This window comes from Odontomachus brunneus, unplaced genomic scaffold, assembly GCF_010583005.1.
Source record: "Odontomachus brunneus isolate Ranch 3 - 2012 unplaced genomic scaffold, Obru_v1 Obru_scaffold_058, whole genome shotgun sequence".
Classification (NCBI taxonomy): domain Eukaryota; kingdom Metazoa; phylum Arthropoda; class Insecta; order Hymenoptera; family Formicidae; genus Odontomachus; species Odontomachus brunneus.
In genome coordinates, this window is record NW_022639508.1 from 752,839 (window position 1) to 888,353 (window position 135,515).

The 135,515-nt window shown below is 36.3% G+C and overlaps 25 protein-coding genes and 1 long non-coding RNA gene across 51 annotated transcripts; 13 read left to right on the top strand and 13 right to left on the bottom strand.

Moving 5' to 3' along the window:
* Positions 1-1,446: 1,446 nt before the first annotated feature.
* LOC116845829 lies at positions 1,447-2,306 on the top strand. The gene has a single exon (XM_032818969.1). The coding sequence runs from the start codon at positions 1,466-1,468 to the stop codon at positions 2,132-2,134; it is 669 nt and encodes a 222-aa protein (XP_032674860.1). The 5' UTR covers positions 1,447-1,465; the 3' UTR covers positions 2,135-2,306.
* LOC116845828 (DNA/RNA-binding protein KIN17) lies at positions 2,239-4,630 on the bottom strand. The gene is made up of 2 exons (XM_032818968.1): positions 4,115-4,630; positions 2,239-4,012 (listed from the first exon to the last, which is right to left on the bottom strand). The coding sequence occupies exons 1-2, from the start codon at positions 4,518-4,520 to the stop codon at positions 3,252-3,254; spliced, it is 1,167 nt and encodes a 388-aa protein (XP_032674859.1). The 5' UTR covers positions 4,521-4,630; the 3' UTR covers positions 2,239-3,251.
* Positions 4,631-8,399: 3,769 nt separating this feature from the next.
* LOC116845825 (eIF-2-alpha kinase GCN2) lies at positions 8,400-15,344 on the top strand. 4 transcript variants are annotated; one of them, XM_032818958.1, is made up of 14 exons: positions 8,400-8,532; positions 8,707-8,807; positions 8,926-9,095; positions 9,186-9,447; positions 9,714-10,259; positions 10,365-10,739; positions 10,808-11,347; positions 11,511-11,668; positions 11,773-12,218; positions 12,308-12,578; positions 12,675-13,194; positions 13,316-13,798; positions 14,015-14,922; positions 15,015-15,344. In XM_032818958.1, exons 2-14 carry the CDS (start codon positions 8,751-8,753, stop codon positions 15,139-15,141), a joined length of 4,863 nt encoding a protein of 1,620 aa, XP_032674849.1. In that variant the 5' UTR covers positions 8,400-8,532; positions 8,707-8,750; the 3' UTR covers positions 15,142-15,344. The 4 variants fall into 4 exon arrangements, with proteins under 4 accessions (XP_032674849.1, XP_032674848.1, XP_032674850.1 ...); XM_032818957.1 differs by having other exon boundaries at positions 8,437-8,807; XM_032818959.1 differs by having other exon boundaries at positions 8,437-8,807; positions 12,311-12,578.
* Positions 15,345-17,360: 2,016 nt separating this feature from the next.
* Positions 17,361-21,099, top strand: LOC116845804 (1,5-anhydro-D-fructose reductase-like). 4 transcript variants are annotated; one of them, XR_004378334.1, is made up of 8 exons: positions 17,361-17,646; positions 17,779-17,875; positions 18,055-18,219; positions 18,980-19,183; positions 19,265-19,381; positions 19,479-19,873; positions 20,058-20,292; positions 20,553-21,099. XR_004378334.1 is itself a non-coding variant. In XM_032818918.1 (6 exons), exons 1-6 carry the CDS (start codon positions 17,777-17,779, stop codon positions 20,110-20,112), a joined length of 1,035 nt encoding a protein of 344 aa, XP_032674809.1. In that variant the 5' UTR covers positions 17,655-17,776; the 3' UTR covers positions 20,113-21,099. The 4 variants fall into 4 exon arrangements, 1 of the variants encoding a protein (XP_032674809.1); XR_004378333.1 differs by having other exon boundaries at positions 17,362-17,646; positions 17,789-17,875; XR_004378332.1 differs by lacking the exon at positions 17,361-17,646 and having other exon boundaries at positions 17,655-17,875.
* Positions 19,387-24,015, bottom strand: LOC116845802 (DNA replication licensing factor Mcm5). Its single transcript, XM_032818915.1, has 8 exons — positions 23,695-24,015; positions 23,348-23,603; positions 22,982-23,154; positions 22,555-22,889; positions 22,114-22,460; positions 20,908-21,341; positions 20,558-20,829; positions 19,387-20,458 (listed from the first exon to the last, which is right to left on the bottom strand). The coding sequence occupies exons 1-8, from the start codon at positions 23,844-23,846 to the stop codon at positions 20,229-20,231; spliced, it is 2,199 nt and encodes a 732-aa protein (XP_032674806.1). The 5' UTR covers positions 23,847-24,015; the 3' UTR covers positions 19,387-20,228.
* A 2,035-nt stretch (positions 24,016-26,050) lies between these two features.
* On the top strand, positions 26,051-29,151 carry LOC116845803 (WD repeat-containing protein 37). 2 transcript variants are annotated; one of them, XM_032818917.1, is made up of 6 exons: positions 26,051-26,468; positions 26,584-26,946; positions 27,014-27,139; positions 27,269-28,031; positions 28,265-28,511; positions 28,749-29,151. In XM_032818917.1, the coding sequence occupies exons 2-6, from the start codon at positions 26,667-26,669 to the stop codon at positions 28,869-28,871; spliced, it is 1,539 nt and encodes a 512-aa protein (XP_032674808.1). In that variant the 5' UTR covers positions 26,051-26,468; positions 26,584-26,666; the 3' UTR covers positions 28,872-29,151. The 2 variants fall into 2 exon arrangements, with proteins under 2 accessions (XP_032674808.1, XP_032674807.1); XM_032818916.1 differs by having other exon boundaries at positions 26,052-26,946.
* Positions 28,875-35,960, bottom strand: LOC116845806 (protein ARV1). Of its 2 annotated transcripts, none has more exons than XM_032818920.1 (4): positions 35,798-35,960; positions 29,781-29,884; positions 29,181-29,700; positions 28,875-29,034 (listed from the first exon to the last, which is right to left on the bottom strand). In XM_032818920.1, the coding sequence occupies exons 2-4, from the start codon at positions 29,862-29,864 to the stop codon at positions 28,910-28,912; spliced, it is 729 nt and encodes a 242-aa protein (XP_032674811.1). In that variant the 5' UTR covers positions 29,865-29,884; positions 35,798-35,960; the 3' UTR covers positions 28,875-28,909. The 2 variants fall into 2 exon arrangements, with proteins under 2 accessions (XP_032674811.1, XP_032674813.1); XM_032818922.1 differs by lacking the exon at positions 35,798-35,960 and adding an exon at positions 35,705-35,727.
* On the top strand, positions 32,547-34,179 carry LOC116845805 (1,5-anhydro-D-fructose reductase). Its single transcript, XM_032818919.1, has 4 exons — positions 32,547-32,837; positions 32,957-33,124; positions 33,202-33,555; positions 33,671-34,179. Exons 1-4 carry the CDS (start codon positions 32,766-32,768, stop codon positions 34,043-34,045), a joined length of 969 nt encoding a protein of 322 aa, XP_032674810.1. The 5' UTR covers positions 32,547-32,765; the 3' UTR covers positions 34,046-34,179.
* Positions 35,961-38,360: 2,400 nt separating the features above from the next.
* LOC116845830 (adenylosuccinate synthetase) lies at positions 38,361-42,523 on the bottom strand. Its single transcript, XM_032818970.1, has 6 exons — positions 42,129-42,523; positions 40,977-41,079; positions 40,286-40,649; positions 39,813-40,205; positions 39,467-39,723; positions 38,361-38,944 (listed from the first exon to the last, which is right to left on the bottom strand). The coding sequence occupies exons 1-6, from the start codon at positions 42,333-42,335 to the stop codon at positions 38,895-38,897; spliced, it is 1,374 nt and encodes a 457-aa protein (XP_032674861.1). The 5' UTR covers positions 42,336-42,523; the 3' UTR covers positions 38,361-38,894.
* A 1,656-nt stretch (positions 42,524-44,179) lies between these two features.
* LOC116845824 (homeobox protein engrailed-2b) lies at positions 44,180-45,458 on the bottom strand (the record flags this gene model as incomplete). The annotated part of the gene is made up of 3 exons (XM_032818956.1): positions 44,180-44,428; positions 44,600-45,117; positions 45,257-45,458. Coding segments are annotated over 3 exons (792 nt in total), but the record flags the coding sequence as incomplete, so codon positions are not given.
* A 1,146-nt stretch (positions 45,459-46,604) lies between these two features.
* Positions 46,605-49,390, top strand: LOC116845795 (COP9 signalosome complex subunit 1). The gene is made up of 5 exons (XM_032818905.1): positions 46,605-46,779; positions 46,962-47,054; positions 47,207-48,328; positions 48,463-48,597; positions 48,716-49,390. The coding sequence occupies exons 1-5, from the start codon at positions 46,753-46,755 to the stop codon at positions 48,791-48,793; spliced, it is 1,455 nt and encodes a 484-aa protein (XP_032674796.1). The 5' UTR covers positions 46,605-46,752; the 3' UTR covers positions 48,794-49,390.
* Positions 49,391-50,618: 1,228 nt separating this feature from the next.
* LOC116845794 (signal recognition particle 54 kDa protein) lies at positions 50,619-53,542 on the top strand. Its single transcript, XM_032818904.1, has 9 exons — positions 50,619-50,696; positions 51,079-51,255; positions 51,332-51,561; positions 51,689-51,839; positions 51,976-52,124; positions 52,250-52,511; positions 52,593-52,701; positions 52,795-53,061; positions 53,149-53,542. Exons 1-9 carry the CDS (start codon positions 50,619-50,621, stop codon positions 53,244-53,246), a joined length of 1,521 nt encoding a protein of 506 aa, XP_032674795.1. The 3' UTR covers positions 53,247-53,542.
* Positions 53,543-53,880: 338 nt separating this feature from the next.
* LOC116845796 (chitinase-3-like protein 2) lies at positions 53,881-57,868 on the bottom strand. Of its 2 annotated transcripts, none has more exons than XM_032818906.1 (6): positions 57,336-57,863; positions 56,675-56,938; positions 55,580-55,861; positions 55,254-55,490; positions 54,757-55,180; positions 53,881-54,653 (listed from the first exon to the last, which is right to left on the bottom strand). In XM_032818906.1, the coding sequence occupies exons 1-6, from the start codon at positions 57,392-57,394 to the stop codon at positions 54,489-54,491; spliced, it is 1,431 nt and encodes a 476-aa protein (XP_032674797.1). In that variant the 5' UTR covers positions 57,395-57,863; the 3' UTR covers positions 53,881-54,488. The 2 variants fall into 2 exon arrangements, with proteins under 2 accessions (XP_032674797.1, XP_032674798.1); XM_032818907.1 differs by having other exon boundaries at positions 54,479-54,653; positions 54,771-55,180; positions 57,336-57,868.
* A 922-nt stretch (positions 57,869-58,790) lies between these two features.
* Positions 58,791-61,634, bottom strand: LOC116845797 (cytochrome b561-like). 3 transcript variants are annotated; one of them, XM_032818909.1, is made up of 5 exons: positions 61,476-61,634; positions 60,011-60,238; positions 59,721-59,929; positions 59,501-59,658; positions 58,791-59,424 (listed from the first exon to the last, which is right to left on the bottom strand). In XM_032818909.1, exons 2-5 carry the CDS (start codon positions 60,234-60,236, stop codon positions 59,265-59,267), a joined length of 753 nt encoding a protein of 250 aa, XP_032674800.1. In that variant the 5' UTR covers positions 60,237-60,238; positions 61,476-61,634; the 3' UTR covers positions 58,791-59,264. The 3 variants fall into 3 exon arrangements, with proteins under 3 accessions (XP_032674800.1, XP_032674799.1, XP_032674801.1); XM_032818908.1 differs by lacking the exon at positions 61,476-61,634 and adding an exon at positions 60,861-61,434; XM_032818910.1 differs by lacking the exon at positions 61,476-61,634 and adding an exon at positions 60,348-60,668.
* Positions 61,635-61,970: 336 nt separating this feature from the next.
* Positions 61,971-63,250, bottom strand: LOC116845800 (60S ribosome subunit biogenesis protein NIP7 homolog). The gene is made up of 4 exons (XM_032818912.1): positions 63,036-63,250; positions 62,662-62,887; positions 62,286-62,426; positions 61,971-62,171 (listed from the first exon to the last, which is right to left on the bottom strand). Exons 1-4 carry the CDS (start codon positions 63,089-63,091, stop codon positions 62,052-62,054), a joined length of 543 nt encoding a protein of 180 aa, XP_032674803.1. The 5' UTR covers positions 63,092-63,250; the 3' UTR covers positions 61,971-62,051.
* A 920-nt stretch (positions 63,251-64,170) lies between these two features.
* LOC116845801 (translocon-associated protein subunit delta) lies at positions 64,171-65,221 on the top strand. Its single transcript, XM_032818913.1, has 2 exons — positions 64,171-64,608; positions 64,707-65,221. Exons 1-2 carry the CDS (start codon positions 64,360-64,362, stop codon positions 64,965-64,967), a joined length of 510 nt encoding a protein of 169 aa, XP_032674804.1. The 5' UTR covers positions 64,171-64,359; the 3' UTR covers positions 64,968-65,221.
* On the bottom strand, positions 64,660-66,281 carry LOC116845799 (proteasome assembly chaperone 2). Its single transcript, XM_032818911.1, has 3 exons — positions 65,847-66,281; positions 65,323-65,767; positions 64,660-64,941 (listed from the first exon to the last, which is right to left on the bottom strand). Exons 1-2 carry the CDS (start codon positions 66,177-66,179, stop codon positions 65,330-65,332), a joined length of 771 nt encoding a protein of 256 aa, XP_032674802.1. The 5' UTR covers positions 66,180-66,281; the 3' UTR covers positions 64,660-64,941; positions 65,323-65,329.
* Positions 66,282-66,970: 689 nt separating this feature from the next.
* LOC116845792 (biotin--protein ligase) lies at positions 66,971-73,197 on the bottom strand. Of its 4 annotated transcripts, none has more exons than XM_032818895.1 (17): positions 73,080-73,197; positions 72,301-72,508; positions 71,903-72,048; positions 71,630-71,797; positions 71,341-71,497; positions 71,181-71,246; positions 70,831-71,049; positions 70,464-70,740; positions 70,254-70,376; positions 69,798-70,124; positions 69,288-69,642; positions 68,987-69,175; positions 68,709-68,841; positions 68,454-68,614; positions 68,180-68,294; positions 67,895-68,111; positions 67,647-67,818 (listed from the first exon to the last, which is right to left on the bottom strand). In XM_032818895.1, the coding sequence occupies exons 2-17, from the start codon at positions 72,455-72,457 to the stop codon at positions 67,647-67,649; spliced, it is 2,982 nt and encodes a 993-aa protein (XP_032674786.1). In that variant the 5' UTR covers positions 72,458-72,508; positions 73,080-73,197. The 4 variants fall into 4 exon arrangements, with proteins under 4 accessions (XP_032674788.1, XP_032674786.1, XP_032674787.1 ...); XM_032818896.1 differs by lacking the exon at positions 73,080-73,197 and adding an exon at positions 72,926-73,071; XM_032818897.1 differs by lacking the exon at positions 73,080-73,197 and having other exon boundaries at positions 66,971-67,818; positions 72,301-72,457.
* Positions 73,198-73,341: 144 nt separating this feature from the next.
* Positions 73,342-79,392, top strand: LOC116845793 (H(+)/Cl(-) exchange transporter 3). 4 transcript variants are annotated; one of them, XM_032818900.1, is made up of 11 exons: positions 73,342-73,574; positions 74,295-74,407; positions 74,567-74,747; positions 75,836-76,185; positions 76,330-76,491; positions 76,579-76,866; positions 77,019-77,201; positions 77,284-77,498; positions 77,692-78,252; positions 78,381-78,758; positions 78,825-79,392. In XM_032818900.1, exons 2-11 carry the CDS (start codon positions 74,309-74,311, stop codon positions 78,913-78,915), a joined length of 2,508 nt encoding a protein of 835 aa, XP_032674791.1. In that variant the 5' UTR covers positions 73,342-73,574; positions 74,295-74,308; the 3' UTR covers positions 78,916-79,392. The 4 variants fall into 4 exon arrangements, with proteins under 4 accessions (XP_032674791.1, XP_032674793.1, XP_032674790.1 ...); XM_032818902.1 differs by lacking the exon at positions 73,342-73,574 and adding an exon at positions 73,600-73,618; XM_032818899.1 differs by lacking the exon at positions 73,342-73,574 and adding an exon at positions 73,628-73,785.
* A 272-nt stretch (positions 79,393-79,664) lies between these two features.
* Positions 79,665-82,065, top strand: LOC116845813 (2-methoxy-6-polyprenyl-1,4-benzoquinol methylase, mitochondrial). Its single transcript, XM_032818930.1, has 5 exons — positions 79,665-80,004; positions 80,839-81,251; positions 81,311-81,399; positions 81,477-81,600; positions 81,876-82,065. The coding sequence occupies exons 1-5, from the start codon at positions 79,821-79,823 to the stop codon at positions 81,963-81,965; spliced, it is 900 nt and encodes a 299-aa protein (XP_032674821.1). The 5' UTR covers positions 79,665-79,820; the 3' UTR covers positions 81,966-82,065.
* A 139-nt stretch (positions 82,066-82,204) lies between these two features.
* LOC116845814 lies at positions 82,205-99,892 on the bottom strand. Of its 7 annotated transcripts, none has more exons than XR_004378338.1 (8): positions 99,856-99,892; positions 99,693-99,779; positions 99,340-99,484; positions 97,093-99,261; positions 94,727-94,934; positions 92,070-94,599; positions 88,999-89,197; positions 82,205-83,762 (listed from the first exon to the last, which is right to left on the bottom strand). It is a non-coding gene; the product is annotated as an uncharacterized LOC116845814 (long non-coding RNA). The 7 variants fall into 7 exon arrangements; XR_004378340.1 differs by lacking the exon at positions 82,205-83,762 and having other exon boundaries at positions 87,170-89,197; positions 97,093-97,347; positions 98,963-99,261; XR_004378341.1 differs by lacking the exon at positions 82,205-83,762 and having other exon boundaries at positions 87,170-89,197; positions 97,093-97,353; positions 98,963-99,261.
* A 1,084-nt stretch (positions 99,893-100,976) lies between these two features.
* Positions 100,977-108,739, top strand: LOC116845876 (mitogen-activated protein kinase kinase kinase 7-like). The gene is made up of 10 exons (XM_032819066.1): positions 100,977-101,131; positions 101,308-101,576; positions 101,908-102,133; positions 102,201-102,318; positions 102,400-102,729; positions 102,940-103,052; positions 103,160-103,590; positions 103,737-103,839; positions 106,427-106,680; positions 106,850-108,739. Exons 2-10 carry the CDS (start codon positions 101,499-101,501, stop codon positions 107,018-107,020), a joined length of 1,824 nt encoding a protein of 607 aa, XP_032674957.1. The 5' UTR covers positions 100,977-101,131; positions 101,308-101,498; the 3' UTR covers positions 107,021-108,739.
* Positions 108,740-108,886: 147 nt separating this feature from the next.
* LOC116845877 (putative sodium-coupled neutral amino acid transporter 11) lies at positions 108,887-117,634 on the top strand. Of its 2 annotated transcripts, XM_032819068.1 has the most exons (8): positions 108,887-109,838; positions 110,027-110,308; positions 111,086-111,139; positions 111,946-112,039; positions 112,228-112,437; positions 112,521-112,773; positions 112,974-113,322; positions 113,436-113,873. In XM_032819068.1, exons 3-8 carry the CDS (start codon positions 111,122-111,124, stop codon positions 113,871-113,873), a joined length of 1,362 nt encoding a protein of 453 aa, XP_032674959.1. In that variant the 5' UTR covers positions 108,887-109,838; positions 110,027-110,308; positions 111,086-111,121. The 2 variants fall into 2 exon arrangements, with proteins under 2 accessions (XP_032674959.1, XP_032674958.1); XM_032819067.1 differs by lacking the exon at positions 110,027-110,308 and having other exon boundaries at positions 113,436-117,634.
* Positions 117,635-119,059: 1,425 nt separating this feature from the next.
* Positions 119,060-126,209, top strand: LOC116845878 (lysophospholipid acyltransferase 5). The gene is made up of 8 exons (XM_032819069.1): positions 119,060-119,846; positions 122,366-122,473; positions 122,573-122,695; positions 123,056-123,171; positions 123,244-123,402; positions 123,521-123,757; positions 123,856-124,164; positions 124,277-126,209. Exons 1-8 carry the CDS (start codon positions 119,744-119,746, stop codon positions 124,556-124,558), a joined length of 1,437 nt encoding a protein of 478 aa, XP_032674960.1. The 5' UTR covers positions 119,060-119,743; the 3' UTR covers positions 124,559-126,209.
* Positions 126,210-126,816: 607 nt separating this feature from the next.
* On the bottom strand, positions 126,817-132,564 carry LOC116845879 (pollen-specific leucine-rich repeat extensin-like protein 4). The gene is made up of 3 exons (XM_032819070.1): positions 132,415-132,564; positions 128,548-129,033; positions 126,817-127,335 (listed from the first exon to the last, which is right to left on the bottom strand). Exons 1-3 carry the CDS (start codon positions 132,427-132,429, stop codon positions 127,237-127,239), a joined length of 600 nt encoding a protein of 199 aa, XP_032674961.1. The 5' UTR covers positions 132,430-132,564; the 3' UTR covers positions 126,817-127,236.
* A 130-nt stretch (positions 132,565-132,694) lies between these two features.
* On the bottom strand, positions 132,695-134,744 carry LOC116845880. 2 transcript variants are annotated; one of them, XM_032819071.1, is made up of 2 exons: positions 134,515-134,744; positions 132,695-133,852 (listed from the first exon to the last, which is right to left on the bottom strand). In XM_032819071.1, exons 1-2 carry the CDS (start codon positions 134,698-134,700, stop codon positions 133,631-133,633), a joined length of 408 nt encoding a protein of 135 aa, XP_032674962.1. In that variant the 5' UTR covers positions 134,701-134,744; the 3' UTR covers positions 132,695-133,630. The 2 variants fall into 2 exon arrangements, with proteins under 2 accessions (XP_032674962.1, XP_032674963.1); XM_032819072.1 differs by having other exon boundaries at positions 134,511-134,744.
* Between the last annotated feature and the right edge of the window lie 771 nt (positions 134,745-135,515).

Genomic DNA, 135,515 nt, shown 5'->3' on the forward strand with positions numbered 1-135,515 from the left:
GAACGCAGCCATATTCTTACGTCCATGCCTGAAACCAATGTGAGTGAGAGAGAGAGAGAGAGAGAGAGAGAGAGAGAGAGCAACGTAAAGAACGTAAATAAACCTACAAGTCAGTGATGGATTTTGGCAACAATGTCTCGCGCATGCGTACAGAGCAAACGCTCGGAGTTCTCATTGATGTATATACTTTCGTCGAATCTGAGGTATCGTTAGGGCCCTGCGAGAAAAGAAATGTGAAGGAATTAGCAGGAGGAAGGAAAATTGTTTTGATAGGAATAGAGTGCAAGTAATATAAATAATAATAAGGAAATTGACATATTTGTTATTTATTGTAATACTGGAATACTCTCCTTTTTGGTTTTTTGCTCTTTTTCTCGCTGCCACTTGATGTCGGCTGCTGCGGATCATCCATCTTCTTTGTTCTAACAAATTTATTATTTTTTCAGCTATTCACTCAGTACACGTTGACACTTATTTATAAACACACATGAGAACAATACAAGGGCCCCTTATAGCACCTACTACTGCACTTTAGATACATTTCTGAACGCAGCTGATTTCTAGTTGTGACGTCAGCTTAAAGGGACGTCTACATTGGAAGTAAATAGCAAGAAGTAGGAGTAAGATTAAGAAATTGACCAACCACAGTCGAATGTGAGAAAAATAATTAACTATGATTGGTCAATTTCTTATTCTTACTTCCTACTTCTTACTGTTCACTTCCAATGTAGACGTCCCTTTACGCATGCGCACGAAACTTCCTGGGACGGCGAATATCTTGCCAAAATCCATCACTGCTATAAGTTCGAACACAAGTTCGAACAAGTTCGAACACATCTTTACATAGCGGTGATTAAACTGGAACTTAAATTACGAACATATGTTCAGGTTACACACGCACAAAATATAATCTAACCTGATTTTGATGTTTCGATAAATCATATAACACATTGAATAACTTAAAAAAATTTTACAAGAACTTACAGGTATGCAAATTAAAGAATAAAGTTTGCACATATTTTTATACAAAATATATAAATAGACGTACAAAATATTTCTTTTGTGAATTCTGTGTTCTATTCATGATTGCAAGTAAATTTTTTATAACATCAAATTTTCTAACCTCTCTGCATTGTTAGGAGATATTGTTGAAATATGAATTGTGTGAGTTGTTCTTCAATAACTTGCACATTATTTAATATATTCTATATCTATATCTATATCTAATAATTATAAAATAATATAGTGTTATAATATTTTTCTGGTGAAATTTATCAGATAACTTTCTAAAAGAATTTACAAATAATACTTTGCAAGATTCTTGAAAGTAGTTGTACACACACACACACATATTGCAAGATTAGTAAATTAGTAATAATTTTCAATTGATATTAATTATTTTTACTGTATATGTATCACTTTTTTAATTTTATTTCAATGTTACAGAGTTATATACACAAGTAAAATGGCTTATATCCTAAGCAAAACTCCTATTTTATATCGAGCTGCTTACTACAAGAATATCATCACTGGTCCTTTTGCAAAAGTCACATGTGCGAAGAATTATGGATATTTCTCTCCTGTTAAATCTGATACCTTAATAGAAAAAAGATTTAGACTAAAAGATAATATAGCTGATGATTACAAGCTGATATACAGAGAACATAATGCTGTACGTGTACTAATCACTTGTTCATATTATACTGGATGGATTAGTCTTTTGGCTGGAGTAATTATTGTTGGATACTTGCTTATTGAAAATCCACCATTAGACTCGAAAGAAGTAGAAGATTTATTTGGCATAATAAAATTTGAGAATGAACTTAGTAGACTGCTTGTAGCAAGTAGCGGTATAATTCTACCTATCATATTCATAAGATGTATCAGAATAATACCATTTAGAATTTATTATAGCTCTTTACAAAAGTTATACAAAGTTATATTTGTACCCAATATACTATATAGAAAAAAAAATATCGAAACATTTGGTGAAGGCTGTGCTGTATCTATATTTAATCGTTTTAATTTTCTAGCAGATACATTTTTTAAAATCAATGGTCGTATTGTTATGCTAGATAGAGACTATTTTACAGTACAAGCTATACGTGAAAAGATGATATATAGAACCAAGTAAAACTTTATGTATTTTCACATTTATTTGTTTCATCTATAAATTCTACCTATTACATATAATTCATCGTCAGTTTCATCTATAAACAAATAAAAATAATAAAACCAAGAAAACATCTCTGCGCTACAGAAATATATGCATGTATCCATACAAAATATATCTATGTACATAATTACAGCTGTATTTGTTATTTTTTTTTAATTCTTTTTTTAGTAATAGTAAATTTTTCATTTGGTTACAAATTCCTTCCCTAAATAATAATAAGCATCCATATATATACATGATACAATAAACAAAGTTTCTGATATTATACATTTTCCTGTGTTAGTAAATAGACATATGATATAGGGTGTGGTCCAACAATCACTACAAATGCTGTGCAGTATTTCTTCCTCTTGTTCTATTCCTTGGATTCGAATAAAGAGAAAGAAGTAAAAACGCTATTTGCAGCGTCCGCTAGACCATACCCTTAATATCCTTACAAGAGAAAAGTCTTGTAATTAAATACATATATATAAACAATATTTAGTGTTCTTATTATTAAATATGTAATTAGACAAAAATATAAATAGATCATACAACCCAAAGTTTCTAAAATATTGTGTATACTGTTATAAAAAAAACAGTAAGATAGTATAAAATTTATATGTGTATTCATTTCTTATATTTTATATTTCTTATTTTTCAATGCAATAGTCTGATTTCGATAACAATTATTCAAATACGATATTAAACGGCAGTTAATAAATTAAAGTATTTCTCATTATATGTACGATAAATATGTAATATTTTTTTTATTATTTTAATCTTAGATACACGTACTTATATAGTATATAACACGGATGTATAAACTAATATATATTTAGTAAAAATCCAAATTTCAACTTATTTCATATTTAATAAGAAAATTGGACGTTAATGGGACATTTCTTAGGAAATCGTTTTCCAAATTGCCTGTAAAATATTTTACACACAAAATATTAATATCTAATACCATACTGTTAAATTTGTACACAGGTGCTCGTTGGAGAATAACATAATGAGTATATTAAGATTATAATATAAAAAAATATATTGACTCTTTCCTAATTTTTTTCGCGAAATTAGTCAATCTAAATATTTATATTTTGCATACTTGTTCATATGAAAGCATTTCCACAATCGTCCCATCTTGCTTAAGCTCAACATCTATACTATAATGCTCTATGTGCAATTTTTTTACTATCGCTTTCCTGTCTTTATATTTCCCCCAAAGAATTAGAACCTCTTTGCCTATTGCAGGAATTACCGTTTCCAGATACTCCTGATCCAATCGTATGATGTGTCCACTAACTTCTTCTGGTGTCTTTAATTTAACTTTACCGACGAAACCATCCTTGCCAACCGTTTGAACTATACCTTTAGCTTTGTAATATTTGTCACCTAGGCTCTTTGTAGTTACTTTAACAATTAAGCCTTCTTTAAGCCAGCCCTCAATTGCAGGGGGATTATTACTTTTGAACTTTTTTATTGATCTGGTCTCTTGGTCATCATATTTTTGTTTTTCATCTTTCTTATCGGTTGATTGGCTTGGAAGTATATCCTTACTAATATCTTCAGTTTTTATTTTCGTCTGCTTCATATCAAGTATAGGGAGTAATTTTGGCTTTGGTTTCAACTTTATATCAAGAATTAATGGTGCATCATTCTCAGGACGCATTAGTGGTATCTTGAATGTTTCATTCTCCTCTTCCTTTATGTCTTGCTTTGCTTTCTCTACTTGTTTCCCAATAAAGTCCATCAAACGCTCTTCGTCATCTTTATCCATTTTTTCCTTTTTTGCTTTTCTTTCCTGTGTAGCAAGTGTTTCAGGATCCCTATCAATATATGTTATATACCAGCCTGAAAAATCATAACATTCTATAGAATTTATAATACTTTATATTAGCAAATATCTATAATCTTATCAATAATTGTAAAAGTAAATTTAAATAATTTGCAAACCTTTTTCAGTTTCATCGACAACACATTGCCCAGTACGTCCTAGCCATTTCACAAATGCTGTTAATGTAAGCCACTGGGTTGCATTCATGTGTATATGTCCTCTATCAGAAATATACTCTTGATATACTCGATTCGCCGGTACTCGTCTAGTACCAAATTGTCTCTTCAATAAGTTCAAGTAGCCTTTCGAAAAATCTCGCGAAAATTGATCCATATATCGATGCGCGTTCTCAGCAAAGAGCAACAATTGACGATGGTGTGATTCCGACATTGTATGACATTTGAACCCATTTTCGTCTCTACACTGCTTTTGACACATTTGACAATACCATCTCAATTTCTGCAATCCTTTCGCTTTGATCTTATTAGCGATGTATTTTGGTGTACCCACTTCGTGTTTTCCCATTGTTTATGCACTTTCCTTAACGTTTATAACCTACAGTTAAGTCAAAGGTTAAGAGTTGATAGAAAATTCTCTGTTTCTCTTTTAGTTGCAGGCTGCGTCATTTGGAAGATTCACACCGCATCCGATGTCCGACGTACGACGTCCGATATCCAATAGGAGAACAGCTTTCCAATGAAGAATTAAATTCTCTATTAGAAAGCTGTTCTCTTATTGGATATCGGATGTCGTACGTCGGAAATCGGACGCAGTGTGAATCCTGCAATTAGCCTTTTTATGGCTCTCGCAGCCAGCGCGATTTGCGACGCGACACGCGATATGCGATGCGCGATATCCAATGAGCGTACAGCTTTTCCGAAATATCAATACGCTCATTGGATATCGCTCGTCGCATATTGTATGTCGCGTCGCGCATCGCACTGGCTGCGAGAGTCATTATGGATCCTGCACACAGGACGCGATAATGCTTGCCGCGAGGCTGAAGTCCGCGCGACAGCCAATCAATATGTTGTTTTTCTGCAGGAGCTAAAAGGTTATTACGGAAAGCAGCATATTGATTGGCTGTCGCGCGAACTTCCGCCGTGCGGCAAGCATTACCGCGTCCTGTGTGCAGGAGCCATTAGGCTGATATTTCACGTGTCGTACGACAAGCTTTTTGGATACGTTGGTTGACGAACAGAGAACCTAGAAATACTCTATTCGCCAACCAATAAATCTGAAAAGCTTGTCGTACGACACGTGAATAGCACCCTTATGGCTCTCGCAGACCAGTGCGATACGCGACGCGACACACGATATGCGACGAGCGATATCCAATGAGCGTATTGGTATTCCGGAAAAGCTGTACGCTCATTGGATATCGCGCATCGCATATCGCGTGTCGCGTCGCAAATCGCGCTGGTCTGCGAAAGCTATAAGACTGCGTTCGGAAACGTCACTCGAGTACTCTCCCTTTCTTTTTATCTCACTCTTGTATCTCGCTCACTCCAACGGCTATCATCTAGTAGTGTGCACACAATGTGTGTTCCCGACACAGTATAACTTGGTTGCGTTCCGAAATGCACCGCCAGTACTGAAAATCTATAGTTTATGTTACATATATTATAGAATTTCAGTAGTGAATTTCAAAACGCAGCCCTTGACAGAAAATTGAGCAAATTCTAAAAGTCGTTCTATATTAGTTGCAAGTCGATTACAACTCTTGTTGCGACAGCCAATCAGAAGCGTCAATAGCACCATTGAAGAATTTCGTCTGCTTGAAATCGGCTTACAACTAATAGCGTGTTCGATTGGCCCTGGGTTAATCGCTCCGAGAGCGATTAATAACGTCATAAATCTCTACTAGCCAATCATAAAGCTTATAAGTACTTGTTCGACTAATAAACGTAGGCTAAATAACCCAAAGTGGGTTAACCTAGAGCCAGTCGAATATGCTATAATGCTGCGTTCGGAAATACACATTGGGTGCTTTCCAATTGCTTAAAGCTCGTATTAGACTACGGATTAAGATTGAGATTGAATTGAAAATTGGCCAATCAGAGCAAAATTCACTAAGCTCAAGTTTGGTGAACTTTGTTTTGATTGGCCAATTTTCAATTCAATCTCAATCTTAATCCGTATCTGATACGGGCTTAACACATCTTGACACATATGTACATACACAGAAATGCACAAAATGTAACGTTGTGCACGATTCAATTGGAACAAAGTGTGTACTAACATGTACGTATGTCGGGTAGAATTAGGATTATTTTGCAACTATGCTTATATTTTGGTACTTTTTAATAATAAATAATAAAATCTAAATATTAAAAAAGATATCCACTTCACGTCGCAAATGCCAGTTTCTTTTCAAGCCGCTACGCTTATTAACATTAATTGTCACTAGAAAACTAGTCACTAGTTTACACAGTCGATTAGTAGCCCTCGAGCTAAGTACGGATGTGTAGTGTTGTATCGACGATTACGACATTTGGAATGCAACCTGTATCGCCTGTGCATGAAAGTATCTAGGGATATTGCAATTGGAAAGCATTCACTGTGTGCACACGATGGCTGCGTTCTTTTATTCGTAACAGATGCGGCTGATGTCATGTTATCCTTCGATTTTACCGAATGTTAAACAAGGATAGAATGACATCGGCTGCATCTGTTGCGAATAAAAGAACACAGCCTATTAGACGATAGCCGTTGGAGTAAGTGAAATACAAGAGTGAGATAAAAAGAGAGGGAGAGTACTCGAGTGACGTTTCCGAACTCAGCCTACATATAGAACAACTTTAATGAAGGCAATGGGTGCGTTTAACAAACTCAACAGTTGCACAACAGTTGAATAATTCATCAATGTAATTGGTTTAGATTTAGGGATCTAACAACCATCTAATGGATCTAAGAACCAATAATCTCTAATTGCTCACTGAGCGTTTTTTTTTGCTGAACGCACTCAATGGCTGTGTTCAGAAAACATAAGGTACTTTCCAGTTGCATACTGTGTTATACAAAAGTTTATTAGTTGCATATTATCTTACAAGATATTTTAGATAATATGTGACTAATAAACTGATTTTGTGTACATGTGTATCAAGTGGTTAAACAATTGGAAAGCACCCATAGCTAATCAGTGAGCGGTCAGTAATTATTGGTCTTTACTGTTAGATCCCTAATTTTAGACCAATTACGTTGACTAATTACGCAACCGTTGTGTAACCGTTGTGTCTCCTGAACGTAACCAATGGTTGCGTTCAGCAGAAAAAGTTTCTTTGCAACTGTTGTAAAATTAGTGAATCTGATTGGAATATGTTCTTAATTTTGGTTAAATCCAAGAGCATGTACCAATCAGATTCACGAATTTTACAATAGTTGCAAAGCAGCTTTCTCTGCTGAACGCAATCAATATTGCCACATCTAGGGATTTATCCTAAGATGTTGCAACACTGGATAGAGGATTTATACTGCGTCCGATGTCTGATATCCAATAGGAGAATAGTTTTCTAATAGAGAATTCAATTCTCTAATGAAAAGTTATTCTTTTATTGGATATCGGACGTCGTACATCGGACATCGGACGCAATATGAATCCTATATAAACATATCCGTATCCGTAACCATAAACAAAATCGAATCGTGATTGGTCGTGATATATATCACGATACAGATACGGATATGTTTACGGACCATTGGACCCGCACCTTAAATCTAGACCAATTATATTGGCTTAGTTTACATCGTGCACTTGATACGCGTACTAAATAGTAATTTTCTATTAGATAATCTTAATATCGACAATGCATATCAACGGCGACGCGTTTAATTAATACAATACGTTTTCTTGATGAGTATTATACCAACTTAATATACCGTTATTTATATATAGTCGATATTAAGATTATCTAATAGAAAGTTACTGTTTAGTACGCGTTTAAGTGTACGATGTAAACCAGGCCAGTGGGTGCTTTCCAGTTACGTTTTGTGTGTTACACAAAACCAGTTTATTGGTTTATATTATCTTACAAGATATTTTAGATAATATGTGACCAATAAACTGATTTTGTGTACGATTTTGTGTCAAGATATGTTAAGCAATTGGAAAGTATCCAGTAACTTTCTATTAGATAATCTTAATATCGACGATATATATAAACAACGGTTTATTAAGCTAGTATAATATTCATCAACAAGACGTATTGTATTGATTGAATACGTCGCTGTTGATATGCATTGTCGATATTAAGATTATCTAATAGAAAGTTACTATTTAGTACGCCTATCAAGTGCACGATGTAAACCAAGCCAGTGTTCATGATTGGAATATTCTTTTAAACCTTTGACAGATTCGGACAGACGTACTAATCAGAAACGTTCGCTACGAAGCAGTTTTCTTCGCTAACGTGGCCATTCTAAAAAACTTACGCGTGCGCGTTGTTTATTAATTCATTCATATGTGGCTATCCGATTGATCGTAGCGTACATGTACTTAAGTGTATTTGATGTTTCGCGAAAATCAACGGTGATTAAAGTGAGTTAGAGCTAATTAAACTCAACATTTTAAATTAAACATTAAACATTTTGAATTATATCATAATGTAGTTATACGTATATATCGAACTGAATATGGTACAAACTAAATTTATCTTTTTTTTAACATTGCTGTTTAGTGTAAGATTTTATTGAATTTTTCTATGAAATTTAGAATTTGTTAATTTGTGTGGAATGGGTGCATAGCAATATATAAAAATGTCTTACATTGAAACCTGTAAGGATCGACAACGAAATGAATTAGAAGTTTTAAAGGTATTTTACAACATACATTATATATATACCTATATATGTAACTACATACTACAAATCTGTAGCCTCTAAACTGTAGTATTTTTCCTAATGTTTTTTTATATGATTATCCATGATATAGTCAATTTTTGGTGACGAATTGCGTGAATTACGGAAGAATAAAAATAAGAAGAAATGGCAATCCTTAGATATAGTTGTTACTTTGACACCACAGAAGGGTATGTCAGGACCAGCACAAATTTATGCACAGACAGATTTACATATTATATGTGGTGAAAAATATCCTGATGAGTAAGTTTTATATGATTATATTTCCTAGATACTGTTGTCATTTTATGAAACTAATATTTTATAACACATATATCAATCATAATATTTTAGAATACCATCTATTGAACTGCAAAATAGCAAAGGATTATCGAATCACCAAATTGCAATTTTATCTTCAGAGCTAGAAAATTTAGCCAAAAAGTTAAAAGGCGAAGTTATGATCTTTGAACTTAGTCAACATGTTCAAAAATATTTACACGAACATAATAAACCAGGTTATGACAGTTTCTATGATGAAATGATGTCAAGACGTAAGGAGAAGATACAATGTGAGATGCAGGAGAAACAGATAAAGGAAGATAAGGAAAGACAGGTTTGAATTGATACTTCTATGCTATCTTATACCATATATATTATATATATGTATGTATATGTATGTATGTATGCTGTCTGTATATATGTATGTATGTATATATGTACATATGTATGTATGTACGTATTTATGTATGTATGTATGTATGTTTGTATGTATGTATGTATGTATGTATGTATGTATGTATGTATGTATGTATACTCTGCTTACTATAAGACAAAGATAATTATTAAGAATAACAATTACAATTATTGATGTTCTATTAGGTACTACAAGATGCTATACAGAAACGTCAGGAGGCTCTAAAAGCTGAAATGCGTAATCGGAAAGATACAGTTCGATCCACAGACTCTGATATTGTCTTTAGATCAACACCGTCATCTCCACACGATCGAGGAAAGAATCACTTCAGACGTAGATGCGTTAGCACGTCAGAAAGTTCTGAAGGATCGTTATGTGAGCACAGAGGTACCAAGCTTCTTCATTTTGACAGCAATAAAGGCGAGAGACAAGTGCATCGAGGAAAATGCTTGGGTCACAGTGCAAAAGGTTCTGTAGTATATGCTGGTGTGGATATGACTACTGGGGAATTACTAGCTGTTACAGAATGGATGTTAAAATGCACAATGGCAAATGATTGCTCTACTCAAGAAGCCATTGATATACATCATGCCATGAAACAAATTGCCAGCTTGGAGCAAGAACTTAATCATTTGTACAAATTACATCACCCAAATCTTGTGCATTATTTAAATATGAAATACTCACAGAACAATAATAATTTAGTTATTTATATACTTCAAGAATTTGTGGTATGTAAATATGTATATATGGAATAGAGCTATGTGCTCTTATGCAGCTCTTATGCAGCTAAGAATGATATTTATGTTTATTAATATTGATTATTGTAAAAGTAGGTTGGAACCTCGTGCTCGTTCTTTCTGATGGAAAACATTCCAGTTGACACTGACATGTTGAGGCATTTAGCAACCGGTGTTCTCGAAGCTTTGCAATATCTTCATGAGAACAATGTAGTGCATAAAGACTTGCGCGATACTAGTGTTTATATAGACCGCACGGGCGTTGTACGATTATCTGATTACTCTTTAGACAAAAGACTGTCAGACATGTATCATTTGAATTCTTTAGCAAAGACTGAACATGATTTCCCAACGATTCAAGGTCGAAGAGGTAAAAAGGCAGATATATATAGGTATGGAATATTGCTACTGTCGTTGTTAAAAGGAACTATCATATCTGGTGATGAAATCGATTTAACAGTAATCCCGCAAGTAAGATTTTTATTGATAACATGCAACGATTGATGCATATGTTCCAAATTAAATAAATTTTTTTCCAGCTTTACTTAAGAGACTTTATATCAAAGTGTCTTATTGACGACGAAAGAATGCGTTGGTCCGCGGAACAATTGCAACAGCATAGTTTCATAAGAATACCCTTAGAACGAGGCTTATCACCCGCAACACCAGACCATGATGAGAAGGAAAACAATTTAGAACCCGAAGAACCGGACAACGATATTCAATTCCATTTACCGTCGATAGGCGGACAGTCGCGAATACAAAAGGAATTTGAAGTTTTAAAATGGTTGGGAAAAGGAGCCTTTGGTGATGTTTTAAAAGTAAAAAATAAATTAGATGGTGGGATTTATGCTATTAAACGAATAGAATTAAATCCGAAAAAGAAGCAATTGAACAAGAAGATTACACGCGAAGTAAAATTGCTGTCTAGAATGAATCATGAGAATGTAGTGCGTTATTACAATTCATGGATCGAAAGTGCCACCTTGGACGATTCCACCAGGCACAGTCAGTTCACACCAATCACTACATCTTCAGATAGAACTGCTACTACGCAGGATAAAGCAGATATAGTTGACGTAAGTGTGTTATTACGAGTGATGTTGCTTGAGGAAAAGAAGAAAACTGTAACAATGTTTTATTTTATATAGTTTAACTTAAATATATTAAAAATTTAATTAGAACTAATAATTATAGCCAGATGTAAGTTACTATAAAAATATATAACATTCATATTTTTAGCAACTGGGAAGTGAGGAAATAGAGAAATTCGCTCCACCTTTGCATGAGGTTGAATGGAATATATCGTACGGATCTTTGGCAAATGCTGATAGTGAAGACGATAACAGTGACTCTTCCGAATCAACTGATTCCGACAGCGAAGAGCACTGCACTTTCTTGTAAGACAACTTTTTTAATACAAATAACTTTGCAGTTATGTATGTGTGTAATGGTATTTTAATTGGACTTAATCTTTAAAGAAATGTTATTCAAAATTTTTCAGAAAGCGAACTTTATTGCGAATCGAATCTTCTGATAGTATAGAATTTGAAAGAGACGATATCTCACAAAAGTCTGCAAAGTCTGATATTTCTAATGACAATGTTAACGAAGATGCTGACATCACTAGTGAGGACACGACGGTAAAAGAAATACAATTCATGTACATACAAATGGAATTTTGCGAGAAGAGCACGTTGAGAACCGCCATAGACAATGGCTTGTACGAAGATGATGAACGTGTCTGGAGATTATTTCGAGAAATTGTAGAAGGGTTGGCGCACATTCATCAACAGGGTATGATACATAGAGATTTAAAGCCTGTAAATATTTTTCTTGACAGTAATGATCATGTCAAGATCGGAGATTTTGGACTAGCCACGACTAATATATTATCGACGTTGGTTCATGCTATTGACGCTGATAAAGAATCACAGTTCGTTGAAAAAGGTATGAGTAGTCTAGCCTAGCATAAATCACGTATTAATGTAACAAGTTGATAAATCATCACATATATTGTACAATTTACCTCTTCTTAGCAGTAAGTTATGATGTAGAAGGATCTCTTACTGGACAAGTTGGGACAGCGTTATATGTAGCACCTGAACTTTCCGCAAAGACTGCCAAAGCAATTTATAATCAAAAAGTAGATATCTATAGTTTAGGAATTATTTTTTTCGAAATGACATACAAACCACTGACTACTGGGATGGAGCGTGTAAAGATTCTATTGAATTTACGCTCTAAAGAGATTGTTTTCCCTACTGATATAATAGAAACAGATATACCACATCAAATTCATATTATACGGTAAGAAAATTTAGTTCGACGACATTAAATATGCACATGTAGCGTTTTTTTTTTTTCAAATTTTACGAAATAAATTAAACTTGTTATATCTTTCAGTTGGCTGCTAAATCACGATCCAAGTCAGCGACCTACTGCTCAAGAATTACTTTCTTCCGAATATTTACCACCACCTCAGTTAGAAGAAACGGAACTACAAGAGATGGTGCGCCATACGTTATCCAACAGTCAAAGTAAAGCATACAAATATTTAGTGGCATCGTGTTTCACGCAAGAAGTTACACCGGCGGAAGATATTACTTATGACATGAATTTACCTGCTAGGGAAACACCAAGTGTCCTTTCCTCGAAAAAACTCTTTCTACAGGAAAATATAAAGAGAAAGATCGTAGAGATATTCAAAAAGCACGGCGGGTTATGTCTTACCACTCCATTATTAATGCCTAAATCCGGTCAGCATAGTAGCTTTACTGAATCTAGCGTTAAGCTAATGACGCGCACTGGTAGTATTGTTTCTATACCTCATGATCTTCGCACACCTTTCGCTAGATACATCATATGGAATAATATTTCGCACATTCGGAGATACGCCATTGAACGCGTGTTCAGAGATAAAAAAGTATGTTTGTATTTTCAACATTTAAATTTGAACACATTACTTGAACTAATCTAAAATAACGATTTATTTGTGTATATATATATTGTGTGTGTATATATATATTGGATCTGGATCATTACAGGCTCGAGGATTTCATCCTAGGGAATTGTACGAGTGTGCTTTCGATATCATTAGTCCTGTAGCTAACAACTTAATGACGGAGACTGAATTGATCTTTATTATATGGGAAATTTTTAACGACTTACCACAGGTTCAAGAACGTAATTTTACTGTGCGTTTAAATCACACGTCATTGTTACAAGCTGTATTGATGTATTGTGGCGTAGAGAAGGATAAGTATCAGGATATATATTCGATACTGCAGAACGCCCGTGATGGCAAGTTCTCGAAATTTCAAGTTCAAACGCATTTGATTAGTTTATGTCTCACTGATCAAGCCATGGAGACATTTTTCAATTTACTTGAAACGGAAAGTTCCGTTGCAAAGATCGCCAGTGTCTTAAGAACAATAACCAGAAGGAAGGGAGATGCCGCGGGCTTAGCTAAAGAAGGGTTAAAAGATATAGAAACCGTAATATCTAATATAGAAAATTTAGGCGTAAAGGTAATAATAAAATATGTATATATTAATAATTTGAAAGGAAAAAGGTCTGAGGGCAGAAAAATGTCCATTTTTCGATTTTCAATTAACATAGCTTGAAACCAAATTTTGGAATTTTTATAACTGAAGAAATAAATATTGGCCTTTTTTCAAGATATAAGTATATTTATACAATTTATAAAGTTGTTTTTCTACGACGGTTTTTTCATTATTTTATAGTGGCCTATTACTGTTGTACCTTTATTAACGCATAATGTGCAACAATATAGCGGTGTGATATATCAAATAACTTGTGAACTAAAGCACAGACGAAGACGAGGTGGTCAAGACGTTATAGCCGCGGGTGGTCGTTACGACAAAATGCTGATGTCGTTTAGAAAAGTTTTGGAACGTACTGGAATGGCCAGTAAAGAAATAAAACAATATGGTGCTGGTATTAGTATATCATTAGACAAATTGGTATCTGCTGTCACAGAAGCATGCGAGAATCTAGGTGGTGAGAATAAATGTGGTATTGACGTAGCTGTGTGTTGCGAGGGAAATCAAGGAAGCGAAGGACGAAGAGAGAAAGAAATGATCAATTTGTTACGAGAGATCTGGTCGTTAGGATTAAAAGTTACGATATTAGATCTCTGCACTATACAAGAAATATTGGAATATTGTCGAGAAAACTCTATAAATCAGATAATATTATTAAGAAATGGAGAGAAGGGTACTTTAAAATTACAAACATGGGAGAGAGATAGATTTCAAGAAAGAAAGATCAACATACACGATGTCGCTGACTATTTGCAAAAACAATCCGAAATTACGTTGCCGGTGTTAAACAGATCTGAAAGTAAAACGAGCGGAAATGATATGTTGATAACGCCAAGTAATCCGGTAAACGTTAATATCAATTTTATTCTTTCGGATAAAGACAAAATATCTGGAAGTGGCAGGAGAAGTTTCAAGAATACTATGTTGGCACAAATGTCGTCTTATTTGCAAAGAATATCACATAAAATTTCTATAGAGATCTTTGCAGTCTTTTTAGAAATGTCCGTTATAAAAACAATGATCAGTTTCTTGGAAATCGATGAGGAAGAACAGATCTTTCAAAAGAGTATTCAAATTGTCATAGACAAGTGAGTAGTAAATTGTCGATTTGTTAGAAGGAATAATTAGTACAATAAGACAAATTAATATTCATAATAATTTGAAATATACCTATTTTTAGGCACCCACGACATAAAAAATATATCAAACAGATATGTGAAAGGATGAGGGAATTACGAAATGAAAAATCAAGGCCTGTAGAAATATTATACAGTCTAACAGATAGTGGATACATGACTTTGATATAAAATAATGTTGCCGAAGCGTATATGTTGAATAATCTATTTTCGTAATAATCGGTTCAGTGATATGAACTAGAGCGATATCAGTGATATAAAAAAACTAGAATATATATTAATATATTATTAAAAATAAGACGTAAGCATTTTTTGTACTACAGTATATATTTACAAGTATTAATAATATTTAATAAAGAAATGACTATACGATATGACGATTTGAAATGAACTTACAAAGTACAATATAATATTTATATGAATCAAGCGCGTGTTTATCACAATAACTTTATTTTTTAATGATATCTTTTATATTGCAAAACTACAATTTATTTAGATATCTTGTTTCGTATATATAAGATCTATTATATAATAAATGTAAGGCGCAACAAGGAAAAAAGCTTCCTAGTCTGTTATTTCTCGATTCGGCGGTTTATTTCCTCCTTACCCGGTTCTATTGTTCAACTGAGCTTCCTCGATGTGCCTGTTCGGCGAGGGATTTGACCTTTGGTTCGTCGACGTGTCAGGACGTGGAGTGATTATAAAAAATAGTATCTAGCACTTAGTTCGAATAAAGATATATATATTTCAAAAAAAGGGTACAGTGTTCGAATTACTCTTCTGTAGATCGCACGAGAGCGCGCTCGCTCTTAAAACCAAAGTTCCGCTTTCCCTACTCTGCCTTCCATTTGCGACATCTGGCGCGGCTACTCGCTATTGGTACTAAGCCTTGCCACCAGTGCCGTCTATAGTATTTCTCGCCTACATAAACATGATGGTACATTTAAAAAGAGAAAAGTGCACTGATTTTTCCAAAATTTATTCCTTTTAATACATGAAAATTGAAAAATATATTCTAAATGTATTGGATACGCGATATTGATACACATAAACATAAATATTTAATAAAGAAATGACTATACGATATGACGATTTAAAATGAACTTACAAAGTACAATATAATATTTATATGAATCAAGCGCGTGTTTATCACGATAGTAACTTTATTTTTTAGTGATATCTTTTATAGTGCAAAACTATAATTTATTTAGATATCTTGTTTCGTATATATAAGATCCTATCAGAAAAAGTGCGTGTTAATTAAATCTCGAATATATATATATATATATATATATATATATATATATTCTCAATGCAGTGAACAAAATGAATGTGCTAGAATGTTCTTAGAATATATGAATGTCCTTAGAACGTGTTTAGAATGTCTTTTAAAGATTTATGCTGTGTGGGAATGCTTCTGAAAAAACATAAAAATTTCATTTTGTTATCTTCTTTAAATATAGGTTATTATCAAAAAAACGATATCAGAATTCATTCAGAAAATATCTGTCGAAAAAAAAAGTTACTTGGAAAACCTTGAAAATATATGATATATTCCGTGAACAAATCCTATCAGAAAAAGTGCGTGTTAACTAAATCTCGAGTGTATCGAAGTGGGAGAAGCCTCTTTTCCGCGACGCTAATTGGCCGTCTCGACCGTCTCGATTGTCTCGATCCCGTCGCAGTTGAATTCGTGCCGCTTGCAGCTGTCAGCCGCGGTGACAGATCAGGTTGTGTTGTTCGCATCATATAAATTTGATATTTATTGTAATCCCAACAAACATAATGTTACATGTAACATACATGTTAATTGTAATTTCTTACTCAACAAACAATATAACTGTTATATAATATACGTGTTATATAACAGTTACATTGTTGAATAGGAAATTACAACTAACATGTATGTTATATGTAACATTGTGTTTGCTGGGAATATAATTTGTAAAAATGAGTATTGTAATATAAATTGTAAATAGCAACGAAAAGGCTAAAGTGGCGCGCGCGAAGCGCGCGCTATGTGGTGTTCTAGTCTATTATAAGCGAGTTTTTTAATTCATCGATGGATCCATTGCATGATGCGTAAATACAGCGAAATATTGCATTTGCGCATCATGCGATGGATCCATCAATAAATTAAAAAATTCGACCTATATAATAAACATGATGGTACATTTAAAAAGAGAAAAGTGCACTGATTTTTCCAAAATTTATTCCTTTTAATACATGAAAACTGAAAAATATATTCTAAATGTATTGGATACGCGATATTGATACACATGAACATAAATATAATTGTAATCTCTTATATTATTATATCTTATATTATTATATCTTGTATATTATTTATGAATATATACTTAATAACACCTTTGTACTTTTTTAATCTTCTTTTCTTTATCGTCATATTTTCGATATTCTTTTTTCAAGATAGTAATTTGTTTTTTCGTTTATTTTTTATTTTCGCATAAAGTTTAGATATCATATTCGTTAATATCATTTCTTTAATTTCGCTTTTTAACGAGAAATATACGTTGTTTCTAAATCAATTACTTCCAGCGCAACCCTCGCAATCAATACGACTTTGTAATATATATGATGCAACCATACGACGTGTGCAGGTAGTCCGCTAGGCTGCATCCATTCTAACTTTAGAAACGTGAACCTGTCCAAGTAGTGAGTATTACTAATCTCATATAAATTTCACTAAAAATAGTACGGTACTATAAACTTTAATGTAAAATTATTTCCCTGAATAATATTGTTGTTTTAAATGCATTTACCGTAATTTTTATGTGCATTATTTATGGCCGAGAAGAACATTGGAACACAAAGAGCAAACATGCAATCTATAAGACTGCTTTCAGGATATGATATGCCTATTGTAGGATTAGGAACATGGCAGGTGATGTAATAATATTAAAATATTTGATGACTAGTACTGAATAGTAATGCAGTTTCTCAAATAATTTATGCATGTAATAATGTTTTATAACATTATCAATTTATATGCTTCTCTTTCATATCATGCATACTTGTACAGCACGTAATAAGTCTCAGCAAGCATAAAAGAATTTTTTCTAGGCTAAACCAGAAGAAATTGAAGCTGCTGTAAATATAGCCCTAGAATGTGGTTATAGACATATCGACACAGCAAGCAATTATAATAATGAAGATGCAATTGGTAAAGCTTTAAAAAAATGGTTCGAAAAAGGTGGCATCAGAGAAGAACTTTTTATTACAACAAAGGTAACTTATTGTAAGGATAAAATTTAAGGGAAGCTCTACTTTATCCTGAGAAAAAAGCATCTAAGTTAATGACTTTGCTTGAATGAACAAAATTCATTCAGGTAAGAATTCATTCAGATGCAATTGGTAAAGCTTTAAAAAAAATGGTTCGAAAAAGGTGGCATCAGAGAAGAACTTTTTATTACAACAAAGGTAACTTATTGTAAGGATAAAATTTAAGAGAAGCTCTACTTTATCCTGAGAAAAAAGCATCTAAGTTAATGACTTTGCTTGAATGAACAAAATTCATTCAGGTAAATGCCTAGTCAATTATTACATAGTTGCTGATAAGTTAGTCTGTAACTATATCAACACAATTTATTGTTGCATTAATGCAAAATTTATTCAATAGATATATTTCTTTGAAGGTAGGTAACCGTCGATTTTGTCAATTCAACTACTTTTTTCTCAACGTAAATGGTCATTTAAAGGCTATTTTTTACGAATTTTTCTCCACAATATGAAAACACAGAATATTGGTGTTTTATATATTTATTCATGTTTTAACTTAAAAAGATTGTTTTAACTCGAAAAAGATCTAACTTTTATTGCATTTTGTTTAATATAATGATTGAATGCATTATATTTAAAAGATTGAATAAGAAAAAAAAAATTTTATCTCTAAAGTAAAAGTACTCTCTTGTTTCATTAAATAATTGAATTAGAATCATACTAGTTACATTTATTTAAACAAATGCACTTATGTTCATAATGTTTTTAGTTGCCTCACTTTGGTAATCGACCTTCCGATGTAGAAAAATTCATTAAATTGTCATTGGAGAGGCTTGGATTGGATTATTTAGACATGTATCTCGTCCACATGCCTTTTGCATTTAAATTAGATGAAGAAACTCATGCTGCAGCAACTGACGAGGATGGAAATTATATACTCGATCTTAATACAGATCCTGTGTCAGTTTGGAAGGTATAAATCAGTATATTACGATGCATATAACATATATAACATATAAAAGACATTTCTGAAGAAATCATGAAATCAATGCAGGAAATGGAGGAGCAAGTCAGATTAGGGCGTACCAGATCTATAGGTTTAAGTAATTTCAATGAAGACCAAATTTTGACTATATGGGAAAACGCACAAATAAAACCAAGTAATCTGCAGGTAAATTCAGATTCAAGTATGATAAATATATAGACAGCTATACATTGTATATAAATTAATGTAATGAGTTTTTAAAGTGAATTTTATGTGTTATTAGGTGGAATTGCACGCATATATGCAACAAAAATCAATTCGGGAATTATGTAAGAAACACAATATCATTGTAACGGGCTACAGTCCATTGGGATCTCCAGCTGCAAAGGCGCACTTTCAAACAAAATATAACTACAGTTTAGACAAGTTTCCTGATCTACTCAATCACCCAATTGTCCGAGATATTGCTGCAAAACATGAGAAAACGACGGCGCAAATTTTGTTACGTCATTTACTGCAATTGGGCATTATCATTATTCCCAAAAGTTCGTCCCCGGAAAGAATCAAATCAAATATCGATTTATTTGATTTTGCCTTGACAGAAAAAGATATGGAACAATTGAGTATTTTAGATCAAGATATTAATGGAAGAATCTTTAACTTCTTATTTTTCAAAGGGTAAGTTAATGCACATCTATTATTTTAAATATTACGAGACACTTGGAATATTCTGTAATATAAAAATATTATATATTTTTTACATAAATTCCATTTTTCTATGTGTTAGTTAAAATGCTGTAAAATTAATTTAAAAAATTATGCTTTGCTTAATAATGGACATAATAAATTATCCGTTTTTCAGGATCGAGAATCATCCTCATTATCCATTTAAAAGTGAACTTCCACTATTATTATAAATTATTACATAAGGAATCATTAGTTTGTATTGAAATAGTTGAATGGATTATGTAACACACAAAAGCGCAACAATACGATATTATATAATATACATTGAAGATGTTTCTGTTATTCTTCAATGCAGCCTATACAACATTTTACGTTGCAAACGATGTTGAAGCTCACCGCGACGTATCATCGTATGTATAACTTTGTAAATGGCGCGTTCCGGAAATGATTGTTTAAGAAAGTCTTTTACTATGTTCTGTTCAGATACTTGATGTCCAATAGGAAATCTATTTTTTAATTGCTTTTCGATGCGGGATAGAATTTCGTGGTCTTCTTCCGACGTAAATCCTTCTGCTCCTAATATCACAACATATATATGTTACATGAATATCTACTGCGATTGTCTATACTATAATTACTGCAATATTATATTTTATGTATAAATTTGTAGTTTACCTGCCAATGATCCAGACATTGCAGCTTCTAATGTAGACACTTGAAAAAGCCTCAAAGCTTCGTTAACGTGGACTTCAGTTGCAAAAGATTGCATCTGCATCTTGGCTAGAGCTTCGGACATTCGTATAACAGCTTCAAGTTGTCTGACCGTTATAGGTATGGACAATCTTTTTTCGGAATCTTTTTCGTGTTCTCTTGTACCGGCTCGCATCATCACGTAACGATTCTTCAATTTCTCTCCTGCTTCTGCGCTGAGCCTTGGACCACAACGTCTGTGTTACAAGAGAAAAATGTACATGAGACTTTGTGAGACTTACGTGTGTCTTACATATAAGATATAGCGCACTTACGTTCTACAATAGTTAATATACTTCTTAAGAATATGCACAGGGATCTCGCCTTCTACCGATTGTTCTGTGATCTGACCAGCGTTGCAATGAATGTTCATAACATGTTTAGCCAAAGTTACATCTCTGTTATGTTCATGTTCATCCTTAACAATAAATATCATATCGAAACGTGATAATATTGTCGGCATAAAATCTATGTTTTCTTCTCCCTTTATGTCATCCCAACGACCAAAGACAGAATTAGCTGCTGCTAACACAGAACAACGCGTATTCAGAGTTGTCGTTATTCCCGCCTTCGCTATAGAAATTGTTTGTTGTTCCATGGCTTCGTGTATCGCCACTCTATCATCCTCTTTCATTTTATCAAATTCGTCGATACACACGACTCCACCATCCGCTAAAACCATCGCGCCACCTTCCATGACAAAGTTCCTCTGAAAGCAATAATATATGTTAACATATTATATTGTCACGAAAAATATTTGTTAAGACTCTTGTGTCCTCATTTTGGCTGTCCTTATTTAATTACGTCAGAAGCGAAAAATCGTATGTCAATTTATATTCCGCTACATATGGAAATTTAAAAATATATGCATAAAGTGGCAATCTTTATCGATTCAGCACATTTTTAAAAATATCAGGATACTTTTTTTTAATCTCAATAATATATACTTCAATAATAATAATATATAGCCGAAAATTAGTGTAACATGCAACTTGCGTTTTTAATCTATCTATTCCTCTGATTTCTATTGCATTAATTTTATGACTGCTTATTAATTATTCAAATTAAAGGAAAATGTCCGGATATATATATATATATATATATATATATATATATATATATATATATATATATATATATATATATATATATATATATATATATATATATATATATATATATATATATATATATATATATATATATATATATATATATATATATATATATATATATATATATATATATATATATATATATATATATATATATATATATATATTTTTTTTTTTTTTACAAGTGTGCTGAATCGATCACAACTGTCATTTAGTGTATTCTTTGATTTCTATGTATACCACAATATAAATTAGCATGCAATTTCTCTTCATTTCTGAAGTTATCAAATAAAAATAGCCATAGCGAGGATTTAGAAGCTTTTAATATCATGAAAATCTATGATGTAATTTAAAAATACAACTTACAGTTGCTGGGTCTCTCGATACAGATGCTGTCAAACCAGCCGCGGAACTACCTTTCCCCGATGTATAAACAGCTACGGGGGCCACTCTTTCTGCAAATTTCAACAATTGTGATTTAGCAGTGCCTGGATCACCCAGCATCAAGACATTGATATCGCCTCTTCTGCACAGGCCATCGGGCAACTGTTTCCTTGATCCACCGAATAACAAACACGCTATAGACTTTTTTATGTCGATCGCACCGAAAATGCTAGGTGCTATACTTTTCGCAATTCTCTCATATAAATTCGGATCTGCAGCTAAACGAGTGAAAAGATCTTCCTCTTCGGAAGTAACGGGCGGCTGAGTTCCTGCGCAAAAGAAATACAAATAGAAGATAAATGCAAAATGCCGTTTGATATTAGACATATAGTTTTTAGATCTATATCATGATATTATAAATACCGATATTTGTATTTTCTCCATCCACAGAAATTCCCAGAACTCGAATATACGGAGCTCGAACGCCTACTAATGCTTTTTCCTTGTTTGCATTCTTGCTACCTGTCTTAGATACCTTCTTGATAGAATATATTCCAAGAATCAACACTCTATTACCAGGCACAACTCTGTCACATAGGTATCGATCGCAATACAATTGTAAATGCCTAGGCATTTCACCCTGTGGTATATGATCTGGTAATTCCTGAAGTTTTAAAACTTGGAAGTCTACACAGTGGCACTTATCTGGCATTATAAAAAAAGGATCTAAAGGACATTTTGGTCGTCCTGCCTGTTCCCTAAGAATAAAAAGAATTAAAATTACTTGTAGCATCTTAAGGCAATATAAAAATATATTATAATGAATAAAAAAATGTTTAAAGAAACTTACGTTGAACATTTTCTTGGTAGCACATACCCTTCCAAACCTGGTTTAATAGGAATGTTGACTTGAGTAACTTTGCAAGAGCGACATTGTATTGCAATTTTTGTTGCCTTTGCTCTAATACCAGATGCAGACACAATTATACCAGGAATCTTAACAATCTTGGAGACAATATCAGGCTATAACATAGTAAAACAATTATAATTATATATTTAACTAAAAAGAGTGTATCTTAGAAACTATTAAATACACACGTTTATTCTATGTTTAAATTTGGGACTTATCACTATCTAATTTCTTCAAACTACATGCAAATTTGGGCATTATTTTCATTCGCACTTTATTGTACAAACTATTGATTGTAAATTGTACCTTCATTCCTCTTAGAGAACTTGGATGAGCATCTGAACACAACAGCACTTGAATATCTTCCATCTTTTCTTCACCCTCTGGCCGAGGTGCTGTGAGTTCATCTGCAACATCCTTTGCAGCTTCTTCCAAAATAGGCAAGTACTCAGTTGGAAGTTTTTGAATTTTCTCAGCAAGCGACTCATCGAAGGCTGCTAGATCTTCTAAATTAATTTCCAGCCAATATTGACCAAGGTTGTAGTTACGCTTCAAGGTGTCACTAATTATGACAATAATTATATTAGAGATATTCATATTAACAGATAATTAAAATCTTGTACAAATGTAGAAAAAACATTTTAAATAATTACCGATATTTATAGTTGAAGTTACCCTCATGAAATTGCCGAATAAACTCTTTGAATTTCTTTTTCGAGTGTTGGAGATTTGCTTGGTTTTCGTGAGTTTCGTCTACAGCAAAATTATCCGAGAAAAACACTCCTGGATCATCAAAACCTTCCATTTTACGATTATATTCGAGTATCTGAATAAAACTGATTAAATATGCAGAAATATACCAAGTTAAACAAGTATAAATTCAGCATATAAACACTTTACAAATATCTATTTTGGCGGGAAACCTTTATGATATGTATAACGCAGTATGTATGGCTGCGTTCAGCAGGACATAACATTTGCACCCGTTTCATGATTGGCTGCATTCAGCAGACTCAACAGTTATGACTCCTGCACATAGAACGCGGTAAGCTTGCTGCGCGGCGGAAGTCTGTATGACAGCCAATCAATATGTAATTTTTCCGTAAGAGCCAGAAGGTTATTACGGAAAGCACGATATTGATTAGCTGTTGCGTGACTTCCGCCGCGCGGCAAGCATTACCGCATCCTGTGTGCAGGAGTCATTAAGCAATTCGTCAATGGGCGCGTTCAGCGGAAAAAGCGTTCAATGAGCAATCAGCAATTATTGGTTCTTACTGTTAGATCCTTAAATCTAGACCAATTACATTGACGAATTATTCAACTGTTGTGTAACTGTTGAATAATTCGTCAATGTTGTAAATAATTGGTCTAGATTTAGGGATCTAAGAACCAATGAGTGCATTCAGTATTACACCGCTCACTGAGCGCTCAGTGAGCTCTTACACTTGATTGGTATATATTTTGAGATCTAAAAGAATATGCTAATGTGTAAGAACTCACTGAGCGCTCAATGAGTGATTGTAGTACTGAATGGGCGCAATAATCGCTGATTGCTCACTGGGCTGCGTTCCAAAATTCTACTCGTACTCGTACACTGGGTAGAGTACATTTAATTGATCAATCATAATAAAGAAATCCTAGTTATCTTTGTTCTTATTGGTCAATTAATGCTACTGTACCCGTCGAGTTGAGTTTTGGAACGCAGCTCTGAGGGTGCAAACCCATGCAGCGGAATAGCGAAACGCGGAACGAGAGCGGTACCAATTATGAGCGGAAGCAATCACGAGCGAAAACTGTGGAACACATATGATTAGTTCCGCTCTCGTTCCACGCTCCGCTATTCTTCTGCATGGATTTGCTGAGAGATAAGGCTCTCACACATGAAATGACATACTGCATATGTATAGCATAAGACTGTATGGACCAATGAGCATCGAGTATTGAGCATCAAGCATCAATATGGCGGCTAAATACTCGATGTTCATATAATCTTAGGGCTATCGCACACAAATTGACATAACTGCATATGCATAGCATAAGACCGTATGTACCAATGAGCATCGAGTATTGAGCATCAAGCATCAATATGGCGGCTAAATACTCGATGTTCATATAATCTTAGGGCTATCGCACACAAATTGACATAACTGCATATGCATAGCATAAGACCGTATGTACCAATGAGCATCGAGTATTAAGTCGCCATATTGGTGTTCGATGCTTAATATTCGATGCTTATTGGTCCATACGATCTTATGCTATGCATATGCAATTATGTCAATTTGTGTGCGATAGCCCTTATGCTATGCACATGCAGTTATGTCATTTCATGGTAGGACCTTTAAAGCCGGTTTATGATAGCCGTAATCCGTTAACTTATGCCGGAACCATAAAAAATTGACCAATCACAGTCGATTATTCTTCTATAATTCGACTATGATTGGTCAATTTTTTACGGTTTTGGGCTTTATTCTACCATGCAGCACGAAACAAACATCATGTACTGGCTTTATGCAGGATTCACACCGCGTCCGATGTCCGACGTACAATGTCTGATATCCAATAGAAGAACAGCTTTCTAATATAGAATTCAATTCTCCATTGGAAAGTTATTCTTTTATTGGATATCGGTTGTCGTACATCGGATATCGGACGCGGTCCAATGAATCCTGCATTATTCTACCATGCTGTTGTATAATTTATTTGAATAAACAAAGATTCAAGCGATATTATATCAATGGGTGCGTTCAACGAACTCAACAGTTGCATAACAGTTGAGCAATTCGTAAATATAATTGGTCTAAAGTTAGAGATCTAACAGTAAGGACCAATAATCACTGACCGCTCACTGATCAGCTATGTTTTCTGAACGCAGCCAATGTACATGCTCGTTACGTGATATTATTACGTAACTCGTTAAATTTAGAAAACCGTGAGCATATCATCAAATATTTAATTTTATCATTGCATTATAACATGTTTGTTGAAAAAATGAATTCATAAGGTCTGTGCCGTATGATTTTATTATCTTTAATTATTAGACCTATTAAAAACAGTTAATTATTTCTGTTAAAATAACTTCCAGAACGATTTATAAACTCATTTATAGCTATTCCTTTTACTTTGTTGGTCGGTCATCTTTTACTCATTAATGAAATCGATTAGAAGAAATCTATGGCGAAAGGCATAATCGGCATTTAATGTTTCTTCATCGGTGCAGACGTATATATACGCATAAGACATGATATATTGCGTATTTAAAATATCTACTTATAAAAATAATACTTTTTCAAACGTACCGCCACGTTTTGCTACAGCTGCTTGCGTTTGCGTCCAACCAAGGTTGGTTTGACATTTGCATCCACGATAAGACGAGAGGAAGACGCAGAACGCAGTTATCACTAGTTAGCTTTTGCGATGAATTGACGTAAGAATATCATTTGATAATGCCGATAAAATTATTAGTCAATTACTCCGTGTACTTTGCCGACCAGTCGTGTATGATATACGTGATCAATAATGCAGTGACTCTAAAATTCAAGTGATCGACAACATATGCGACAAAACGAAATCCGATGAAACATGTTTGTCTGCTGTTTGTATCGTTGTTGTTAAGTAACGAGTCATGCCCGGCGAACCACCGGCCACAACTGGAAATAAATCCAGTGGCAAAGCAAAGAGGATCTCTATACCTCGCGTACAAAGCAGCACCGATACCGAGCTACAATCGCAACAGAGTCAAAGTGGCTCGACTCCGTTGCAACCTACTACTGCGTTGCACTATGTTTCTTTTCGTTCGGAATTAGAAGATAGTCCTATCCCACCGGCTTTGCGATGCCGTCTGTATGATCTCTTTCAACAGATTGAGAAGGAATTTGAAATGTTGTACACTGAAAATCTAGGATGTAAGTGCTTGCTTTACATTCATTAAAAATCAAGCAAGTATGTTGATAACGCTGTGTCTTATTATAGTACAGGAGAAAATTGACATTTTAAACGATAGACTCGAGAGGGAATGCTATGGATCAGGTGAACGTAGTTTACCTCCTGGAGATCTTATGGATTACCCAGAAACAAAGAATCTTTCTAAGCAAAAGTGTAAGTCCTCAGTATAGTGATACAATTGTGATTATAAATAATATAAAATACAACGCAAGCAGCACATTACAATTTAAATTCGACAGTTACATTATTCAGTTCTTAATAACAATCTCCTTTTTCTTCCAGCAATAGGTGTAAATTCTGCACAAAAGATCAAAGCTTCTCACAAATTGAAAGCACAGACTAGTAAAATAGTATCAAGCTTTAAAACACCATCAATGACCTGTACTATGCAAAGAGAGTATGTGGGTCATCGTGATGGCGTATGGGAGGTTTCTGTGGGCAGATCAGGCCAGCCTATCATAGCAACTGCCTCTGCTGATCATACAGCACGCATATGGGCGATAGATAGCGGTCGATGTTTATTGCAATATATCGGTCACAGCGGATCCGTGAATTCTGTTCGATTTCACCCGAACAGGGAACTAGCATTGTCAGCGAGCGGCGACAATTCCGCTCACGTGTGGCAAGCAGCTGTCGATTGGGACATGCCAAAGAGAGTATCGTCGTTAGAGGAACTTCCAGTAGCTAGTTCTGAGCGATCTACTATCAATAATCTAATTAGTAATAGCGAGGAGCAAGACGATCCTCCGACTCTGAGAACACCCATACGGGAACTTTTCGGTCATACGAACGTCGTAATAGCCGCAGATTGGCTTCCCGGTGCTGAACAGTTAGTTACAGCTTCTTGGGATAGAACAGCAAATTTGTACGATACAGAAACCGGAGAAATTATACATACCCTGTGTGGGCACGATCAAGAATTAACTCACGTATCGACTCACCATACACAAAGATTGTGCGTCACGTCCAGCAGAGATAACACGTTTCGGTTATGGGACTTCCGCGAACCAATACACTCAGTCTCGGTGTTCCAAGGTCACACAGAGTATGTTTATCGCTACCAGTAAAGCTAATAAATTTTTTTTACATTGTCCATTTCAGACTATAAGAAAGCATCTAAAAAATTGAGATGTTATATAACAGCACACAAAATTATAAATAGAAATCTGTCACAGGTTATAAATCGTCTATAAAAATCGACTTAATATTTCAGTATCTTCTTTATGCAACACCAAACGACTAAGATTAATAATTGGCACATGTCTCTCTTTTTTATAGAACAGTAACGTCTGCTGTCTTTACGCGGGAAGATAAAATTGTATCTGGATCAGATGATAGAAGCGTAAAAGTGTGGGAACTGCGTAATATACGCAGTCCGTTAGCGACAATACGTGGAGATAGTGCAGCTAATAGATTGTCAGTTTCTAGTACCGGGATAGTGGCAATACCACATGACAATAGACAAATACGTTTATTCGACTTAAGCGGTCAACGTCTGGCAAGATTACCTAGAACTAGCAGACAGGTAAAAAATATTACTTTCTCATAATACAAACACCTGTTTCTTCAATTGCTTAAATTAATATTGATGTTTCACTTGAATACATTATTTACAGCTCGATTTTTAAATATATTTTTTTCATTTCATACAAAAGATTGATCTTGTAATTATTATATACAATATAAATTATAAAACATAACTGATTTAAAATATTCTTTTATAAATGTATTTTATCAAATAATCGTGCGATTATGTTTGCAGGGTCATCGTAGAATGGTGTGCTCCGTCGCCTGGTTGGAAGATAATAGTGTATGTAATTTATTTTCTTGCGGTTTTGACAGACTAGTCTTGGGTTGGAGCGTTCTTCCCGTTAAAGATGCTTGAAACTGATCAAAAACAGTATGGTTTTGTCGGACATACATTTATATTAGTGTGATATTGGGGATAACTATGTGCAATTTAGAGGCGGAAGTACATATGTAACCATACAACAGAAATCCAGTGATTAACCCAATCAAAGATCCTCCCTTTCCAGTCTTACATACAACTGCAACAGGGCAACAGGATACACTGTATGTATTATTAAATAATTATCGAACAAAGATGAATTATAAATATATAAATTATGAGTTTTAAAGTTGCAATAAACTTATTGAACGTCTTACATCTACAGTCTCTAAAATCAATTCTTACCTGAATATGCGGTCAAGAGACATAAAACAGTGTAACCTTGAATAAGAAAGTAGTACGGACCAGAAGCAATATGCCTCCACACAATTCCCAATAAACCGAGCAGTTTACCACAACCTCCGGCTATTAGAGCACGACTTAAATCTCTTACGCTGTATTTATATGGTTTTTCATGAATAATAAACCATTTTAATTCAGTCACAACGATGACTGCACAAACGAACCCCGTGAAGGCTAACGCGGTGTGCAATAGCAAATTATAAAAATTACAGCGATCTTGTAACGTGTCGTTATGAGTCAGGTCCATTTCCGATATAGTTAATTCCGTCTTGTTCGTCTCGCAGGAAGACCAAGCTCTGGACGATTCAGCTAGCCATAATATAATACTTAATTTCCAGTACGATTTAAAATCGCTGTTGTACAGAAGATGTCTGTAAGCTGGTTTTTCAATCAGAATTAGATCTACGAAAACTATAACCGGATCATATTCGATGTATTTATCAGCTGATAAGCCGCATTCTTCCTAAAATGTGTATATGATGAAATATATTTATGATGTCAATGATTTCTGTGGTATGCATCTAAGAGTTGTGTTTTACTTACGCATTTTAAAACTTTAAGAACACTAGGACAGTATCTCCTGAAGAGCTCGTTGCATTCAGTCCCACAATTAATGCAAACATACATTACACAAATTTGAATATTATCTGAAAAATTAACAATGAATAGTAATGAAACTTATACATAATGTTAAATATGCATTTTCTCTCTTTTAACTTTTAGGTTGCCGACATTTTTTCATTAAAAAAGTGTTTTTTTTCTCAAAAATTTTTCTATATAAGTAACATACACATAGCGCAGAATTTTGAGATTTATGCAGAGTCACAAAAGTGGCTTTTCCGGCAAAGAATACACGATCAAATATAAAAAATTTTTATTTTCTCAAAAATAGTGTATTTCGAGGTTTTTGGTATCGCTGATTCCAATTTTGAGCATAAATTTATGAAATTTCGAGTTCTGAACGCAATATTGACAATATAAATAAATATAAATAAATAAATATAAACATATAGATTTATATAATCTTTTTTGTTTGGTTTTTAACCCTTTGGGGACGAGTGTCGGCATATAGCCGCCCAAGCCGTTTTACCGTTCCGGACGCGTGTCGGCATATAGCCGCCCAAATTAGTTCGTAGCTGCAAGGCTCGCGACGTCTGTCGTTCTGAGCGATAAGATACGCATAGGTATAGTAAAAGAGTCACGTTTTCATTCAAAGACATTAGGGGCCATTAGCGATGAAGTCTTATCTTCCTTATAGCCCGTCGAGCGGCTCCGTCCCCAAAGGGTTAATGTTTAATTTTTGTATTTTTTTTACTTTTTTGCTTGATTTATAATTTTTATTTTATTTTTTTTTTTATATTTTTCAATATTTATATTTTTTTATACATTTTATGATTTTTTTATATTGACTTTTTTCCGTAATTATGATAAAATTTCTTTCAAATGATAATTTTTAAAGCGGGGTGTTATACATAATGGAGCATTACAATTAGTATATATTTTGGCGACATAAATACGTACAAGGGCGAAGCGCAACAAACGCAAAGCGGGCACTGGACAGACATGCATTGCGTAAGTTACATATACACATATATGTTTAATATATTTAGTATTTAAAATATCACTAAAAATAGTAGTATTTTAAATTCAAGAGCCACAAAAGTGGCTTTCCCGGCAGTCTAAAGATTAAGGAAGACTTTACACCTTGGTTTCGAGATTTCGTACATTTAGATAGATTTATTTTAACGATTGCGATTTACATACGCAAGTAGCGCAACATCTATATGAAAAAAATATCATTAATAAACCGATATGTGATTTTGGTGCCTTTGAGACTATAGACCGTATTATTTTGAAATGCTCGCGTAATTGCAAGGCAACGGATTTATTGAGGCTCGGTTTGTGCCGGCTTGACTGAGTCAATTAGCGTAGCGAACGTCGCGTTCAGTGATGACGAGAGAGCCTTGGAGGAGACCTCTCTCTTTTTTTAGAATAGATAGAAGGATTTGAAGGAATAAGGAGTTCTAGTTTGGTTCAATTAACACGTTATACAAAGTCAATTGAGTGATTTTATTCGTTTATTAACGTAAAACGTAATCCAAGTGATCAATGGACTTGTTTCACGACTATTAAAATAACAAACTTTGAAGCATGATCGATTCACAGACTAGTGCAGACTTTTAAACGTAACTACGACTATTTCTTAACTGATAAAAGCGATCAAAAACAAACATATCGTTTTTAGGTATACGTTTTAACGTATCTAATAGCTGTGACATTGACATTGGCTGCATTTAGCAGAAAAAGCAACTTTGCAACTGTTGTAAGATTTTCGGTTGAACATCACCTAGCGCTTTATGCTTTTCATACATGATACTCAGCAGTCGCCATGTTTCCCAGCATAATAAAAGCGCTGAATAAGCGTAACATGTTGGAAAGCATGTATAGTTTCGAAAAGTGCATTCAGTAGAAGTCATACGTTGCTGGCAGCGCAAGAGCAAAGCGCTTACAAAGCTGTTTTTTTGCTGAACGCAACCATTTCATCGTTTAAAAATTTAAAAATTTGAAAAATAAAATAATTAAATTAAAATATTACTGTAAAATAAGTAGCTAGACCACACTAAGGATCTGTTTTCTATTGCTGAACTGGCTGTACTAGTTTTCTCTCATCTTCCATCAAGTTTTATTTGTATATCTATCTTTTTTAAATTCTGAAAGTGTACACTAATTCAACAATGGAAAACAAACTTTAAATATACACTATTAATTTTTTCTCTGTACCTTTGTATTGATGTAATAAGTTAGAGTGAAAGAAGATATATTTAATTTAACTTATGGTATTAGTGCAGAAGAAAAGAACAGATCTATTATTGCACTAGTTCAGTTTTTATTAGTACCTAGCACAGCGTTGGTATTTTCCCAATAAACTGTTGTTTATTATTCGGAGATTACTTGCATCCGAAGTGCATCCTATTTCCATCACTATTTACCTATGATCTATTCTTTTTAGCTGCACTAGTTCAGCAGTGCAGTTAGAAAAAACAAAGCAATTGTTTTATCCGCGGTAAAATAAAGTTACTGCACGCGTCCTTGCCAAGTTCTGCATTAACTCTCCAGCAGGATAATTTTTTCAAAAAATCTTTTAAAAAAGATTTCTTTTTTATCAGAAATAAATTGGGCACATTTTTATGAATATAAATATAAAATTATTTTTTTCATATCGAAATACATGAAAACCACTTGCCCGCGGAAATCGCGAGATGCGCAAAAAAAAAAGAGCCAAACGTCCAACCCGCGTAAATAATTTATTAGTCGTAGTTACATTTTAATACATACGATTATATAAAAAATATAAATTGAAAATTTATCCATTGAAAGTTGCCGTACTGCTTAAATAACTCGAGATAAAATTGAAGGATATGAGTGAAAGTTGAAACGAGAGCGTGGTGGGATCAGAGGTATTATTACCGGCATTGCTTCTCAGTCTACTGCAGTCTTGCTTTTGCATTCCTACAAAATACTTCATATATGGCGTTAAACTTAAATGTACCTCTGCCAACTGGGCAAACAATACCCATTTTGGGGTTTGGAACTTGGAATGTAAGTTCACAAAATAACGATTTACATATTTTGTTTTAATTGAAATTATTAAAATACGTTATAGTATTTTATCATTTTAACTTAAAATAATACATAATAATAAATTATAATGAAAAAAGGCAAGTGAAGAGGAGGTTGAAACAGCTATAGATATAGCTTTGGAAGCAGGATATAGGCATATAGATACAGCTACTGTATATGAAAACGAGCGTGCTATTGGTAATGTTCTGAAAAAATGGTTGGATTCAGGTAAAATCAGTCGATCTGAGCTTTTTATTGTAACAAAGGTATGTTGTGCAACTTTTATATGTTAATATAGTAATAACGTTAATAGTGTTAATATATTGATGATATATTATATAAGGTCCCACCTTGTGGTATCAGATCAGAAGACATAGAAAAATGGATAAAAAAATCACTTTGTAACTTGCAATTGACCTATTTGGATTTATATTTGGTACATGTTCCGTTTACGTTTAAAAGTGCTGAAGGAGAATTATATTCTTATAATGAAGAAGGAGAAATAATAATTGATACCAGCACAGATCACTTAAAAGTATGGTCAGCAATGGAGAAACAAGTGCTAGAAGGGCGTACCAAAGCAATTGGATTGTCAAACTTTAACATTTCTCAGATAAATAAGATTTTGGCTAATGCCAAATTGCCTATCTCAAATTTGCAAATTGAATTGCATGTATATTTCCAACAGAGGAATTTGGTAAATTCTATATATATTATTTATACGAATATCTTCTCATAATTAATATAGTGATATATTTTTAAATATAAAGCTGTAAACATGAAAATATACTTCTGAATTCTTTTTGCAACAGGTGGAATTTTGTCAAGACAATAATATTACAGTAACAGCATATGCACCTTTGGGCTCACGTGGATTTGTCAATCAAATAGGAAAAGGAAACATTGTGCCAGATCCATTGAAAAATTGTGTTGTGTTAGAAATAGCAGAAAAGTACGAGAAAACTCCTGCTCAAATATTACTCAGACATATTATTCAGAAAGGTATAATAGCCATCCCAAAAAGTATAAATCCTAAAAGAATTGAACAGAACATAGAACTATTCGACTGGGAACTTCAACATGAAGATATGATTAAATTAAACAATCTTGACACAGAAGAATTTGGCCGAATTTGTGATTTTGGGTTTTTTAAAGGTGTCACTAAACATCCAGAATTTCCTTTCTAAAAATATGTTGTTAACCTTTAGACTGCTAGGATAGCCACTTTTGTGACTTTCGAGTTTGGGTTAAAATACTATTGTTTTTAGTATTTTAAATATTAAATGTATTAAAAATATATGTGTGTATGTAGCCTACGCAATGCGTGTTTTTCCGGTTGCCACTTTATGCTTGTTCGCGCTTGTTTACATTTACGGCGCTGAAACATATGCACTAATTGTAATGCTCCATTATGCATAACACCCTGCTTTGAAAATTATCATTTAAAAAAAAATTTATCATTTACGAAAAAAGTCAACATAAAAAAAATCATAAATGTATAAAAAAATATAAATACTGAAAAATATAAAAAATAAAAAAACAAAAATTTAAAAATAAAAAAATTATAAATCAAGCAAAAAAGTAAAAAAAATACAAAAATTAAACATTAAAAACCAAACAAAAAAGATTATATGAATCTATATGTTTATATTTATTTATTTATATTTATTTATATTGTCAATATTGCATTTAGAACTCGAAATCTCATAAATCTATGCTCAAAATTAGAATCAGCGATACCAAAATCCCCAAATACACTATTTTTTAGAAAATAAAAATTTTTTATATTTGATCGTGCGTTTCCTGCCGGGAAAGCCACTTTTGTGGCTCTGCATAAATCTCAAAATTCTGCGCAATGTGTTACTTATATAGAAAAATTTTTTAGAAAAAAATACTTTTTTAATGAAAAAATGCCGCAGCCTAAAGGTTAATACTATTATCTTATTTATTATAATATTATGTACTTATATCATGTAATAATTTTAAAAATGTTATTGTTATACAAAATTGTTATAAATTATTATAAAAATATTATTATACAAAGTTTTATCTTAATGTGTTTCAGCCCAATAAAGTTTATTATAATTTATAAACATTATGTAATATTTTACTATATTATTTCCTTTAATCACACATAAATAATATTGAAACAAATGTATATTTTAAATGTGAAATGACATTAATATACATTTTATATGTACTGTAATGTTGTATAAAATCCACATTTTTTTAGATGTATCATTCAAATTTTATATTGTATTTTTACAGCTATCAGTAGTTTTTGGACAACAATACTTTCTGCTTTGCATTTTTTTTTCTTTTTTAATGTCCTATTTTTGTTTCCATGGGAACTTTCAGACAGTCAATGATTATGTTTAGATGAAAAAATGCTTTGTCCTATGCTAGCTTTGTAATTGTTCATAAGATTTTTGCTGAATGCAGCCATTAATACTTTATTGCTTTTTGACTAAAGTCATTTTGTATACTCGTTATATTTTTATAATTCATTACATGCTGAAGGAATATATAGTCGGTTTTTTAGCAGCATTGCTGAACAATTATATTTTGTCTGACTCTAATTGCACCAATTCAGCAACACAACTAAAACAAACCATAAACTGATACTTTTAGCATGAAAGCTTGAAAGACGGACTTATATATTTTCATTGTATTGGAATCTTTCCAATGTCAACGGACATAATCATGTTAAAAGCACCAGTTCTCGTCTGATCACGTCTGATTGCTTGAAGTCAAGCTACGTTGGGCACGGTTAGTACTTAGATGGAATCTTTCCCATGACAGTTCATAACCACAAAAAATTAAAACAAGTATTTGAGGTTATATACACAATGTACTCCTTCTTCTTTTTGGTTGACGGAAAGTCCGCGTGAAAGACCATTCACCCAATATTTACACATATGTAGGTTACTTTTACTTACTTTCACGCTAATTGAATTTCGTTGATCCTCCAAACTTTTCCTGTTACTATAATGCAGGATTCACACCGCATCTGATATCCGATGTACGACAACCGATATCCAATAAAAGAATAGCTTTCCAATGGAGAATTGAATTCTATATTAGAAAGCTGTTCTCCTATTGGATATCGTACGTCGAACATCGGACGCGGTGTGAATCCTGCATAAGCGATTTTTGGCGATCGTTTAGTATCAAAATGTACCAAAGTGTACTAGAACGTTTTAGCGTGTTTAGTAACTTGTGGTAGAGGCGTGACTAACCGTTTTAATATCTACCTGGGGCTCGATTCTCTAACTAGTTGCGTATACGTAAGTTTTACTGCGCAGCTATTTTATTGAATAATTAAACCTGTGCAGTAAAACTTACGTATACGCAACTAGTTAGAGAATGGAACCCCTGGTTCATACCATGCTATACCAAGCTACGAAGTAGGATACTGTCAGAGGCGCGTTCAAAAACTTCACCCGGGTGCTTCTTCTCTCTCTTTGGGCGCTTCAAATGCTGCATAGCGTTTCTTTTTCTTGTTCTATTTCTCGATTCGAATGAAAAAAGAGAAAGATATAAAAACATTACAAAACATTTGTAGCGCTTACTAGACACCTAATCTCACTCCTGATCTTTCTCCAACGCAGCGAGTGCACTCGGATAGAGTTTTCGTACGCACGCCAGAGTTGCGTTCCAAAACGTCCTTTTTGAAGAAATTTTACTCGATACTCTATAGTATACATAACATGAACTATAGTTATTGAGTAAAATTTTCCTCAAAAAGAACGCAACCCAGATAGGTTGCCAATGCGCGCTAAATATGACATGAAGAAATATGTTTTACATTTATTCATGTTCAATTTATCCTTGATATTTTATTCACAGTTGAACATATAATCGCAAATTGGGACTACCAATTTTGGACATTTATAGACTTAAATTGTACATTTATAGATTTAATATTAAAATTGAATTGTATTGAAATTAATTGAAATACTGGACCAAAGTAAATATCTGCAATTACATTAAAATTGTAGTTTATAATAGTAAATTATTCATGTTATCAGGTCATAGTTACTTACTTTTTGCATTTCCTGTTGTTGCATTATCACTTGCAATAAATGTTGAAACGTTAAATGTTTCATCCTAAAATGGGAAAAAAATTCGGTATACAAATGTACTCATATCTCTGAATATAATTTACGACTATGATGTTGTCTTTCCTTTAATATGCAATTACTTCTCTTCTTTTTGCACTCTGCACGAAATAAATGATTATATATTTCCACTACAGGTATTTCATCATTATTATTAAAAACTCCGTTCATTATAATGAACAAATACGATGTAAAAGCATTTCTTGAATTTAAAGACTTATCTCATAGACTCTGCCGTAGCTTTGTGCTAGGTGATAGCGATTCCGGGCTCAACACGCTGCCGTCGGTTCTCGCCTGTTTAATCGCGAAAATTATTTTAAATAGTTTCGAATTCGCGCATATGAAAAAGAACCAATGCGTTTTGATGTCATGTTTGTGGTACATGTACCACAATTAAGCTCCACCAATATCAATCTTGATACATATACGATCGCCAAAAATCGTCTTATGTAGGTCTGACAGGACATTCACGAAACAAGCAAAGACATTTCTTGTTTTCTAACTAAAATACGGAGTATCACGTTATAATTGTAATAAAGAGAATCGTCTGTAAAAACGTAGTTTTTTTTTAAAGATCGAATAAAAAAGATAATTTATTTGAATAAGCATTGCATGGAAAGTGCAGTATATACGAGTCTATTTTAATTCATTATATATTTGTAAGGATCCAATTGCAAAATCCGACTTCGTCTATCCTTAATAATTATCCAAGAGGACGACTTCGAAGAAAAAAATTGCAGATATTACGGAAAGTCTAGCCCAGCTGCACTAACTTGCAGCTATTGCGTCCGCGTGAGGCTGGTATCCCATTAAGCGGAACAGAACGCGCGCACCAATCACAGTTACTCCATTCTTTTCATGAATAGAATGGAGTAACTGAATGGTGCGCGCGTTCCGTTCCGCTAAGAATTTCCGCCTAATAGGATACCGGCCTGAGCGGTGTCAGGGTGAGTTTCATCAACTCGGGTTACGGTCAAAATCTGATTAACGATATCAGGATTCGAACTAAAAATTCTAATGGATAAGAATGACAAAGTACTCATGCTCATCGGTTGGAACTGATACAGTCAGTCAGATTGTGACCATAACCGGAGTTGGTGAAACTCACCCTTAATATCACGTATACAACACGATACGATATTTCGTACTCTTGCTGTACAAGACCAAGTCAAATCAAAATTTGCTCTTGGCTCTTGCTAACTTAAGAAAGTACGACAATATAGACATTCTGATTTTACTTATAATTGTCATAATTTTCGATTTCGACCTGCATTCTACATCTAGGATATACTTGTATGTATGGGTATGTTCAACGGCACTTTGCGCTTAATTACGCCTATGTATATTTCTGCACTGCCAATAGAATAAGAGAAACGAAAACTTCGAGATATATTAATCTTTACTTTGCAGATATTAACTTTTTCAACAATGTGGCAGCACATTTTCTCTATCAGTAGACATATATTATTAAAAATTTAGCATTTGGCAAATTATTTTCTAGAACATAGTACAATGAACTAAACATATAAAATGATAAAATTGAAGGCATTCATTGATAAATAACACAAGTATATCTTAATATATACACATATTTGTATGTATATATCTATAAACAGAACTATTTAAAATAGATAACACATAACGAACATTTCTGATAATTCTTCGGCTTACTTGTTAGCGCTGATACTGACTACAAAATGACTAAACATTCACATTGTACAATATTACGTGTGTACATTTAGTGTGTTACTTAAATCCAACAATAATACTACATTCACTATAAACTTATTGTTAAAATCTTTCTCTTTGTGTGCGCTTATCAGCTTTGCATTGCAAACGTTACAAATAAAATTAAAATTAATAATACATTTAATATCATGTGCTTTTTAAGTAACATTTTGTGAACTGTATATCGTCAGAGGGCAATTACACTCTCTCGACCTGCTCCTACGCCGATCCACTTGACTGTAATAAAAAATTCTCTTATATTTAATTCTATCATAGATTTATACATGTGGAGAATATATAGTAGATAAAGAAAGCATTTTCATACCCATTTTTAGAATAACTTTGTGTAAATAAAACAAAATCTTGTTGCAAAAGAGTTTTGAGATACAAAGTATAATATATTTTTAAATATATTAATATGTATAAAGCAGAGCTCGGCAAGTGATGTACTTTTCCGTCGATTTTCGAGTGGTTCCGCTTTGCATTGTTCACTTTTTGTTGTTATCCTGCGCGCAGTCTACGAGTCACTCGATGCTCAAACAATTCATGGGCTGCTCGCGGGGCAACAAAGCAAGGAGAACAACACAAGGCGGAAATCGGTTGGAAAGTGCATTGCTTGTTGAACTCAAGTAATGTGTAATATACTCTAATTTATAATATATACTTTTTCCTTTTGTCCAATTATTTCAAGAAAAATATGCTTTACTTCATTATTTACTATAAGATTATCTACTGTAAGATTGAAATACATTTTTATACCTGCTACATTTAAGTATTCTTCTATGATGCGTATATATTTATGTGCATTCGGAGGCAGTTTGTCTAAAGATCGTACACCTTCGGTGGTAGATTGCCAACCATCAACTTTTTCGTATACAACTTCGACTTTCGCTAATTCCGAAGTGCTGCTTGGAAAATAATCTATATCCTTTCCATTTAATCGATATCCAACACATATTTTTATTTCCGGTAAGGTGTCCAGAATATCCAATTTTGTTAAACATATGGATGTGTATCTGAAAAAAGAATATGAATAAAGATAATGATTAATCATTTGTTAAAAACGAATAAATTTAGTTTCGATTAAAACTGTAATATTACATACCCATTAACTAGTGCTGTAAATTTTAGCAACGGTAAATCGAGCCATCCACAACGTCTTTTTCGTTTTGTGGTTACGCCAACTTCATGGCCTCTCTTCTGTAGTAATTCTCCAGTAGAATCTAACAATTCTGTGGGAAATGGTCCATCACCAACTCTGGTGGTGTAGGCTTTCACGACACCAATTATCTCGCCAATTGTGTTAGGAGGTAAACCAAGACCTGTTAACACTCCACCTATACTGCAGTTTGAACTTGTGACATACGGATAAGTTCCAAAGTCAATGTCCAACATTGCTGCATTTGCACCTTCCACCAAAACCTTTTTACCATCCTTTAAAGCTTGGTGTAAATATTGGACAGTTTCCTTTACGTACGGTCTTATACGTTCAGAATATCTATGTGAAGAGAAGTTTTATAAAAAATAATTATATGAAAATAATTTTATATATATGAGACAATTGTTATATATACGTACTGCTTATAACGCTCCAATTCAGCTTTAATATCGACATGTAGTGCAGGAAACATCTTTTGATATGACGTAACCAAGGTATTGAACTTTTGGGAGAACTTGTCAAAGTCTCCAAGAAGGTCTCCGATTCTGAGTCCATTTCTAGCAGCTTTGCTCGAATAAGTCGGTCCTATCCCTTTTTTGGTAGTTCCCAGTGACTGCGTGCCTTTTTCTAATTCTTGTAATCCATCAACCTGTTGATGAAAATCAAACACTATATGTGCCCGATCTGATATCACAAGCCTGTCCTCCCAATCCTTAAGTCCTTTAGCTTCATTCTTTTCCAGTTCTTCAAACAAACCAGGTAAATGAATCACTACTCCATTACCTGTGAACAGAAATAAATCCAAATAAATAAATATTAACTGTACAATATATAATCTAACAAAATTGACTCTCTCAGGTAACAGCTTAATATAAGACTATACACATCAGGAGACACAGAGAATCACCTTGTAACATAAACAAGTGGAATAATGATTTATTTTGCACATTGATGATTTTGTGCATACTCTGTTTTGGTACTCTGTGTTATTCTATAATCCATTCTATTAATCATTGAGATAAGTAATCACAGAGACATATTACTCATTCTAATACAAACCGGGATAAAAATCTGATTAAATTTTACTTGTTGATTTGAAAAAGTCATTACCTATTACGGATTTGCATCTGGGATTGATTATTCCACTAGGCAGAAGGTGAAAGTCGAATTCGGCACCTTCTACAACTACAGTATGCCCTGCATTATTTCCTCCCTGTGAAATTACATTAATACTTGAAGAAACAGGGCTCACCATTACTTATAACAGGAGAGATTCCATTGAGATTTAATTATTGAATTATAAATCAAGACATATATAAAAACTTTTCAAAGTATAAGCAATGATATTATAGTTTCAGTACGAGTATTATTAGATATGTAATACATTTACTGCCTGTGTATACTATCAGAGATAACTAAGAGATAAAAAGAATGTATATACATACACAGAGACTAATACTATGTTAAGTCTGATTCTTTTACAGTTAACATATTTGACTATAACTTATTAATGTATCGAGTAATCAATTATGGAACATTAATTATCATTAGTTACGAGGTATGGTCTATCTGCAAAATCTAAAAAGAACGGATTGCAGTGAGGAAGATAAAATTCATTTCTATCGATGACGTGGTAGAAATTGACCGCGCGACGAAGATTAAATATGATCCAAGACTTTCGATTTATAGAAAGATACGCGTGACGATAATTTCGCGTGACATTTCCTCAGAAATAAACTTCATTTATGGCCGTCGCAATTATGTAATATCAGCCGCTGAAAGATACAGGTTATATCGCCACAGATGTGTTTGTAATACTCGCGAGTCAGGTGACATGCGGTTACTTCTAAAAATAAAACGGTAAAAAAACAACAGGAGGATTAGCATACGTATTTTGCGTAATACTTGGATAAATCGTTCGCTCGGACGTAAGGTAAAGAATATGTCGAGATATCAAAATAACTCTCTTTGGACCTTCGAAAGCATGACTTGTGCGGCTAACCTTACTCCCACCTGGACATGCTGTCGAAGGATAACACGCCAAAGAATGAAATATAATTCGTCCTCTTAGGCGAGAATTCGAAGCTTAAAATAAACATAAAATCTATTGCGATCGTCAACATTTCGAACGATATATAATGTCATTTGTCAACTATCGAGTTCGGGAAAGTCGGAAGGCGGGAAATTGGTAACGCGAAGTTAGGTACATAAATAACGAAATGAATACAGAAACAAAAGAGAGAGAAAGAGAGACAAACGTACCTGACACCTGCAGACGACGTCAGCGTCCATCGCTAACATATCCACGACCTTTCCCTTGCCCTCGTCACCCCATTGCGCGCCGAGCACCACCGTGACCTTCGATATCAGGTCATTCGTTGCTATGTTAGACGTACGCTGTTTCTTCCTCGGCGAAGCCACGGCACCGTCGCCGTTCGCTTGCTGTTGCATTTTCGGGCATGCAGACATTCGCGAGACGTGTTGCCTGCGTGTTCGCGCTGGGTGTCGGTGAGATTTCTATGCGCCTCGTTGCGCGCTTCCACTTCCTTCTGCTCAGCACCGGCGGAGGGGAACAGCTGACGCGACGGAAATCAGTCGGAACGTTCGGAGCGAGGCCGCCGCTTTTGACGAACGCAAACCTTTGATATTCCCCCGCCGTACCCCTCACCGCTTCATCGTTTGTTCACTACCTCCTCCCTCTATCTTTGCACTCGGGAAACTGTAATCTACCAAACCGTGTGCCGGTTTCCACCGGATTAAAGACGCGCTTGCGCCTCGATCGGTCGCGCAATTCACGGTCTCTTTGTTTTGTTAGATAAATTGTAATTTCGCGAGATTTGTCTCCGGAGATATCGCAAGAATGCGATTTGGACGGGCAATCTAACCTCGACAATTGTCTCGGAGCTTCATGCGAACCGTTCGTAAGAAGAAACGCGCACGTGACTCGTCTGGGCGACTTGCACATTTCTCATTTAGCGACGAATTCATAGTCTTCAATGACGAAAGATGTCTGTCGATTTACTGTTTTATTTCGATGTCGAGACAAATTTCTCATTCTTGATTATGAAAGGCAAGACAATTTTTTTATTGGAAACTTAACACAATAACATGAAAGAAACTCATCGTACAAGAAACTATAGTTTGTACTCGTCAAAATGTAAATTCCCAGATAACACAGAGAATTAAAAAAAATTCAAAAAGAATTCAGTCGTATGTCATCAATTCTGAGTTCATTTTCAGATGCAAAAAGAATTCTTCAGAGTTTAGTTCAATGAAAAGAATTCTTTTCGCACCCAAAAATGAACTCAAGATTGATAACATATGACTGAATTCTTTTTGAATTCTCTGTACTTTTCTGTATCTGAGTTGTCTCTATTTATTCTCTTTTAAAATGCGACAAAATAATTATCATGTTATTCTATTAACACAAAAGAGTTCGTAATGATAATTAAATTGCAATGTTACAGCAAGTTTTTTCTTCACATGCAATTTGTAGAAATGTTCACCAAGTATGTAAACTTATATAACTTTTTTTTACATTATTTTTGTCGTTAATTATTGTTTATCTCTCTATCGTTTGCACCTATGTTTATCATTATTTCTATTTTATTACGATTTGAACATTATATGTCTTCTAGCTGATTTCATTTTTGTTTCTATTAACCACACACACATCAATGAATAATAGACGTTCAACAATCTCGAAACTTTAAGAGGCGATTTTTCAATAGCAGTTTAAACTTGGATACAAATTTAAACTTTATTCTAACAATGTGTTTGTTTTGTTTAAACAGAATTTAAGTTAAAATCTAAGTTTCTAATCTAATCTAAGAAAACTATCATTGAAAAATCGGTCCTGAAAATTTCTTCATAACTTTCGAAATAAAAATTTGAAAGTCTCTATTTCTGTTTACTCCCAGCAAACAAGATGACGTTAAATTATGTCTTAATGACGTTAGAGACGTTAATGATACGTCATTTGACGTCATCTTATTTGCTGGGCTGCGCGAGATGCTTGACAAAAGTATATGATGTGAATCGTGTCGATTTATCTCGACAATTTTTTTATATTTTGCGTATTGTTAATTTGCAATGAGATGCAAAAATGCTATCATGGACTAAAGTTTTTCACCACCGCGAGCAAATAAATCTGTTTTATTTTCGGTATATACTAATTCACAATGGAATTTCTTTCCTCCAAATGTGATAGTTTTCCAGTTGCTATACGGATAGCGTGATTTGTTATATATTTCTCATCAAATATACGTTATCCTTCGTGCAATTGAATGTAAAATAAACGTAACACGCCAAAGTAATAAATAATCATAAAAAGTTTATTCATACACACACGTTGAGGATACAAAATCTCGATGCGGTCAAGCCACTTTAAAATAATTCTGATTCGACTCCCTGAGTACATTAACTTGTAGTAAAATTCTTCTGTATTAAGATTTTAAAATCTGTTACAAAATGTACAGCATGTTGCATTATCATGTCACTACGGTGGAGTTCAGTGATTCGCGTCGTTGCCTTGCTCGACGATTTTGAAACCAAATTTTTACCTAAGTACATAAAAAAACTGACTGTGTCAATTGCTCTTGCTATGTTTTTAACAATAACAAATTAAGATGCTACTCTTTAAATGTTTTATAATAGTTTCCGTTATATCGACAAATATTGTGAGAACAATATAGAATGCCGTTACTGAAAGCTATTATCATTATTTTACGTACTTTGCTCTGCGGCAGTCTCAATATCGCGGATATCTCGATGACGTCGTTCCTGGATAGATAAGCTCCCCTTCTGTACCTATCCTCCAACACCTGCAGTTGAGCCGAAGAGAACGGAATGCGAGGATGATCACCCGCTCGCCGCTTCCTTCGTTTCTCGACATAGGATCTCCTGGGTAACTTCGGTGGTCTGTAGCGGGTATATTGGAGCCATGTTAAATCAGTTCTCTGTACATAATTGTTATTTCGTTGCCTTGCAGCGTCAGAAGTGTTCGGGCACGTTTCTCCGTCCAGAGCAACGCGATCACCGACTTCTTCTGATTTTTCTCCCCTGTGTCTTGGCGCGCTTTTCTCATTTATTTCTCGGTTACAATGATCATGTTCGGCTGCAAGTTCCGTGGAGGGTCTCCGTCGTTTCCGTCGTGCATTCTGCCGGACGGCCTGCTCGCGCTCGACTTCCTGAAGATTCGCAATCGAATCGAAGGTCCCCGCCGCCGCTGTCGCGCGCTCAGCACAGTCACCTATCGACAGTATACGAGCTATACTGAAATCCGTGGCTCTCGAAATCCGCGAGCTTCGTGCCTCGCTCATTCCGAACGTTTCACTAAACCTTCCGGAGAACGAACCCTTCGTTATATATATCTATACATGCTTACGTACATGCATGTTCTCTCGTACAGCCGGGATTGTCTGGTATAGTAGCCCTCTTTTCGCGAGGCGTCTCTTCTTTGCGGCCAAAATCCAAATTAGACGCATAGTTGCACGCGCGATGGCTATCACGTTGCTCGCACGGGGGGCTCACGCATCGGTTAACAGGCCGTATGTACCTGTCCCATTGTCTGCATGCTCTTATACCAGCGTATTATCTGTGACCGCATCTTTGGCTACTCCAGTAATAACAATGTAATTGATACTCTGTAGCGAGGGGACGGATTTCTTGCCGGGCACCGGGGACCGAGGATAACGGGGGGCCCCGCTATTTCTATAGGGCAGATGTCCCGGCGCACCGAGGCTTATATAATTAAAAAGCCATAGGGGTCATCTAATCCGGTAATATATCCATCTCGTCGATGTAAATATTGAACGGCGCGCGCGGCAACCCCGTTGCATTGTGCGTCGCGTTTCGGCGGTTTCGCCAGAACATAACACACGCGCTAATTCCATCTGGTTTGTGTGACCTACTACAGATTGGAAGGATTGTATTATTAACAGAAGCAAGATATACGAGTTTTTCAATTTAAACGACAGGTCCGAGCGAATTGCGCGACCAAATTGTGCAAAGCAATAGATGAGCTTGAGATTATGATAGTTCAAAGAGAATTACTCAGTAAACATCAAATAAGAGTAACATTACAGTAATGTTATAATTTCCTATTCAACAATATAAGTACAATATGACCATGTTGTACATAACAGTTATATTGTAGAGTGGGGAATTATAATATTGATATATTATTCCCAGACAGCACAATGTCCAAAATCGGGTCATAAGACGTCTTTAAGACATCTTTAAGACATATTTAAGACAAGTTTATAAGATATTGTCTTAAATATGTCTTAAAGACGTCCTAAAAACGTCTTAAGATTCGATTTTGGACATTTGTGCTGTCTGGTTATTATTTCATATTTGCTAGGAATGATTAATTTATCTGATTACAAAAATTCAAGAAAAATTCAGGCAAAAATAGTATTTATCGCAAATAAAAAAACAACCTTTCTTTACTCTATATTTATATTATTTTGCATTTTAACAGTTAAAATTGGTCAAATGCATCTTTGGGCCCAAAAAATTTAGGCGATTTGAACTTTCATCTCGAAAATCTATTTTTTATATCAATCTACAACTGTTTAAGTTGTTATTAATTAGTCAGAAACCAATCTACAAACTCGCTTCAGTCGAAAATGCCAAGGGTCGCATCTTGTTTAATCCGCCATAAAATGGTTCGAATATCTGTCGTGAGAGGTCGTAACATCATCGTTCTATTTTGCTGTGACGTTTGCCACTCTCTGTTTCTTTGTTTTAACACAGTTTTGCAATCTCGTGTATGTGTATTATATTTAATTTATATATGGTACGCAAAACCGAGCAATAATCTTTTTATTTATCCCGATAACCACACGATTTACGATTTATATAAAAGCGGACAAGGCTAATAATGCCGTTGCAAGTTCACGACGTTCAGGTAATTATCTGATTCAAGTCTGGGAAACGATTTTTCCCCGAGAACGAGCGATTTAAATTATAGGGTTATCCGCGACTATCACGCTCGTTTTTCCTCGTTCGTCTTTTCGATCTATTTCAATTTAAATACGACAAGGAACAGACGAGCCGCTATGTTGATATGATATGTATCCCATTTTGTAGCAAAATGTCGTGGAGCCAATGCAGGTTGATGCTCCTACAGAGGATAATGATAACGCTGAGGAAGAACCGTATATAGTAGAAAACCCGACACTGGTACGTACGCAAGTAAAATACATGCAATATGTCAGATATCATGTTGATTTGCATGAATTATTCAAGAGGTTTCATTAATCTTTCTTGAGGACACATTTGGATAGTTTAAATTCTACTAATTAGCTATATATTATATTTCCTATCTTCTTTAGGATTTGGAAGTATATGCCAATAGCTACACTGGACTTGCAAAATTATACAGACTTATATATATCGCTGATCATTGCCCATCATTACGAATAGAAGCATTGAAAATGGCAATTACTTATGTGATGACCACATATAATGTCTCATTATATGTGATACTGCATAAAAAGCTTCTACAAGCCGTCGGTACTCCTGGTTTGCCAGATGTAGCAGCACAGTCAACTTCTCAGGATCTGTTGACAATGGATCAAACTTGGGTGGAAACTCGATCTAAGAAGGCTGCTCTGAAATTAGAAAAGTTTGATACTGATCTGAAAAATTACAAGAGTAACTCAATCAAGGAGAGCATAAGAAGAGGTCACGATGATTTGGGAGACCATTATTTAAATTGCGGTGATCTTGTTCATGCCTTAAAGTGTTACTCTAGAGCGCGAGATTATTGTACCAGTGGCAAACACGTTGTGAATATGTGTCTCAATGTAATCAAAGTTTCAGTTTATCTACAAAACTGGTCTCATGTACTTAGTTATGTCACCAAGGCTGAAAGTACACCAGACTTTCCAGATGTTCATGGTAAAGACAACAATCAGGCGATAATTACAAAATTAAAAGTGGCAGCAGGTTTAGCAGAGCTGGCGACAAGAAAATATAAAATGGCCGCGAGACACTTCCTACAAGCATCTTTAGATCATTGCGACTGTCCCGAGTTATTGTCTCCTGGAAATGTAGCTCTCTATGGTGGACTTTGTGCTTTAGCTACATTTGACAGACATGAATTGCAAAAACAAGTTATATTCAGTAGTTCCTTCAAATTATTCTTAGAATTAGAACCACAACTGAGGGATATAATTTTCAAATTTTACGAGTCGAAATACGCGTCCTGTTTGAAGTTACTCGATGAGATCAAGGATAATATCCTCTTGGATATGTACATAGCACCTCATGTGAATCTGTTGTATACACAAATCCGAAATAGGGCCTTAATACAATACTTTAGTCCTTATTTAAGTGCGGACATGAGACGAATGGCAACGGCATTCAATAGAACTGTGTCCGAATTGGAAGACGAGCTCATGCAGCTTATTCTCGATGGACAAATTCAAGCTCGCATAGATTCTCATAATAAGGTGAAAAATGCTTGTAGAATTGATCTATACATAGGATTTTGTTGTGCTATATTTTTTGTTATAAATTTTATGAATATGATAATACTCAAATTAATAAAGGATATGATCATTATGGATATACGCGATTATTACAGATTTTATACGCGAAAGATGTCGACCAGCGTAGCACTACTTTTGAGAAGTCGATGAGCGTTGGAAAAGAATATCAGAGGCGTACTCGTATGTTGATCTTAAGAGCAGCAATGTTGAAACAACAAATTCATGTGAAGGTAAATTGCAAATGGGGAAAATATCTAAGTGATTGCATTTGTCCTGATATGCTCTCCAGTTATATTAACTGTATAAAGTATACTGCTTATTTTTACAAATTATTCGATTGTTCGCCAGAGCCCTCAACGCGACAGCACACAAGGAGGTGAAATGTCAGTAGCACCTGGAAACGGCACTTTAGCACCAAAAAATTGAAATTGCGTGTATGCTGATATCTCGTCGGGAACAGATTCATATACACGTGTCAACTGCCACGATTACCTAGGTATGCGTTAAAAAAGAAAAGAAATTCGTTAAAAAAAGGAAATAAATTCAATAACCGGTGTTTATTTCTCAGAAGTCAGTGTCCTGTACCTCATTTTCAGTATATAAGATATATTATGTATATACATTATTGCTATGTTGCGTTACTTTAAAACAGAGAAGCGGCGTAAGTGTCAGAACAAATAATTATACATAATAAGAGCATTGCAAAGAAAAATAGAATGTGTAACATATAAATTTCTAAATTGATTAATGTTGTGTTTTTTTTCCTTTTTGAAATAATTAAAATTCGTAAATTTTAAATTTTTCTTATATATACTTTGTACGGGTGCATCGCAGATAACATAGATAATACACAAGCAAGATGTGAACAAACCTAAGACTTTAACATATTCTGCTGCGACTAATTGAGATATATATATATATATATATATATACATATATATATAGTAATGACAAATAAAAATTAATTATATTATAATCTAAATCAATTATGTTTATGTAATTCATTATATTGTCTGTTTTTTATGAAATGTGTAGTTATTGAAGTTTGAAGAGTATGTTTCTTGTTGAGTAAGTTACAAGAAAATTGCAAAACTGTTTTAAATAGCTAAAACTACAACAGCACATTCAACCCAGTGAGCTCTATACATACTGGAATGAGCCTTTATAGGTTTAGTGGTAAGGCTGTCTCACTTTATACTTAACCTCAGACAAAGACAGCCTTATCACCAACCTATGATGGCTCACTTCAATATGTATAGAGCTCACTAATTCGACCGAGATTACTTAGTTTCATTCCTGCTGGATTTAACTTACTATGTGTGAGTGAAAAATTTAAACAAAAATAGTATTTGTTACAAACAAAATAAGCAACGATTGTTTTTCTCCCTCCATAATGAATCGTCTAATTTTATAGTTTAATTATTATTCGAATATATAGTGTGTGTATGTATACACACTCTCCAGACTCGATAGATCGGAACAATTCAAGTTCCAATCTCAAAATTTGTATTGTTCGAATTGTTTGACTACTAGAAATATAAATTATTAAAAAAAACGTGAGAGAAATTATATATATTGCAAGAATTCACGCCAAATACATAAAGACGAATATCTGAAAATGGCTATGTTCATGGTATATGACGATCGCGACGTTACCAGCTTTTCCGGAGTTTTTGCGTTGTTTAAGGATGCGTTCCGAAATTCACTGCGAGTACTGAAAATCTATAATTCATGTCACGTATATTATAGAATTTCGGAACGCAGCCTAAATTTCTTGTAATAGAATAGTAATAGAATTTTCGATTTTCTCATTCGTATCTTCGATATTGGTCCAGTCACTTCCAGGTCGAAACTCGCATTCCGGAAGTGCCTAATTTCAGACCTGACGGTGAAAGTGTCTAACTTCAGACATAATGGCGCGTATCTCAGCGAGTATACGTGCACGTTTCAATCGATATGGCTGTTGGCTATATCAGAGGTTTTGTCAGTGTGATATATAAACAAGTCGATTGAGCTCTTTTTGACGAGTCAACGTGCAGAGAGGGAATCGTTACCATAGATTTTTGCTTTCGACTGAATATAACGTCGAAAAATTTAGTGTTTTTCGCATAAACGCTTGCTTGAGACCGGATGTGTCGTCATGCCATGTTGGCCAAGTCGGGGTATCATAACATATTTTATATGTTAATATTCTAACCAACTAATCGAGAAATATTTTATATCAAGACAGTGAACGAGGAAACGTGGAAAAATGGTTTTAGCGGACCTTGGACGTAAAATCACGTCGGCCCTTCGGTCGCTCAGCAATGCGACCGTCATCAATGAGGAGGTAAATTTATCTATCGATATTTACGTGTGGTATAATTATCAAAGGCTGCTTGTAAACAACAGATCACGAGATGTCATATCTCCATATTTTCTGTTATATTCTAATTCCAAGTGATTTTCCTTTATTTAACTTTCACATACTTTGCATCTTTTGAGATTTTTCTGCTGTCATATACGTATCTGTAATAACCTCTTTGCACATGTCAAACTTATATTTGTGTTGTAGCTTTCATGTAACGAACTTATAGTTTGTCTTAAATCATGACATATGGTGTTATATTGTTATTACTACTTCCTTTAAATTTGTGTTAAAACTGGTTATATCTTCATTATATATTTGCTATTACTTGTTCTTATTTTGACAAGTATTTTTATTCCAACAGGTTTTAAATTCTATGCTGAAGGAGATCTGTGCAGCATTACTCGAAGCTGATGTAAATATTAGATTAGTGAAGAAATTACGAGAAAATGTACGTCAGGTTATCGATTTTGAGGATATGGCTGGTGGTCTTAATAAAAGGAGGATGATACAGAGTGCTGTCTTTAAGGAACTTGTAAAGGTTTGTTTATCAGGTGTTATATTTAGAGAAATGATATGTAGATAAATGAAAAAATTTATGATGATGATCTTTTTAGTTGATTGATCCTGGTGTTAAAGCATACCAACCAGTAAAAGGCCGTCCTAATGTGATTATGTTCGTCGGTTTACAAGGTTCTGGCAAAACAACTACTTGCACCAAGCTTGCGTATCATTATCTTAAGAAAAACTGGAAGGCATGTTTAGTGTGTGCTGATACATTTCGTGCTGGTGCATATGATCAGATAAAACAAAATGCCACAAAAGCCAGAATACCATTTTATGGCAGGTAAATAATTAATTGTTTGTAAATCATTGTCTTTGAGGAAATTTATACTATAATTACTACTACTATTACATTAATTGTTATGTATTACTTTATCACTTTTTGATATATTAAAAAATCCAAATTTTAGTTACACTGAAGTGGATCCTGTAACAATTGCACAGGATGGTGTTGACATGTTTAAGAAAGAAGGATACGAAATAATCATTGTAGATACAAGTGGAAGACATAAACAGGAGGAGTCATTATTTGAGGAAATGTTGCAAGTCGCCAATGCTGTGGTAAAATTGCAATATATTTTAATTTTAAACAGCAAAATTTCTCCCTTTTTAACCAAACTATTATAAGGATTTATTTACGTAACTTACATTAACATATAAAAAATAATTCTTTATGCTATGTTTTGCTGTGTTGTAGCAACCAGATAATATAATCTTCGTAATGGATGCATCGATAGGTCAAGCATGTGAGGCACAAGCGAAAGCTTTTAAAGAACGTGTAAACGTCGGTTCTATCATAATTACAAAACTAGATGGTCATGCTAAAGGTGGTGGAGCACTTTCTGCGTAAGTCGTTTTTTGAATAATTTAGACATTTCTGCTGTTAGTAGAGTTACTAAATAATTTTGTCTATTATAAATCTAGTACTAACTTCATATAACTTTGTTCTATTGCAATATAATTTTCCTCAGTGTTGCAGCAACACAAAGTCCCGTAATATTTGTCGGCACGGGAGAACACATAGACGATTTAGAACCATTTAAAACAAAACCGTTTATTAGCAAATTGCTAGGTATGGGTGATATCGAGGGTCTCATCGACAAAGTGAATGAATTGAATCTAGACGATAATGAAGAACTACTCGAAAAAATAAAACATGGTCAATTTACTTTACGAGACATGTACGAACAGTTTCAAAATATCATGAAGATGGGACCATTTTCACAGTTAATGGTAAATATTAGTGATGCATCTGTGACTTATGTAATTTATTAATACTTTACAATTTACATTATAATGTTATTTTATATTTAGGGTATGATTCCTGGATTTAGCCAAGATTTTATGTCAAAAGGTACAGAGCAAGAATCAATGGCAAGATTAAAGCGACTCATGACGATTATGGACAGTATGAACGACACAGGTTAGTTACTATTTAAAATATTTTTTTTCTTTTGTTTTTGTGATAATTCATTTAACTTGTAGCATCACTTATTGTCTTATATATTTATTTTAGAATTAGACAGTAGAGACGGAGCTAAGTTATTCAGCAAACAACCTGGAAGAATAATGAGAGTAGCAAGAGGTTCTGGCGTAACAGAAAGAGAAGTTAAAGATTTAATAACACAATATACGAAATTCGCAGCAGTTGTCAAGAGAATGGGTGGCATTAAAGGTTTATTCAAAGCAGGTGACATGACGAAAAACGTCAATCCTACACAAATGGCAAAACTGAATCATCAAATGGCCAAAATGATGGATCCACGTGTATTACATCAAATGGGTAAGTAAATTTATATAAATTAAACTAAGGTGTCGGAAATACTCGTATATTTTTGTGTGAGCTACTTATGTCCCATAATCACTTTAGGTGGTATGTCAGGATTACAAAATATAATGAAACAGTTACAACAAGGAGCTGCAGGTGGGTTGGGAAATTTAATGGGTGGTTTTGGTGGTAAATCCTGAGATGAGGCTCTGGGCAGTGCTGCTACTGCCGTTAAGGACTGTTATATACAACCCTCAAGAAAATTACGCCGTATTTGAATTATAATACGAAAGGAATTGTGTTTTTCTCACTTTAAATGTGTTTTATAAGTAATAGCATCACAGAAATCATTATTAATGAAGTGACATTGATAGTGGATTCTCCGGCATCTTTACGAATCAATCGTGAAATCGTTAAAATATCTATCATGTACATGCAATAAATTATCAAAACGCGCTAACGTACATGTTATAATAAGGATGTTAATTTATCCCAATACTGTTTTATAATCCTTTCACATACCCTGTTATAAATTAGATTAGTTAAGTCTTTTTCTTATTGTTATTCTTTGTTATTTTAATACTAAAATGTAATATAATTTTATAATTTTTGAAAATATTATGATAGTCAAACAGTAAAAATGCAAAATATGAATAACTATGTAGATCCATATAATAAAGTATATGCGTCTTTTGTTATGAAGCATAAGTGAAAATTGACTTTTGATTTTAAATTTTGTACGAAATAATTAGACATTTTTATATATCTTTATATTATATTTTACAATTCTATGCAACTTAAACGAAACTAAATACTAAGTAAAACAAACATGCGTAGACCATTCACGAATTTGAAACCCTTTATTCAGAAACAGATGATAGGTCTTGTTATACATGATTATAATCTTATGTTATATGGCACGTTTTAAATTTAAATCAGTTGTAATTTATAACGGCTGCTTTTGATATTCTCTAATTCATGGTATTATTTCAAACATTATTATATATATATATATATATGAAATATATATATATATATTATATATATATGTGTGTGTGTGTGTGTGTATATATATATATATATACACGAAATATATGAAAACGATAACATAGGAAACAGGATATGCGTACACTTACGCATAATATAGAATTCGACGCGCGTATATGTATATGTATATATATATAATATAAATATCTTTGTGATTCGACATAACCAGGTACAAGTGCTATGCTCTACAGCATATAATACTATGTGCTTGGAATACCTTAGCAACTGATTTGTACAAGAAAATCTTTGAGCAACTCAGGTGGAGCATAAATATATCATCGATTAGTATATTTAGTAGGAATGCAGTGGAATGCATTGTTTCAATGCAAAACGCTTTAAGCTCTTGATTGTAACTAGGTGGGAATCCTCCAACGGCATTGCGTGTACTTAAGAAATTACAATCCTATCGACACTTGTTGCTTGTCCAACTCCTGAAATGTCTTCGAGACTGTACGTGTCAATGGGAACGTTTCGTTTGTGACACAAGTACCATTCCAATCGTCAACATTTAAAGATAAAATCATAGCTCCCTTAAAGCCATTAGCGTGAATCCACATGCTCTGAAATGCAAATATTTTAATGTTAACATATGATAAACATAAATCTTACAAATTTGATTAATATATACATTGATTATTGTACTAGTAAAATATAATACGTTACTTTGTAATAAATACTTTGCTTATCATCATAAGATATCCATTCTTTATCTTTAAACGCATATGGCACACGACTTTCTTGATTAAAGACTTTCACAGCTCCAGATTTCAAAAATTGACAGACTATAGGATAAGACACGAAGCCCTTTATGCCAAGCTCCCCGAATCCATTAGCTGGAGCTTGTAGATCATGATTCAATGGATTATCCAACTTATAAGAGTGACCATAATTTGGTATACCAACGACGATCTTCTCCCGTGGCATTCCCTTCGCTATCCAGTATTGAGCAGAGAAATTCACGTTTAAAGTGGACAAATAGCCCGTTTCTGTGCAACGGGGGAATAAAGGAGCATTCAAATCCGTCACTGGGAAATACCAAACATAGAAATGATAATCATATGACATCAGGTTTATAAAGTCGACGTGTCTGAAAGAACCAACAATTCATGACAATCGTTCGAAGCATTTTACAACTAGTAATTTCTACTTCTAATACATACTCTGCGATCTCGGGAACAAAGTAACTTTGGTCTATAATCGCTTGTGGTGCTGCCACCGCTATCGTTAGAATTAATTTTTGTCCGCTGCGATCGAATTCTTTTCGTAATTCCTGCAATAGTTGCATGAAGTGTATCTTCTCACGATCGTCAGCTCCTAACCACGCTGGGAATTCCCAGTCGACATCAAAGCCATCCAATTGGAAGGTTTTGGTTACATTTAATACTGACTGTATAAATCTGAAAGCAGAAAAATCTCTCTTAGTGTCACTTGGACAACTTTAATTTTTATATATGGGCAGTGTTGAAAAATAGCGGAACAGTCATACTTCTTCCTATTCGCGTGATTCTTCACCATCTCGGGAAAGCCATCATGGAGCTCATTGTTTCCGCCGGCGCTGACCATGACCTTCAATTTAGGTTCGCGATTTTTCAAATCGACCATTCGCTTGTACACCCACTCGTTGTCTCCTATATCCAGTGTGCTGTTCACCACGCTCGCAAAACCCACGATAATATGCGTACAAATATGAGGGTCAATGTACGACGGACTGAGCTCCCCCGACGTGTTCAGGTCCCCCGGTATTGTATAGTAGCATACGATGATCTGACTGAACATAGAGTAGAGAGCCCAAATAGCACAAAGAATTCAAAAAGAATTCAGTCGTATGTCACTAATTCTGAGTTCATTTTCAGATGCAAAAAGAATTTTTCAGAATTTAAACAACAGAATTCTTTTTCAATTCTCTGTGCTATCTGGGAGAACACAGTTAGTGCTGTCTTTCTATATCCGGGTACATATACTCGTGGATATTACTTGAGTAACAAGACAATAAATATTAAATTACGAGCACACTATGCATTTGCTCATTATTTGTTATTGTTAAAAAATCAAACTAGAAATATTAAATTATTATATTAAATTAACTTTAGCCCCTAATTGCTTATATGTGCAGAAGATACATAATAATATAGACATATATAGATGCATAACAAAACTGTCTTCTTTTGGTTCAAGTAAGCATGAAACTGTTGAGTTGATATATTGTGATATAATATAAAATGATCTATATATCGTGATATTATTTGTATTAAAAAAAATATGTAGAATATCTCTAATTTTTTCAATAAATTATAAGGCAGTAATGCATTTATTTGTTCGGTTATCATGAGAAAAATTAAAAATTAATAATAACTAGATAATAACTGAAATTAACTAAATATCTGAGTATCCAGATAGTCGAAATTAACAGTATTAATTTCAGTACAAAGCATACCAACAAGTGTAAGCCTAGACAGCACGACCTATTAAAAGATGCCTTAAAGATATTCTATTTCTTTTGAATATCTTTTGGACATCTTTCAGTAGTTTGTGCTCTGTCTGAAAAATATAAAATCGCACACTTAAAGACAAGTCTCCTCACCTGGTTGAATTGCGGTGGTATTGCTCCGATGTGTTGACACTTGTGTTCCTGTCCGCATTCTGATTCTCCTTCGTCGACTCGGCGTACATCCGAGCCCGACGTAGCCACGCAGTAATCTTGGCATTGTCGATCTGATCTTCGACGAATCTATCAGCCTTCGGAGCCCGTAGTACGAGTATACCGAACCAAGCGCGTGTAACGAAGAGAACTCCGACGATCAGGAATGTCAAAATAAGGCAAAGAACTTGCGTTCGCCAGCGCGGTCTGAAGAAACATTCAATTTTTTGTTATCAACTATCAAGGCTTAAAAATTCGGCCATTCGAACGTTTAAACCCTGAGCAATGTGATCAAGTGTACGTGTGCACAAGATATCGATCGATGGAATTGCGTCTATGCAAATCGCTGATAAGCGATGTTTGATTGATTGTAATGACCTTTCGTGACGAGAGGAAATTCAAAAGCCAATGCGATGACGTATGTGCACTTGCTGTAATACGAGAAATCGATACTAAATTTCCTGTCTCTCTTTCTCGCGTGTGCACGAAACGTCGATACGATATCCCAGAAGCACACGCACATTTATGCACACAGGCAGCACACTCGTATGTTTCGACGTACAAACAGGTAACAATTTTTCTTACAAATAATCAACATACTCACTGTCGTATATCAGTTAGTAATTCATATTTCGCCTGAGGCACAGGGATTTGGTTAACCATTGATTGATTTATTGTGGCTTACTATACTGCCGAGCGCGCGTCGCAACAAATTCCTTTTGAAAAGACGAGAAATCCTCTCAGCTCAGCTGAGATTTTATGTCGTTGCCGACCTGTCAAGTTTGTCGAGCCACTGATAACGACCGCACAGCTGATAACTGCATACAAACTGTTTTGACACTACGCAAAATGAGTCAATCGCTTGAAACAAAATTTACGTATCCATACGTATCGGCGATAACGATTTATGATTGCATACGCGCGAGATGGGTGTGTTCCATCGTGATCTACCAAATATATGGTCCACAATGATCGAGATCGCTCGACATATATGCAGTTGATGCTATAGCGACGCGTATAATCTCGTCGCTCCTTCACGTGATCGTGAACTAGCTAGAAAATGTACCAAGATGGTTCAAACGTTCTTTCTTGACGTGTTTTGAAACGCAGCTGACGCGAAATTGTATCTAGTGTAAACCGTGCAGTAGAGATGGTGTAGTTTGATGTAGGTAGAGCAGCACAATACAGACGTCGCAATTAGTTCGTCTATCTCAGCAGTGGGGGGCAGCACTGCGCACAATAGCCAGTATTTAGTCGGATCTTATTGGTCTTTTCTTTTCAGCTGCACTGCTGAACTGGTACAATAATGGTTCCTGCACACAGGACGCGGTAATGCTTGCCGCGCGGCGGAAATCCGCGCGACAGCCAATCAATATGTTGTTTTTCCATAAGAGTTAGAAGGTTATTACGGAAAGTAGCATATTGATTGACTGTCACACGACTTCTGTCACGCGACAAATGTTACCGCGTTCTATGTACAAGAGCTATTAGAGTGAGAAAAGATATACTTGTCTCACTTTAACTTATTGTATCAATTCAGCATGCAGCTGAAAAGCAGACCAAGGCCCGTATTCTGAATTCTCTTTTATCGATTGAGCAATGGCGTAGGGTCACTTAACGCTAGGTGTACTCAGCCATATATTAAAGTCTGAAGTCTTTTATCGATAAAAGTGACTTAAATGTAGCTTCTCAGCCAATCAGGTGGCTCCTAAGCTTCTTTTAGAGGCACTTTTACAAATAAAAGAGGATTCAGAATATGGGCCCAAGAGTATTTCCATCCAGCAAGTAGACTAGTACGAAACAAGCATCGTGTGCCATTGGCTTAAGTTAACATAATGCACGAATTTTTAAATAAATATAATATGTACACACACAACTCGCAAAAGTAAACAATATATGAACGTTAATATATTATAATTGTCGATTATTTGCTTATCCGGAGAAACAACAAGAAACCTACATAAATATGATTTGCTTGCAATTATTATATTGTTGTATTACACACATATATTACATTTTTATTCATTAAATTATTTAAAAAATATAGGTAGTTCAAATGTACACATGTATATAAACATATATTTACGTAAGAAATTAATTTATACAAGATATTTTAACATATAGCACCAAAAGTCTGGAAAAATGACTTTTTCTTGTTGTAAACATAAAATATACATATTTCATCTGTCAAATAAAATATTTATACAGTATAATATATATGATTATATATTTCTTAAAATCCTTATTATCATTAATTATTAAAAAAAAAATTGTTTACTTGTTCGTTTTGTGGTAACAAAATTTGAAAATTCTATTAATCAGCCTTCATATCAGCCTTATTTCACATGAAATTACACATTACACAAATGATATTACACATGAAATATGCAATACTTGAAACTTTTAAGTACTTTCCATTGGAATTGAGATTTCAAGCTGAAGATGTTGTACTGAGAAGCAAGTTACAATCACATTTAATAAGCGTGAAGTTTCAATCTTCAATATGCAATCCCCCCAAACTGAGCTCAACACACTATATAGTTCCAGATAATAAAACTTCATCTTCAGGCATTGGTAAACGTTTATAACGCGACTGCGTTACTAAATATACTGATAAGCCTCCAAATGATATGAATAGTAATCCTATAATATTTATCAATACTCCTTCTCCACTAAAAGCTGAATATTCATTTCTGAAATATTCCAAGAGCATTAAGTAAATATACTTCCATATCTGTTAGCTCGTTATATTTACGAATTGTTACTCACTGCAAAGCGAAAATTGCCTTTTCATTGAGTCCCATTAAACACGATGCAATCGCACCGATAAAGCCTGCAACGCCGAAGTACACGTGAATTGGCATATAAGAAGCTCGCAATGAAACATGTAACCCAGGAAAGAGGAACGTGACAAACCCAGCAACCCACTATAAATATGAGAAATTAGCATTTTTTTCAGAATCATTATATAATACAAATAAATTCTTACCTGGCAGCAGAATAATATCACGGTTGTTAATCCTACCCAGCTGTGCAGTGAGTACATATTTGGCATAGGAGAAGAAGCTAGATTATGACTGTCAAAAACTGCTATTAAAGCAAATATTGTCAAAAATATGATAAGAAACATTTGTCCTGCATGAAATAGTTTTAGTCGTCTCTTGCGAAGATTGCGTTGTGTCCTATAGATGAGCATTGCTATGAAAGAAGGACAAACTTATAAATTACATACACAAATATAAGAACAAAAAGAAACATTGATTGTTAAATTTACTATACCATTAGCATACAGAAATACAAGGGCAATAGTCATTAATAAAGGATGCCAATTAAATTCAAGTGCTGGATCAGATCTCCAGGAGAAACCACCCCTAAAATAAGTTGTCCACACAACTACTAAAATTACAAGAAGCGCACCAAGTGCTTCAGTTAAACTCAGAAGAGGAATAAAACCATGTAAAGACTGAGATTGAGACTGTGTTTGAGGTGATTCTGTTTGCTCCATATCTGAAAATATTTCATACGTTTTACTACATATATTGAAAATATTGATAAACTATGCTATATATATATGATATATGACATAAGTATGTAATAACTAATTATAGGTAAATACTTCTGTCACGCGACAAATGTTACCGCGTTCTATGTACAAGAGCTATTAGAGTGAGAAAAGATATACTTGTCTCACTTTAACTTATTGTATCAATTCAGCATGCAGCTGAAAAGACAGACCAAGGCCCGTATTCTGAATTCTCTTTTATCGATTGAGCAATGGCGTAGGGTCACTTAACGCTAGGTGTACTCAGCCATACATTAAATAAATAATACTAATACTAATATAAATACTAATACTAATACTAATACTAATATACAGAATATATCATAAGACATGTGTATAAGGCAAAGTATGCACACTGAATTAATTTTCTGTTTGTATTAAAATTATAGAAAAAATTTCTTGTAGGTTTTTATGATTTATAGATAATAATAATATCTTATTCACTAAACTGAATAAAAAATACTTATATATGTATATATATAAAGTTCAATTTTATTCGAGATCTTGAATCTTTATTCTGCAACATATTGCATATTCTACTAGGCTTATTTCTACTGTCAGACATACCTAAACATCTTACATATTCATATGGATAATGTGACATCACTAATGCACTTCACATAAATATATTCTAATGAGCAAATAAGATAAATCCTTTAATAGTTTTCTCTTTCCCTTTGAATATATTTAAATTAAATTCTCAAAGCAACAGGTCAACAGACCTGACAGCAATTAAATAGATGGAGTAAGAGTAATATTTATATAAAAAGTGGAAAAAACAAAATTCGTGTATGATTGTCGCTCGTAAATAATAATAATTTAACGCAAATATTATGTTTAACACACTCGTTAAAACAATAGAAATTAATTTTTATAAGTTTAAATACAACACAAATACTCAATATATATACGCGAGTTTCGTGCAATAAAAAAAATATGTCAGTAAATGAAGTATGCAATCATTAGATGACTGAGCACATGATTCATATTGTGTACACGAAGTTACAAAAATGTAGAAGTCACAAAGATAACAGCTGTTACCTTGATATTCATATTTCGATAACGCAATAATATAATCCCGATTAACTTTATCGTGAGCAATATCTTATCTTTCTTATTTTAAGAGAAACTTGATATATTGTGTATATATAATATAAGGAATATCTATTAAATTTAACTCACCTAAATTATTCTACTGTAATACTGTGTGCGAACGATCAACAAGTATTATAGCATATATATTCCGTCACGCAATCAAGACTTTCACGTAAATTGATTTTCTTTCGAGGTATGTAAGTAAACCTTAAGCCTGTGACACACGGCATATTTTTTCGTGTTCGCACGTAAATGAAGTAGCTCTCTGGTTAGTAAATTTACTAGGAACTTGCTATTTATTCCTAAAAATTGATAACCGCTCTACATACAGGAGAAAACGCATCATGTGATATAAGCTTCATTTAAATCAACGAGACGTTTAGATCGTCAATGAATACGCGAAGATTACGCACGTTATAACGGGGAGAGAACAGGAAGTTACGTTAAGCTGATGAAAAGTGTTTTTGCAGGCAGAGTCTACTGACATTTTTTAAAATTAGTTTTGCAATAGGCGGGACAAACCACAGGAACTATAACAATATATTCAATTGTAAGATCATAATTCGCAAATATAAACTTATATTAAACTTACAAAAAATTAAGTTTATTGTACAACAATTTGATATCTATATGCATATTCTTTAAAGTTAAAACAAATTTTCATTATAGCAATGTATCTTCGGAACGAATATATTCTCCAATGTCTGCTTGATGGAAGCAAACTGTCGCCATAGGATCTGCATGTTTGCAATTAACTGTACCTTTTGCAGCTACACCAAATCCCTGAAAAATTTAATGTAAAAAATATACAGAAAAGCTGAGATAAGATATTTAATTACAGATTATATTAAAAATATCTGATATCAGAGTAAAAGTTTAAACTTAAATATTACTTACCAATGGCAAATTATTCATGGAAAATACAACAACACTCTGATACTGAGAAGTACCTTCTGTTATACGAGCAAGACCTGATTTCATAACATGGTGGCCATATAAGAATTGTTGCTCTGCTGAAGGTTTCAGCCAAATTTTATGCTAAAATAAGCGATTTACAGTAACATATATTTACTATATATTTTGCTAGATTTAAAAACTAGTACTGTAGATTATGTGACATCTTAAATATATATATATTTGAATATATATTTTATATGATATACAAACAAAATATATTAAAAATATATGATGCCAGTTTGTTATGAGAATTTAATATGTATCTTGTAGATGTAATGAAAATATTAATTGAATATATTTAGAACTGAAGACTTACTTGAGCATAAGGTGCTAAATAATGTAAAGCTGTAACATGAAGTTGAAACTTTCCTGATTTTGTGAATTTGCCAAAGCAGGTGCCTAGACTTAATAGATGTTCAGATCCTACAGTATTTGCAAATAACAAAATCTTCTCTGAAACATAATAGACTCTATCCTTTTTCTCTCGAAAGCAGTATATGCCATCTGGTCGATCTATTAAATTTTTCACATTACTTCCAATGCTGTAATAATAAAAATTTATTACATTATTAAATATCTGTCCGGCTTATCATCTTAATGTATAATCAATTAGTATGTAAAGTAATTTAATACTTGATAAATTTTGAATTGACCTAACCTAATTTAACCTAATTCAACGAAATCGCTTACTATTTAGTTAGCTTCTCAAATACTAATTTTGTTCTTTCTTCTGATAATTGCTTCATCTTCTTAGCAATGAGGGAAATTATCCGTTTATCCTTATTAATTTTTTTTCATACACGTGATAGTACATAAACGCATTTGTTTATATGTTACCCATGGACATAGGGCGCGTTCGCGGAGCACGTACCAACGCTACTGCGTTCTTCTATCTTTATCGCTCCTTAGACAAATAACAAGGATAGAATGGCCGCGTTCAGTAGAACAAGTGATCAGTAAGCGCTCAGGGAGCTCTTGTATATGATTTGGCATATTCTTTTAGATCTCCAACTATACTCCAATCAGATGCAAGAGCTCACTGAGCGCTTACTGATCACTTGTTCTACTGAACAAATGCCAATGACATGGTAGCGCTGAATAGCGCTAATGGTCTGGTTTACATCATATACTTGATACGCGTACTAAATAGTAACTTTCTATTAAATAATCTTAATAATCTATATCGACAATGCATATCAACAGCGACGCATTTTATCAATACAATAAGTTTTGTTGATAAGTATTATACCAGTTTAATATACCGTTGTTTATATATATCGTCGATATTAAGATTATCTAATAGAAAGTTACTATTTAGTACGCCTATGTACGATGTAAACCAAGCCAATAGCGAGCTCCCTGAATGCACTTATAGTATACATGGACTCCGAATGCTTTATGTCTGTCGTCTAATAGAGTGAAGCCAACATCTAGAAAGAGAGCGAGAATAGAGGGGCTATAGTTTTTTCTTATTTTGTCACTTTTTTGTTGCGCGTGCATCCATTTCTCGGTTCCAATATTATAGAGCGCAACAACACCCCGACTGACAAGTAAAAGTCTTAAATCTTATTGCACACTTTGGGTGCTTTCTAATTGCTTAACACACTTGACACACACGTACACAAAATCAGTTTATTGGTTACATATTATCTAAAATATCTTGTAAGATAATATGCAACCAATAAACTGGTTTTGTGTAACACAGTGTACGCAACTGGAAAGCACCCTAAATGTGGAACAAAGATAGAATGATGTTTGTGTCGACTTGTGTCTCTTGTTGGAAAGCAACCTTAGTATGCTATCAATGCACGATGTAAACCAGGCCAACAACAAAACTTCCATGATACACGACGAAAACACGAGGTACGCCAATCTTATTGACGTGGCTCGCTACATGGAGTCAATTGACCGGTTGGAACTTTAGAGTGAGTACGTTGGAGGTTGTGGTGCACTTTCGAGTCTAAACAGTTACGGACAGTTACAATAGAGTTGCTCGAAAGACATAACTTACAAGATGAATAAAATTATTTTCGTGTACGCATTAGCTAGTGTGATTTCTATAAGTTTCGCAGAGACCTGTCAAAGGCCTGAAGTTGTAGCTTCGGCATATGTAACGGAAGATGCAACGGTTCTTACAAACGTTGCTTTCACTACACAATTTGTGTTAAAGTGCAGCAATGGAGTGAAGGGAATTAGTCTGTATGCAGAAGTTGAAGGCAAAGCGTTACCGGCAGTTAGACTGAGTGCTGACAATAAATATCAGGTAACAATACTGCATAGAATATTTGATTATAATTACAATTAGAATAACATATTTAATAAATTTGTATATTTTGTTCATTTTTGTGTGTATTCTTGTAGGTATCCTGGACAGAAGATATCAAGAAAGCAAGATCTGGTGATTATAACATAAAATTATATGATGAAGAGAAATATGCTGCTGTTCGTAAAGCCATAAGGAATGGAGAAGATCCTGACAGCGTTAAACCATTAGTGGTTGTTGTTCTTAATAATCCAGGAGTATATCTTGGGCCTTGGGTAAACTCTGAACTCTTAGCTGCTTTCTTGGTTGCCCTTGTATCTTATATGGCATTTTCTGCAAAGTATAAACTTTTGTCGTGAGAAAGTATTTTGTTACTAGTAAATTTAAATTTATGGCAATAAGAAAAACATTTCTCCATAAAAACAAGTTTTTTATTTAAAAAATATATAATTTGTATACTCAACTATATATTTTTGTTGTATAAAGCACTTGACAAGCTATATGAAAATCATCTATATTTAAATATCTACATTTATAATTGCTAAACTTTTCCATATGCATGCAAGTGTATCACAGTTAAAACTTTTGTATGAATAAAACTATTGTAAATTTATATTCTGTTTCATATATTATACCAAAGACTATATTAGAGACTATATTATTTTTACATAGTAAAAATGTTAATAAAAAAGATTGATAAAATATGATACATACAACACATTTAATATATATCATGTTGAAGTGGCTTTCCAAATAAATGTTTCCATGATGGTGGATATTTTAAATGGGTAGTGTCATTATTACTGTTATCACTATTTGATTCCAATACTTGTATCCATTGATTTAAATAGTATATTAAAGCTATTGCATCTGTGATGTTATCTCCCTCAGAACAAAATTTGAACAAAACAGCACAAGGAATGTTGGCATTGGAAAGATAGTCAAAAATACTTCTAGCAAATCCACCTCCTGGTATATGTAAGTTTTCCTTTCTACTTGTACCAGGTATATCCTTTGGTTTATGCTCTATCCATTTGAGAGTATGAAACAATTTGCCATTTTTTGAATGTATATCAGGAGAAGCAATATATCTTAATTTAAGATGTTGTAGGACAATTTCTCTTTTTTCATAATCGTAGCTGCTAGCTAGAATTATTACCTAGAAAATAAATAATATAAATTTTGTGAAAAGAATTAATTATATGGAATCACTTTTAAAATAATAATTAATACATTACTTTAGCTATTTTTTTCTGAATGATGAATTGTTTCAGTTCGGTGAAAAATTGTGTTAAAGAATTCACATACGGTGAGCGAATTTGTATGACGATAAGACGTTCTTTGATTCCTGCGTAAATGTCAATCGCCGTAATAGGCTGCTTTGAATGCTCTTCATAAGCATTCGCACCGACGATGGGTACAAAAGCTGTGCTAAACACTTGACCAATTCTTTGAAGGTTAAGGTTCGAGATTAACAAATCGACGGATAATTGTCCGACATTTCCAACTGCAATCGACGGTAAAATAAGTGTATAATTTTCAAAATTAATATCCTGTGTTATTTTGATCATTTTCTTCCTTTGTAACTGTCACTTATATTTTATTTGGAGCAGTGCATAAATACTACGCGAGTGATATGTCACGTTTGTCAGCAGTAATCTAATGAGAGGTTTATTCGTGTTGTTTGCACTTTTCGAATTTAGAATAACACGGTAGCGCTGAATAGCGCTAATAGCAAGCTCTCCGAACGCACCTTTATGCTCGTATCAGACTATGGATCGAGGATGCAATCGGACCAATCAAATAAAGTAGAACTAAAATTTAGATTAACTGATTGATCCGATTGCAATTTTCAATCCAATCTGTTACGGACTTTAGAAAAAATTTAAATAAACAATAGGTTGGAAAGAGAGAGAGAGTTATTTTTGCAAACTAACATGTTATTGTTATTATTCCGTTATAATTTCCGTTATCTTTTTTACCAAGTTTTTAAGATTTGCTTACTACATATTTCATATACATATATTCTATTTACGTGCACGAGTAATGATAAAAGTAACAATTATATACATTGCATTTATTCAATAAAAGTAATAGCATTAGTTATCAGTAAAGAACAAAAATTATTTTTACGGAAATAAATAATGTGTAATAATAATAGTGTTACAAGTAATGTGTTACTTCTTAACCACTGAACAGACACTATTTACTTTCAATATATTAAGTATACATATAAAAAAAAATTTAACATGTATAAATTAAAATGTAAATATAAAATGAGATTTTCACATAAAAAATAATCGATTTTTTATACCCAGTAGGTAATAATTATTTTAATAATGTAAATTAACAACATGAGAAATTATGTTTGTACATATATAATGTTGTAATAATTTTTTGCCTGTTTATATACAAAACAGATTACATGTATCTTTAATTTGTTATCAGATCTTAAGACTTTGAACCTTAAGTATCTATTACATGTAGACCATAGTGCTTGATAAAATATATTCGTGAAAATATTGATAAAAAAAATATATATATATATATATTATAAAAATATATATTATTGTCTTTATTTATTAAGAATATACATAAATATATACCCAAACAGCATAAGATCTCCTGAGGACGTCCTAAGAACATCCTGAGAATGAACAAATGTTCTCAGGACTTTCTCAGGATGTCCCCTGGACATCTGTGCTGTTAGGGTAAATTATATTTAAATATATATGTACGTTAACAAGTAAATATAAACTTAATCAGAATATTTAAACACATGCATATTTGAAAAATTTGAATTTGAATAAAAAATACACTAATATAAATTATATTTAATAAAAAAATATATATATGCACATGTCAGCAGATATAAATTTAATTAGTAAATTTAAAACAATATTTAGAAAATACTCTCGTGAATATATTTTATCCAGCACTGATAAAGAATCATTTTCAACAACGATTAATAAGTATGATATAATTAATATTGATGATAACACGATGTTAATAACAGATCACAAATGTCACTGTGGACTCTATTTCGGTATTATTAGTCCCTTGAGAAGATCGAACGTATTTCCATCCGGATGAAGAGAAAATTTGTTACCTTTACCATCTTCTACCAATAGATATCCGAAATCATCGATACCCTTAATCACAACATTCTCAGATTCTCCGTTTCGTTTTACCACTGTTACATTGGAATTCCTGAAATGTACGTTATTTAAGTATAAATATGTCATAGGAATAGTAAGATTAAATTTTTTAAAATATGATTGCTCACTCATGTAACCAATATTTATAATAAAGTTCGTAGAAGAACTTTATATCTTCTTGATGTATAATTCTATCTATCAAGTATTCAATGCAATTAAATACTTGTGCTATGAATTCTTCGTACGAAAACATTTGCAAATTTGTACCATACTTCTGATTATAGTCTTCAATTGCAGTATTAATGCACAATGTTGGCTTACTGTTAAAGAGATTTATACCAGAACCTGAAATATATTATATTTAAAAACAAATCAAATTACTTGGCAAATTTGTACTCTTTATCGTTACATACCGATATCGCAAATACAATTTCTATCATCTATCTTTGTTTTTACTAACAGGCCGCCGATCTTTGTCGAATTACCGATATATATATCATTAGGCCATTTTAGTCTGATATTAATATCCTAAAATAAACGAATAAATATATCCAACTGTATCAATAGTTATTACTTATAATATAGATAGTTAATCATTATCAATTTCATAAAGATAGTATATACAGAAGTCTTAGATATTTTTTTATAGAGATCATATATTACAGTAGCGATAAGAGAGTAGAATACCTCGTATCCTGATTTTGATCTTACAGCATGTACGATCGCCACAGCAATATAATGCTGAAGTATTGAGATACGACTTCCTATGACTGAATTCAGTTCAAAATGCATTTGTAACGTAAACATGGCGCAACCAATTGGACTAAGCCACATATTTCGACCTCGACCTAAAAGTAATAGTTCTTATAAGTTTCTTGTGCGTGTGTATATGCGCGCGTGTATATAGTAGAAAATAAAAAAAAAAAAAAAAAATATTTTTACCTAGGCCTTTAGTTTGCTGTCGTGGAATAACTGCCAGCCCATGTTCCAGCAAAGTACAGTCAGTTACATGCATAGACGATGTTAAGACATCTGCATAAATCACTAAGCGACCCAGTTTCTTCGTATCGAGCATCTAAAGTTCAATTTTTATAAAATTATACTCTAAATACTATACATGATATTATTCTATCATAACTTACTATATAAAATTTACATACATGTCTTTAAATTTACGTAATTACCGCTGTTTCGGATATCTGTAGAAAACGAAAGTTTACCTCAAAGTATTTTGTAGTAGAAAAATTATCTGGGCAACCATGTATCAAAATAGGAAGGCATGAAGCTGATGGAGCAATTCTTTGCAATTCATTGAACTTTGAGCAAAACTGTATGCTTAATTGCGACATTTTCAATAAATCATATGGTTGCATTTTAGATTTCAGTTTTTTAAGTACTTCTATCTTCTCCTACAAATATAACAATATTTTTTAACGTTTATGATAAATAACAGCCTTCGAATAATTATTACATAGTAGTCATTTATTGTTAGAGTGCATAATAATAATTATATCTACATACCTCATATCTTCCTAAGAAATATGCCGGAGTGTATATTGCAGCTGTTTCAGCCACATGATTTTTTGTTTCCATTTCTAGATGTGTACTTAGCAAATCACTGATTATTTCCAAACGAGCAACGTTATTTTCCTTGAGCGCTTTGAATTTATCCTCCTCATATTCGTATTGCGTTGGATCCACTTCCAAATGAATTTGAGAAAACACCACTTTACCACCGCTGCTCGCCAAAGTTGCGAGTAGTATACTTGGATTGTGCCACGTTTCCTCTGTGCCTAATACTTTTACATTAAACGAATATAAATTTCCTTTTTTATCTTTAACACTGGTCGATGATGGAGTATTCAGTCCAGGTGTTCTGTAAAGTGGTGTCTTAGTTACTTATATTTATTTCTGTTCGTTTATATATATATATATATATATATATATATATATATATATATATATATATATATATATATATTCGTCTTATAATAAAACCATTATTTTTATTAAGATCTAAAAAAATAATACCTTATATCTTCTTGATCTTGTGAGAAACGAGCTCGTACGGGGGATGCGTGATAACAAAATATATGATGCATCATACGCACACGCTTCCATTTACCATAGGAAAAATGAACAAGTTCACTTTCACGCACCTCTGCAGTTTTGAACGATGGCAGCAAAGTATGAAGCATGTCAGAACACAATGCCAGAAGTTTACCTCCATGTATAACATATTCAACAAGCTGAGTTTTGATCTCTGAATCGACATTTCCGCAAATAACAACTAAAGCAACCTGATCTACCCAAACGTTGGAGCAAGCAGTTTCTCTCGACAATGCATAGATAATATATCTGAAAAACCAGAAATCGATCAGTCATAGTTAATAATTTGTAGGAGAAAAATTTAACAAAAGGAGATTGTTCAACAATGCCTCATATATTACACGATTCCTTTTAAATTTATAAATAAAAGTAGTATACCTATCTGTATCTAATGCTTTTTCTAACACAGTCTTTACATTGTTGATTGCATCTGGACTATCTGCATAAATGACTACATTTGGTGGTTTAAGCATTCCACCACATTTCTCATCTTTTTTCAATCTGCGGTATTAAATAAGAATGATTCATAATTATTGCTTCTTTCTTATTCTAAAAACATGAAGATTAAAGTACAGATACATTACTTACGTAAAAGGAGTTTTGATATTCCTTGTTTCTATAGTAGATTTGCTTTGGTGCGTATCTTTAATTTCTTTATTGGTACTTAATAATATATTGTCTTTTTTCTTTACAGCGTCATATGACTGAAATATTGCCGAATCACCAGATTTTTTTGTCACATTACTGGCAGTACATGCTTCTTTTGATGTAGTACTTATATTAACTGGGGTTACTGTAGATTCTAAATCATGCTTTTTTATATCAGTAAACGATCTTAAATGAGATGTTTGTAATGTTTCAGTACCTGTACATAATAAAAAAAAATAAAAATATACTTTCATATTTCTTTTTTTATAATTGAAAGCATCTTGCATTACATGTAAAGTTGACTTACCATTTTCAATATCATTAAAATGTATGGATTTTTGTACAGGTTCTACGGGAATATTCGGTGATGATATTTTGGCGTCTGTCTCTTGATTTTGTGGATGTACACTGTAGCCAACAATTTTCTGAGATTTTTGTTTCCTATCAGCTTCTTCAGCTGCTGTACTTAATGCAATTAGTTTTTCAACATAAGTATCCAAATCTATCTGTGTTGTACTTATTGCATCTGCACATAAAAGATATGATATATTAGCAGTTATAAAGTCTGTTATAAAGTCTGTATGTTATAAAATCTAGTAAAGGATAGTAAGTTCTGTTTAATCCTGATTATGATAGAAGTAAATTAACAGAACTCACTCGCAGTTGATGATGAATTCAAGTCTTCTATGTCATAAGTACATGGTTTCCCTGATACTGCTACAGCTAAAAAAATGAAACAAAAAGATAAAGTTTGTTGAAAAATATATTTATATATTAATAATAATATAATATTTTTGAATGCAATAACAATTCATACATTGTATACATGTGAAGGATACTCTATTATTCATATAATATTGTTCACCCACGATCGCGATCATAAAGTTTGTAATATGATCAATATCTGTCTTTAAAATAAAATCAATACTATCTGGATTTGCTGTCCATGCCATAATTAGACCATAATCTTCAAGCTATGAAATAATGTGCCATGGTAAATAGGATTATTCAGAAAATAATAGTCATGTTGCTTATATAATTGTATGATATATAAAAAGATATATTAATCATTGTATGATTAATAAATAAAAATTTTAGCATTATACTTTTGCAGCAATTGTTGAGGCCTGAACTCCGCGTGTTCCAAAAGCAGCTTCGACGAGAACGTGAATGTTATCAGATGCACTTAAAATTTGACGGTTATTACATTCATAAAAGGGAAACAATAACTTCTCACAGGAATAGGCCAGCCAGCTTGATATGCCAATTTGTTGCTTATAAAATATTAGTCATGTTTTAATTAGCCAATCATTGTTAGAAATAACATCCTACATTCATAGATATATATGACATGATATTTAAATTATATTATAACATACCTGAGGACATACAGAATATAATTTTATATCTCCTTCTTGAAACAGTAATTTCTCAAATTTAGGTGCTTTAGTAAAATATTTTTTATACTTTAAAGGAGTTAGAATATTATCATTGGATATATTTTGCATCCCTTCCTTTGGTACATCTTGAATTACATAAAAAATTATACAGGTTTTCTATTACATCTGTACATATAAAACTATATAAAACTTTCTATGTTGGACTATAATATTAGTTTAACTAATCATAGTCTATATTGTTAAGTAAAATATTATCAGCAATTTGTACAATTTGATAAAATCAATCAAAATCTATTGCATATGAATAAATAAATAAATAAATAAATAAATAAATATATATATATATATATATATATATATATATATGTAATATTTACCTTCAGTTATTGAGGATATATACTTAGGCAACTTAGAATAGAGTAAAATAGAAGATTCATTCTCTCCTTCAAAAATTGTATTGAAATATTTCTTTAAAAGTGATGTTGCCCGTGCTTTCATGAATGTGGCTATCATGTAAAAAATAGTTAAGAACATATTTATTCTGCTTTACAGAAAAATCCTCGCCACAAACCTTAATCCTGAAAACTAATAAAAATCTAATAAAGTCACACATATATGCAATAAAAATATAATATTCCAGAACGTTCAGTTATTTTTAATAGTTTAAGAACAATTTTAGCTTATCAGTTCAGTAAGTTTATTTTATTAAGATTTCTTAAAATTAAATGATATAAAAAGAAAATATGATATATCTAAATGTAAATATATGCATCATAAATATAATTAAACTTGAAAAATCTTGCATAGACACAACATTTGATACAAATCTAACATCTTAAACACATATTATTGCAATAAAGATATTGCAAAAGATGACCTTATTTATCACATATTTTTACATAGAGAAAATATAGTATCTGTTTTTTTTCTTGAATACATAGTTTTACATAAATTGAGAGCATATAATGCAAGTAATGAACAATTTATTCTTTCCTTGCTTACATATACAAATGATATGGAAAAACATTCGCATTTTATAAAAGTCAAAATATAATATTGTCAAGGCAAATTATACGATCGCATGTTTGAAAAGTTGTTGTTGTTGATAATGCTTGGTCGTAGAACTTCGTGTTTGAAAAGGTATACTTGTACATACCATAAACCTGGAACACCGCGTTTTGGTCTTGATCTTTGAGAATGATGTAAAGCGCAGAAGCAGAATATTGAAGCTCTTTAAACTGCTAAAGGCAGATTCATACTGCTCTCGATGTGCTGTGCACAATGTTCAGTATCCAATAGAAAGATCTGTTCTCTAGAAATAAAAATGTCATCCATTGAAGTTCCTAGGAAATAAATTTTCTTATTGGCTGTCAAAACATGTAGGTATATTTGCAGACGGAACGCGTTTGCGAAATTAATGTGTGAATTTCTCATAATGGAGAAAAAGCAGCTGTGTCCCTTCCAGTATACGTTCGAAGGGATTCGTTCGTCCACATCCAGTGCAGTTTAGTTCGATAAAATCATATTTTCGCGAAACTGTCAGATTAATCTGATATAATTAAATCTACGCCTGAAGGACACTGCGTACACACACATGACATGGTGATCAGCTCTTATCAGTGATAAACAAGATCATTTTTCCTTAAAAATGGTGAGTTCACGAGCGTTCTAATACGTATCACGTAAATTACAAAGGTAACCTAACGCAAGTGATAAAGTATTATCTGACAAAAGAAGATATAGAAATAAGTTACGAAATACATATGCAATTTTCCACTTTACTACGTCAACATGTTTCCTAACTTTGCTCACAGCAAGAAAGATGTGCAGTATTTATTTGGAAAATGGGAAGTTTTCATATGGTACTGATCATACTTGTATTTTATTAGGTTGTGCTCCATTTGCTTTGTAAAGTTATCTGAGCGAATTATTTATAAATTTGTCTACACATTGTCAGTCTGGTATATGCAATATGTAATTACCATTTTAATAAATTTTTCTCTGTGCAAGAAGATGCAAATAATAAAGCCAATTATTTAAATAAACAAAAGAAGAAACAATATATTTATAATAAATTTTCTATATTATATATGTAACTATGCAGCATATTCTTGTAATATAGAATAAAGTATTATCGGCTTCATAAATATGTCATTCTAATTATATCATGTAACACATCTATTAGCATGCTTAAAGAGGATTATAACCAAGCCGATTAAATGAGATATTAATGATATGCCTTGAATAATATATTCAGTACTGTGTAGCATATTGTAGTTCTCAGTTCTTAGTTTCTCTGGTGTAGTAAATTCTTGATATAACATGCTCATATCATCTTAAATACCATAAAATAATATTTCACTTGTGTAAGATTATCACGATGCAATGGAGAAGTTTCCACTGAAGGGTACAGCATCCTTGAATTCTGCAATCCCTCATTCAAGTTCAAATGCTATCACAACATATCATTCAGTTGATGCTAAGGTATGAATTAATATTAGTCTGTATTTTCTTGTTTTATACATCATTGTTGCTCTAATTTGACATTGATATATCATAAGTGTTTACATATAACAATAAATTAAAAAAAATATACATGTCCTGTGGCTATATAGTTGATAAATTAAAATTAAAAATTTTCAGAATATAAAGTATGGTGATACTACCAATACAGAAGATGTACGACTACGAACTGGGTCTGTAAAACGTGAGACAAACTTAAGCAGTGACGACGACATGTTGGACATTAATCATCACACATCTCATCATTCAGATAACAACATCTTGTCAGATTGTGTTCGGATTGATGATGCATCTTCCCATAGTAAGTTTTTTTACTATGAAGTAATTTTACATGCACATTACTTGATACCAAATGATATTATGTATAGTCTTCATCCCTTTTTTAGCAAATGTTATAAAGAAATATACAAGAATTTATACAAATCATAATTCCATTTGCATAACTTCAATCAAATTTGGTAGTCTTTTATCGGTAAAATACTTTAGCTTAGAAATATCATCATACATTACCTCTTTCTGCTGAAAAAACTTCAGGGATGTCTGTTGATCTACCCATCTGATGTCTATATCCTGAGTGATACCAGTTAAACCATTGAAACAAATTTCTTAACAATCACGGCATATCATAGTGGCAAAATGTGTAAGTTAACACAAAAGTAATGCCAATTTAATTAATCTATGAAAAGAGAAGTACATAGAGACAACAAAATTATGGTAAACATATTGAATCTAATTACATATCAAATAAGGTTATTTGTTTGATAGCATTTACCATGTTTTATTAAGAATGGGCTAGCTTTACTTTTATACACCTGATTTCTTTGTCTCTTCAGCAGATTATAATAATACGTACATATTTGTTTCTTGACTATCTAGAACTAGCATTGGAAAGAAATTTATCTTTAATAATAAATAATTTATACATGATATGAATTTTTATTTTAAAAAGTTATATATATATATATATATATATATATATATATATATATATAAGTGTAATTTAATGGTTAACTATACATGTATAAATAAGAACAAAAAAGAGAAAGAAGTAATAGCTAAAATATTTTTCTGTTTTATTGTTTTAAAATTTCTTTCAACTTGCATATTTGCATACATATTAAATCTTAAATGGATTATTAAGTCTTACTGGGAAACATTTTTACATTAACAATTCTTTATAATATTATTCTCTTATATTCACATTTTCCTTGTACTGTATGTACATCGTCCACATGATCATCATATATTTTTGAATGCTTATGTATCAGTAAAATTTCATAAAGCTACAAAAATGCACTATATCAATAAGTTTTGATACACTGGCACACATCTCTATACATATATTGAATTTATTCTCATTATAAAGAATTTTGTAATTTGTTTTATCAGTTTCAGTCGATTCTGACGATATACCCGGTATCGGACAGTATGATGATTTTCATACTATCGATTGGCAACGAGATATTGCGCGAGATCGTATGCGACATCGATATATTGTTAAGAAAAAACATGATTCTATCTGGGGCTTAATTAAGGGAGCTCACGATGCGTGGTCTGGATGGCTATGTGTTTTACTGGTCGGATTGTTTACGGGTGTGGCGGCCGGTGTGATAGATATTGGCGCTTCCTGGATGACAGATCTCAAATTCGGTATCTGTCCGCAAGCCTTCTGGCTAAATAAAGAGCAATGTTGTTGGAGTTATAATGAGACTACGTTCGACGGTGGAAACTGTTCGCAGGTAAACGAAATATAATTTTTCGATGGTACAGTCTGTATATTTTGATTTTTTTATATACTTCTCTGAAAGCTACGTGTTCTTAAATTTTTCTTAAATTATATTGTTCTTCTCGATTTGTTTAACGAGAAAATATTCTCCTTATAGTGGTGGACGTGGCCCGAAGTATTCAATCAATCAAAAGAGGGTGCAGGGCCTTATACAATCTCATATTTGTTTTACATAGCATGGGCCCTTTTATTCGCATCACTTTCTGCATCTCTAGTGCGAATGTTTGCACCTTACGCTTGTGGTTCTGGTATACCCGAGGTAAACTTATCGTATATATAATGTATTAATTCATTTACTCTATATTTTCTCTCTGTACACGTCCTTGAATATATTTTTCTTTTCTAGATAAAAACCATTTTAAGTGGTTTTATCATCCGCGGATATCTAGGCAAATGGACGTTGATTATCAAATCAGTAGGCTTGATTCTATCTGTATCTGCGGGTTTAAGTTTGGGAAAAGAAGGTCCCATGGTACATATTGCATGCTGTATAGGAAATATATTTTCTTATCTATTCCCAAAGTATGGTAGGAATGAAGCGAAGAAGAGAGAAATTCTGTCCGCCGCGGCTGCAGCAGGAGTTTCTGTCGCCTTCGGTGCTCCAATCGGTGGTGTTTTATTCAGTTTAGAAGAGGTATAATTTAATGATAATTAAATAACATAGCAATTTTATGTCGAAGTGTTCCCAATATTTTATGGATAAGAGTTGTTAATGAAAGATATGATATTATAGTTTATATATTTTTTAATTACATTTAGAAATTATAAATATTTGTTTTATCTCAGGTCAGCTATTATTTCCCATTAAAAACACTATGGCGGTCGTTCTTCTGTGCCCTGATAGCTGCCTTTGTATTACGTTCTATCAACCCATTTGGAAATGAACATTCAGTATTGTTTTATGTGGAATATAATAAACCTTGGATATTCTTTGAATTAATTCCTTTTGTAATGCTCGGTATAATCGGGGTAAGTAAATTTCGTTATAATGATAAGTTATTGAATTTGTAAAGAATAAGTATTTTTTTTTAAATAAGCAAATTTCTTACAGGGCGTAATAGCGACATTATTTATCAAAGCAAACTTATTTTGGTGTCGATATCGTAAAACTTCGAAATTGGGGCAATATCCTGTTACTGAAGTATTAATTGTGACAGTAGTAACAGCGGTAATTGGATATCCTAATCCATACACAAGGATGAGTACCAGTCAACTTATTTATTTATTATTCAGCCAATGTGGAGTGTCCAATGCGGATATGTTATGGTCAGTAAATAACAAAAAGCAATAATCTTTTTTATGTTATAATATGATCGATAGCGTAAATATGTGTAGTATAATATAACTGTGAACATTAATTTTAATCAGTATACGTAAGTATACTGCACAATATATAACAAGTATGTATCGTATGTGTGAATAGATAAATTATTGAAAGAAATATTGTTTGTTTCAATAGTGACTACAACAGAAACTTTACTGCTGTGAAATCTGCGATTGAGATTGCCGCGGCCGGGCCAGGAGTTTATAAAGCTATATGGTTACTTGTACTGGCATTAATACTGAAACTCATCATGACTATATTCACGTTCGGCATGAAAGTCCCGTGCGGCTTATTTATTCCATCCTTGTGTCTGGGAGCGATCATGGGCCGTATCGTGGGCATAGGAATGGAACAGCTTGCTTATAATTATCCTCACATATGGATGTTCAGTGAAGAATGTTCTACAGGTGTCGATTGTATTACACCGGGATTATACGCAATGGTCGGGGCTGCTGCCGTTTTAGGAGGTGTGACTAGAATGACAGTCTCTCTGGTTGTCATTATGTTTGAACTAACAGGTGGCGTACGATACATCGTACCTTTGATGGCCGCAGCCATGGCGAGTAAATGGGTTGGCGATGCCCTCGGAAAACAAGGCATTTACGATGCGCATATTGGTTTAAATGGTTACCCATTTCTGGACAGTAAAGATGAATTTCAACATACAACTTTGGCAGCGGATGTCATGCAACCCAAGTGAGCAAAATGAATTTTTGCTGTTTTTTTCACATATATTTAATATGTATAAATATTAGTATAATTATTATGATAAGCATATACAATAAAAATACGTGTATAATATTTTTATCAATTTATAACTATAGACGAAATGAGGCTCTTCATGTTCTTACCCAAGACTCCATGACAGTTGAAGACGTAGAGAACTTGCTTAAGGAAACTGAGCATAATGGATTTCCTGTTATAGTTTCTAAAGAATCTCAATATCTCGTTGGTTTTGTTTTACGGCGGGATCTCAATCTCGCTATTGCTAATGCCAAGAGGATGATCGAAGAAATCACCAGGCAATCATTGGTTATATTTACTAATGGAAATAATATCCAGAGCCATTCGCCTCCGCCTTTAAAGTTAAAAAAGATTTTAGATATGGCTCCTATCACAATTACAGACCAAACTCCTATGGAAACTGTAGTTGACATGTTTAGAAAATTGGGATTACGTCAAACTCTAGTAACACATAATGGGTATGTAATTTAAATTGAAGTGTACTTTTTTATACTGATATATTAAAATATGTATGTCTCTTGCAGGCGACTTCTAGGTGTAATCACGAAGAAAGACGTTTTGAGGCACGTGAAGCAACTAGATAATGAAGATCCGAATTCTGTTTTATTTAATTAAACATTGTGCCGTCGGATAACGTTGAATTATCAATTCGTGAGGTAGAATAATATAATGAACTCTATACATATACGCAGAGATAATTTATATGAATTTAATTAAAACGTATTTTACCTACTTCATCAATCTATCTGCACATATAAATTATTACAATATTGTATGTAGTAAATGATAGGCTTAGATTATTAAAATTTGTATATTTATCTTCATTTGAACGAGAAAAAGAAGTAGGAAGCTTGAAATTTTACTTTTATCTGGTCATATACACCAACCAACTGAATTTTATTTTTCATATTTAAGTCGATAATGAATTAGTTCTATTGACAATTTGCGATATATACACACATAATTTACTGTGTGCATTTTTTGCAAATTATGAGCATTAAAATTATATATAGAATATGTATAAATAGTATATATAATATTGTTAAGATATATATACAATTTTCTGAATGGCATTAAAATTATATAAATATACGTTATATGTAATATTCTTATAATACTAAGTTAATGATAAAAGTTGTTCTATTGTATGTATATTATGCAATAACCTAAATGTAATTTTTACTCCCATATATATTCATTTTAGTTACGAAATTTTTATTTAAAATAGAATTCTTTGAGATATTTAAAAAAACAACTTCTTTTATTAAATATTAAAGTTTCGAGAATCAAGAATAATTGTACTAGACGTGTACGTTGTACTTGGCGTGCCACCTAGTGGTAGGTTTATTAAGTAAAGGACGAAAAGTTAAGAATCAATTTCAGTGATGACACTATCTACGTTGCAGCATTTTCGCTTTGGACGCGCATCATATCTAATTTATAACCGCTGCTTTTGATTGGTGTCCAAATAAATCAGCTGTTTTTGTTTTATTTTTTACTGATTTTTAAAACGCTTATTTATGTGCAACATGAGAGGGATAGACATTTGCAGAAATTTAATAAGAAGAAATCAAATATTGAGTCAGCAGATAACGAAAATGAAGCGTAATTGTTCGAAAATATCAAGCGAATCGTTAGAAGATGATGAAAAGACGACACATTTTGGTTTTCAAACAATTAAGGAAGCTGAGAAAGCAAAAGAAGGTAAAGGTTTTATTACTTTTATCACTTTTTTACTCTTCATCTTTTTCATACTAATAATATAAGGGTATTTATGCAGTTTAGCAACTTCACCTCCGATTTTGATGAAAGTAGGCTCAATCGCGCGTTTTTGTTAAACAACTTTTTCCTTTGACAAAATTGTCGCTTTTTACTGCGAAGCGAGAAATTAATTGTTAAAGATGCTAGGTATGATAGGTTAAGAAACCCGTCATTGCAACGTAAAGTCTGTTAGTTAGAGTTGCACTTACTGTATTAGTGTAACGCAGTATGCAACAACTTCATGAAAATACTTAAGAATATTTTTAATATATTTGACATATTTGTGTAACACGGGAAAGATTTCGAACGACGATAAGTTGGGTTAGGTTAGTTTTTGGGGAGCGCAGCCCCCCACTTATCGTTCGATATCTTTCTCGTGACGGGTTTCTTAACTATCATATCTAGTATCTTTAACAATTAATTTCTCGCTTCGCAGTAGAGAGCGACGATTTTGTCAGAGGAAAAAGTTTGATTGAGCCTACTTTCATCGAAATCGGAGATGAAGTCGCTAAACTGGATAATTACCAATATAAGAAATTTATTAATAAATTATTTGATAATCTTTTGTGGAAAAATGATTCATTAAATTCTCTTTGATGACATTAATATTTTCTTTATTTATTGTGTAATAACTAACACGTATATAAATGATTATATATTTACGTCTTATTTTAAATAATATTTAATTTATATTTATATATATTTATATAATATTTAATTTATATTTATATAAAGCAAATTATTGAATATTATTTATTTTAACAATATTCTTTTTAGTGCATACTGTATTTCAAAATGTAGCCAATTCTTATGATATAATGAACGATATGATGAGTATGGGTATCCATCGCATTTGGAAAGATATCTTTGTACAGGAATTAGGACCAACTCATGGTACTCATCTCTTGGATTCTGCTGGTGGCACAGGTGATATTACATTTCGGTATATCAATTTTCTGAAAAATACACCAAATCCACATAATATACCCAGTCATGTAACTGTATGTGATATAAACCAAAATATGCTAAATGTGGGACAAAAACGAGCAAATGAGCTAGGTTTATCACAAGACAGTAATTGCAGTATTACATGGAAACAAGAAGATGCAGAAAATCTTTCTTTTCCTGAGGATTCTTTTACTGCTTATACTATAGCATTTGGTATAAGGAATGTAACATATATTGATAAGGTAGATATATTTAAATAATACATATTTGTGTTAAATCTACTAAAATATATGCATTATAGGTATTATCCGAGGCATATAGAGTGTTACAACCAGGTGGAAGATTCTTGTGTTTGGAATTTAGTCATGTTAATAATGAAGCTTTACAATGGTATGTACTTTAAAATAATAAAAAACTTAAAGATATAAATTAAGCTATAGTGAAATTTTGTCTAATATCTATTTTAGGTTGTATGATCAGTATTCTTTTCAAATAATACCTGTAATGGGGCATCTATTCGCGGGACAATGGAAAGCTTATCAGTATCTTGTAGAAAGCATAAGAAAGTTCCCAAAACAAGAGGATTTAAAAGTACAGTGTATTACTTTATTTTACTATCTCATATATATATATATATATATATATATATATATATATATATATATATATATATATATATAAAACTATACAATTATGAATTGCTACATATATTGCAAAAATATTAGCTTTTTAATTATTTACATTATGAATATAATTATACTATGATAATTAAATTTATTATTCACATAGTTATGTATAAAAAATATGATAATTTTTATTTTTAGTTGCACTTTCTATGCTCAACTGATTGTTTTTTATGTTTCTAGGATTTGATCGAAGAAGCAGGATTTAGAAATGTAACATATACGAATCTGACCTGTGGTATAGTAGCTATTCATTCAGGATTTAAATTATGAATAAAATCCTTACATATATGTTTGTATATAATTAAATTAAGACATATTTCATGTAAATAAAATTGATAATGAAATATATAGTTCTGCAATTATTACTCTATCTTTCTCAGAAGATAGTTATTTATATTAATTATTTCAGCTTAATTGGCATGTAACTTCTTCACGGCTCCACAAAATGTTTTTAAAATATTTCACCGCGCATTTCGGTTGTTGGTTATCCAAGTGTGAAATTTGCTTGCTTACTGCGTAATCGTTGCTCCTGCAACCCGTATTGCATAAGAGTCGTGCGACTCTTCTTGGGTGCCTCGTACTTGAGGCGATGCGATGGTACTATCGCGATTTACGTTACTACGCATTACCGTGTGGATCGTTTCCGCGGATCCTCGTGTAATTTATACATGTAAAAGAGACATAAAAATTAAAAGTTTTGAAAAACGCCGCGTTTTAAGTTAAACACATCCACGAGTGGCTGAAGTTATTTGTTCTCTGGATTTACTATTGATATTTCTTCACATCTAAACTTTATATAAAAGTAATGCTATTTAATTTTTAATTTTTGAGCGAATTTCAATTTTAAATTACATTAGTGTTGTAAGCGAATGGCAACGGAATACACACGCACACAAACAAACGTACATGTATTAAATTTTTGATTGAGTGAAGAAGATAGAAAGAAATGTTATCGCTTTCTTCAAAGAAATATATAACCGAATTTGCATTTTGTGTCAGGGATACCAGTTTCGTCATCTTTAGACATGAAGCTATTATGTCTCTTGGAAGGACAGATTGAAGGACGGATAGCGCGAAAGTGTAGAGTAGAGATGATAGCCATCAATCGATAGAAATGAAAGAGGATGCAAAACAGAACGAAGTATAGGAAGAAAGAAGTTTCAACAGCTCAGTTTTCCGTCGATGGAAGAGACGACCTAGCAAGAGAAGGTGTCGTGCCGCGTTAACGACAACGGATCGAAGGCCGAGGTAAAGGGGGATTCTCTATACGTGGCGTAATATCTACATGCGTCATGCGGTGTGCTTTCTCTAGGAGGTGAAAATTCTTAACTTTCTTCGGCTATAGAAGCATTCCTCCTATAGTGCCAATGATGCTTGGCACCGCGCTTCCCACAGGTCTTCACTACTCGTCGTCGGTTCGCCTATTATTGATGAATCTCTTCCTCACTTCCCGGTGCCAATCGCTATCGTTACATCATTCACGGGAGATCAGAGATAACTGCTTCTGTAATTTCATTCAACATGAATTTCAATCTTTCCGAAAATCTACATATATATATCTTTCGAATATATTTACATATATATTTATAATATAAGTACAATATATTTAGCTCTAGTTGATGCAAATGTATCAATAATATAAAAGCGTATGTATTTCTATGTGTTTCTATGGAATTTTATGCTAGTATATAAATACGTATGCTAGTTTATAAATATGTATATGTGCGCGCGAAACTAGATATTTTATAATATTATTTTTAAACGTATTTGCGTTTCTTAAGTTTTTTTTTACATTTTAAATTTCTTCTTGCACATCTAGGTAATATCCGTTTAAAAAGACGAATCTGAGAATTTAACTGATGAAATAAATATAGAGAGATACGGTCAGATGATGGATCAGAACGGATATCTTCGCGTCGGAAGAAATTGTGTAGCCGTTTGTATCGGAATGAAGATGTGGAGTCGCGATGCAACAGCAGCAGCAGCCAACAGCTTCTCGTGCCGAGCGTATATATCGATTTTCTTGACCTCGGCGACCGCACAAACCCCTTCCGCCTTGGATACTTCCTGGAAAGTACACAATGCTTCGGTACCGTGTTCTCTTATGGTTTATTTATCTACCTACGTAGCGCAGTTTGGTACCGACATTGTTACGCAACCATTTTCCGTGAGATCCCGCCTTGTCTTTATGTATATTATATATAAATCCGTTACCACAGCGTTTTGTTGTTTTAATACTCTCGCTGAAAGAAAATCAATCCCAGAGATTGGCCGAAGAATCTGTGTTGTTAGAAAAATATATGAACGATGTAATTTACTTTAAATGGTATATTCATGCGCATCAATGGTTATGTCATGCGCGTAAAAAAAGCATATTTCTGGAATTTGATCTTAGTAATTGGCATCGCGCAAACTTGACGTCGCGCACCAATTACTTCGTTCATTAAAGGACGAGTCACGTCGGCGTGCCGTTTCAACGAGTGATTACATCAGCAGAAGCGAGAATTACGCGATGATTGCACCGATTAATCGACAGTAACACGGCTCCACGGTATCGAGTTCCCAAGAGGTGGGATCGAGGTGTTTTCATCTCGCTAAGCTAAACTAAGCTTGCCGAAGTTTTAGAGAATGTACGCTTGGGAGAGACGGACGATATTCACGCAGGAATCTCATCGCGAAACGACGTTTCGATGATCACCGTGTCGAGCGTGTTACAAAATGATCTGACGGGCAAAGTTATGTTGAACACGCGTAATGCGCATACCATAATCGGCTTGTTGGAAAAGCCGGGTCCTGACGACGTCGATTACAACGTCGGCATGGATAAGCGTCCAGGCAACGTTCGCGTATTAACGACAGCGATATTGGAAAGAGGTGAAAGTGTAAAGGATACTCGTTATACCCGGCGTCTATTGTATTTCTGTGTGGGATTATAATTACAGAACGATTATCCATGCGGAAATCGACGTCAGATCAGTGAGTCTCGGAGCGGATCAAAGGAACGATCGGGGAAGACGAAGAAGCTTCGCATGTTGCGTATGAGAACGCATCGTCGTATCGATATCAACGCGTGAAATGTTCACACACGGTGAAAGATGCGACAGGTGGAACGAGAGTCGGGGAACAGAGAGTGCAAGCGAATCAAGAACGGCGGTGCGATGTCCTCGGTTCGCTTCTGCTAGGCAAGACGGACGTAGCCGAGTAAGAGCGAAGGGGCATGTAATTAACTGCGTGAGGCACGAGGTGAATGGGAAAATCATATCTCGATTCGCTTGGTCCCGCGATTCGACCGGACGTCCCGAGGAGCGTGACGCCACATCGACCGCGCGGCGTCGACCGCTCGAAGGTAGAAAGGTACGGAGGATTCTTCTCTGGTCAGCGAACAGCCAAGAGACTGCCCGCTGCGAATGGTTCGCAATCGAGCGAAGAGGCATCCGCGAAGCATCCTCTTCTATTTTGTACTTAGTGCTGCCAATATAAACCAGATAATTTCTCACACGGAGACAATTTTATAGTAGGAATTACTTTAGGATTTTGTAATTGAGGAACATATCGACATTCTGCAGTAATTCATTATCTTTTTCTTTCATGTGTACTATTTATATTTTAGGAAATGGGCTATTAAGACATTTGCTATGCTTCTAACAAAATTTATTACGTTTCTTAGCAAGAAAGATCTTGCTGATAATTTATTTCTGGACTAAAAAACATATAATAAAATTGAAAAGAATTTATATGAGAAAACAACTATAATATACTCTCCGTGTGGCAAGCAAGTATCTCGTAGATTCGATACTTAAATTTGCGGGTACCGCTTAGATACTCAGACACTGTCCAAAATATCTAGAACATAGTAATATCAATCAACTGATTTCGCGCATCGGCTGATTTTATCTTTCATTTTTAAGATAAACCAAATGCTCGAATATTGACACCACTAACATTTCGGCGAGCAATCTACGAATGTATAAAAGATTGAGCATCTCGCGTCTCCTCGAGGCGACGTTTACGTTAAAGTGAAGGAAAGTTTGCCGCGAATAGAGTCTTGCGCGAAACGTTATTTGTACATAACTCATTTGTTGGATGTCGCGCGTCACAGTTTATCTAGAATTGTATCTCGCGAGAAACTATTATTTCATGTAACGAACTCGACCGTCTCTATCTGAGGACCGAAACCTCCGCGCCTCCGTCCGTTGTGTCGATATTGCTGTTACACGAACGCGAGAACGTAGACGCTATACAGTCGCATCGCGGCACGATCGAGCGCGGCTTCACCCTATTTCATTTTTACCGTCGCTTTAAAGCTAACTCCGGCGAGTTCTCCTGCGAGTTCTCCTGCGAGTTCTCCTGCGAGTTTCTGGCGTTCGTGATTACGTCTCGCAATAAATATTGCACAATGTTAATTTATATCCAGCGCACCGTGACGCGAGAAAAAACCCGCTCGCCGATTGTACGGCACCGCTTAACTGTCGATCGGAAAACTTAACTATCGATTCCCATATTAATCCGCCGTTACGTCATATTCATTCGGCGCTGATTCGTTCATTACGCAAAGCCGGTTACTTTTGCGCGAGGCTGAAGGTACACACGAACATATTGTTTCTAAGCGGACGCTATCCGCTGATCTCAGAAGATTTCACTGCCTCGAGTGTGCGACTGAGATGGTTTGGCTGTGTAGCGTTTTGCCTCCGCACGCATAGAATTTATGAAAATATCCTGCTATTATCATATTGCAAGAGATGTAAGCGTATAATATGTAGTACAAAGTTACGTGTATACGGTTGTTGCGTTGTGCAACGGTCACGGAAAGAGGAACACGACGACGACGGGTGTTTCACGTGTTTGCGCGACAAACGCGATGCACGTTTCTAATTTGTCCGCGATATAACGCGACGCAAATTACGTCACGTTTGCATTTCACACTGTTGGTTTTACGGTCGCACTGAAAACATCAGTCGGTCGGCGTTATCTTTCCATAAATTTCCATACGTATCGCCAATTAATTGTATCGGAATGTGTGTAAACGACAAAAAACGATCTCGATTATATTCCAACGGCTTACTTAGGGGGCATTCTTCATTCATATTTTTAGAAAACAAATTTCAGATTTTACAAACTCTGTTAAAAAGCTACACGAGAAATAGCCGGTTAAATCTGTCGATTTATAATAAGTCATCAAATCTCTGTCGAGTTATGTGTTTTTAAGGTTTCTGGTCCCTCGCTGCGGAACTCTTGATTGATGACGTCAGAAGCAAGGAAATGCATGCCCAAAATTCCTACAAAGTATGCCAAAATAAAAACAAATTCAAACAATGACACTTGCAATCGATTAAGCACACCTCTAAAATATTCCAAACATTTTCCTTTTATTCCAATAAGCAGTAAATAATCGTAAAATTAACGTGATATTTAATTTTTCTTTTTAATTTATATTTCTTTATTATTTTTTTAATTTTATGGTTATTTATTGATTGTTAGAACAAAAGGAAAATATTCAGAATATTTTAGAAGTGTGTTTAATCGATTACAAGTACTATTTTCTGGATGTATCTTTTTATTTCAACGTACTTTGCAGGTATCTTAGGCATGCATTTACTCGCTTCCGACATCATGAATTAAGATGTCTACATCGAGGAGTCAAGAAAAAATCTATCATAATTTAATCCTAAAAATTTGTTATAATTCAATTAATATAATAAGTAATCGCGTTATCTGACATTCGTCTCTTTGCGCAGATTCACGTCTTCCGGAACATGTTATTCGATAATTGACACCAACAACTCTCTCCAGTGTTCGTCCTCGGTCTCGATGCCCGTTGTGGTCGATCGGATGATCCCGAACGATTGATAAGGATCTGGATCCGCAGCGAAAAGAAGGAGACGACGAAACGACGAACCGGAATCGACAAACAAAGGGCAGATTCACCGCTGCCGCTGTTGCTTCTTCTGCCGGGAAAGTTTAATTCCTCTCGACCGAGAAAAGAAGAAGAAAAATAAACGAGAGAAGCTTCTTCGTCGGATATTCGGGTCAAATGGATTTCGAGGTCCATTCCTGTCTCTCTCTCTCTCTCTCTCTCTCTCTCTCTCTTTCTTTCTTTCTCTTTATTTTTGCTCTCGCTCTCGCGGCGGAGAGACACTGCTGGCAGATTTCCACGCGGAGAAGGAAGAGACTTTCGGTTTCGCAACGAAGGCCGACGATAATTCGCGCCGGCCGAACATTAGATTCTCCCGTCGAAATATCTATGTGCGAAACGTCTCTCGTCGTTAACAAGTATCCGTTAGAAATTTACGTCGACACCCAAGTCTCTCGTACAACATGATCGAGAGATCTCTCCTTGTCTCGTCGTTTACACCAGATCTCTTATCGTCTTCACTTCAACCTGTTCTAAGATCGCTATGCAGTTAACTTAATGTAATTATTACATAGGTAATTTCGAATAGCTTCGCGTTAAACGAGTTCGATCTTGGTCAAGTTCAATGCTAATGATTCACGACGTTGCTGCCTTTAGTCTCGGCGTCAGAGTTCGCATCCGCGACCAGTAAACTTTTGGCTGATATTAATTATTTATAAGTGAAACGAAATCGTGAGAGAATGTTGCGCGATGTTTCTGAGAGATCGAGCCTTTTTGGAAATTTTATTCAATTCCTGCCCAATTCTTCTTGAACTTGAACTCGAACGGGAGCGTTCTACACAGCTATGTAGGTCCTACACGTTTCGTATCGATTTCATTATTATATCACTCTCTGAGATCGTCCTCTAAAATAGCCTCCTTTCATCTATATCTACTCACACGTACGCGTAGTCCAAGGCACGCACTTGCGTGAGAGGAGAGGATACTATCACCTAGCAAGGTTAAACTTTTCGTTCGCATGGTGCGTCCGAACTGAAGAACTCGTTTGCTCGTGATCTACTTTTGTCGTGGGTAAACTTGCTGTGTGTATCATTGCGACGGGACGCGCTCTCGTTGAGCAATTTTCAAAATTCCACGCGATATTTTCCACAATGACGTACTTTGCATGTCAAGAAGAAGAAGTCTCCAATCTTTCTTCCTCCTTCGTCGATACGTAGTATGCATATCTGCGAACGTGAAGGCGCTTCCGAGGAACGCAATCCGAAATTTTTTAAGTTCTTTTCTCTTCCTGGCTGTTTCTCGTTACCTCGCGTCGCGGAAGTGGCCAATTCCATTGTTTTAAGTTCCCGTAGCGGGAGGCATTTGGTTACCGTGAATTACTTAGTCAATCGCGAAGAGTTTGCGGTTAAGAAAAAAAGTACATTTAAGAAGGCGTGTTTGAGGAACATTTACCTGAGGCATCTGCGTGATGAGAGTTTCGGTTTGAAGCTTGACAAATTTTCATGGCGATCAGTTACATTCGTGACGATTTAGCAATTAGCATATTGAATTTCGGAATCGTTCTCAGCCTATGTGTACGTGTCGCAAGACACATAGGTCGAAGTACAGGCAGGGACGATGCGCAAAAGTGTATTTTTACGTTCCCATCTTCCTGCGAACAGTTATAAAATTAGAAAATTAGATTTGAATTAAAAAATTAAAAACAGAGGATGATGTTGCTACGCGTTGCGAGGACTTGCACACACGTCGGTATTCTCTCCTCCCTTTCCGCGTAAGTTTATCCCTAAATAGAATGAGACGTGCAGACACAGGTGTCTTTTTACTACCCACTAAAGAATCTTTTAAACAGCTATCAATGACACGTAACGCAACATAATGATCGAACAAAATTGGCCCGGCAGTACATTTTGTGTGCGTCCAGGTAGCCGTTAAATGCATGTGCCGGTTACACTTTCTATAACGCGGCGTCGAGACGACTCTTTTGAAAGATGCACGCGCTGTACACGCGTTAACCGGTCGATACGCAGCCGCGTAGAATCACATCGATTTTTTCCATGGTATTGAATAACTCGACGTTTAATATCCCAGTCATTAATGACTCCTGCAATTCCGCGACTTCCGATCTTACTCTCGCGCTTTAGTTTACCTTTCAGCATCGCATAATTTTTCTAAATGAGAAAATACGACTTTAGCAAGCGGCTTGATTTATTTATTATTTGTCTAACTAAATATACGTATTGTTGTATATACGTATTGACGTATAGAACAATATAAATCACGTTAGAAGGCTAGATAAAGAAAGAAATATAGAGAGAGAAAATAAGAGGGCGGTTTCGTTAACAATGTTTGTAAAAAAACGATAGATATCTCTATTTTAAGGTTTCTGTCTAATATTGTAGATATGACTATTATTCATATATCAGGCTCCGTGACGGCTTATCGATTTAATCCCGCTTGCCCGAGTTCGAAATTAAAAGAAAGCGACATCCTCGTAGGCGGTGGACATGTGCGCGAAATTACGTACAGGCAGAGGACTGAAATTTTTGCCAAAGATAGGCGCATTATAATTTGCAGATCGTATTTCGCACGTGAATAATCTGTTTAAATATCTACTAAATATCTACGTTTTCTGTACGAAAGTTTTATAACGACTACACGGTGTCGTTAAAATTCACCGTTCACAGACTTATAAAATTCGGCAATGGAGTCAATATCTATCGCATTTTATATAATACGAACTTAATTTCGAGAATATCTTTTTTTAATCTATCGGCCTTTACGTCCGCTTTGAATGATCCATAAAATTTGATTTGCGATGAAAATTTCAGACGGGATTTCAGTCGCAACCTTACATGTTGTGTAAGGCATGTAAGACACTCGAAAATTTATAGACGTGTACACGTAATTTAGTATAGTTCTTGGAATATCTTGCAGACGCAGGATTCTGCCTCGAGTTACATCGCGAATTACAGATTGCCTGAAGCACGCATTTGTCGACAAAATAGTCGCGATACGCGTTAAAAGCTGCAGAGGAGATAAATCCTGTATGATACACGTAACGTATCCTCGCGGCACACATTTCTCACGCTCGTTTGTCAACTGAATATCCTCGTTACGTGACGACGACATGGATGACTGTAACCGATCCTATCCGAATCGAATCGTTGAGTTTCAAGGAAAGTACAGAGACAAATTTGCGCGATGGATTCGTATCGTGTAAGAAGCACCGAGAAGTGAGAGAGGGAGAGAGAAGGAGAGAGAGATTTGCAATAGCTCCGTCGCATCTCATAGGTGATGGGTCGAGGCTCGAGTGGGGCCCAAGCTGGCCCGTATAAAAGGAGGCTTCAAGACATCCACGGAGCATCAGTCCTCAAATCAAGGAACAGCAGCAACCATGAGGGCATTCATGGTAAGTAGCGTCCACGGTTTCGTTTCTCCAGTTACCTTCCTCTCCTTTCTCTCCCTTCTTTCTTCTCTTCCTTCTTTTCCTCCAGCTTCTTCCTCCTCGTCGTCATTTTACGTTATCGTTTATTCAGGTTTGCTCCTATGTGCTCCTTGGCTCTTTTTGCCAATTTTCTCTTTCTCTCTTCCCCACTTCCTGCCTTTCTTTCTTTGCATCTCTTCGCGATAATAACGAAAGTCGCAGCATGGAAATTACATGAAATTTGTCGAAGGATGAATCCCGCGTGGGACGTGGGAGAAACGAAGAGAAACCAAAAATTCGCCATACGCTCGCTCGAGATCGTGATCTCGTGTCTTCCACGAGGTCGGGAGGGGAAGACGGAGAAAGTAAACGGGAGGGGAGGGTGTACAGAGGGCATTGTGTGCGGTGTCAATGTACCCCGTGATAGTGACCAGCCGGGGCAACCGGTTCAGTGATTGTGCCACTTCTCTAGTTTCCGCGCGGCACGCGAACAAAATGAAAAGGAATTGAATGCATGTATATATCGAGCGCGCGGAATTCCTCCTCCGCCGTTTACGTAACGCCGAGGGATGCGCGTGACTGATGATCGAGGAAGGGACGACCAGCGTCTTCCGCGTTTTCGCGGATTCACCCTCGCGTGCGCGACACGTTTTCGGTTCACCTTTCGAGGGCACGAGCGAAAGAGAGAAAAAGAAACGGAAGAACGCCTTCTTTCGTTTCCTTTTTTCTTTACATTACTTCGAGCGCCGAGGAAGAGTTAGATGAAAGTACGCTCGCATTGTCCTCGGGATAAAATTTCTCTTATTATATTATTCGAAGGCGCGTGGGAAGTGAGAACAAGAGCGGACGATTTATTTCCTTGAGAGAGCGTGCGCGGGCCACTTGTCTCTCTTGAAAAATATAAGAAGCTCTTAGGAGATACCCTTGTTGACACTTGTTGACCTTATATCAAGTTGCCTTATATCAACTACTTTTATAATTTCATCGTTTGTTTGTCAAATATGATGATTTACAGTCGGAGCAAATAAAATAATGAAGTACGTGTAAAATTGCGACCGTGAACTTCAGTTTACAACACGTAGAGTATGATAAAACAAACCTCAAACTTGCTGGAGCAGATTCCTGCGTTCAAGTATCGCGAGTTTCCACGAGTTTTTTCCTTCCCACGCAACGAGTTCAAGCGACTGTCTATTGTAATCTATTCGTAATCGCAGATCCTGGCGCTCGCCACAGTGGCGATGGCGCGGCCGGAAGCCGGATATTCTTATAGCCAGCCGAGCACTAGCTACGGTGCTCCTGGCGGAGGCGGCATCGGCGGTATCGGCGGTGGCATCGGTGGCATCGGCATCGGCGGCGGTCACGGAGGTGGTATTGGCGGTGGACTCGGAGGTCTCGGTGGAGGTCTCGGCGGAGGACACGGCGGAGGATTCGGCGGCGGTTCCGGCGGCGGATTCGGCGGTGGATTCGGCGGCGGCTCGGGTGGCGGATTCGGCGGCGGCTCGGGTGGCGGATTCGGCGGCGGTTCCGGTGGTGGATTCGGCGGCGGGTTCGGTGGTGGATCCTTGATTCAGAAACACATCTATGTGCACGTGCCACCCCCAGAGGCGCCCGAGGATAGGCCGATCAGGCCGATCGCGCCACCAGCTCCACCGCAGAAGCATTACAAGATCATCTTCATCAAGGCGCCGACTCCGCCAACTCCGACTGCTCCTGTGATCCCGGCGTTACCGCAACAGGACGAGCAGAAAACACTCATCTACGTGTTGGTCAAGAAGCCCGAGGAAGCGCCCGAGATCAATCTGCCCACCATCACACCCACGCAGCCCAGCAAGCCGGAAGTCTATTTCATCAAATACAAGACGCAGGTGAGGGAGACGAAAACGATTGGAATCGCGAACGTTCCACTTCGACAAGTGGCGCGACGCAAGCCGAGAGTAGAAAGTCGGAAATTCCAGACGCGTCCTTACAACTCTGAGATATCGTGAAATTAAATGTATATTTTACACATTGCAGAAGGAAGTTACCGGCGGCGGCGGCGGCGGCGGTGGCATCGGTATCGGCGGAGGTCACGGAGGTGGAATCGGTGGTGGAATTGGTGGTGGAATCGGAGGTGGTATCGGAGGTGGTATCGGAGGCGGTATCGGCGGAGGCCACGGAGGCGGCATCGGCGGCACCGGTATCGGAGGTGGACTCGATGGAATCGGCACCGGACCCAGCGGACCCAGCACGAATTACGGGCCACCCGGCGCGTCCGGGCCATACTAGTCAATTCACTACCCCCGCGGCCCCTCCATCCCCCTCCTCCGTTCACCCACTACACACACGCACACAACGCTCACATACCTCTAACATAATAATCAGCGACGACGAATTTTGTCGTGTTGACGTATCACTGTGTTATACGCGCGACGATCGCCGTGAAAAGACGAAGAAGAGGAAGAACGCGACGGCGACGACGACGACGAAGGCAGCGATGATGATGATGTTGAATACGATGACGACTGCAACGACGACGAGGCTGATGATAATGATGGTGAGAACGATGATGGTATCGATGATCACAATGACGACTATTACGATGATGATAATGATGATGATGACGACGATAATGACGATGATGACGATAATGATGATGATTACGACGACCACGAAGGAGAGATGTTTTTTATACTTATTTTTTTGCAAGAAAACGGTGGCGAAATAAAGCTTTTTTATGTATTTTTACATAAAAACATGTCTCCGTTGTTCTTTCTTCGACTCATCGTCGAACGCCTTTCTGAATCGCATGCTTTGAATTCGATATATTTGAAACGTTGGTGGGAAACAATTCCAATGTTGAAAAAGTTCAATCAATCCGACCTACGCTGACTTGTCGAGAGTTTCTCGAGTCTTTCCGGGATCACGGATATATTCGTGAGAACGGATTAAAAAGACCACGAGTCACGACGCCGCTCTTTCTCTTCCTGAAGATTCGCGACGGCCCCGTGGAAAATCTCGGCGTCGCCGTTTAATATGGCATCACGCGATTTTGTACGGACGATTAGTTTCACGCTAGTCCCGCGCCTAACGTAACGTTTAACCCCGATACTCTTCCGCACATTGCACAATCGCGGCGCCGTCGAGGAGACTTCAGGTACGAGGGTGAACGCAACGGAGATCCTGCTGAGCCTCGTCCTGGATGGAGGTCATTCGGCTCTCAGCTCGGTCAGCTTCAAGCTTGGACAGGACAGGGCGAAGCAAGTTGGCGCGAGGGATTAATTCCTTCGCCGCTGACTTCCTTTCTCAGCGCGTTTCCGCATGAGAACGCGAGTATTGCGCGACAATGGCGATTCTCCCGTCGATTCTCGTCGAGGAAAGAGGGAACGCGAGCGAGGAGACGTGAAGGAACGTCACATTTATCTCCTTCCGAAAAGGTAGCGCATCCCGAACCCGAGTGCGCGAGCGCGGAGAAACTTTCACTGCTCCTAAACAACCGTTAATCAAGGCGAGAACGACGCTCGTCACCGGATTTCGTCCGGTTTCCCTCCCTACTGCTCGTTTTCCTACCTCTAACGTAGGGTCTCTCTCTTGAGCAGTTGTGTTGCAAGCTACCACGACAAAATCCATGAAGTAGCGTAAGAACCCGACACCTAAGGAAGGAAGGAAGAAGAAGAGAACAGATAAATGACGTCCAATCGCCAAGTTTGTTTTATGTTTCTCACTGCGTTTTATGTTTCTTCCTTGATAATGAAAATGTATAAAATAATGCATACTTACATGGAGAACATGAAAACTAGAATTGTTAGGTACGAAGACGAAGAACATAGATCCAACGTAATGACTCGTTAAAGGAGTAATCGATTGACTTTTACGGCGTAAACACAGGAGTCCTCTATGTCCTTTTCTTCGTACAAGATCCACGGAGTGAATTCTTTTGTGCTTGTTGCGTTAAAAATTCCACCGACGTTTCTTTACCTTTTCATCGCTACACAAAAAAACAAAATTCCACTAAATTGGACATGCAAATAATGTACATAATATAGAATAAGATGAATGAAGAAAAACTTTTCAACCAATTAATTTCATGTGTAGTCGACTGATTGATGCACAGAGTCGGCGATAAGATTGTCGACGAAGTGTTCATCGACAATTTCAGCGTAATCTGCGCTGTACGTACACGCTACTCTCTTCTTCTCGTTTTCCTCTCGATTCGATAACTTATCATCACGACGCATTTGTATGTGGAGATCGACAAGACGATAGTCGAAAGGAGAGAAAAGGTGCTTCGTCTATCTATCTGTCGTTCAGCAAAACGACGACGACACCACATACACGTACGGGTGAACGTACGAGTGTGTGCAGCTTGCACGTCGCGTGCATCGCGGCACGGAACAGCTGTTGCTACTTGAAATCGCCCGGGGGGAAAGATGAGACGAGCGAAAGCGAGGCTCCGCTCATTGACACGAGAGTTTAACTGGAGAGACGAGAAAACGAATGAAAAGGAAGAAAGGGAAGTGCCGTGCTCGCCGCGGTGCACGCTCGCGAGAGTTGTGTGTGCTCTCTCACGGCTCACGTACACGTGACACGGGTACGGGATGGGAACGGGAGGATTCAAATCGCTTCGGATTCACGACGGCACCGCGGAATCCGCGAATAAATCAAGTCTATACGGTCGTGAGGCTTTGTAAATTCTAAATACCTCTCTTTTGTCGGCCACCTTTTTTATTTCGCGCATAACTGGCTCGATATGCACGGAAACATTGAGGAAAATTGCTAATAACGCCATGATCGCTCGACTCGACTTTTCCCTCGATGAGGATGTCCGCAGAGACACCGGTGATACTCTGAATAATTAAGGGTTTCTAATTGCGAGCTAAACAAGCATGTATAATGGAATAACGTGAATATCACTTGTGAATAAAACCTCTCGCATATTTCTCGCGAAAAAAAGGAGGAACAGGACTTTCGACGGCCTTGACGAGAACGTCTATGACCCCGTGCGGAGCAGGAAGGACCTTTGCACGCGCAATGCAGGAAGAGCTTCGCTTCGCGAATAAGAGGGATACAACAGGCGGAGTAGAACGAAGACGAGGTCGAAGGGTAGTTGGGGAAAAGATTGGCGACGAGGAAGAAGAGGAGATAGCTGTGGCGGCGTGACAGCACTTCGTAGTAGCCAGGAGGCAACTTTCACGAGAATCTCGCTCCTTTTTTTCTACTTAAACGAAGAAGAGATGGCAGGGAGCAAGCGGGAGAAGGAAGGAGAAAAAACACTTTCGAAAGGTCAGACGGCGGCCTCCTTCAAAAATCGGACGGCTCCGATCCAGCCGTTATTCGGACATTGTCTCTCTCTCGATCGTGATATCATACGGCCGCAGACGGCAAAGTCCGAGTGTGAAAGCGTTCACTATCCTTCTCCCGCATGGCCGAATGTCTCCCTCTTGTCTCTTAGATCGGCTAAGATCCTGTAGTGTTTGTTTTTTTCCTTCGTTATCGCGTCGTGGTGGTTGCCGTTGTCGAACGTGTCGCATTGAATTAGATCAAAGTGTACTCACTGATATAATCGACTTGGAGAGTGGAACTCGGTGTTGATGTCTGTTCGAAAGACCGGCTCTTTGATCTTGATTAATTCAATGCTGTTAATAGCGCTCGATGAGAGTGCGATATCGACAATCGCGATAATAGCAACGCGCGATCGAGCGTGGAAACAACGTAACGACGGCGTAACGTAAACGTTAAAAATGCTAATGTGCTTCACGCTTGAGTGACGACGCATATAAGACGCGAGTCGTTGCTATTGTGTCCGCGTGCTCACATTTCAAATGTTTATCTTAATGTCTTAATCAGACATATTTTACATGATACATGTTCACTTAAATAATTGAATTCAAAATCAATTTTCGACATTTAAATCTTGCCTGAACACTGCCCGAGTAACAGCAATACGTGCGATAGTACGATGCATAGAAAATCGATTTCAATATTTGCGAGAGTATCTAGCAAAGCGTCGCCTTCATCACACGGAAGATGCACGAGGAAGAAATCAGCGTGGAGCGCTGATTCTTCCTCGCGGATCTTTCGCGTCGAGAATGCGCGCGATAAGTCGCCGTGTGCATTCAACTAATTTATTAGAACATCGCTCGTACTTGCCAGCGGAGGTCGAAAGATCACTTTCACTGTCCTGAGAGTTTCTCGATACTGTTCCACGTGACTGCGCAATTCCGCACGCGGATCTCCGACGAGGCGGCAACATCCGACGGATCTAGGATCTTGCAGCGTCTCCGACGATGGTGGCGTTCGCCGAGGTCGACGCGATGGATTTTGCGTTCCTTTTCGAGTGGGCATTTTTGGTCTGCTCACATCGCGATACCTTTCACTCGCATCGCCGCTCGGGAACGGTTCTGAAACTTTACTCGTATTTATCGTCCTGCAATGCTATTGCGGAATATTGCTGTAATTGCCAGTTTCGTGTTCAATAAATAATTCGAATTAGTTACTGTCCATGGTAGCGTTTGCCGTAACAACCGCTAATAACTAGCCATTGATCGAGAGTCGCGTTCTCCGAAATCCTGTTCGAACTCTGTCGCGCTTTCTTCTTCATCCTTCTACAAAACGAGAACTGGCGAGATTGCTAATCAATCACGGTTTATTGCGCGGGAATACGGGGCATAATTCACCGACATTTTCAGGCACTGCTAAAAAATGCGATTATGACGATGTTTGTGGGGAGAGAGAACTGTAGCTTTTCCCGCAATCGTGCATTCCTTACGTAAGACCATAGTTACCGTTCGGCTGGCTATGCGCCAGCGATGAACGCGTCGTGGACAATATTATAGCTCGCGGGATCGCGGCTAACGGCGAGAACTCTCACAAGCGTTAGACTGCAATTCGTTCGAGCGAGCGAGCAAGCGAACCCGAATATGATGGACCATGATGACATGCGCACGGTGAAAGGTGCCGGGATTAGAGTGTACAGTTTCTTCGTTTTCGCTTGTATTCGGCGAGAGATGCGGCTTCGAGGCCGAATCGTACAGCACGGGGGATGTATTAATGGCGAGACGAGAGCTCGCGCGATTTGGTGCGGGATTCGTCGATTCGTCTCGTCGATCTCTCGCGAAATATTAAGTATTTTAATCGAAGTGAGCTTCTCAAATTATCACGGAGAAATTCGGTTACCTACTTTATACGTACGAGCAACGTTGGTGCACCCTAATAACGTAGCTAACGTCGCGCAATCGTATCGTCAGACGCGTATTACGCCAACACAGCTGAATGCATCCTAGACGTACGTTTCGAAAGCGCGTAAAACAATGACGTGCAGTTGGACGCCGCGCGTTAACAATCTTGACGATCTTCGTGACTCGCATTACATTTAATTTCGCGACCGAGTCACCAATTGTCGCGAGATCTCTCGATCTCGAGCGACGCACTTCATTCGCAACGCTTCAACTCGCTCGAGATCTCTCCCGTCGTTGCTCACGGGAGAGTATTTTATTCAGCGCGACTTCGTCGCGAAGGAGTCTCTTTTACCTCTTCTTCTTGTTTCCCTACGACCATTGTGAGATCTGTGACACGTACGACGACAATCGTGCGGTCTAAGTCACGACAAGATCTCGCGATAAGATTCGACTCGGTTTTTCGTGAATGCTCGCTCTATCTCTCTTTCTCTTTATCTCTTTCTATTTGTGTGTATTACATCACGATGCGCTGTAAGTGACTGGTAAAGACGAATCGATGAGACCGGGCTATGGGACGAGGTGAATCGGGATGAGACGATGCTACCGGGTGAAAGCACGGGTCAGCGTAAAGGCCAAGCGACGTGTTCTAGCTCGATACGATACGAAGAGCCTAGCCGCATACTTAACTCACAATTACACGCGCGCTCGTTCGCTGGACTTAAGTTCGGTCCGGCCGAGCTTCGTTTCCTCGCTTTCCTTCGGCGTGCGTTGCCGCATTCGCATACGAATTCGCGTCCGTTACGTACGCATAGATACGCGCGTGTATGTATCTACTCACTAAGAATTATGCATTACGGATATAACGTTTCGCGAGCGACGATTCCGCATCGACTCGCCGCTGTCCGCAACGCAACGACGTTGACTCCGGATACGCGATGAAAGCGATATTTCCTGATTGAAACTGGTTTCCAAACCGATTCTCCATATCGTTATACTCAGGCTGTATTGGAGAAGATGCTATTTAGCGTTATCAGCATGCTCTGTCCTTGTTACTTATTGAAAGTTGAATAAGGACAGAGCGTGCTCAAAGCGTTAAATAGTATTTCCCCGAACGTAGCCTTAATCTCGTTTGATACCCTGCAAGTTACAAGTAGCATGAAAGGATTCTATGAACATACTGGATGATGTGAGAAATATATATTTAAATAAGAATACCTCTACAAAACTCGCTTTTCCCCATGTCTTCGTGAAACTATCACTTTCCATCAAACTTTTCCTTTTGCGGCTGCTTTGTAGATATTAAACGAATAGATCTGGTCGAAAATTAAGTGCTGCATTTATATACTACGCCCGGTATAACCTATACAAGTTTCACATAAATTGAAACAAATTATCCCTCTCATTAAATAATTATCCTGGGCAAAATGTTACTAATTGGAGTATTACCATCACAAGCACACATTCAAAGATACTGATGTATTTAGATAATTTCATATCAATATTCTGTTTAATCACGTATTTGCCATTTTTCGTTATTAACGTTCAAACTTAATAAGGTTAAAACGTACCTGTTTTCATGTGAGATGTCTTTCTCTCGATAAATCTCTTTAGTCTTGAGCCGCGTCAAATTTCTGTAGATCGTGCCGCAAAGGAAACTGAAAGAACAGATTTCGTAATATATATTAAAAAAATGACTGTTTTGTAAAAAGAACTTATTTCTAAGTTGCTTACGTCGGATCCAACCGTCACTGAATTATGCTACTAGCACTACCCAGCGTTGCAATTTTTAATAAAGCCCTCCAACTTTAAATTATTCTACAGGTGCCACCTAGCATCGCGCCTTTGAACTGCCATTAGGTCAGTCGGTAAAGTTGTTTCGAAAAAAAGCGTGAGATGGTGTTTGAGAGCTTATCAAAACTTGTGTATTTGAAAACGCTATAAAGATATAACTTGTTTCTTAGTTTTTGTAAAGATAAAATTTACTAATGACATTGATGTAATGATTATTATTAAGATTTATAGCTAAATTTATAACATTTCTTAGGAGCACAAAACATACTATCCTGAAATAAATTATCCTAAATAATATATTTAAACACCTGGAAAGTGTCCTAAAATATCTTGAATACGCGCATGAAGGATATCTCATGTTATTTGAATAATGTTAAAGAAAAGAATCTGAGTCTAAAGAATAAATTACAGGAAAAATTCATTAATGGTTGATTATATGAGAGAAATGTCAAAAATAACTAATTAAAGAGTAATTGATTCTATTATTACTATTTACAAGAGATACGTATTGAAAGATTCTTAGTATAATACTGTTGAATTTGCAAATCATCTTGAGTATTTTTCTTTGTGTAGAAACCTGTTAGACCTGTTACGACTACTACTAGCGACTAGCGTTGTTTAAGCTCGTATCAGATTATGGATTAAGATTGAAATTGAATTGAAAATTGGCGAATCAGAGCAAAGTTCACCAAACTTGAGCTTAGTAAATTTTGCTCTGATTGGCTAAATTTCAATTCAATCTCAATCCTAATCTATAGTCTGATACGGGCTCTAAACTTAATGGCTTGGTTTATATCGTGCATACTTGATACGCGTACTGAATAGTAACTTTCTATTAGATAATCTTAATATCGACGATATATATAAACAACAGTATATTAAGCTGGTATAATACTCATCAACAAAACATATTATATTGATTGAATGCGTCGCCGTTGATATGCATTGTCGATATTAAGATTATCTAATAGAAAGTTACTATTTAGTACGCGTATCAAGTGTACGATGTAAAACAAGACATTATTTTTAATAGTTCCACAATCTCCGCTATAGGTCGCCACTATTCGCAGAGAAGAATCGAGATCGTGATACGACTCAACGACAAGTTAGACGTATTTTGTGTTTTCAAATAGAATGATTTAGTGGTGGATCAGACGGTTTTTTGTCTTCAAATAGGAATCAACAGCAAGTCGCAAAGCCTTTTTATTTTTAAGTGGTGCGTTTTGTCAGCTGGTCAAAAGATATTTTACTTTCAAGTAGTACAACACAACGAATCAGAAGGGCGTTTTTATTTTCAAATAGTGCAGCTAAACGGCAGATTGAAGGAATTCTTATTTATAAATAATACGATTCACGGACAGATTGAATGAACTCTTTAACTTGAATTTGAAGGTACCGAGGACACATCACACGTAAAGGCGCATTATCCTTCCCAACAAGTTTAGCCGTAATGCCCTTAGACCAGATTCGGAAGATGGCGATTTGTGAGGCTGTTTGAAGCCAATTTCAGTAAACATTCATGTGGGAACCTTCAAATTTTGATTAAATGTGCCCTGAAAATCATGTGACGTGGACTATGTGCGATGGCGTGCAAAGAGATAATCGGCCATCAGCAGCAGTTCGTTGAGGAAATCGATTATAATGAAATTGTACAAGAGCAGGTAGTTCTCTTTATATTTGTACTGTTTTCCTTTCATATGGTGATGATTATGTTTTACCGACTTTCATAAACCATTTCGACTTTTGAGATTCCCTTCACTGTTGATTGTTACATTCTGAACTTATTTAGTCAGTTTTCTTAAAATCATAATTGATACATCACTAAGATAACCTCAAATGTATGAAAGCTATTATTCTCAAGTAAACCGAAATACTTTTAAAAAACTGCACACTGGTAGGTGACACTTGTTTTTGATGTGTGATCATTGTTTTTAAACTATACAAACATCTATTTAGAGGTATATTCTCATATACATTTATCATCGTTCACAGGTAGTCGGCAAAGGTTCCTTTGGAGTTGTATGGAAAGGAAAATGGAGAGGGCAGTATGTTGCTGTGAAACACATAAATTCAGAAGGAGAGAGAAAGGCCTTCACTGTCGAAGTTAGACAGTTATCAAGAGTAGCCCATCCTAATATCGTTAAGTTGTATGGTGCATGTACCAAGGACCCAGTATGCTTAGTGATGGAATATGCAGAAGGTGGATCATTGTATAATGGTAAGGAACAATATTCTCAACGTCTTGTTACTATATGACAAATTGTACTAAAATCATTTGTTTATAGTATTACATGGTACTCCTCAATCACATTATACTATTAGTCATGCCATGAGTTGGGCTCTCCAATGTGCACGTGGTGTTGCATATCTTCATAATATGAAACCAAAACCATTGATACACAGGTAAAAAAAATCATGCCATAACCACTTCTCTTTATATTGAAGAAACAAAAGAAACAATTCTTAATGAATTTTCTTTCACAGAGACCTAAAGCCACCCAATCTATTATTAGTTATGGGTGGTCAAATACTTAAAATTTGCGATTTTGGCACGGCCTGTGACTTAAACACATATATGACTAATAATAAAGGCTCAGCCGCATGGATGGCACCAGAAGTGTTTGAAGGATCTAGGTATACAGAGAAGTGCGATGTATTTAGTTGGGGTATCATTTTGTGGGAAGTCTTAACACGCAAAAAACCCTTTGATGATATTGGTGCTTCAGCCTTTAGGATAATGTGGGCTGTTCATGTAGGACAAAGGCCTCCTTTGATAGAAGGATGCCCAAAACCCATTGAGGATCTTATGACTAGGTAAGAAAATTATACAGAGAAGTGATGCAATTAGCATATATATGTTAATATATAAAATTACACCAATATTTATGGCAGAATATTTACTTAATTATATTAATGGCAGAATATTTACTTAGAAGCTATATAATTACAACAAAAAAATCTTATTAATATTGATATATAATTTTCTTGTCTATCTCTATTTAACATTGCTAACTTTCATAATAGATGTTGGCAGAAAGCACCTGAAGAAAGACCATCTATGGACGAAGTAGTGAGGATAATGACCGAGCTATCAGAATTTTTCAGTCACCATTTAGAACCTGTCGAGTATTCTTTAAGTATGTATAATATATACTTAATACATGCGTGATCGTATAATGCATAAAGCGTCGCTCCAAAGCATATATTGTTTTTCCACTATATATGAATGAATGTCTCATTACAGGTAGTGAAACTGATGTTATAGATGAAAATAAAACCTCAAAGGAAGATACATTAGATATGGCCAGTACTTTAGACTCTCGAATGAATGGCTCTGTTACAAACGGTACTATTCATACAATTCCAAAGACCATAGAAAAAACGGACGAATGTTCCAATGGAGAAAATTCGTTGCACTATTCTTTACGTTATGCGGCGCCATTCGATGCGTCAACGAATTTCTTACCCCGACAAAATAATTTAGGATTTCAACGAGTACCTAACGAGTGTCCAGTTCCGAATAAACATTATCCTGGGAGTACGGACAGTAATTTAGACTATACTAAGGCACCGATCTCGCAAAGCACAGCGACACCGACAGCGCGTGACGAAAAATTTGCTGTGTTACAACACAAAAACTACAATTTTGCTCCATTGCATGTGGAGTGCGACCCGGTTGGTAACTCTGTTATTGAATAATTTTATTTTTTCTGTAAATATTATACGCGAATATTGTGCTTTCTCATCCAGCTATTCTGCATAATCGTTGTATCTTTAAGCCGTTAGATTTCTGATACTAAAATTTATTTCTCTGTGCGTAGAATGCTTGGGACTTGCCGAGTTCTTCCGAATCATCTTGGGAAATTCGTAAAATGGCTGGATTAGACAAAATGATGCCGAAAACGAAGAAGAATATCCAACAAAGTAAGTGCATCGTAAATTTGATTTTTCCAGTGATGTTGAGAATGAATGTGAAGATGTACGAATGTTGTTGGATGTCAATTTACCAATAATATTTCGTTATTTCGCGAGAGAAACTATCATGCAATGGTAATTATCACATTTTCATCTTATATATACTAAAAAATCCGCGTATAAATATTACACATACGAAATGGCTGAATTTTTATTTCTTCGCGAATAACAAAATTTTCGCGGAATATATATTCGAATAAATACTCGCGCGACCCTTTCTGAGAACAGGTGCCGAAAAAAGATCGCAAGGAGCTGTGGCACCAAACTGGCTGTCTGCAAGTGTTGTCTCTCTCTCCCTCTCTCTTTCGCTGAAGGCACACTGCCAGGAATATCAGCGAACAAGAGTTATCTATATTTTATGTCCTTAAACGGCCATTGGAAGTCAGCAGAACGCTACCGAAATCGCATTACGCCGGATGGAAACGGTTTAAGTACAGGACGAGTTAAAATATATAGAAGACTTACGTTTTCTATAAACGCATGATTGTCGCGCAACTCTTCCAATATGTCGGGATATGTAATTGTTTTAAACATGTTGCACATAACACTATATCTCGTAATATGTGTACTCAGCGATATCAGCGTACGATAACGCGTCTGACTTGTTAGATGATGATCGATTAATAGTAGGAGAAAGAAATACCTGAAGATTTTGACAGCGGTTATAAAAATGTTGAACGTATGACTAATATGTCGGATAACGTAGAAGCGTTTTAATGGACACAATGTCTTCGCGCGGGCTGACACGCGAGCACGCGTTTTGAGCTTACAGAGCAGCGCTTTGTGGTACACGAAGTAGATTATTTTCGGCCTAGAATACTAAGCACTGCTGACTCACCGGGCGCCTTCTTCGACCGCATCTTCGTCTCTCTCGCCTCCGTCGCGGCGATACCGTTTGCGCTGCGTTGCTCATAATGCGCTTCTATGTGGAATGATCGCAACTATTACTTGTATGATTTTGCGTCCCGATTGTTCTGTCATATACAACCACGCTGAATCAGCGAATGATTAATAACGCAATGAATATCTTTGTCTTTCTCGTCTACGTATATTATGCTATTTTATTGTTGTAATCTCAAAGATTTTTGCATGAAATTCGCATAAAGTTCAACGTGTATGTATATCGTTGTGCGCATGTGAGTGTGTGAGAAGCGAAAGTATAATCTTTTTCGGTAGTGATGTATTTTTGGGTGTAGTATCTATTAGGCGAGTAAATTACGTGACTGATTGGGACGCAATCGCAGATGGCAATAAGAAAGGACGTTATGAGTTCGGCATGCTATATTCATCGAGGGTTCGTCGATCGAGACGGAGTTTGCCGGTACCCTGGCAAAGGGCCCGTACAGCAGCCGCAATAGCCGCGCGATGTGCGCGTGCACTAAATTTAACTGACGACTAATCGGTAGGACGTGTGACTCGCTTTTGATTGGCACGTTGCGACGACGAAGAGGACGACGGTGGCGATGGCGAAGGGAGAACGAAGAAGAGAAGAGATGGAATAGTGGAAGAACATTAGAGGAGGTGGTGGAAGAAGAAGAAGAAGGAGAAGAAAAAGGAGGAGAAGGAGAAGATAAGGCTATACGATGAGGGGCAGGAGATGAAAGAGACGAGGAAAAGACGACCGACAAAACAAAATGAAACGAAATAAAAATCAGGCACGAGATTCTCGAGGATGAATCAAGGCGGAGAGCGCGTTTTGTTCTTGGCTCGTGTATATACTGCGGCGTTCCTCTTCGTACAGCGAGTGGGGGGTATTTAGAAGCAGGTGTGGCTGAGTCAGCATCTCCAATATAGACGTACGTTTGTTTAGTAGAGAGCCGACTCCCTACGGAGGAGCACCTCCCGCCGATTAGGTCGCCAAGCGCGCAATACGAGCTCGATTCTTTATCGAGGACATCGATCGATCGACCGGGAATTGATCTCCTATAACACGGCCATTCCCGGATCATTCCATTGAATAGCCAGCGATATCGCCGTGAGAGTCGTTCGCACTTTCAAAACTTAGTCAGGTGATTCCTGGGTATCACTGTTGCCGCCGTTTCCACCTCCAAAAACCTCACCGAGAAAAAGAAAGAGAGAGAAAGAGCGAAAAAGTTTTTTTTTTATGAACAAGTGCCGAATCTGATCGCGAAGGAAGAGAGAGAGAGAGAGAGAGAGAGAAATTATGCAGTCAGGATCAGTATACGAAGGATAATCGCGACTTACTTCGTCGAAATAACTACGGCTCGCGCGAGCGGCAGCTACTACGGTGTTCGATATGTGCGACGACTACCCAGAGATCGTCGGCACCGACACCCTCAAACGCTGCTGGGTCCTATTGCGTTAGTACTCGTTAGATTTATTTAGTATTCAGTAAACTTCGCAAAAACGAGACGACTGTTCGAGACGTGTTGGAAAAATAAGGGCAGTGCTTGCACCTTGAATTGTACATTTTGCAACTGCACCGCGAAACAATGCGAATTTCATTACAGCAGAGCATGGAGCATCGTGCACTGTTAAACGTCTCATAATTGATTCTTACAACTCGATGTCGCAGGTAGCAGCACCACGAGCGAAGACTTGGGCAACGTTTGTCGCCTTCTGGATGCCGATTTGAGACCTCTCACACCAGACTACACTTGTGAACGCTCGCGCGAAATCTTCGAGGAGCACAAGCAGATTGCGCAGGAATATCTCAAGGTCCAAACGGAGATAGCATTGTTGAGCCAACATAAGAACGAGATGCTGAAGAATTTGAGCCTCGACAGTCTCAAGCAGCAGCAGGAGTTGCGCAAACTGGAGGATGAAAAGGTTTCTTTTTGCTTTTTAATTCCTTTAGTACTATTTTTGCTCTTTTTCTATCCTGGAAATCAAAATTGTGTATAATGATGAGAAAGATACTAATACCTCTTAAATACTGCTTAAATGTAAGGAGTTGTAGACTCGTAATAGATATTGCAATTAACGCGATAACTTGCAGGAGTCCCTGGTAAAGTTGTGTCGCAACCTGACACGGCAATTGCAGATCATGAAGGATCAAAGGATCAACGGGGCGCTGACGAACGCCAGTGCACCGACGATAGCACCTGCCGTTCCCGGAAACAATGGTTGGGTGGTGGTACCACGTCAAGATCCGTCGAGGCTTTCCTGAGATGCGACTCACGGAATCCAAGAGTCTCAACGAGAATATACTTACGTTACATCGTGCGATCGCCGGCCTGCGATACGCGACGTTGACGCGGAGTAAAATTCCGGTTGTTTTTTAAGTCGACGTCGCGCCGCTGACTACCGATGAAAGTAGTTGAGGATATGTGAGTCAATATGGCCATCCAGCGAGTCCGATCCACTTTATCGGACCCGACGATTTGCGACACACGAAAAGTGCATCGTGACTGACTTCCGACGTGTGATTCACGGCCACTTCTAATCAGCGATATCCGTGGAGACGTAGAAGGCACAGTCATAGATATACATTTAAGAAAATACGCCTTCCATTAGATTTTTTACAAAATTTCGTGATCGCATTTCATTTTTGTCCTTTGTTGTCATCAGTTTCCTTGATTTGCGATGCAAATTTGCACGACAATAATGGAACATCCGGAGCGTGCAAGTGGTGCGTGCCATTGAACGCTATGGGAGGTTTTTTAACTGGAAAATCTTGAGGATGTATTCCTCACGAATGATACAATCTAGTCGCCTCGACGATGACTCACGATTTTTGTCGAATTTCATTTGCATTTCGATATGAAAGGTACTTTTTACGTAATCGTTTGTTATTCAAGTTATTATCTGCGAATGTGGATTTTAAACTTTTCATGTCACATCGAACGCAAAATTTGCGCTCACATTTCTTTGATATCAAATATAGGAAAAAGGGAAAAAATTTGAAGTGAGATGTAAATACTGAGCAATCATCAAAAATGAATCATGAATACGTACTTGAAGAGCTTATTTTCAAACTATTGTGAACTTGGATTTTCAAGAAAGTTACATTATACAGCTTTCTAAAGCTTTCTATAGCTTTATTACATATTGTCTTCACTTTTTAAAACGACGAATTTTAAAACGATTTGAAAGCTCTTCAATTCTACGAATCATATTGAAATATTGTTGTGCGATATACACATAGTGTATATCTGTGTCTATCCAATCGAATTGATCGTGTGTCAGAGATATAGCTTATACATGTGATTAAACTTGCTGAGTTTTGTTACTCTTAATCAACAATGTTGCAAGAGAACAATGATTAAACGATTTAAATTTGTTCTTGTTAATTTATCGCTTCGTTAATATATAATTATCTATATATTGTAAATAATCACCTTGTTTCGCCTGAGTGCGAATACATTTGACATTGTTTTAGGTCTAATAAATTGTAAAGACACTATTTAAGTCAGTATGCCGATCAAATATTCAATGGCAAAGACGCGCACTCTGCTTGAACTTGAAGGAACAAACACAAAACGGTTTAATTTTGAAGATTCAACAAATTATAACGATATTCAGTAAATTTTTGCGAAGTTTGTGTCGAAAAAACTTCAGATAGAACTGTGTGCACAAAATGCTTAGGTGTCGACAGCGGTTACACGAGCGAACTATTTTGTCAATCGAGCGATGAACTTCCGTTTCATCTTGAAGAAGCTCTTTCAGATTTCCTTGTCCTGTTTCTGACTAATTAGTGTTCATCAACAATCGTTGAGAGAAGAGATCGATGTTCGTGGAAAACGCAACTGTAGAAATTACAAGTCAATTATGTCCCGCAACAGTTTTTTGATGAGAGCTCTTTTTCAGGAGTTTATATGCCTAATGGACATATGAATATGTGAATGTAATGTAAAGATGTAAATATAATTTCTTGTGGAAAGTTTTATGAAAGATTCGCCGACATTTTTAAAATCTCTTACACATTTTTCATTGCAAAATTATTATACCGAACCAAAAAATAATGATAATTTTTTCTTCAGGTAAGCAGTTAGTAAGTTTACGTTTAGTGGCATATGGTACATGCTGGCAAGAACATAAACATGTAGATTGCGCGTATCATAACGATTCAAGTTAGAGGAGTGCGCGCGCTTACGCATTTCTCATACAACTGACGCAACGGAATGCAGTACGCAGAACGCATGGTGGAGAGGTAACGAGATCGTCGGTTAGAAGGTATATGCGACCGCGGGAATCAATAAACTCCCGGTTGTACGCGCTTCGAGACTTTGAGCGAAGGCACGTGAAATAGAAAGGAAAATGGGACGCGCGACCGGTTGGTTGGTCGGAGAAGGAGAGAGGCAAAAGGGAGCAACAAGGGTAGGACGAGATAATGAATGAGAAGAGGGATGGAAGGTGAGAGAAGGGATGGTGAGAATAGGTCGCACGTACGTGGGTGTACATTGACGGGAGAGAGATAGGAGGATGTGAGCGAGAAAAAGGACATCATCGTTGGTCGTCATTTTAGTGACCCATTGTATCTGGTGCATCGAGGGAAAGAATATGAGAAATAGGGATTGGAAAACGGCCGGGCCTCACGATAGAGCAAGATATAGACAGGAGAAATTGGTGAAATTGAAAATATATGCGCACGCGTGCCTGAGTGCCCGTTCAACAGAGGGAGAGAACGAGAATGGGAGCAGCGAGTGAGTAGAGAGTCACAGAGGGGAAGGACGTAGTGTGAAAAGCCGAAGAGGAAGGGGCAGAAGATAGGCCGGAACTTCAGACGTCCCACGGACCTGCCCGAGTCGCTCTCTTTCTCTCTCTCTTTCTCACTATCTCTCTCTCTCTCGTTTCCTCCCTTTAAGTTCCGCACGTTTTTTTCGCACTTGTCATTTCTCCCCGTTAGTTAGGCCATCCTCTTACCGTGTGAGCTTCGTACAACTTGTGACCTTTGACAGTGAAGATCCAGGATGGCCCACGCCGCATCTGACGATGTCAACGAGAAGAGCTACATCCTGGAGGCGGCGAAGAAGAATTTTGAGGACGTGAGTAAAGTGCTTTGAGAACTCCTGCTAGCGAGACGTGGTCAACCGACTGACATCCTGGTTGCGATTTTCGGTTCCTTGCCGCTTCCGCGCGATACTGTTGCGGTATTCGCAGAGCGACATGTTTGTGGTAGATTAATCGCACGAGAGAGAAAGTATGTTTATTTATTTTTTTTCTGTTTAACTAGCATTTTTCGTCTTTCTAAGAAGCGTTGTCAGGCGTGGATATGTTTGAGAAACGAGCGAATCTTGCGTGTATCACCAGGTAGATGGTTGCTGGTACACGTCGAGTTTACTTGTCGCATAGCTTCCAGAATGATTTAACGCGAACGCCTGCAGAAGGATCCAATGTATTTCCAGCGAACGTATTTCGAGCGAGTGTAAATAGCGTGAGAAAGTTGCCGTAGTCCTATTCCACTTTCGCCGTCTCTTATCAATTCTAATTCCAAAAACTACGCTCTTAATTCGCGGTAAGCATACGGAGAAAAACTCGTTTCTTATCGCTTTACGTTTCGTTCAATTCTCGCTGTTCGATCGTATAAGTCGTGAAATATAATAAATTGAATTTCTCTCACGCGTTAATTAAAAATCTTCCGAACTAGATTTTTTGATAGTTTGTTGACGATAATATTAATTAAGTACTTTTATACTTTATAATAGTTTGCAGACTCGAAGGATATATAAACGTTTTTCTCGAGCTATAAAAAAAAAGACATTTTTTCATCAGCTATTATAAAAAAGATCTGCGATGACATTTTCTTTGATGCACACTCGCTTTTGTGATTTTTCTTAGTTAGTTTTTTAATAGTATAGTATTCTTCTATAAAAAAACTCGTATTCGCCTAAAACTGTCAATAAAAGTGCTCGTGTGGATGTTCGAGCACCTACGCACAGTATGCAAGCAAATAAAAAAAGGAAAGTTATCTTTAAATATTTCGTCGATGCGTGTATATGAAAATTATCAATTATGTTTCGTAATTATACTGTACAGGATGTTGTATCAACATGTTAGCCAGTATGACGGGTTGCTTGCTTGTTTCGTTAGTAAGTGTGCGTGCCCGGACACAGACTCAGCTCGGACTTGGCGATATACTCGTTTGCAAAACAGATTACATTCATTTTTGCCATTTTTGCCAAAAAGATATGAAAAAATATTGCAAATTGTTTTACCCGTCATACTGATCTGCATATGTCGATGCAATATATAATTATTACTCAACTAATTCATCGTTCCGAAACTTCGACAGGGTGGTAGTCTTGGTTCGGAGGAATCTTATGATGACATGAGACGACTAGTCGGGGTAAGTATAGTTCTTCTCTTGATTACTTTCGTTTTTTATTCTTATAATATATATATATATCTCAACACTCGCTTTGAACATTCTGTAACTCGCGACAGAATTTTTGACAGATCTTATTTTATAATCTCACGTATCTGATACAGAAATTTGAATATTAATATGTATATTAATTATACTTGTGTAATTCTGACTCGTCAAATTTTTTTTTAGCATATAGAATTCTACGCTTCGAATTCTGTCGCAAATTACAATCTTTTGGGCTTCATTAATGACGAATGATTAATTACAGAGTCGTTTATTCTAATTCATAAACGAAAGACATTTATTGTGACCAGGATAAACGTAACAGATTAACGTGCAACTTTGATAATTGACCTATTGACGTTCTCAGCATTGTTGTTCCGACAGTCAACGGACGATGCTCTGTCGATATTTGCCAATTTGCACAATCATTGGCCTAACAAGCGGCTTAGCACGTGCGCTATCGTTTCGCTTTGCGGCCAGCACTCGCTTTTATCGCGTCGCCCTTTTGCTCGCTGGTATCGCACCAAATTATTCCGCTGACTACGTACACCGTACGCGGTGTAACGCTCGCTCGACGATTTGACAGCTAATTATAAATGAACCGTAACGAGGCGTTTCAATGAATATGTGTCTCGCATGTGCCATTAATTTTTATAATACAAATATAGAAGTATGTTCGCAAAATTTCACGCGAATATGCAGTAATTTCAATTAGTTCTACTTCATGAACTACTAATTACGCATAGCTCCATCGCATTCATATGATAATTTGTGTGTTGTAGGAGGAGGAGGAGGAGGAGGAATCCGGCAAATTTAGCAGTCTACCGCTAGCAAGTTTCAATTTCATTAATTCTATCATCGGTAGCGGTGTTATTGGTAAATAAAAACGAAGCTATGATGCAATTTGAATACGTTTCCGAATCAAATATCACTGTCGGAAAAGAAGACGTGAGAAATTCAATTTATCCGCACACGATATATTGTTTTAACATCAATGAAGCTGTCAGATCGTTTCCGTGGAAGATGGTAACGAGTGGAAAAAATCGATGCTAATTTTCTTCCAGGAATACCGTATGCTCTACACCAAGCCGGCTTCGGTCTCGGCATCGGTCTACTAATTTTGGTGGCAGGACTGACCGACTACTCGTTGATTCTCATGGTACGGAGCGGACATATTTGCGGCGAGATGAGCTACCAGGGTCTGATGCGAGCGAGTTTCGGTCGCGCCGGGTTCTATATTCTTACGGCGTTGCAGTTTATCTACCCGTTTATAGGTACATAACGCGTTTTCTAAAAATGGCGTCGCATTCGTTCTCCGTTCAAAGGAATGGGCGTGTAAAACGTCTTTATCTTTCAGCTATGGTCTCTTATAATGTCGTCGTCGGCGACACGGTGACAAAGGTCCTGATAAGAGTAACGGGTATGCACGAGACGAATATTTTGGCGCATCGACAAGTTGTTATCCTGTTGGCGACTATCTGCATCACCATTCCACTTTGTCTCTATAGAAACGTAGCGCGGTTAGCAAAAATCTCGTTCCTCTCGTTGGTCTGCGTCGGATTCATCCTCCTCGCGATCCTTATTCGGATGGACACCATGTCTGCTGTAGTGTGAGTGCTTCTGGAGAGTTTTACTTATGCAAGACGACGTCCTATTTCTACCGCATTATTCCTTCAAATGTGAGATCGCGTTATAATTTTCAGAGTGTCCCTCATAAAATCAATCGACGATCGCGAATGCATTAGATAAATAACATAATAATAATTGAACAACAAAACAATTGTATAATCACAGGCATGATTGATTTCAGTCCTAGTCGGGCCGATAGCTGGAGATTTGCTAATTTGCCGGGGGTCGTTCCAGCCGTCGGTATAATGGCGTTCGCGTTTATGTGCCACCACAATACCTTCTTGATTTACGGTTCGATCGAGAGAGCCACGCAACAAAAGTGGGATGTGGTGACGCATTGGTCCCTGTTCACATCCTTCGTGATCGCTGCAACTTTCGGAATCGTCGGCTATGCTACCTTCACGTCGTACGTTCAGGGTGATCTCATGGAGAATTACTGCTGGAACGATGACCTGATGAACTTCGCTAGAGTCATGTTCAGCGGTACCATATTGCTCACGTTTCCGATCGAATGTTTCGTCACACGTGAGGTAATCTGCGTGCGTTTTCGTTTTTTCTTTTTGGTCAGCGGTTCGAGTAGTTCGAGTTGTTCGGCTAAATAAAGAAGAATACGATTAATGAGCACTAATAATTGCTCTTTCAGGTAATCATGACGGCGATCAAGGGCACGGATGAGTTGGAAGAACATGAAGCTTACATACCTAACTCGGATCGCAAGTACCTGATAATCACTTTAACGATAGTGTCCGTGGCTTACCTGATCTCGATGTTAACGGATTGCCTGGGCGTCGTCCTCGAGCTGAACGGTATTCTCGCGGCCGTACCACTTGCCTACATTTTACCTGGTCTGTGCTACCTCAAGCTCGAAGAAGGGCCCATTTTGTCGTCCAAAAAGCTGCCGGCGCTTGGCTTGATGACTGCCGGCATTCTGGCCGCGATTTCAGGTCTCCTATTGATTATAATTAACAGCAGTTCTACCGGCTCTTGTTTCCATGGCAAGATAATGCCGTATTGTGTCAGCAACACGACGACCACAACGCCCACCAATCTCATCTTTACCAGCACGGAGTCTGGATTGTAAGTTTCCGTTGATGGACGAGCTTGGTGTCTCCTTCAGCTAATCGTAAGTCAGCCAAATCTTAAATGAAAGTATAGCGTGAGTTAAATCCGCGATACAAATACACAGGAATTAATTTAAATCGAAATTAATTAATTAAGATCGATGAAGCTAAGATAGTCGACGATATCCGTTCAAAGATAAAGAATAAGCGAAAGTAGAATAATAGTACATATATAACAATACCGATGATAAATCGGGGTTCTCTCGACATTGACTATTCTGACCCGACATATTTGACACATGTAACTATTTTAAATGCGCACCGAAACAAGATTTTATACCCAGCTTACGAACACTGTTTCTATTAAAAAATCGCCCAAACGAGATAGAATTTTACTCTGGGAAAAGATATATCGTTCAAACACGAAGGAATCATTATGTCATGGAAAGTGGCATCGCGTGAAACTATTCAAAAACCGGTTTTCAAGAGAATAACGACTATCTTACATTGTAGTATGTTTTGAAAAACGGGTTTTACGTTATGAAGACATCTTGTTGACATTGACGAGAATAGGTTTCAATAGAAACATTGAAAGCACATTGTTACATTTACCACTACATTCATTTTTTACGCGAGAGAAATTACCATAAAAAAAGTCCGTAGAAAATTGTCTTTTTACGCAAGATATAAATTTACAGAGAAAAATGCTGGGATTTATGTTAACGATCTGAGGAGTTATATTAAAAAGCGTATCTTTCGGGTGCACGACATTATTGGAAATTTGAACGCAAGTTTGCTGCAATAGAGAAAACAGTGCAATATAGGATTCGGCTTATGTTAGCGAGAAATCTGAAGATTGGCAATAGATTTACGACCATTTGTTCCGCCACTTAGTCGAGTGACCTAGATCCTCCGATGTTTATCACGCGCAAATTCACTAATTTGCGTCTGCGATGAACTTAGGGATCGGTATATATATATACATATATATACGTATAAATGAAAGTGGCTAATTGATTATTCTGCGACGCACATTATTAGAGGAATACGGAATCTTAACGTACCAATCTGATTATTGAACTTACGATATAATTATTACTAAATATGGAATAGCGACACTGTAGGGCTCCTACATCGGTTCTCGAGTGAAGTTGTGGGCGGAGTTAACAGGAGAGAACTTTCGTGGTTACAGAATGCGCGAATTTCAAAGAGTAGTTCTTGTGATTAGAGATAATTGTGACTAGATAATTAACGTATATAGAATGCGCGTGAGCTAAAATCTCATTATATTTTTAAAGAAAACGACAGACAAATGGTTTATAAACGAGGATATATAAATATATATGTATATGTGTATGTACACATAACATAACGCGTACATATACTTACACACACGTACACACAATGTTTGTATTTTCTCTTGATAAAGGACTAATATATTGAACGTTGAAAGAGAGAGAGTAAAAGATACATATTTGTTAAATATTTGCGAGTGTTGAATGGAATTATTGTTAATGAATTGACATCGCGTTACGTGATCCTCGCGATTAGTATTATCTTACTTAAATTTTCGATGTGCATTGTGTTCGATCTCTTAAAGGAATCAAGGGAAGGAAAATATTCATTTTTTATTACTTCTACAAATCTGAGACTGTACTTGAGACTACTTCTTGCACAACGTAAACAAGCTTCGGGAGCTCAACGTATTGTTTTGCAATGAGGAAAAAATCAAAATGTACACAATAGATTAAAGCAGAGAATAAGCAGAGAATAAGCAGAGAGTGGGAGAATAATTGCATAAATATCTTCCGTGCTGGTACAATCAACACTCGGATTGTGTGTTCTTCAGTAAAGTTCAGTTGATTAATATTCTACGGAAGATTTCAAAGTCAGGTATCTTTTGGACTTAGAAGAAAAGAGCCAAAGAATAAAGGATCAAAATATCATACATAGCCACAGTGAAAACGACACAATCACGAGGCGAAAGTAAATTTCCGCTTCCTAAATTACGCTTTACATAATTAACACTAATCAAAGACCACATAAAGAAAGTATTTATCGCGTATGTTCACGTACCTATAGTATGTAAGAGAAAGAATCAAATATGTTTACCTGTTATACATGCGTATATTTGATGAATATAATAGAGAAAAAAAGATAATGCCTATTTAAGATAAGAAGTTATGAAGAGTCTATATAAAGTTGAGATATGTATTGGAAAGCCTTTTGTCTCGAAAACGCGACGTCTATCGCCTCGTAAACACACGACGCGAATGAGACGCGAATAAGACGCGATAAGACAAAAGGACAATAATGTATATACTTATATTCAATGAAATATATGTATATACATGAATATACTTGTACTTTTGATGAAAACGAGACAATGTTCACCTTCGACTTTCAAATTATAATATCTCCAAGCCAAGAAGAATTCTCCACCTTCGACCACAAAAAAAACTAACTCTCTTCCTTTTTCCAATCACTAAAATATTAATTGACCAACGATAATATATGACATCTTGAAGTGTTTATCTTTTAATTGTGAAAGTGTAAACATCAGAAAAACATTAAGTGAACGTACTCTTTTTCTTCTAAGATACAGATATATGCAACACATACACTCATGTCTGATTTAGCGCGCGTACGCCATTACGCACTACGTACACGCTTTCCCGTGTTTTCGTCGACAATTGCCTTTGTAGAGGAGAAATGTATGTTTTATCGAGCGGTGTGAGACAAGAAATATGTATTTTGTCGAAGTTTAAACTTTAAGTTAAGTAACTGTTATCGCGACGTACACGAGAGCGTAAGGGAAATCCATATATATATATATTTTCTTACAAGAAACTACTATCATACATCGTCCTTGATTAAAACTTACTTGATTCAAGTTTCCTCTCTGGTTTCCTTTAAATACTTGCTCATAATAGCGTATAAAGGTTCGATAAATATTACATGGTTGTGAGTTCTATGGTTGTTCTCGCCGTTACGCTATAATAAAATAGCATTAAGATAATCGTTATTGATTTAGGTATCAATGCAACGCGCGCACGTAAATATGACAAGATACTATACGAAAAGCTATACATTTTTATATGTTGTTCTCGTAACTAGATACTTCAGAGAGAGATTTCTGATTTACCTTTCACTCTCGTGGGACACGATGTGCTGTGTAAACGTACGATCTACGATGTCCGAACAAGAAGATTGTGTATAACTTCCCTGTGATATTGGTTTTATGAAGTTCGTTCTTATGATATCGTTTTAATGGTTTATCTACTTTTGTACATTTGTTTCTACTTGTTTTCATAAATTTTTTATCGCGCGGCTAATTAGCAAAACTATAACGACGCGACGAATCTTTTACATTATTTGAAGCGCATCAAATTCGATAATTATGTATATGTAATTTTGCGAGGAGAAGGTTAAGCTGCAGTACGAGTCTGTTAATCTGGTAATATATTAGAAGCGTGCCAAAAACAAATCGTGGCAATTAGAAAGGAGGATGCGTGTCCGGGGTGAAGTGTGTGCGTGCGGAGATACGTAATGTGTGTATGTGTGTGCGCGTACGTACCTGCGTAAAAGCAAAAGCTATGTAAGAGTCGTACTTTGTAAATGGCGATCTCGCGTTATTGAATTTTCGCGGGTCTTCCGACCATATTTATTCTGTGATAGTTACGCGTTTTACAAAGGGTGCGCGACTTTGCGACTTCACGTGATGCACACGTATACCCGTAATGCTACGCTACACACAAATATATGATGTTATATAGGTTAATTTCGCGAAATCACAAAAATAATTTATGATTGATGCAAAACACCACGTGCACGTTCCTCCTGCCCTGTCGCCGTCCTCTCAATCCCGTTATCGATTTACACACACTCAAAAGAATGTTTTTCTAATCCAAATAGAATTCTAAATGTTACAGTTAAAATTACAATTATCGTTGTTTTTTGTATCTACTAGAAAATTGCCTATGGTATGTAGGATTTACAACAGCAATATTCTAGCAATATCTGCAAGTAAGTTTAGGTGAGTATGAAGATTATATATTCATTTATTTTTTAGTTTTTTTGTCTATTCTATAATCAGTTTTTGAGGCCACAGGAAGACTTTCTTGCTTAATTTCATAAATAATTCAAATAGAAATTCTGTCTCATCTATATTAATTAAATACAAAATACATGCGATATTGCAATATTTGCTAATCATTTATTCATTTTAGTTAATTTCTTGTATCCAGATAATTTTCGTTAATGACTACAAGATCATTCTTTTGAGTGCATTCTCTTGAGTGAAAAAAATTCCATCAGTGTAATTAGATTTTCTGTCATCTGGAAACCAGAAAAATTTGGTTGTAGGAACAGAAAGATTCCTATTGGAATCCAGACAGTACAAATTACTAACTTTAACTCTGACTTAAAGCCGTTCCAAATACGTCTAAAAGAAATAGAAGATCTTTTGGACGTCTTTGAGACATCTTTTAATAGATCGTGCTGTCGGAGAGGTTTCTACTCAGCCAACACAATTGTTTTCAATTATCTCAACCAAGTCTTAATGTAGCTGAATGTTCAGACAAATATTTTCGGTGACAAAATAACAGAGATATTTCTTATTGGTGAATTTTTTGTCCTCATTCAGTTACACGAACTGAAATTTTCTTTTTGAATGTGCTGGATGACTCTACTTTTTATCCGTTTCGGATAATTCTGCTGCATGATTTCATCCGACAGGCAAATTTCAATTCAACAGGAGCAAAAGAGATTAAGTGAAAGTGATTAGAAATACTCATGCGCACATTTCACTCCGCTCGAGTATCCGGAGAAAGCGCCGGCGGATGTTAAACTTTCCTCTCGATGTCAGGCGATGCAAACGTTTACCCAGAATCTCCAACTACGCCGATTACAACGAAGTTCATGAAACGTCCGACCGTTAACCGTCCAATTTTGCATACTTGTCTCAAAATATTAGCTCACGCGTATAAAAAGGTAGCCTCGTACTTGACCTTGTCCGCTAGTCGCGGCCGCGGCCATTGCGCATGCGCGCGTTTCGACCACCGTCTCGATTCCCGCGCACCTGCGATCGATCGATTGTCCGAGATGAAGTGAGGCGACGCCGTCGCGACGCTAGTTCCGATGCGTTCGCCCGCACCGACCCGCCTTTGCTGTCCTAAGCGTCGCGGTCTATAACGTCGGCCTCAGTCGTTCCCGGTTGTCCCACTTGGCTCGTTGCAAGGGGGCGCGCGGCGGACAAACGTTCGGTCAAACGGTCTCGCTCGGCCACGCGTCGTTCCGCCTCTCTCCCTCTATCTCTTTCTCTGTCTCTCTCTCTCTTTCCTCCTTTCTCTCTGCTCTGCCCGCTTCGCTCTATCTCTTCGCGTTTCGTTTCGAAATAATTGAGCGCGCACGGAATCCTTCACTGTCCAATGTCCTAATTCGATTTACATAAAAGATGGCGATGTTATCCTCTACAGTCGCGCCGTTCATCGTTCCGGCGGCGCGTTATTGTTATCCCGCGCCGTCGCGCACGGCGACGACAGTGAAGTTGATGCAGCACCAGCGTAAGAGAGATCATCGCGGCAGCAGCGGCAGTGGTGGCGACGGCGGTTGGTGATGGTGGTTGGTCGACGACAGCGAAGGTTATCTGCAGCGGCGAGTACGACGACGACGACGGCGGCAACAGCGGCAGGCTGTTCTAAGCAGTCGCGAACGCGATAGCGGCCAACGTGCACGTTCAAACGTCAGCAAGTTCAGTGTCTGTTACACCGCGCCGTTGAAAGAGCCACGAGGTTCTCACGCGTAAGTGGCATTACATGTGCTGTTGTAACGGGCGGACAGTCGTGTGAGACTCGTTGCGACACGCACGTGGCACGCATCATCATTGGCCATGGACAGTCATGTGGCATACAGCCCGGGCGGGCTCGCAAAATTGTCGACGCTATTGGGCGCCCCGGAGGCCGCGCTGCGTCTCCTCGTCTCGATTTTGTTAGGTAAGCCTTCCGTTTTAGTATTTTCTGCGTTTCTTGTTACGTTTCCTGTTACGTTTCTTTACGACATGAGTCCGTTACATATGATGTCATTCACGACAGAACTCGGGACATAGGTCTGTTTTTTATCACTGAGTTAATGTATACTTACGAAAGAACAAGGATAAAAAATAAATGTACAGTTCTTCAGACTTCATAGAAGACAGAGAAAAAGAGAACTAGTACAAATTAATGCCGCCAATTTAGCAAGAGAAAACAAACCTCAGATCTCTTTCCCTGTAATTTATGCGTCCTGTGATATAACGAACATTCTAATATCTCTGTACATCCCTTACACGGGATGCGCTGTTTTAACCGTGTTTTTTTGTGATAATAGATTCAAGAAAATTCCATTGAAATCGGTCGAATGTACAGTGACTGTTATTTGATGTCTGAAGTTTGCTTTGTCTCTCTCTCTCTCTCCCCCTCCCTCTCTCTCCCCCTTCTCTCTTTCTCTTGATCTCGATCAATTCTTCAATTGATTACTCGAAAAGTTTGATCGATGTTTCGTTATTTTCGATTCCGATATCGACCTAAGAATTTGTTATAGATAACGTATTCATAAACGTAATTAACGTATTCATAAACGTATTCATTAATACAATTTCCTGATTCTTCGAATATTTGTTTACAATTCAATTCTGTCATGAATTCTATAAATCATGATCTATCTCGTAAATCAGCAGTTTGATATAACCTTTACGAATATGAATTCATTTTAGGATACAAAATAAAATATGTCAGTTTTCGAAAGAGCTGCAAAAATTCTGATAAAAAAATTCTGACTGAAAAATTTCTGGTAGAAAAACGCGAAAAGTGCAGCTGTAAGAAGGACAAATTTAATACACGTGTAGTTCGATATAAATGCAGTTTTACGAGTGTCTATAGAACGTACTGTATTGTAGAACGTATTGTCATACACAAATGCTTCATCACTGTACAAATACTGCATCAATGATATGCAAGAAAATGTAAGGTCTTTAGATTTTATTTAAGCAAGCGAAACGCAAGCGCGATCCTGTTTTAGAAATCATATTTATTTGAAGACTAGTGTTGAGTCGTGAGTGCTAAAGCAATCGAAATCTTGTCCATAATCGCATTGCTTTATCGTCGGTATATAACCATTTCTCGTCCCCCCTGCACGATACACCGTGTCCATAGCTAATGTAGTGATCCATAATGTTCTAAATTTGTGGCTGCGAACTTACACACTCGTCTAATCGTTACTGTATGATAACGTATTGTTCTACCGTGTCATCGAAGACTGCTTTATTGTTTATTATATCATATCGTAAACAATGCACTCTTAATCTCAAAACGTGACTATTATTGTCGTACCGGCGTGTTATCCCTTGTCCACAACCTTGCTTTAATCTTTAAGCCGTAATAAATTGACAAACCACAGTCGATTATTTAAAAAATGTGGTTGGTCAATTTCTTACGGCTTAAGAATTAAAGCAAGGTTGTAGACAAGGGGCTATAAATTAAATTTTATCTCGCGCGTTCAGCGCGAAAGTACACGTGGTCATCGTTTAACGTCGCTGACAGAACTACTTATTTTTCAACTAATTCAGTTGCGTCATTTGACGTATAAATAGTGAAATACAAAAGCAAGCGCGAACAAAAAACGTGCATGCAGTATGTGTTGTGTATGTGACATACAAATGGTAATGCTGTATATTTTTACGATCATGCATCGTTGCGTAAGGCTCGTTCTGTAATACTATGCTGTCATCGGATGAACACGATCTAGTTCGAGTTAAATAGTTCGAACCATTGTCCGTTGATATAATTTAATTATATTTTATAATAATAAACATTATTATTTAAACAATTATCACCGTGTTCTGCTAATATAGTGATAGATAAATGTAGTTAATAAAAATGCAAATGATATTTTTACATCGGGAAAATAAGTGTCGAGCTATTTACTCCCCTCTCTTCAACTACTTTTATCGCGATACTTCCTCTGATAAAATTGTGAGGAAGTGTAATTTTATCATCGTTAACGTACTTTACGATTTTGAGTAGACGTAAAAGATAAAAGATGAGATAACGGCTCTAAATATATAGGATCGATTTTAAAGTAAATAAATTCTTAATTAATTTAATAATGTGATAAGTAATGTGAAAAATAATGTTTGTGAAAGTAATTTTATAACAATAACGTAATTTTCCGTATTTTCATTGAAATATATAATTTTTTAATGCATTTGTTCAGTAGATCTAAAAATAGGATTTTTATTGGGACCGTTATCTTATATAAGCGAAAGATAAACGAGTGTTTAAGGAATCGAATTACACATGTCAGCTTATTTACACTCATAAAACGAGATACAATGTCTCTTTATTTAAAACTGATCTTGTGTATAACTGATCTTGCGAAACTGATCTTCCACACGCACCAGTTATTAAAAAAATTAAAATCGAGCTATGATAACGTATAAAAAGTGTGAAGGTCAATAAGTGAACTTTGATTTCAGGATTTCCTGTTGCGCTTCTTCATAGATACACGCTCTACGGCAAAGATCCTACTCGGCAGCACATGTTTTTCATAGCATGCGGTCTCTCAATTGGTTATTGGAATTACGGTAATTCGACGGAGCAGTATCTTATTAATATTTATGCACAAAGAAATAAGCGACTTGCTTTATTCGATTGTTGACTTTGACTATAATTGTTGATTACAGATTTGAACATACTTCATTCATCGACGGCAGTATGTGCAACGTATTTAATTTTAACAATCCTCGGCAGCACCGGACTGTCTGTCATAATAACGTTACTATTCAACATGATGTACCTACTTTACGGTAAAACGATAACCTATAACACATGCTCTAACAGCACAAGATTTCCTGGAGACGTCTAGGAACATACTAACATCGTCATACTGAGAACATAGAACGTCCCCAGGACGTTCCTGGACATCTTTGCTGTTAGAAACTTACATCTAATTTAGTTACGATTCTAATTGATATTGATATATTTTATCGCTAAAGATAACAAGTCATAACGTTAAATATCTTTAAAAGTCGATTATTATAATAATTTCATAAAGATATTATTTTGCCTTTCTAATTGTTTTTATCATTGAGTCAACTTCACGAGTTTTTCTTCATTGGCAACTTTAAGCTATGGAATACTTAAACGAATTAATTTTTTAAACGCAGGTTACTATACCACCAGCACTCAAGATTACGACATAAAATGGACAATGCCGCAGTGTGTATTGACACTTAGATTAATAGGACTCGCGTTTAATTTATGGGATGGTCAAAAACCTGACGTACGAACACTATTTCTTTTTTCATTGTATTAAATGTTCATTTCGGCATAACTATTATGACCTTTATTGTAGGAAGACCTGTCTGACACCCAGAAACGGGTGGCTTTAAAGGAACGACCGTCCTTACTAGAAATTGCGGCGTATGCCTATTTTCCAGGCGCGTTCTTGATCGGGCCACAATTTAGTATGCGACGATACTTGGACTTTGTCAATGGTCACTTTTCGGAACGCGTATGTTATTAAGTTGATAATATATATTTCGTCCGACGAAGTCGAGACCTACTCTTAATTATAAACTGTGTAAGAAAATACGGATCTATTTCGATATGTAGCACACTTCGTATTTCAGGACCCTCAAACTGGTGCCATGAAACTACCGGATTGCGTGTGGGCGGGATTGTCGCGAGCTCTCATTGGATTCGTATATGTAGCGATATTTCAGATCGGAACACTCTACGTTTCCGATCAATATCTTTTTGAGCCGACATTCCAGAAGAAAAATTTAATAAAGAAATGCTTACTTATTGGCCTCTGGGGTAGAATTAATCTTTACAAATACGTTAGCTGTTGGCTGATTACAGAAGGGGTAAATAATCAATAGGGATACATCAGTCAAATTGCATCGTGTACTTCTGTTTTCGATTGTATTCGTAATATGCAATCACATTTTATTGGTAATTTCAGGTATGCATTACTTTCGGTTTAACTTACAATGGAAAAAACGCTGAAGGTCGCATAAAATGGGATGGTTGTGCGAACGTCAAACTGCGGACGTTTGAAACTGCCACACAGTTGCACCACTATATTCTCTCTTTCAACATCAACACTAATCAGTGGTGCGCGGAATATATCTACAAAAGGTTGAAGTTTTTGGGATCAAAGATATACAGCCAGCTAATAACATTGATCTTCCTCGCTCTATGGCATGGTTTACACTCCGGATATTATCACTGCTTTTTCATGGAATTTATTGCGACATACTTTGAACGAGACGTAAGTACATTATTAATATGCATGATGTATGTCGCAAAGCGTATGTCTCTAAAAAAATTATCTTATCGTTTGCTCTCTTAATTTTTACTGCACATTTTTTGTTTCTTCCTAGATTGGACCAGTGTTGAAAAACAGCGAGAAAGTGCAAACAATGTTGAAGACCCGCTGGGAAGCGCGTATTCTTGCTTGGATCTTTTTGAAGCTTTACACTTTCGTTTCTATGGGATATGTCCTTCTAGCGTTTGTATTGCTCTCATATCCGCGATATAATCAAATTCACGCTAGTTTGTATTATTGCGGACATGTGTTCTTCCTCTCTTATCCATTGCTTGCGCCGTTCATTAAACGGTTACTCGGTCATAGACATGAACGTCGGCGAGCGCATGAAGAATAAGATGATACGATCTCTTTTGCGCCGATATTATTGAAACATTATCCCATATGTCGCTCACTACGAATCGATATCCACCAAGAAGAGATACAGCTGGAGTAAAGGATGGATATTACTGTACAGTTATATTATTCCCCTAGTCTTCGGCATCTCGGGAAGAATGTGATAACGCATATCCGACAGAGAATATGGTTACTATTATCGCATTTCGTAGCGAATTTTTTGAAGCATAATTTTATTTATCCTTTTCTAATTGTTTGATTTGCATTATCTAGTATTTTGTCAGTTAAGAACTGAGTGAAAATTTTTGTTGAATGACATTTGTTGCTCAAACGAAATACGGTAGTGGTGGAGTATTTATACTTGGTGTAAGTGAGAACAATACAGCTAAGGTTTCACGAATTCTTAAGCGTTATTTCAAGGAAATTCCGCTGGTCGGGGGTTTTGTGTGTGTGCCTGTATTTTGAAGTTTCTACAGTCTTAACTTCACAATTCCATGGTTGTGTGATGGTCACTATTCCAAATATTTCATTATTCTTGTACAATCGTATTTTCTTGAATTCTAAGTAGCACCTTTAGTTATACGTACATTTATATAGTGGTTCGATGGTTTTGTTGATTGCGTTATTACCCATTAAATTATAAATAGTGTAGTTTGTGCGCCTTTACGCAGTTTAAGACGCGTCATGTCGTGTAACGATGAGGACGAGTAGCTCATGATACCACTGCAGTCGTGCAGACTAGTCAAGCGTTCCAATATTCCAAAGAAGCTTGAAAAAAGGAAAACAATTACGTACTTAGATGTCGCAATAAGAATGGTGAACGTCCAGCTACAGAAATAAGCTTAGGACAACTATATTGCAAAGTATGTAATAACTTGATTTTATAAAGGCGAAGTAATTGATAACGTAAACTGTTATCGCCAAGTAAGTACGCGTTTCGAAATTAAAGCATCTATTTTATTGGTAGAAATTTCTCTCCACTCTTTATTTGCAATATTTCGCAGTTTACCTATTGTTATATCGCTCTAGATGTAAATACACACGACAAAGAGAAACTAAATTTAATTCTAGTCGGGTGTATACCTTCTGTACCTATGACGATTATGTTGCTGAAATTGCACCGGATGAAATGTTCAATGAAGGATAGTAAAGGATAATGAAGGATAATAATGCCTGCAACGAGAAATTTATAAATAGTGAAAAAATTACAGATATTTCTGAAACAATAAAGAGAAAGGAGATATAAGATAACGGTTTAATTTCAGTAACATCCTATTGGTCATTCTATATACCTGTGTATATACATATGTAATATCAGATGTATAAAATATCGCGAGAGGTGATTCTCGTATACGTTCGCCGTACGTATGTTCCCATAAAAATCTAACAACGATCTATCCATGTTGCAGTGGGGAGGCCATGTGGCTTTTATCACGCACACAGCCCTCATCATCGAAATTAAAGAGATAATCGATAGCAGTCTATAAGCGAAGAGCGTACAGATACTGGTGTATGTATGTACTTTGCACATCCTGACGTTCGCGCTTATTGAGCAATCGAATTAGATCAGCAATTAATTGGTAGTGTTATTACTTCGTTTAATGTTCATATAATTTATTAATCACCAAAATACAACTAGTTTCTGACATCTTCAACATAGTCACGTATAGATTTACGAATTGCAAGGTTTGAGGTAATTGAATAAATAATACACAGACATAGTTAGGATTTTTTTTTTAATGCTATTTATACACTTTATTTCAATACGATTTGAACACTTTTTTGCAGTTTGGAATACAACCGATAATTCAATAAGAGAAGTTAATTAATTTCTAAAATGAGAGAAATTGTTTTTGACTAATTCCCAGAAATTAAGATCTCTTATTAGACCATCGTTCTCTCAAACTGCATCGAGAGAAGTGCCCAAACCGTACTAGAACAAAGTATATACTTGCCGATAAAGTTGAGTTTATAGAGCGATTGAACTGATTTCCTTAATGCGATATCTTTATATATAGAGCTGATAAGCGCGAATGCATGAATTCTTATGGTTTAAGAATTCTTCATTGTCCGTTTAATTTTTCGCGTTAATCCGAATTGTCGATAAGTCTCATTTTCCTTCTGAATATTTTAACACCTTATATTTTAGCGTTAGCACATTACATGTATCATTATTAAAAAACGAAACGAGAAGCTCGTGGTGTGTAAAGAGTCTGTAAGAAAGGCAGGATAACGTTAGCGAATCAATTACGCTCAAGATTGTTTGATATAAAAAAATGTATTTTTTTTTTCAATTATTTTCTTAAAAGATACATACAAAAGAAATATCGACGTCTCGTGCGAAATGATTTGTTTACATTTCCTTTGCGAGAATAACTACTACCAGTGTGTAACTCGGTATATACGGTCAGTCGCTCGAGAACCATGCGTATGTGCGCGGAACGTCGTGAATAGTACCTTTAAATACCAAGCGGCCTATCCTGCGCGGAAAATAGGCGACATTCCTTCTACGATATGAAGTCCCTATCAGGTATCCGGACTTGCGTTCGCATTACGTTGCGAAGTGACGATCGAAAAAATAGTCCCCCGCAAGATGGTCTCTCTCCTTCTCTCTCTTTAGAAAATGCCGATTTTTAAGGATAACGGATCCGACGGATGGAATCATTTGTACGCGTGACTTTAATACGGCCCGTTGCCCTGCGGCCCTGGTGCTCCGTAACTGTCGACGGGTCCCGGTTGGTGGCCCGGTGGACCGTACTCGCCGCCTTGTGTTTCCTTCTGTAATGCATAAAAATAAGGGAAGATGTTAGAGAGAACGAGAGATATGCGATGCATTAGAGATTTTGTACCGTAGACCGCGTTGCGCGGCCTTGACCTTTTCTGTGATTACAATTGGTAGAAGATTTTAGCGTATAGTCTTACATTTGCGCGATTAACGAGTTTGTTAGTACGCATATCTAATGTAGCTAGAGAACGAGCGTTCGAGGTAATTGCTAGCTGCGTAGAGAGAGTTTTTCATAGTTTGTTGTAATCAACGTCATATACAGGAAAGAGCATCGCTCTTTGGTCGGCAAGCGAATGAGTTTCAATCCAACGTTCGTAGTTCACTAAGCGAAAAAAACGCAGCGTGTATAACGATATATATTTTTTTGTAACGAGAAGAGTTATAGCGTTTGGTGTGTATACAATATAAACGATAATAGCTATCTATCTGTACACAACCGAGGCTTTGTTGTAGAAATCTTAGTAAGGTCGCTCGCGCACTGACGTAAACTAATCTGCTTGAATGGTAACTTTCCATGATTATACAAATCACCGCTTGGCAATCGTTTCTTTCTCTTTTTACGATTACGCGCGGGCAATCCACGGCGGATTATTAATATTAGTATTAGTATAAGTTACGCACCCATCCGACATGTATGACGTGCGGATATTATTTATGATGAGCTTAATGCGTATTTCACATCCGCGTGCGGGAACACGCGCCGCCTCGTTCGCTGTGTCATAGACATGAACATTAGAAATTTACATTCCAAGTACGAGGCGGTTCTCTCTTTTCCTTCTTTCTGTCTCTTTGTCTGTCTCTCTTTCTCACTCTCTCTCTCTTTCTCTCTTTTGCTCGTTCGCTCGCTCGCTCTTTCTCTCGTCGATGAGATATTCTCTGGCCGTTTAACCGTAGGAACTCCACCAGCATCGACGTGCTCTTCTAAAAGTGGCGATTTGTTGCGCGCGTTTGCCAACAGCGCAAACGGCGCAATACGGATTACGTAAACGTGTTACAAGTACAGATTGGTTGATAAGATATATTACACACGGGAACGCGCAAAGCAGGTGCGTGCTCGAATTCGCGCCTACGAGCGACGCGAGAACTTACGTAAGAGTTATTCGCCGCGGAACACACTGTAATAAAGGAAGTGACTACCGGACTACAAGGCGGAAGACTCGGCTCCGACCGGTCGAAAGTTCCGGGCGGAAGAAAGACCGTCTTACCTGCGTCTTGTAGCGGATGAAGTAAACCTCGGGTTTGCTGGGCTGCGTCGGTGCTTGCGTCGGCAGCACAACGTCGGGCGCTTCTTCCGGCTTCTTCACGAGCACGTAGATTAACGTCTTCTCCTCGTCAGGCTGCGGCAGAGGTGGCAATGCCGGCGCGGTCGGCGTCGGTGGCGTCGGCGCCTTGATGAAGACTATTTTGTAGTGTTTCTGCGGCGGCGAGGGTTGCGGCACATGTTTCGGTGCCTTGTACTCCGGCACTTCTGGCGGCGGCACGTGCACGTATACATGCTTGTGAATCACCGGAGTCTGCTGCGGTGGTCCGTAACGGTCCGCAGGTGGCCCGTAGCTGCCGGACAGACCGCCACCACCGCCTCCGCCGCCGCCGCCGCCGCCGCCGGAGGGTGGAAAGTATGAGTTCACCGGAGGCTCCGGCGCCGGTTTCGCCAATACCAGCGACGAGCAGGCGATCGCGAGAAGCGTGCTCTGTTGAGAAAAGAAAAAAACCAATTAATGTGACGTCTCATTAAAGCTGATTTTAATATTCCTTTCTTTTGTTAAAGGGTTGAAGTCGACATAATTGCGGGAAATTTGGTTTTCAACGTTGTAAGCGCGCAAAGAAGAATCTTCACGTTGAGGCGTACGTCCCTCTTGTGTTCGCAAGATCTTTAAATGGTGAACTCAACAGAGTCATACCGATATCGATGTCTACGTTATTTTTTTCTAACATTATGAGTGAATGTGAATCACGGCGAATGCCTCAGGTCAGTGTTACGCACGCAATAATACGCGTAATAATGAATTGTTTTATCGCGATTATATCATACGTTGAAACTTGAATGAATGAATGAATGAAATGCGCGAAACTATATTGCTTAACGGGACGCTGACGTTCGTAATACATATTTGAGTCGTATAATTGTGGTTTTAATTCTGTAAATTCTGTTGAAATTGAAAGACTAATGTAGTTCCAGATATATACATTATTATTCTATTTTGATGCTACAAATAATTATTTAATGTCATTTTCTTTATATTAAATTATCTTTAAGGAAGGATTTAATATTTCAAGATTATTTAATATTTTGACTATCTCAATATTCCACATCTATATTCAATTTTTATTTTTAATTTCAATAAGCAATTAATTATGAATTATGTAACTCAATTATAAAAGAGATAAAATATGTGAGATAAACAAATATTAAATAATTAATATGAGTAAATAATAAAATTAATTGTCAAATAAAACTAGAAATTTTCTTCATTTACATTCCTTTTACTATTATTTTTTTATATGAGGATTGGAAATTTCGATAGAATTTGGAAAATCAAAAGAATTAAAGAGGAAAAAGTTGTTTCAAGATGAGACTTGTAGTAGAATAAATATTATTAAATCCAAAAAGCACTTGTAAGATTTACATTAGGTACTAAGATCAGTATTCATAATTGTAAATTATTCACGATCTTTCATTGAGGGCATAATTATTGATCAAGAGTTATATTCATGAATTATTAAGTGTCGTATTCATGGATTGTTCAGTTGTTTGGATCAATATTTTTGTTGCATAAGTATAGACACGTATAAGTATAGACGCGTTGAATAATCAGAGATTCACAAAGTTATAATTCTTTACTAAATGATGATAGACTATAAGTGTGCTGGGCTAAATTTTGACGTTTCTAGTTGGTAAACTTTTATACGTAATTTTCCATCGCGCGATTAAATGTATAAAATATTTCGTTTAATATTCAATCAGTCCCGCCTGATGTCGCGTTAATTAATATATAATTTTTCGATCGAATCTACGTGAGTGTCGATGTGTTAATGTTACGATGAAGCAATCGGGAGACAGAATATTGGACTGGTAAACCAAGATGAAGAAAGCAGAACGACGGGATATTGCGGGATGAGAGTGTGATATGTTGCATGAATTCAGGTATACGATCGTTTATGCAAGTGGTTTCCGATTATATAATTTTATATTTAATGGATTTACTAGGAATAAAAAGATATCAAAATTGAGGCTAACATTTATACATCGTTACTTAACGAGTTTTAATAATTATAGTTTTATGAAAGTTTTGAATTATGAATACTTATTTCGTACAACAAGAAACATTGATCCAAACAGCCGAATAATTCTGAAATAAATGCTTCTTTAAGGACAATTTAATATAATAAAGAAAAGACAGAAGCTAGTAATAATTTGTAGTATCAAAATAGGACAATTGTTTTATATATCTGGAGTTTCTGTACATTAATCTTTCAAGTTTGATGAAATTTGTAGAGTAAATATTGAATTAAAATTTCACTCGGATATTTTCATTTGTACAATAGCGATTCGTTCCTTACTACTACCTGAAACTCGTGATTCATTGACTAACACACTGAATTATTACCGTGACTTATTCATCGTGAGCGTTCGTACGATTACCATATCTTTGACAAAACGGCGAAGTCCGACGAATCATGGTACGTTATTGCGCGCATGTAGGTGTTCACAACTTGTTAGGCGGAATTCAATAAGTCGCGCTACAGTATTTTCTAAACGGCTGTCAATCACGTACTATTCGTGCGATCTTTAAAATCTTAGTAGTTTGTACTCGCTGCGAAAGGCTCTCGGGTCCATTAGTTCAGCATCATTTTCCACGATGGGCATGTCCCATTAGCGTACACGGAAGACGATATTTTCAATGCGTGCGATAACGTCGCTCAAGCGAGGCTTCCTACTCACTTAACGACCCCCGATCACTTAATCATGCTTCAGCATGCCGCATCAAAGTCGGAGAGCTGCTTTCGCTATTTTCCTTCGCGCCATAATTATCGAGGCCGGGTTTGTGAATAGCGGAATAACGGCGGGAGGAATCCTTTTACTTTTGCTCGGCCGCGAACTGCTTTAATTCGCGAGATTCGTACCGATGCGCGCTCTCGCACGGAGTCACGCTCGACGAATTTTCCCCTTTTTCGCGGTTTCGCCGAGAAAACGCGCTTTCCATCACCTAAAAGAGGCAGTCAGCGGTGCCGTTAGCGACTCAGAGAAGTTGTGACGTAAACGCGCGGGATTGTTGCGAAATAAAATTCGCATTCGCAATCGAAAAAGTTGCAGAGACGCGTCTAGATACGCGCATATTTTTCGCCCGGTACGTTTTAATCGACAAAAAAAATTAATGAAACGAAATGTTACGTCGTGTCGACGCGGCGAAAAAACGAAATGAGAAGTCGTAAAAACGTAAGAAAGTACGAGACGAACGTCGGATCGGATGTATCAACGCGGTTTCGTAAAAGCGAATCGAAAGCGTTGTTCCCATCCAGCGCACCTGGACACTTGATCACTCGTTACTCGGTAAGAGGATTGCGCCAACCGCAGCGAATGTATAGCAACCGGTCTCGAGGAGACTCACCGAGGAGAAAAAGCGTTCGCTGAATTTTCGGAGGTTGCACTCGCTGGAGGGAAATATCATATCGGGGAAAAACCACGGTTTTTACGGCGAGCACGTGATTTACGAAAGAAAACGATTTTCCGACTTGCGCGACGAATCATCATTCGTACAATATATAATTGGCGGACGAGATAGAACGGTAACGCGACTTATATTCAATTAAAACTTTCTGCAAACAAATCGTTCGATTAATTAGACAATCACACAAAATATTCCTCGCCGATACGATCACTCGAGCACACTTTCGTTTGATAAAAGAAGAGACGCGAGTCGAACACCCATGATGAAGGAAATAAAAAAAAAAAGAAAGAAAAAATAGGAAACGCACAGCAATTTATCCCGGAGGTGACGCGTCTTCGTAATTAGAGCTGGGTGTACATACAAGTCATGGCAATAAGGAGGTTTGCGCTGCTCATTACTTACTACCGTGGTACGCATTCTCTCCCGCGTGAACGATTCAGAGATATGTACTCCCGAAATGTGAGGCACGTAGAAAAAGAAGAACGTCGAGCGGCGTTTCACTTGCGAGCTTTCACGCGTGTGGCGTGCGGCCGAGACTCTTCCGAACTTTTATAGAGGCCACCGAGGGGATACCTACGGAAAAGGAAGGCACAGGAAGGTGGACGTAGTAGTAAGTTGCGCGGCATTTCAGGGGGTTTCTTCTCGCGTCATCCGCCACCTCCGCCGTCGTGGCCGTTTGCCGATCGTCGCCTCCTCCTCGTCGTCTTTGTCGTCAACCTTATCATCATCATCATCGTTGTCGTCGTCGTCGTCGTCGTCGTGGTGATGTAGCCTCCGTTAAACCTGCGGAGCAAAGGTGCGACAGCTTAGTAGAAAATGAAAGTGCTCGGGAATGAAGATTCATCGTCGTCGCGGGACAATTTTCCACCTAACTGCTGCGCGCGAGGAGGTCACGCAGGCACATTTGCAGGTTTTTTCTTTCGTGTGCATTCCGCGTCTCGCGTTGAAAGAAAGATAGGGCTGCCGGTCGATCCGATCGACGGCGACGCAGTCAGCAATCTACGCACGCGTGTAAATATTATTATTATATATGTCTTACGATTAAAAAACGATGTTCTCTACGCGTGCAACAGCATTGCCGGAAATGGATGATGAATTGTACGGAATAATTTACGTGGAATGCGGCAGTTTATTAAAATATATAACCAGACAGATAAGAGAAAAAAAATCAAGTGCAACACGTGAATTGCGATTGGTAATAGAAAGGAAAAGAAAAGAAACGTTATATCCATGACATTGGCACGATTTGCACTTGTTTTCGAATCATCGATTACGCGCGCGGATTACGCAAAACGAATCTGTGAGGTGGTATCCTTAGCCAGGTGTCGCGAACCATACACGCTTGTTAATAAAAATTATACTTTACTACTCCCACATATACTTATCTATCTCGGTAAATTTGAAATGCGTCTGTAAAAATGTCGCGCGCGTGATTATTCATCGCGTTAACGTAACGTATAGGAATGCTACAAAACCGCTCTTGACATAACTGGCGTCCCGATCGATGGTACCAATGAATTATTCATTATTTACTATGGGAAACGTCGAGTAGCGAAGCGTGTAGAGAGTAAAACATCGCCGTTGTCAGTCTATCTATTATCTGCGCGGGCCGTTACCATTAGCCATTAGCCGATCGCTCGTTACCCAATGTACTTTCTTCCGCGAGTACTTCATTGCGTCGATTACGCGTCGGTCGCTCAGACACGAGTGTGCCGTGTGAATAGAACAGAACAGAACGGCAGTATTTATTTTGCCTTTGAATGGGATTCTCCGCGTCAGACGCATCTATGCGGTGCGGCCGATGAAATGTTGTAATGGCGAACGAGTGTGGACGTACCAGCTAAAACAGAAAGAGAAATAAATTCGTGAGTTGAAAATTCGCAGTAACAGGTACAAAACTGATCTACTAAAACCACTACATAGTCCACGAGATCTACGTTGAGAGAGAGAGAGAGAGAGAGAGAGAGAGAGAGAGAGAGAACATCTAAAAAAATGGTAAATATTCCTTTTCATGGTATTAATGACATATTTGCTTAAGTAAAAATTCTTTTATTTAAATAGAATAAACAATCGTTTTGATGAAAAGCTAAAGTTTCTTTAAGATTAAAAGCTTTAAGATTAAGATGAAAAGCTAAAGTTTCTTTAAGAAAAAATATATATTTTCTTATTTGAAAAATATTATATATTCGTATAAGACTAAATATTCGTGTAAGAACAAATATGTTGTTGATATCTATCGAGAATATCTACTATTCCTTAGATATTTTGCTTCACAGTATAGACGAGAGAATCAACGATCTAATGGTGAAATAGCATAGATCTCTCAATCCAAAGTGCGATCTCCCGGGTGAGTGACTGCGCAAAGAGGAAAATCGCGCGATTACTCGCGTCGAGGATAGAAATCAGAGTGCGGAGTGACGCAAGAGTGGCGCAAAAATGAAAAGCGAAAATAGTAAAGCAATGTGTAGCTCTTGAAAGAGAAAGAGCAACAAACGCACGAACGTCCGACATCGAGCCGACGAGCGGTCGTCCGGTAGTGGTTCGCTCTCGCGTCTTGTAGTCGCAGTTACGCGATCGCATGTCGAAGGTATGACCGGCATTCGTAACGTCAGCCGACGTCGCTCGACGACAGGTAGATCTACTCGTTTGAAGAGTTTTGATATGCGCCGCGTGTGCAACGCGGAGCATTTCACTCTGATTTCATCCGCCTCGTCCCACCGTTATTTATTGGACGCTCGTGAGCGCGCGCGCTTAATACGATCGAAACGTCGAGCGGAAGCCCGATGGAGGAGACGCGAGGAGTTATTGTCGCGCACACAATCACACGTACCTATGTAGGTCAGTAGCCCTCTCGCGAGCGCGAGGACATTACTCTCTATAAAGGATAGAAAGGACACTCTCTACGAAGCGATGCGCGAGTATGTGTCGGGAGAAAGAGAAGAGAGCGAGGAAGAGATGCGTTGCCCAACTCGTACTCGAGATTTTTGGCTGTTCTCCGTGAAGAAAAACAGGCACGTCGTCGCGAAGAATGCCACCAGAGAACGATTCGACCTCGTACCCAGAAAGGGAGGAAAGTTTGCGGCTCGGTGAATCGGCGAATTTATTTTCCTCTTCGCCGTTATCGTCGCGATCACGCTGCCATGTGGATACAACGGAGCATGAAAGAAGAATCTGTGACGATATCAGGGTGAAGGTATTAGAGCGAGTCGGATTGTTCTGATAAGCGCGAGTAACGACAGCGTTCGTTGCTCGCTGAGTGCGAGCGAGCAAAGCGCGAGCATCGCGAGTGAATGTCTCGGTGTGATGTTACATGGATGCGTCTGACGCACAGCTTAGCATCTGTACATTCTACTATTGTGATATTATATCGTCAGCCGAGCGCTTCTCTTTCCCGTACAGATTATCCCCGGCGATTTCGCACGACTTCAAATTACCTCATCTTGATAATTATTAACGATTGCCGATCTTCGCGCTACAATCGCAATCGAGACACTTACAAACAA

What these genes read in the sequence shown, in the direction of transcription:
- LOC116845802 (XM_032818915.1), bottom strand. Translation starts at nt 23,846, where the DNA reads ATGGAAGGTTTTGATGATCCAGGAGTGTTTTTCTCGGATAATTTTGCT. An exon ending in CTACCAAGAAAATGTTCAAC is followed by an intron (nt 22,890 to 22,981) that starts GTAAGTTTCTTT and finishes TTTTATTCTTAG; the next exon opens with GGAACAGGCAGGACGACCAA. An exon ending in TGGAGAAAATACAAATATCG is followed by an intron (nt 22,461 to 22,554) that starts GTATTTATAATA and finishes TCTTTTGCGCAG; the next exon opens with GAACTCAGCCGCCCGTTACT.
- LOC116845804 (XM_032818918.1), top strand. Translation starts at nt 17,777, where the DNA reads ATGGCCGAGAAGAACATTGGAACACAAAGAGCAAACATGCAATCTATA. An exon ending in TAGGATTAGGAACATGGCAG is followed by an intron (nt 17,876 to 18,054) that starts GTGATGTAATAA and finishes AATTTTTTCTAG; the next exon opens with GCTAAACCAGAAGAAATTGA. An exon ending in ATCCTGTGTCAGTTTGGAAG is followed by an intron (nt 19,184 to 19,264) that starts GTATAAATCAGT and finishes AAATCAATGCAG; the next exon opens with GAAATGGAGGAGCAAGTCAG.
- LOC116845799 (XM_032818911.1), bottom strand. Translation starts at nt 66,179, where the DNA reads ATGATCAAAATAACACAGGATATTAATTTTGAAAATTATACACTTATT. An exon ending in TTCAGAAAAAAATAGCTAAA is followed by an intron (nt 65,768 to 65,846) that starts GTAATGTATTAA and finishes TTTATTTTCTAG; the next exon opens with GTAATAATTCTAGCTAGCAG.
- LOC116845805 (XM_032818919.1), top strand. Translation starts at nt 32,766, where the DNA reads ATGGCGTTAAACTTAAATGTACCTCTGCCAACTGGGCAAACAATACCC. An exon ending in TGGGGTTTGGAACTTGGAAT is followed by an intron (nt 32,838 to 32,956) that starts GTAAGTTCACAA and finishes TAATGAAAAAAG; the next exon opens with GCAAGTGAAGAGGAGGTTGA. An exon ending in ATTTCCAACAGAGGAATTTG is followed by an intron (nt 33,556 to 33,670) that starts GTAAATTCTATA and finishes TTTTTGCAACAG; the next exon opens with GTGGAATTTTGTCAAGACAA.
- LOC116845825 (XM_032818958.1), top strand. Translation starts at nt 8,751, where the DNA reads ATGTCTTACATTGAAACCTGTAAGGATCGACAACGAAATGAATTAGAA. An exon ending in ATGAATTAGAAGTTTTAAAG is followed by an intron (nt 8,808 to 8,925) that starts GTATTTTACAAC and finishes TCCATGATATAG; the next exon opens with TCAATTTTTGGTGACGAATT. An exon ending in TAGAAAATTTAGGCGTAAAG is followed by an intron (nt 13,799 to 14,014) that starts GTAATAATAAAA and finishes ATTATTTTATAG; the next exon opens with TGGCCTATTACTGTTGTACC.
- LOC116845797 (XM_032818908.1), bottom strand. Translation starts at nt 60,897, where the DNA reads ATGTCACATTATCCATATGAATATGTAAGATGTTTAG. An exon ending in TGATATTATTCTGCTGCCAG is followed by an intron (nt 59,659 to 59,720) that starts GTAAGAATTTAT and finishes TCATATTTATAG; the next exon opens with TGGGTTGCTGGGTTTGTCAC. An exon ending in AAGGCAATTTTCGCTTTGCA is followed by an intron (nt 59,425 to 59,500) that starts GTGAGTAACAAT and finishes GGAATATTTCAG; the next exon opens with AAATGAATATTCAGCTTTTA.
- LOC116845813 (XM_032818930.1), top strand. Translation starts at nt 79,821, where the DNA reads ATGTGCAACATGAGAGGGATAGACATTTGCAGAAATTTAATAAGAAGA. An exon ending in AGCTGAGAAAGCAAAAGAAG is followed by an intron (nt 80,005 to 80,838) that starts GTAAAGGTTTTA and finishes TATTCTTTTTAG; the next exon opens with TGCATACTGTATTTCAAAAT. An exon ending in ATGTAACATATATTGATAAG is followed by an intron (nt 81,252 to 81,310) that starts GTAGATATATTT and finishes TATGCATTATAG; the next exon opens with GTATTATCCGAGGCATATAG.
- LOC116845878 (XM_032819069.1), top strand. Translation starts at nt 119,744, where the DNA reads ATGGACAGTCATGTGGCATACAGCCCGGGCGGGCTCGCAAAATTGTCG. An exon ending in ATGGTCACTTTTCGGAACGC is followed by an intron (nt 123,403 to 123,520) that starts GTATGTTATTAA and finishes TTCGTATTTCAG; the next exon opens with GACCCTCAAACTGGTGCCAT. An exon ending in CGACATACTTTGAACGAGAC is followed by an intron (nt 124,165 to 124,276) that starts GTAAGTACATTA and finishes GTTTCTTCCTAG; the next exon opens with ATTGGACCAGTGTTGAAAAA.
- LOC116845795 (XM_032818905.1), top strand. Translation starts at nt 46,753, where the DNA reads ATGCCGTTGCAAGTTCACGACGTTCAG. An exon ending in TGCAAGTTCACGACGTTCAG is followed by an intron (nt 46,780 to 46,961) that starts GTAATTATCTGA and finishes CCCATTTTGTAG; the next exon opens with CAAAATGTCGTGGAGCCAAT. An exon ending in GCATAGATTCTCATAATAAG is followed by an intron (nt 48,329 to 48,462) that starts GTGAAAAATGCT and finishes CGATTATTACAG; the next exon opens with ATTTTATACGCGAAAGATGT.
- LOC116845876 (XM_032819066.1), top strand. Translation starts at nt 101,499, where the DNA reads ATGGCGTGCAAAGAGATAATCGGCCATCAGCAGCAGTTCGTTGAGGAA. An exon ending in AGGTGGATCATTGTATAATG is followed by an intron (nt 102,134 to 102,200) that starts GTAAGGAACAAT and finishes ATTTGTTTATAG; the next exon opens with TATTACATGGTACTCCTCAA. An exon ending in ACCTGTCGAGTATTCTTTAA is followed by an intron (nt 103,053 to 103,159) that starts GTATGTATAATA and finishes GTCTCATTACAG; the next exon opens with GTAGTGAAACTGATGTTATA.
- LOC116845828 (XM_032818968.1), bottom strand. Translation starts at nt 4,520, where the DNA reads ATGGGAAAACACGAAGTGGGTACACCAAAATACATCGCTAATAAGATC. An exon ending in TGTCGATGAAACTGAAAAAG is followed by an intron (nt 4,013 to 4,114) that starts GTTTGCAAATTA and finishes ATGATTTTTCAG; the next exon opens with GCTGGTATATAACATATATT.
- LOC116845792 (XM_032818897.1), bottom strand. Translation starts at nt 72,457, where the DNA reads ATGTTCTTAACTATTTTTTACATGATAGCCACATTCATGAAAGCACGG. An exon ending in AATATCAAAACTCCTTTTAC is followed by an intron (nt 70,377 to 70,463) that starts GTAAGTAATGTA and finishes TTAATACCGCAG; the next exon opens with ATTGAAAAAAGATGAGAAAT. An exon ending in GATCAAAATCAGGATACGAG is followed by an intron (nt 68,295 to 68,453) that starts GTATTCTACTCT and finishes CGTTTATTTTAG; the next exon opens with GATATTAATATCAGACTAAA.
- LOC116845829 (XM_032818969.1), top strand. Translation starts at nt 1,466, where the DNA reads ATGGCTTATATCCTAAGCAAAACTCCTATTTTATATCGAGCTGCTTAC.
- LOC116845800 (XM_032818912.1), bottom strand. Translation starts at nt 63,091, where the DNA reads ATGAAGCAATTATCAGAAGAAAGAACAAAATTAGTATTTGAGAAGCTA. An exon ending in TTTGAGAAGCTAACTAAATA is followed by an intron (nt 62,888 to 63,035) that starts GTAAGCGATTTC and finishes TTATTATTACAG; the next exon opens with CATTGGAAGTAATGTGAAAA. An exon ending in ATTTAGCACCTTATGCTCAA is followed by an intron (nt 62,427 to 62,661) that starts GTAAGTCTTCAG and finishes CGCTTATTTTAG; the next exon opens with CATAAAATTTGGCTGAAACC.
- LOC116845796 (XM_032818906.1), bottom strand. Translation starts at nt 57,394, where the DNA reads ATGGTTAACCAAATCCCTGTGCCTCAGGCGAAATATGAATTACTAACT. An exon ending in AATCACGCGAATAGGAAGAA is followed by an intron (nt 55,491 to 55,579) that starts GTATGACTGTTC and finishes TTCTGCTTTCAG; the next exon opens with ATTTATACAGTCAGTATTAA. An exon ending in TTTGTTCCCGAGATCGCAGA is followed by an intron (nt 55,181 to 55,253) that starts GTATGTATTAGA and finishes TGGTTCTTTCAG; the next exon opens with ACACGTCGACTTTATAAACC.
- LOC116845806 (XM_032818920.1), bottom strand. Translation starts at nt 29,864, where the DNA reads ATGTATGTTTGCATTAATTGTGGGACTGAATGCAACGAGCTCTTCAGG. An exon ending in TTCTTAAAGTTTTAAAATGC is followed by an intron (nt 29,701 to 29,780) that starts GTAAGTAAAACA and finishes TACACATTTTAG; the next exon opens with GAAGAATGCGGCTTATCAGC. An exon ending in TCTCTTGACCGCATATTCAG is followed by an intron (nt 29,035 to 29,180) that starts GTAAGAATTGAT and finishes GCCCTGTTGCAG; the next exon opens with TTGTATGTAAGACTGGAAAG.
- LOC116845801 (XM_032818913.1), top strand. Translation starts at nt 64,360, where the DNA reads ATGAATAAAATTATTTTCGTGTACGCATTAGCTAGTGTGATTTCTATA. An exon ending in GTGCTGACAATAAATATCAG is followed by an intron (nt 64,609 to 64,706) that starts GTAACAATACTG and finishes GTATTCTTGTAG; the next exon opens with GTATCCTGGACAGAAGATAT.
- LOC116845877 (XM_032819067.1), top strand. Translation starts at nt 109,764, where the DNA reads ATGGCCCACGCCGCATCTGACGATGTCAACGAGAAGAGCTACATCCTG. An exon ending in GTTTATCTACCCGTTTATAG is followed by an intron (nt 112,438 to 112,520) that starts GTACATAACGCG and finishes TTTATCTTTCAG; the next exon opens with CTATGGTCTCTTATAATGTC. An exon ending in AATGTTTCGTCACACGTGAG is followed by an intron (nt 113,323 to 113,435) that starts GTAATCTGCGTG and finishes TTGCTCTTTCAG; the next exon opens with GTAATCATGACGGCGATCAA.
- LOC116845830 (XM_032818970.1), bottom strand. Translation starts at nt 42,335, where the DNA reads ATGTCTGCATGCCCGAAAATGCAACAGCAAGCGAACGGCGACGGTGCC. An exon ending in GAATTGGAGCGTTATAAGCA is followed by an intron (nt 40,206 to 40,285) that starts GTACGTATATAT and finishes CTCTTCACATAG; the next exon opens with ATATTCTGAACGTATAAGAC. An exon ending in AGAATACTTAAATGTAGCAG is followed by an intron (nt 38,945 to 39,466) that starts GTATAAAAATGT and finishes TTTTTATTACAG; the next exon opens with TCAAGTGGATCGGCGTAGGA.
- LOC116845794 (XM_032818904.1), top strand. Translation starts at nt 50,619, where the DNA reads ATGGTTTTAGCGGACCTTGGACGTAAAATCACGTCGGCCCTTCGGTCG. An exon ending in GGACAGTATGAACGACACAG is followed by an intron (nt 52,702 to 52,794) that starts GTTAGTTACTAT and finishes TATTTATTTTAG; the next exon opens with AATTAGACAGTAGAGACGGA. An exon ending in ACGTGTATTACATCAAATGG is followed by an intron (nt 53,062 to 53,148) that starts GTAAGTAAATTT and finishes TAATCACTTTAG; the next exon opens with GTGGTATGTCAGGATTACAA.
- LOC116845880 (XM_032819071.1), bottom strand. Translation starts at nt 134,700, where the DNA reads ATGCTCCGCGTTGCACACGCGGCGCATATCAAAACTCTTCAAACGAGT. An exon ending in TCGTCGGCTCGATGTCGGAC is followed by an intron (nt 133,853 to 134,514) that starts GTTCGTGCGTTT and finishes TTTCTGTTTTAG; the next exon opens with CTGGTACGTCCACACTCGTT.
- LOC116845793 (XM_032818899.1), top strand. Translation starts at nt 73,746, where the DNA reads ATGTGCAGTATTTATTTGGAAAATGGGAAGTTTTCATATG. An exon ending in GTGGTTCTGGTATACCCGAG is followed by an intron (nt 76,492 to 76,578) that starts GTAAACTTATCG and finishes TTTCTTTTCTAG; the next exon opens with ATAAAAACCATTTTAAGTGG. An exon ending in ACTCTAGTAACACATAATGG is followed by an intron (nt 78,759 to 78,824) that starts GTATGTAATTTA and finishes TGTCTCTTGCAG; the next exon opens with GCGACTTCTAGGTGTAATCA.
- LOC116845879 (XM_032819070.1), bottom strand. An exon ending in TCATCCGCTACAAGACGCAG is followed by an intron (nt 127,336 to 128,547) that starts GTAAGACGGTCT and finishes TATGCATTACAG; the next exon opens with AAGGAAACACAAGGCGGCGA.
- LOC116845803 (XM_032818917.1), top strand. Translation starts at nt 26,667, where the DNA reads ATGCCCGGCGAACCACCGGCCACAACTGGAAATAAATCCAGTGGCAAA. An exon ending in GTGTTCCAAGGTCACACAGA is followed by an intron (nt 28,032 to 28,264) that starts GTATGTTTATCG and finishes TCTTTTTTATAG; the next exon opens with AACAGTAACGTCTGCTGTCT. An exon ending in TACCTAGAACTAGCAGACAG is followed by an intron (nt 28,512 to 28,748) that starts GTAAAAAATATT and finishes TTATGTTTGCAG; the next exon opens with GGTCATCGTAGAATGGTGTG.